Below are 144179 nucleotides of genomic sequence, written 5' to 3'. Positions count from 1 at the left end.
AACTAAATGCCGTTTGTTACATGGGGAAACATTAAAGGGTATGACAAAATACTACTGATTTTATTTTACTATTTTTCTTTTCCATTAAAATATAACTAGGAATTTCAAATTAAAGATAAAGCTACTTTCTAGGTATTTTTCTACTACTCTTTAAGAGAATCCTCATGCATTACTAACAACATAAGTACAGACTCATCGCAGTATAAAGACAGGACTGGCAGGGAGGGGATTCATTCTCTTTTCCCCACTCTAAACACAAACTAGTTTTTCTATCATCATCGCTTATGGTTGACCTTAGGCATTAGCGGGCCTCCCTTTATACCAACTAGTTTTTCTTAGGACCCAGGAGCATACGATGAGACCTCTTGTCAACCAATCTGCACTGTCATCTAATGGTCAACAACATCATTATGAAACTCTCACTTGCAACAAAGAAATTATTTTTGCAACTCTTTAAGTAGCAATCTCTGGTCCATCAATCATTTAACCTTCCAAGCTGACAGTGTGATAATCAACAGTCTCAATTTCTAAACAAATCAGTTGAGTGCGTTGACAAGCATCAATGTTAACGTTATCAGACATCAATCTCAAAAGAAAAAAGAGGGGAAACCCAATTTCTACTAAACTTTTCTATTCCAAGAAATATTATAGCGAGACACTACATCCAAGCTCAAGGACTTCAAAAATATTTCCTGAAACCAAAGAGTACATACCAGTGGGGTGGAATATAACAGGACTGCCAAGTGCATTTGTGAAAACAAACGTATTATTTGTTCCCTGTCCAAATTTAATGTTGAAATGTTAAGTAACTTAAAATGAGAGAACCATAAGTCTAAGGAATATGTTTTCTAAGGAGCACCTGATATTTTCTCTTGTTGGTTGGTCTCAAGGGTGCCTCAACCAGACCACCAAAGACTGCACCTTTGCCGTCTCCAACTATCTAAAAGAATATTAATGATCTCAGATAACTGAAGCGCTTCGTCACAGAAAGAACACGAGCAAACATGCATGCTCCAAAAAGTATCAATGACAAAGAAAATGGAAACAATGAAGCATATTACTATTTCCAAGTAAAACATATAAATATTAATTTCTAATTCTGAAGTAAACTTGGCCAGAATATAAATAAGGAATATGAGCTGCAAATGCACATGTGCTTGAGTTTGCTAGATAGGAGCAGGCCTCAGGCACAAGGAATAAAAATGGACTGCACCAGTTACAATGATGCAAAACAACAGACAAATGCATATAATCACAGGCAGCAATATTTGGACTTAGAATGTGATCAGCTATGGAACATCGAAGTTTCATAACTGTGCAACAACATTTGGACTTAGAATGTGATCAGCTATGGAATGTCGAAGTTTCATACTTGTGATTCCTTGTTTTATCATAATTGTGATTCCTTTCAGAAAAAGGAAATAAAGGGAAAAGAAAAAGAACAATGTAATCCGACTTGTACACCAGCTTTAGGACACAAGCTTCTAGTGCAAGGTCGATGTTCCTGGAATAACTGACTAGGTTCGTAGTGTTATTTGGGACAACATTGGTAATTACACAAAAACTTTACTTAACCATTGGAATATAAAATCACAAGCAGAAGACCATAGAAAAGAAAGTATCTCTGGATGATGACTAATTCAAAATTACCAACAAACTAAGGCCAGGCCATAGAATGCTTCTCCTGTAGAGTGTTGAAAGTGATATCCCATGCCTCCATGTACTGTAAAGTATCAACATTAAGATATCAATAGGACTTATTACTTGGTGCTATGAAAAGATTAAACATGACTGTTAAGAAAAATATAATTGTTTGTTCACCTGTAAAGTAATAACCATTTCCTTCCCTGAACAAGTGCTGGAAGTGAAGCATAAAGGAAACCTCTTGTATTCTCAGAAAGAAGTAGTGAAGGTTCAGAAATTTCTGGAAGATCTGTCGAAGATGCTGGCTCTTTGACTTTCTGAATATGCCTCATCTCCAGCCCATCAAATTCGGCATCAGAGTCATCATCAGTTTTCATGTCGGAATCACCCCTGAGCTCCTGATTTCGGAATCTACTAAATCTAGCAGCCTGGTAAACAGCTCTAAGTGACAGTTTACCCTTGGAAAATAAGCTTTTCTTCCTGCCATTCTCTCTCATAGTCGCATCTACTGGTTTATCACCTGGTTCTGTTTGATTATCATCTTTCTCATCCAATGTTAAATTGTTTCCAGATTCTGAAGACGATAACAGAGAATAAAGGAATGCAGTGAAGGAAGAAGTGTCGGGCCCATCAACCAAATTCCCAGTATCCTCTTCAGAAATCGAATCTAGCTGACTTCTTTTCGAGTCATTGGCATCTTCCTGACAAATCAGAAGATCAATGGTAATAATCTAAAATGCCAATTTAGAAGCCTAAACTTAGTAAATCCAAGGTAATGAATCTAAGGCCAGAAGCTTGCAATTTATAAATAAAATTCCAATTAAAGGTTCCCCAAGCACATACAAAGCCCCCAATTGGATAACTTAAAGAAACCACAAGTAGTAAAGATACCCATAACGCATAAAATAAAGAGCAAGCTGCAAACTCTAGTGGGAAGCCAACTTTTCAAGGGGAAGACTTATTTATGGTTACTATTAACATGTAGAAACTTTCCAAGTTGATTATAGGAGAATCCCATTCTTCTTCAAACATACGAAATGAAGAAGAAAATTACAAGAAAATGAACCCAACAGCTAAACCCTGATTGTAAAACGTTCTAAAATTTACCGGCCTATCTCAGTAGAGAATTTTAACCCTCACTCCGATCATACTAATTCTACAACCAAGATAAAAGCATACTTCACCCAACAAAAGAGGAAAAAAAAAAAAGCACTGAGCATATCTACCAAAAAGAACCCGTGTTCTCACAGTAGATATATACTAAATTCAACATGGAAGTGTCGAATGAAATTATCGACATATTAAAATGAACTCATCAATCTTTCAGCCAGAAAAAAGAAAGAAAACAAAGAAAGCTACACGAAAACAAACAGGTTTCATCAATGGAAAAGAAAAATTTATATAAATACACTTTGATAAAAGAGTAAAGGGGGATAGAAGACTTACCTGAGGAGGAAGATGATGAGAATCATGCTTTGAAGGTTTATCGGAGATGGGGTTGAGCAAGACGGTGGTCAGATCAGACACGAAGTGCACTGCTTTGCTCCTAAACGACTTTTGCTTACCCATTTTTATCTTCTATGCATAATTTTATATTGTATCAGTACGAAAAACCCAAATGGATTTCCACCACAAACAATTCCCGCTTTTTAAGATAGGTGATGAGGATGCTGTGAGATTCTATCTTATATTTAGGAGTACAGAAAAATTTATTACTCTTTAAAAAGAAAAAATTTCCTTTCTTGAAGCTTTGGTATTTTTTCTTTCAGGTGATGGGGAGAGAAGGTGGAGGTTGGAGATGATGAGTATGCTGAAAGTCAAGCTTTTGCGGATGGATGTTGCATTTTGCTTTTCGGTTTCATCGATTGTCATTGACCCCATCTCTCTCCCTGCTTCTGTTTTATCCTTAGAGAATAGTTATATTTATAATTGTGAATAAAGAGACGCATCAAGACTCCATGGCCCAATGGATAAGGCGCTGGTCTACGGAACCAGAGATTCTGGGTTCGATCCCCAGTGGAGTCGTCCTTTTTTTTAAGAAGTTACAATTTTAAAATTCTATATAATTATTTTATTCATGTAGTTTGTCTATTCTCCTCTTTTTTCTTAGTATTATATTTTTTTATTATAAAAAATGACTAGAATTGAAAGTATCCATGATGTTTAATTTATAAAATAAACAAATTATTTTATTTTATTTTATTCATTCACTTTGTCTATTCTCCTTTTGTTTTTCTTAGTATGATATTTTTTTTATCATAAAAAATAACTAGAATTGAAAGTATTGGAAGATAATGTATAGTATTGAGAGGGGTAAACATATGGACAAAATCTTTTCATATTTTTCGAACTAAAAATACGCAAATACATATTAAGTAATTATTATAAAATATCCGTTTTGTCCGAAAACGTCATAATTTATTAAGATTATGTTCAATTAATCAACACAGTATCAATAACATATTAATAAATTATCTCTTTTTTTAATAAATTAAGAATTATATATTGGTCATTATAAACTCATAATTTATTAAAAAGTGATAAACTCTACATTTTTATTAAAGTTTAAACTCATAATCTTCAATAAAAGTACAAAATTTTAACTTTTAAATTGTCTTATGTTAATATATATTATACTATATAAAATAAGTATTGTCTTTGACTTATTCACTACTTGGTAAATGAATTATAATTCATAAATTTCATTTATAAACATATTAATCTGTTTAGATTTATTTAATTTATTTATCACGGAAATTACAAATTACTTAAAAAATAGAGAAATTAAGTAGTCTTATTTAATATTTATATGACTTTTACATACATTATGTATTTTATAAATAAATAGGTTAAATGAATTTAACTTGTTTACACTTAATTTTTATGAATTTAAACTAATTTAATGTATTAATAACCAAAATTATTTAAAATAAATCTAATGTCACTTAATTTCGTATATTACGAGCAATTCAAGCATAACATAAAAATTTTTAGTTTAAAATAAATAAATTTACTTCCAATTTCCATTGTTGATAAATTCAATATTGTAAAAAGATAAACCAAATATTTTTTTTTTAAAAAGAAGTCTTTAGATTTATTGCAGTAAGAGGTCTGTAAGCCGTTATCCGAACTTTCTCTACCTACATCTAACTGGCCAAATATGTTAAAGAATATTTTTTCATAGAAATTATTTTTAAATAAATAAATCTAATTAAAATTTTAAAATACAATATCTTTTTAAAATATTAAAAAAAATAAACTTTAAAAACAATTAAAAGACTCTTTCTTAGTTATTAATTTTATATAAAAACATATTTTCTTAAGCACAAAATATTTTAACCCATTAAAAATAAATTTAGTAAACATAATCTGTCCCTTATGTCATTTAACCATATCCATATACAAAAATGAATTAATTATAAAAACACTCCCTGACATTATACTTGTTTTCTATTTTAGTTTTTATTTTTTAAAGTTATAATAAAGTTTTTTAATTTTTAATTTTTTTTTTATAAATTAGTCATTTAATTAATTTATCTATTAAAATAAGTAAAATTATTAAACCTATTGTGTTATTAAAAAGTAATCATATAGCTGCACCTAAATTAAACTTATAAAAAATTAAATAAAATATATTTACTTTACACTGGTGCAAAAGTTTAAAAAACAAAGTGGAAACAATTATGTTCAGATATTTTAAAACTGGAAAATAATCAATTAATTCACATGGCAACTGAAGTTTCAAAAATTAATAACATGATTGTTAGTTTATGTACTCAAATTTTAATTTAATTTAATTTAATTCAAATTAAATTTTATATTCCTTAATTCTCATGTAATTAACTAAATATGTATAATTTAATTATATACTCATATATTCTCTTGACTTTCAAATTCTCTAATAAGTCTTATTTTTGTTATATTTATTTTTATCTTTTGTTATCATTCAAACATATATTATCGGTTCGAAATAATGAATACTAGATATAAAATTGACAGAATTTCTAAAAAAAAAAAAAGCAGTATGTCATATCGAGATCTGGAGTTATCATATGTCCCATTGAGGAGATTATACAACCATATGATTCATGGATGAGAGAGAATTATTTTTTTCACTCCTCTAAAACAGCATGAGTGATAGAGAGAAACTTAAGGAAAACTACAGAGTCAGGTTGAAGGTGTCAACTCTTGGCCATAAAACTACTTACTCCTAGATACCCATTAAACCAGCATTAAGAAGATGGTGCTACTTCATTAAGAGGAGGGGAATAGGGGAATTTGTAGATGTAATAGCCCCGGAAATTCAAAATGAAATGTATATTAAAAATATCAAATGCGGAAGCGAAGTCAAAAATTCGATTAACATCCCTTACACTAAAACCAAAAATGTGCTCATAATATAAAAGATTAAACTACCTAAAGGAGAAACTTGAAAGTAAAAGCTACGAATATGACTATGGAGTCTTTAGGCGTCCCCTTCGTCGTCCTCCTGCGGAACTGGCTCGGGAACAATGTCTTCCTGATCTGAAATGATTAAATAAGGAATGAGCTACACTAACCCAGTAAAAACATCACGATATCTCACCGTCACAGAGGTAAAGGTAGGTAGAAAACACAAAAAGACCAATGGAGCATAATTTACAACAAATCCTTTTATCAATAATAAAACCTTTACAATTCACTTACCTCAGTGAAATTCATTAAAACAATATATGAAAGCAATAACATTATCATCATCATAAAAGCATATATAAACTGTATGACATAATACTTATCAAGCCTCTCGTAATTCAATCATTACACAACATATTTTTCCTTATTTACCAGCCCACTAGTATCCATGGGGATCCATAGGGGTCCCGCTACCCGTTAACCCTTAACACTTGAAATCATATTCCAGGGTCGTCCCCATACCCCGTCCGGTATGGGCGCCAAACTATAAACCTCATTACCCCGTCCGGTATGAGGGTGAAATGGGTCGTCCCCATACCCCGTCCGGTATGGGCGCTAAAACACATAAGATCTCCATACCCCGTCCGGTATGGGAGACCACAATCCCGGTAGGGTTCCCTACGGACCCGGTCCGTCCACCATCTCCTAGGATACCTAGTCAGGCTGACCACATTATATAATTTTCTATTTACATAATCTTTCATTCTCCTTTTCCCTCAGTCAGCATTATCAATCACATACAAACAAGCAAAACGATAATTTTATGCCAAACAGACAACATACAGCATCAATATCCCAGTCATTCAATCCATAATCAATAAAACAGTAAAATATGCACACGAAACTATAAAATGAAAACATCGAACCTCATACTGCATTTAAAACTGTAAAACATGCCAAATAACAGTTAACCGACAAACACACTAGACTCGGGCTCCATTAGCGACCTTAACAAATTTCACACATTCGTTGATTCATGAAATACCGTTTTATCATTTATTGAACTTTAAAACCGTGATAGGAAATAGGGTGAGGGGTCCTTACTCGTTTCGGGGTCCCAACACGGCTTCACAGTGCGCTTGCAGGCTGTCCATAATTTTCCCTGAATTTTTCCCAGGGAACTGAAACGCACTACTGGTATCTGCACGTGTTCCAAAAAATTGTAAAATAGGCCCAGGGCCCCTTTCGGCCAATATCGCAACTCCGGCACGACGGCTCCGCCGTCCTCCGGCGACGGCGGTTCTCCTTGGGTTGGCTGTTTTCGACCGTTTCCGGCCGAATTCAGCCACACTCGCATTGGTTCCTGCGATAAAACAACCCTATGGCCCTCGGGGGGCCGAAAATTTACGAAAAATCGAAGCTTACCGGCGGCGGTGCTCTCGGGTGCGGCGGCTCTCCGGTGAAGTTCGTGTTTTGGTGATTCGGCTCTGATCAACCTGTAGAGAAAAGAATGGTGATCACGGTGATATAAAAATTGCATTAAACGGAGGCTGGGAAGGGCCTCATCGGAGGCAAAAATCGAGAAGGGGCGCGGCGGCGCCGCTGGCTTTTGGCCGTGTTTTCCGGCCGTTTGGCAGGGATTTTGGCTCTGATTTGGCCACTGGGGAAATCAGCGTGGAAAAACGAGTCGGGGGTATGAAATTTACCTCGATCGGCGGTCAGAAATCCCTCCGGTGCGGCGGCGGGTGGCGGCGGCCGGCTTCTGGTTCGTCTTCTCCGGCGAGGGCAGGCGGCTAGGGTTTGGGGTCTGGTGTGGGGGTCTTATTTATACCCTTTTGCCTTTTGATCTCAGCCGTCCATTTTGATTTAATCTGGACCGTCCGTGCGATTAAATCTGGGTCGTCCGTGCGCGCGATTGATCTGGGCCGTCCGATCGCGCGCACGCGGATCGCCAACGTGGCCCGTCCCCGGTCGACGTGGTTTTGCCACGTGGCAGGTCCTGGTTGGCCAGGACTGCTGACTGGGTCTGCTGACGTGGCGCGCACGTTTTTTTTTATTTTAGTGTAAGGGATGTTAATCGAATTTTTGACTTCGTTTCCGCGTTTGATATTTTTAATATACATTTCATTTTGAATTTTCGGGGCTGTTACAGTAGAGGTCTATCACCTCTCTCAAAAAACAATCATAATAATGTTTTTATGCAAAATTCCAATAGGTCAGATCACACTAAACGTGGCTTGCTGGAGAGACCATCGCTATTGCTGGCTCCACTACCTAAAAAATTGCACGCAGCTGAACCATATGTAAGCTGCTCAACAACGACAATTACGATGCCAAAAAGCAGACGTTTTGGAACGAGCTGGAAAAATCGAGAAACACTATTTAATTGTTGTGGTTGATTACAGGTTATTTCAATTTGGTAATTCTTGCATATAAAATGAACAAACCTTCTACCAAAGAGGAACCTTCCAAGAGCAAACTTATGCACTTCATAAATGCTTCTAGTTTAATGGACCTTGGTTCCCACAAAAAATTCATTTACCTGGACAACCACAGATTGAGGGACGCTAATCATAGGCCTCGACTTGATAGAGTTCTTGCTAATGAAAGCTGGAGCTTAATCTTTCCTTTTGTAACTATTACACATGGCTATACTATAATTTTAGATCACTGTTCTCTTGTGATATTCCTTGAAGGCTAACAAAGTAGAAACAAGAGACAAACCAGACTTGAGAAAGTGTGGCTCTCCTCATGTACCCTGGTGTTGGAAAATGAATGCTCCAAAAATGTTGCTGGATCAGCAGCTTATAGGTACTGTCAAAAACTTACAAATACTTAAAAACGTCGAGTAAAAAATACTTTGGCAGTTAGCCTCAAAAGATTAAATAAAATAAGAATAACATCTCCAAAATCTAGCAGGAAGACTCAATCCCCAAAAAATACAATCAAAGAAGCCAAGTTGCAAGAAAAATATAATGAATTACTGCTGAGAGAAGAAATTTACTGGAGGCAAAGAAGCTGAGAGAAAGCTTATATACCAAGTATTTCCACTTGATGACAATTGCCAAAAGAAGAAAAAATTATACCTCAGCTACAAAAGATCATGCTAGAGGCTGGATAATGGAACCAAAAGATATTGCTGACACATTCATCAACAAGTTCAATGAAAGCTACTCATCCAGCAACAAAAAATTTTGGATGATGTTGAGCGGCTATTTTTGGTTATTATTACCATAAAAGAAAACAAGATACTGACTGAAATTCCGAGACACATAAATTTTGTATGTTTATTAAAAAATATAAACCCTACTAAAGCTCTTAAGCTAGATAGAATGTCATCTCTCTTCTATAAAGAATTTTGACCAATTAATAAAAGACGACACTGTGGCATATGTTAAAGCATTTTTTTAGAGTCAGTACATATTAAGGAAAGTGAATCAAACCAACCTACTTCTAGTCTTAAAAATGGAAGGCACCTATACTATAAAACAATTTCGCTCAACCTCTCTTTATAATATAAGTCACAAGGTGATCTTTAAAATGCTCTTATTAAAGTTAGAACTTATTATGGAGAAAATAATTTCTCCTTGCCAATATACTTTTATTAAATATTGACTGATTCAGGATAATATTATAATAACTCATGGAATACTTTACTGTACGAAAAGGAAGCATGGCTCCAATGGCTGGATAATGATAAAAAATGATATGGAAAAGGTCTTTAACTAGGTCAAGGGAACTTTCATTTATTGCATTCTAAATAATTTGGGCTTCAATTCCCAGGTAGTTAATCTAATTTCACAATGCTTTATGACATTCATTTTATTACTCAATGGAACTCCACATAAAGGCATCACTCTTGATAAGTGCTTAAGAAAAGAAGATCCCTTATCCTCCTACACATTTGTACTCTGCTCTAAACCATTGCCTAGACTTTGGCTAAGGGTTGAAATGAATATAGAAAGGGTATAAAAGTGAGACAAAACTCCCTTTTATATCTCACAAATTTTGTTTGCAAATGACTTGGTAGTTTTTAGTAATGCCAATAAGAAATGCATGCGGTTCATTATAAATGGTTATGAGAAATATTGTTTACGATTTGATTAAGCCATAAACAAAATGAAGTCTTCATTACTTTTTAGCAAAGATACTTTAAGGAATATTAGATAAAAAAAATAAAAGGGCTTTATAAGTTAAAATTGTCTAATGGTGACAGGAAATACTTGGCCTTCGTATTACAAACTCAATACTTAATAAAGAGCACTCTAGGAAAAGTATTGATAGGATAATAACTATATAGGCTAGCTGGAGAAGGAATTCCTCTCTCATATGCTGGCAGACTCACATTTGTAAAGTCTATTCTTAGTAGTATCTCTATATATGCCATCTTAAGTTTCATCCTCCCTAAAGCAACTATTGATGAGATGACAGAACTATAAAAAGATTTTGGTAGGGTCTGAATGAAGAAAGTATCATGGTTTTATGCTTATTGGCTGAGATAGACCTTGTAGTCCTAGAATTTGTAGTCTAAATTATCTAGGAGTTTTCGGTATAAAAATGCTTAAAGAATTCAATTTGGTTCTTATTACCCAACTAGCCAAACATCTTCAATCTGACTAGTAGAGGCTTCCAATACAATTAGTTAAATCCAAATATATTAAAAAACTAACTTTCAGTCAAACTTCCCTTTAAAAGAATAATTTCCCTCTAATGAGAGGAATTCTAGAGGTTAGAAGTATCCCATCATCTAGTCATTACAAACTTATTGGGGATGGATTAAGCACCAGCATATGGATGGTTTCATGCCTAACAGTCTTGTGCTTGGGTTCACTAATGTCCATCCCGTTAAGTCTAGCCAATTAAAAGAATAAATATGTAGAAATATACAAGAGATAAAATTTCATATTTTGAAAAATTTTCAAACGTAAGGATAAAGATAAACATGCGGGATTTCAGCGCAGAGATTTTTCGAGTTGAGAAGCTGATCTAATATGCTACTCTTGCCTATAAAAGGAGAGGAGCATAGTTAGAATTATGATCAAGCGGCGGAGAAGAAAAATTCAGAAAAAAGAGTGGTTGTGCAGAAAGAAAGAGAGGGAAAAGAAAAAGAAGAGAGAAAGAAGAGAAGAGAGAAAGGGAAAGGATGTATATATAGGTTGAGTGACGGCCAAGAGAAAAAAAAAAGACAGTAGTTGTCATTTTCTCTCATTGATGACATCATCAATTTCTTTTTTTTTTCCATAGATAATTTTACTTTCATGTCTATGCTCAAGTTGCATAAGGAAAAGATTATGTTTCTTTATTATTTTATATTTAATTCTCGATAGATTATTTTATATTTATTTTTATTAATAGTAAATTTAATTTGAAATTTGACCAATGATTTTTTTTTTTCATACTAAAAAATTTTTCACGTAAAATTTTGTGGTTATTTTATTTTATTGTTATTATTTATTTATTATTTTTATTTAATTATGTATTAATTTAGTTTGAGATTATTATTACTAGTTTATGCAAATTAATTTAGGATTACCTTAATTTAAACAATTAATTATATACTTATTCGAGACCAACAAGTGATATCAAAGTTTGGTTGATATGTGGTCTAAAATTAATTGTGTAAATTAGAATAAACGAATTCACATGTATTATGATTAAACTAACGGTTTCAAATTATTCAATTTATAAGATGAAAATGGATTATCTTCTTTACTACAAAAATTTGAATAATTCTATTAAATTAGGAACTAACAAGTCAGTTAGAAAATCAGAAGATGATTAGAAAAAAATACACAAAAAAACTATTAGAACTATCCGACAGTAGATGTATATTAATATTCATCACTATATAAACTAATGGCTTCAAATTAGAATGTGCAAATTAGAATGAATGAATTCTCATGTACTATGATTAAACTAACGACTTTAAATTATTCAATTTAGAAGACGAAAATGGAGGATCTTCTTTACTGCAGATAAATTTGTATAATCATATTAAATTAGGAACTGACAAGTCAGTTGAAAAATCAGAAGATGATTGAAAAAAATACACATAAAACTGTAGGAACTATCCGAAAGTAGGTAGATATTAATATTCATCACTATATAAGTAAAGAAGTCAATGCACATGACTTGTCAAATAAACAGAAGAATATGTACAAGAGAAAAAATGCTCAAAATAAAGTTTTTGTTATAAAAAATCTTGTGGATCTGAAATTGCAAGATGGATAATCAATAGTGAAATACTTGAGTAAGTTCTAAGATTTAGTAAATCTATTAAATATTGTGAAATTAACTCTAAATGATGAAAAGTAGACATTATTGATTTTAAGTTTATTGTCAAATAGTAGAGAGACTTTGGTGGTGTCTCTTATGCTCCAAACAGTATTTTCTCTTCATCTATGGTAAAAAAAAATAGTTTCTATAATGAGGAGACCAAATGGAAAGATATGGACATTGACATCTCACCTGCCCTTGTCACAGAAAGCAGAGATAAAAGTAAAAGTAGAGATCCTAAAAGACACAATAAAGAAAAATTCAATTGTTATCATTGCAGCAAAGAATGATATATGAAACGAAATTGTAAAATTTGGAAAAAAAAAATAGAATAATCAGAAAAAGGCAGATGATCAAAATTCCATAACAACTATAATTGATAATGAGGAATTTTTTTTTTTTGTTGAGAATCATGATTATGTCATTGATATTGATACTGAGTGAGTTATTGATTCAATAGCTAACTACCATACTACACCTAGGAGGGATGTCTTTACTATATATAAAGTAGGAAATTTTGACAAAGTAAAGATTGGTAATACCAATTATGTAGATATTGAGTGTTGGTGATATTTGTGTGTAGACAAATGTTGGTTGTATGTTGGCCTTGAAAAATGTGCAACATGTGCTTGATTTATGCCTAAATCTGATTTCTACACATGCTCTGGATCTTAGTGGTTATTATAACTCATTTTGTGATAGAAAATGAAAACTCATCAAATGTTCAATTATAGTTGCAAAGGGTAGATTGTGTCATACACTTTACAAGACTCAAGTGAAGACAATTAAAGATACTCTCAATGCAACATAAGAAGATGTTTTACCAGATTTGTAACATAGGAGGTTGGCTCATATGAGTGAGAAATGATTACAGATTCTGGCAAAAAAAGTCTCTCATTCCCTTGGCCAAAGGTAAGAGTTTAAACTTTGTGATAATTGTTTATATGATAAACAATATAGAATTTCTTTTAGTAATTGTTCTTAAAAAAATAAATGTACTTGAGTTAGCCTATTATGATATATATAGTCCCATTGATGTTGAATCATTAGATGGTAATAAATATTTTTTTACATTTATTGATGATGCTTCACGAAAAGTTTGGGTGCTTGTTTTGAAAAGAAAAGATCAGCTTCTATAGTGCTTCAGGTAGTTCTATGCTATGGTAGAAAAAGGAAAAAAAAAGATTGAAGTGCCTTTATAGTGATAATAGTGGCAAATATACTTCAAAAGAATATGAGAATTACTGTTTACAACATAGAAAATGTCAAATACTTGTTAAAAATGCCTAATCTACCAAAGCCATTTTGGGATGAAACACTTTACACCTCCTGTTATCTAATGAATCACTCTTTATGAGTTGTTTTTGTAATGCCTTAATTAATTTTAATTGTAATTAAAATTAATGAATAAATATAATTTTTTAATTTTTTAATTTTTATTTAAGGTAAAAATAAAGAAAATTAAATGGAGAATGAAATTGAAAATAATTTTGGAAAAAATGGATAAAAATATCTGGGTGTGTTTTTAAAAGAAAAATAAAAAATTGATGGTCAAAACGTAATTTAAAAAAATTACGCTACGTAGGACGCCCAGTTAGCAGTCCTGACGAATTAGAGCACACCGCGTGGCAAGCCACACTGACGCGATGCCACATAGGAGGCCATGCTGGCGATCTACATGCCACAATTGGATGGCCTGGATTTGTTCCCGCACGCACGGATGGTCCGGATCCGTTACCTGCTCAGACACGAGCGGACAACTCATATCAAATCGCAATGAATGACCCAAATTCACTTCCTATTTAATCGCGATCTAAGGTCCAGATCAAACGCGATGGATAGCCCAGATTAAAAGGAGACGGATATAAATAACCCTCTTCACACTAAATCCTAACCCTAGCCGCCAGACACCCTCGCCAAAGAAGAAGAGCCAATTGTCGAGAAGGGAGCTATACGTCGCTCATCATCGTGCCAGAGCTAATTTCGATTGCCAAACGAGGTAAAAAGATTTTTATTTACTCGAAATTCAATTTTGAACACCCTCATGACCAAATCGGAGCAAAAAGACTGGTGGATGAACCGAAAATTGCGGGCAAAGCCCGGTGGCGCTGCTGCAAGAAAAGGCAAAAATTGCATTCGATGAAGCCCTTTCCGATTCATGTTTTGTGTAATTTTTTCACTATTGTAATTACCATTTCTTTCTCTATAGGTTGACCAAAGCAAAACACCCAACCACAAAAGGTGAGGTGAGCCGCCGCACCGGAGAACCTCGCCGGCGGTGAGTTTCAGTTTTTTTTTTTTATTTTTTTTCGGCCAACCGAGACTCCTTAACATGTTTTTTCATAGGGATTGATATAAAATCAGCCGAATTCGGCCAAAAATAGTCAACCTGAGGCAAACCGCCGCCGCGGACAGCGGTGCCGTCGTTGGAGTACAGCGGAGCCGCCGTGTCAGAATTTTGGAATTGGCTGAAAAGGGTTCCTAATACTGATTTTGAGTTTTTTGGGATATTTTTAGGTAGTTTAAGCACGTTTTAATCCACACAAAAAAAATTTAAGAAACCTGAGAACTGCCAGTAGGTGCAGCCAAAAGTTAGCATTTTAGATATCAGTTTGAATAAAAATCCCTCACCTTATTTCCTGTTATGGAATTGAAGTTTAATTCTAAATAGTATGGTATTTTGTGAAACTTAGAAAATATTCATAATTAATTACAGATTACTAATGGAGGCAGAACCGGTTATTTACTACTATTTGCTATGTTTAACCGATTACCTGATTTTACAGTTTTTGAATGCATGATAATACACTTGAATTAGTATGATAATGCGATTGTATTCATTTGATGTATGTATTGTTTGTTTTATGTGATTACGGTTGAACTGAAAAACTGAAAACTAAAGATAAACGAAAAATTATTTGATTAAGTGGATGGATGAACGACAGCCTTAGTGGATATCCTGGGAGATGGTGAACGAATCATGTACATAGAGAACCCTACCGTGAACGTTGCCTCATACTGGACGAGGTATCGAGAATTGATAATTTGGCACTCATATCGGACGGGGTATAGGGATGGCTCATTTCACCCTCATATCAGACGGGGTATTGAGAGATAGTATCTTTTAGCACTCATACCGAACAGGGTATGTGGATGACCCATTATTTGAAAATATTAAATAAAGATTCACATGTAGTGGGGATATCCCTATAAACCCCCATGGATACCAGTAGGCTGATAAAAGGAAAAATTATTGTTTCGACTGATTGTATATGAAATTATGGTATGTGTTATATTATTGACTTTATAGGTTATTTTTGAAAATCTCGCTACGGTAAGTATGCAGTAAATGATTTTATTTATGATAAATAAATTTACTTAAATTAAGAGCTTCATTAGTTGTTTTGATGATTTTTACTAACCTTCGTTTCTGTGTCGGTGAGTAGCGTGATGTTCTTCCTGGGCTAGAGTAGCTCATTCTTTCATTAATCATTTCAGATCAAGAAGACCAGGATCCAGAGCTCGCTCTGCAAGAGGATTGCGAGTAGGATGCTCAGTTGTTTATTTTTTGTTTATTTTTTTAATTTTTCATTATTTCTTTTAAAAAAGTCATTCATGTAATCCTATTGGGTAATTTGAATTATTGTGTAAGGAATGTAAACCCTAACTATTTATTTTGCTTCCGCATTCAATTCATAGTTTATTTCATTTCTAGTTCACGAGCCGTTACAGTTTTGGATTTTGATATTCCTGATAGAGTATGGTTTGGGAATAATATTGCTTACTCTCACTTGAAGGTGTTTAGATACAAGACATTTCTGCATGTGTTTAAGGAACAGAGACATAAACTAGATGATAAGACTATTTCATGCATTTTTTTAGGTTATGAAAATGTAAAGTTTAGGTACAGGTTATGGAATCTAGTGAAAAAGAAAGTCAATATGTCTAGAGATATAATTTTTTATGAACACGAGACCCTGTTACGTTTTGAGATATTAGAGAAGACTGTAAAAAATAAAGAAATATCTCTTCCTGCACTGATTCCTCATTCAATAAGAAATGTCACTAATAAAGGAGATAAAAGTGACAATGTGTCAACACCTAATAGATGTAAGTGATTATGTTGAGCAGGGAGCATTGCCCCCTCTACCTCATATTATAGAAGAATCTCAGGTTAGAAGGTCAACCAGACCACATCATTCATTTACAAGATATCCTATTTATGAGTATATTATAGTTACTAAAGATAAGGAGCCAGAGAGTTTATAAGAAGTGTAGAATCAGTGGATACATATAATGCAATAGAAGATGAATTCTTTTAAAAAAATTAAGACTGAACTGGTTAACATGGTGATCAAGGTGGTGACTCGTGATAAAAAAAAATCCTGCACCAAAATGGTGGAATTGAGTGAAAATTGAGTAATAGATGAGTGGATACCTCTCATAAGCTGGATAAAGATATTTTTAAATCCAGCCCATTAAAAAGATAAATATACGGAAATATACAAGAAATAAAACTTCATATTTTGGAAGATTTTCAAACGCAAGGATAAAGATAAAATTATGAGATTTTAGCGTGAAGACAGGATGAAGCAACATGATTTTTTTGGAGAATTTTTCAAGTGGAGAAATGTATCTAATCTACTACTTTTGCCTATAAAAAGAAAAGAGCATAGTAAGAATTATGATCAAGTGGAGGAGAAGAAAAATTCAGAAAAAAGAGAGGTTGTGCGAAAAGAAAGAGAGAGAGAAGAAAAAGAAGAGAGAAAGAAGAAAAAAGAGAAAGGGAAGGGATTTATATATATATATATATATATATATATAGGTTAAGTGACAGCTAAGAGAAAAGAAAGAAGTGTTGTCATTCTCTCTTATCAATGACATCATCAGTGATATCATCAATATTGTCTTTTTATCAGGAAAGTAAAATCTAATTTTACTTTGATTATCTCTTTGCTCAAGTTCTGCATAAATATATATATATATATATTTGTTCTAGATTTAATTCTCAACAGATTACCTTGTACTTATTTTCATTGCTAGTGGATTTAATTTGAAGTTTGACATGTAGTTTTTTTTTTCCTACTGAAGGGTTTTTCACGTAAAATTATATATTTATTTTATATTATGGTTATTATTTGTTTATTCTTTTCACTTGGTTGTGCATTAATTTGACTTAAGATTACTGTTATTAGTTAATGTGAATTAATTTAGAATTACCTTAATTTACATAATTAATTATATTCTTGTTCGGGATCCAACACATCCGCTCATAAACAATGAAGGAAACTAGTGAGATCTCTGAGTAATCAACTGTGGGGCTGAATTCATAACTTAAAAGAAAACTTTGATATTACTTATGTCTATTGTGATGTAGCTTGAATTTTAGGGATATCTTATCTATATTCTGAGAGATATTTGATATTTATCTTAATGGATATTTTGTATATCTTGGGGATATTTTGTGTTTATTATGGAAAATAATTTATGTATATCCTGAAGAATTTTTTTAATAGAAAAACTCTAATAGTCTCTCTTTATATAAGTTTGCTAACCCATTGGTGATGTATTCTTCATTGATCATAGTGGAATACTTTCTTATCAATCTTACATGTTGATGTAGGCACAATGTTAAATCACGTTAAATCTTGTGTGTTCTTTTTTATTTATTTTACTTTTTTGTTATTGTATGCAATTTAGGAATTTATTTTTCCAAAACCTATGTTGCTATATATAGATAATATTTTTTTAAAAATGCCATTTCTAACATGGGGAAGATATTCTATGGATGGAAGGAGCTTTAGAAGGCCAAATTGTAGGAAAGAAATAAACTATTTTGGTGGAGACTATTAAATAATAATACCTCAAGTATGATCCCTCTTTCTAATAAAGGACATAGACCCTGCATCTTATGTGACTCTAGTGGTGAGTGTTATGGACATTTATTTTTGCATTGCTACCTTTTAAGAATCCTCTTACTCCAATTTCCTTGAGTCATTCTTAGTGACAATTTTAATTGGAGCTATATTAAGGATTATTGAGTTTCTTATTGGAAAATGAAAGGAAAAAAAAAATCAATGAGGGGTTATCTACAGAAATGCATCTTATTATATACTTCAATTGTTATTAACTTACTATACTTATGGTGTAACCAAAAAAAGCATCATCCTAGCTTTAAAATCAACCTAAGATCTTGTGTTCTTGTAATCATATACAAATTCTCTGAAAAAAATCTACTTTCTGACAAAAACATATAATTGAAGGATCAAACGAAGATATAGACAAAAACTCAATTTTAACTATAATAATGTAGTTAGAGATATGAATATTTTTTAGTCGCGATGTTAGCCATTAGATTTTTCTTAAACAATGACTGCTTAAGTTGGAAAGTTACGATCATTTTTTTTTTGTATCTTACTTTACTAAGTGGTAATTGAAAGGAATAGTGAAACATATTATGCAGCAAGAAAATCAACAACTTTTGCTTGTTTTGATTAACAAAATGATGTGCATTAGGTGATGATTTTGATGACAGCTTGTATTTTCTGTAGTAAAATATCTTCCCTTGAAATTGCTCTCTCTCTATATATATATACAAGGTTGGTGAATTACAAAATATAAATTTCTCATTTTCACAAGCTATCCCTTAATCAACTATATTTTCTTCTCCATTTTTTATGCTCTCTTTTTTCTCACTATAGACTCTACATATGTTGATTTAAACTTTTGCATATCTGCCACAGGGTAAACCACCGCCTATCAGGCCCAACTTTATTTAAGTTTTGCTGAGGGAGCAAACCAATTTTTTTACCTTGAATTGGTCAAAATATGTAGAATTTCTTACTTTCCGTGGGGGATTAGATTATACCCAATAAGGCGGATACTTCGAATCATGCTTGGATGAAACGAAAGATATTATTGATAAATAGAAGCATGTCTTGTTTGTACTCCCATGAAAGCCTAACTTGAAAGTATCACTGACACCAATCCAATCACTTTTGAAGTTAAAGCCATCAAACTTGCTTGCCAACAATAAAGAAATAAGGAATGCGAGATGCCACCATCTTAAGGGACTCCAAACTTGTGATTAATCCCTTAATGGAGTTTGATGAATAATCTCAATGGTGCATTGAATCCTTGATTAGAGCAATGAGAGTCTTTGCCATTAATCATTTGATTGGATGAAATTGGATAAAAATGAATGGTAACTATGTGACTCAATTTTGCTTATCTAGTTGTATTAATTTTTTTGGCCTTAGAGACCATATAACTATCTCGATTGTTATTAATAAATCTTTTATATTATTCTAAAAAAATTATAAAAAGAGAAGGATTGGCTTATTATTACAAATTGACTTTTGGATTTTGTTTCTATCTTTTATATTTTCATGTCTGATGTAAGCTTATTTAAAGGTAATTTAAGCTGTTAATTTTGTAGTGAGTGAAATCAACAAAAATTTAGTTTTTCTTCATCCTGAAAAAATTCCAACAAGTGGTAATAGAGCCTTTCTTGGTTATGGATCTGTGAGAAAAAAATATAGAGAAAAAATAAGTGAGTTTCATACATCAAATATGCTCTCAAATACATTTTTTTTTTCTTCACCTCCCATTTTCAGAGGAGAAAATTATCAATTATGGGCTGTGAAATTGCAAAGATATCTACAATATTTTAATTTGTAGGATGTTGTTGAAAATGATGGTGAACTCCCATCATTGCCATCTCATCTAACTAAGGCTCAATTAAAGAATCATAATGAAGAAAAATCCAAGAAGTACAAAACAAAAACTTAATTGTACTCTTCAGTTTTTAAAGTAATTTTTACTAATATCATGAGTTGTGAAACTTGAAAAGAGATATGTGATTTGCATAAAACTGAGTATTTAAGTAATGACCAAATCAGGTTAATGGAAGTTTTGAATCTTAAGAAAGAATTTGAGATTCAAAATATGAAGGAATTAGAAGGAATTAAGGAGTACGTTAACAAACTCATGATAGTTGTTAACAAAATTAGATTGTTTGGTGAAGAGTGTTTCAACAGTAGAATTATTGAAAAAATTCTTGCGAGCTTAATGAAAAAATTTGAGTCAAAGATTTCATCACTTGAAGAGTCTAAAGATCTCTAAAAATTACAATTTTAAAATTAATTAATGTTTTCTAAGCTATGGAACAAAAAAGAGCAATGGGAGATGAAAAAACAATTAAAGGAGTCTTCATCACCACAATGTCAAACAAGTCTTCATCAACATAAAAAAAAAAAAAATTCCAACATGTGAAGTATGTAAGAAAAATAATCATGATGAAAAAGATTGTTGGCATGAAGGTAAATCACTATATTTTCATTGTAAAAGATTTTGTAAAAGATTTGGGCATATACAAAAAAAATTATAAGTTAAAGAATGAACAAGCAAATGTTGTTGAAGAAGAAGAAGAATATATTTTTTAAAAATTGAAGAGAAGTGCTTCAAGAAATTTTGATGAGAAGTGCATCAAATAATTGAAAATTGATGAGAAGTGCATCAATAATCAAAAGTTGGTGAGAGGTGCATCAACAAATGAAGAGAAGTGTTTTATAATATAAAGATTAAACAAGAAATATTAGAGAAAAGTACTCCAACAAGATAAATTTAGTAATTATAATTTTTATATTAAGAGAGAGTGTTGAAGAATAATGTAAAAATTATAATTTATTTTATTTATTAGTTTGAATTCAAATAGAATTTATCTTTCATTAGATTTAAAATATATTTATTTTTTAAATATCATATTATAATAGGAATTTATCTTTTAAGAGATTTGATTAATATTTATCTTTTTTATTATAATAGATTATTTTTAATAAATTTGAATTCAATATAAACCTATTTAAAAGTTTATTAGTTTGAATTCAAATAAGATTTATTTTTAATTAGATTTAGTACATGGTTATTTTTTTAAATATCATTTTATTAGTAGAAATTTATTTTTTAAAATATTTGATTAATGTTTATCTTTTAAATTTTGGTAAATTATTTTTAAAAACTTTGAATTCAATGTAAGTGTTAGATTTTTTATTGACAAGTGGGATTAATGTAGGTTTTGGTGTGCATAACATACTATTAGTTTATTGAATCTGTTTAAAAATAATCAATTACGGTTAAATGATTATGAGTTTTAATGTATTAGGCTTAAGTATGAGTTTGTAATATGTACAAATACCATATATGTAAATTGTAACAACCCGACCCAAGAGAAACAAACCCAGCACACCTGCTTTTTAGAAGCAGAAAAAGCCAAAACGATGTCATTTTAGGAACCCCCAAAAACAATGTCATTTTGATATGAATGAAGGAAAAATAGAGGCAGGTGGAACGACATCGTTTTGAAAGAATCAAAATGACACCATTTTGGTGACAAAAGAAAAAAAATTAGGGCGACCAGAGACGTGTATGCCACTGGCCGCCAAAGAAAAAGAGGAAGAAGAGGTGTGTATACCTCTTCCCTCCACCGAAGAAGGAGGAGGAAGGCCTGTATGGGGCTCTCCTCTTTCTGAATATAAACATAAAGAGAGAGCAAGCCAGGGAGAGCAAGAGTGGTGCAAAGAGAGAGGAAGAGATCTCTGTAGAGAGAGAGAGAAAGAGAGAGAGAGGGAAAAAGAGTCGCAGCTGCCACCGACCTACGTGAGGTGGCCTGTGATAGTGCACAACTTTCCTCCTGACGTGTCGAGGAGTCTAGGCGACTGACAATCTGTAAACGAAATCATGCGACGGTGTGCATATGGAGAAAAAGGAGATATGTGGTGGTTGGCTGCGCGATCCCACATACTCATGGCTCCTTCCAGCATAATTTCACCATGTACGTGTCGGATCTACGTGTATGGTTTGTTCTGTTATGGGTTCCGGTCGAAGCATGGTGGTGTGTGGGTAGTTCTAGTGGCGCATGTTGGTTCCAACAGCAGTGCATGTGGCGGTTGTGACACTTTGATGGTGGCACATAGTGAACCAAGGACACGCGTATGGTGGCGTGTGGCAATTCCAGTGATTGGGATCGTGTTGCGGTAAAACTCGATCCCCTTTCTATATTCTATTTATTTCTACAAGTGTCAGTAAAATTTCCATATTTTCTGTTTGTAAACGAGAGAATTACCTGAATAATACTGGATTTAGAGAAAAACGTAGACCCGAGCTAATAAAGAGTCCAACACCTTTCGATTCAACTGTAGGTAAGGGATTGAGTTACTCTCATTCAGAGGCCCCCATGTTTTTATGAAACCTTGTTTTTCGTTGAAATGACTTGTTTACAGACTTTATAAACTATTCGTGTTTTTCACCACGAGTTCTATGGACTCATCAAATTCTCATGTGCATAATTGTATATGATCAGAAACCTACATGATATTGTGCATGATGTATAATTATGTATTTATATTGTTACTTGTATCTTTATGCAAATTTTATTCATACTAGTTATCAAGTTATAGGTGTGTGTGACGCATATATATATATATATAAATGTATAATTATAGGTTGTGCAACGTGTGTATGTATGAGTGAACAATTTGTATGTGTTTGTTTTTGAAATATATATATGTCTTGTGCGAATATACAAGTATATTTATGCTGTATGTGTTGCATGTTTATATACACTTATTTGAGTCGATAACTGTACGTATAAAGTGTATGTATTGTATTTGTTGTGTAGGCTTGTTAATGTATAAAGCATATATGATATTAGTGGTGAACCTGATTATTAAAAGAATAACATAAGAATCCTTAAAAGACAAAAAAATCTATTTAACCAATGTCATCGAGGGGTGTATGCGTGTCTAGCCTTTTGGCGTGTGATTGTGGTAAACTAACCGTGGATACGGCTTCAACCAGACATGATTAAGCGATAAGAACTGTGAACTGTATACTATATACTGCAAACTGTGAACTGAACTGTAACGTATTTACGTAGTAGAAGGGATCCTTACTGCTCTCGTTGATGCTGATAGAAATGGCATCGCGCAGTGAAACTATTTTTAATAAGACATAAACTGATAGGAAGGAATAAAAAGTCATGAATAAAATTTACCTTACTGTTTAAATTGTAATATTGAATACTGAATGATGCTATTTATGAAACTGTTTATGCCCTGAGTTATAATACTGAAATAAAGAATTTTGAATGTTTACTAAATAAACTGATTTAGAAGATTTGGTGATTGAGTGTGTGCATGTCTTTGTTATGGGCATTGTATTTTTTCTTATCGAGTCCGTGAAGCTCACTCCAATTCACACCCCCCAATGCAGATTAGTACAGATCAAGAGTAAGTTCAAGGTCGAAGGAAGACTTTGAAGAATCTTTAGTAACAGTAAGAGTTCGTCTTGTAAAATCAGTTAATTATATGATAGTGATGTAATGTAAAGAATCTTGTAAGCCTCATGTTTTGTAATTTTGTATAGGGAAAATTAAATCTTAGATTTTCATTTATTGTTGCGTAAATTTATCAGGCTATATGTGTGGAGTAGCACTCATTTCTCCACGGAGAAAGCGGGTCGTTACAATTGGTATCAGAGGCCACGTTCTTCGGAACCATCCCTTATATCATGAGGTTTATGATTCTTATGAGATTTAGAGTTCAAAGGAATTAGGTAATACACACATTAGGAGATGTTTTAAAACTTACTCTAGAACATCTGTAGATTTGAAGAAGTATGATTATAGTTCCGAAAGCCTAAAAAAATAGAAGTTACAATGGTTGGAATGTAATAAATTTAGAGATCAAAGAATTAAGGCTTCACTCCAAAACTAACTGAGATGACAAATAAGCAACAACCTTAATCCATCATATTACAAGAAACCAAAGAGATTACCTACTAGGAGCAAATGAATAAAATTTTGAGAGGATCACGAATTTCTTTCAAGTCGGGGAATGAGTTTTAAAATAAGAAAGTTCCCCAAAGCGAGAAGAGAATCTTTCGGATGTGAGAACAACCCTTAGTGGAGGAAAACCCCCAAGTAAGTGGGTCTTAGAAGAGTCCTCTTATGTATTAAGATAATTACTATAATATTCTAAAATGTTGGAGGGATAAGAACTTTCTCTCATCCTTGAGGCCAATTACCTTCACCTTAGGAAGTGTCTAGTTCTTGGACAATGTTGATATGTTCCCAATCATTCTTTTTTAACAATATGACAATGTGTTCAAAGAGGTAGTTCGAGTTATAGTTTGAAGAGTTGTTTAGATGCACTTTCAAACCAATATAAGACATTTGGGCTTAAACATGTGCTACCATTATATTTTCTTAAGAAAGTTATGTTATCTAGTCCATTGTTGAATAATGTCTTTTAGATTTTCTTCATTAATGTTTACTGAAACACCTATTTTTCTTTATAGTCATTCGTGATGATTCTTATCTTTCTTAACCAATCATATCCAATCATCTAATCAATTCTTAGTTTACATAGGGATATTAAATGTAAGATTATAATTAGTAATACGAGTTATAAACTTGTTATGCTGTGAGCTGGACGACCAAAGAGTTTGTTATTACTGATAACGTCATGGTCTGCATTAAATCATGACATAGTAGAGAGTTAGAGGTCTGGACCATTATTTCATTTTAGAGGGCTTTGACGCCACCTATTTACTTGATTTACTTATCATGTAGAGATTATTCGAGTTTTTATCATAGTAGATATTCTCCCAAGTTTAGAAAGCTTTTTAGCCTCTTATTTCTCCTACCTGTATTTTTGCAAATATCTGGGTTCTTAATGCTTCAACATTGCTATCTTCAACAATAACCACTATTGGGGATATTTTGGTAAGTTGGTAATTTACCTCAAATTGATTTCTTATGAGATGGAAGAGTCTTTCCTAAATTCGCTAGAGACCAAGATGGGAAGAAATCTTAAAATAAGTAGACTCAAAAGAAAGCATTTTGGGAGACCAAATAACCATTTAGTACTTTAATAAAATATAGAATTTCTTGTGAATCTTCTTTAGGAAGAACGAATACCCTAACCGTTCTAAATCCTTATTGAGATGTCATATAGGAGTTTTAATACTACTTTAGAAATCCTTAGGCATTAAATCATCATATGTTTAATGGATAGAAAACTTCTGTATCAGATGATGAGAGTGTGCCTAATTAGAACTCTTCTTTCTGAAAGTCTTTGTCCCTCATAAATTAAATTTTCATGGGATAAGAGGTTATCCTAAGAACATATTTTAACCACAAATCATTGATAATATAATAGTAACTCATAATATAATTTATTATGCCAAAAGGTAACACAAAAATGATACAATACACCTGGATAAACACTATTCAGAGTGGCGCAACGGAAGTGTGGTTTGGATCCATAAACTAACACATATGAAAGATTTTTTTCTAAACCATCTAAGAATAACTATAAGTGAACTAGGCGTAATAAAAACCCTATGATCAACCCTACTACTACTACAGACTGCTCCAATATGAAAGTATAAGACCTCCCTACTCTCTCATCTAGAAGTGACCTTAAATTTTCTCAACCATTGATAAAAGTATGCTTCGTGATTATGAACAATCATGAAGAAAAAGGAGAGAAGACAACTGTAAATCCAATATCCTACAAGATCGACATTCGATTAAGATACTACAAACCAACTTTCCTAAAAGTAAAATTTCTAAACATAGTACGACTAACAGTAAATTCAGATGACTATGATTAACCTTCAGTAGCCATTAGTTGTGATGATATTTTTTAACAATAAAACTATTAATGTGAATAACTCTCGTATATTATTTGCTTATTCTTAAATTGGAATGTAAAATTTATACGTTATACCAATATATCAAGATGAACCTTCAAGGTAGACACCCGCAAATTAAAATTAAACACATGAGAAAATGCTTTTCAAGACAACATAGACTAAATGAGAATACGATAAACCCACGAGTCATACCTAAGAATAATCACTCGCAACATTGGGAAGCCAAAAGTGTAGTGTTTAACCATAAAAGGAATGGAATAGGTAGAGAGTATAATCATTTTTAGTTAGGCCATTATATCACCCCCTCCATCAAAACTCCTACTAAATTGTTGTAAGTGTATGAATTTCATAATCGCTTACTTAAGAGGACCTTAAAAAAAACTCGATCAAATATTGAGGTGCCTTGGGAATCATTTAAACCTTGATGGGGTAGAAGTATAATTTGGTTCAACTAAGAGTAACTTAGTTAGGCACCAGACCCATTGAGTAAAGAGGAGGAAGTTTCGGTACTAAAATATTTTTAAAAGTTCCAAAGGTAATTTTTAAAAATCAAATAATAAATGATTTTCACTTAGAACATAGAAAATTTGAGGGAATGTAAACATACCATAGTGTTAGGGTATTCAGTTAATTAAGAAATTATCCTTATGAAGAATAGAGAATGAGGAATATATTAGGAATCTTCAGTCTTTAACAAAATTAGAGGAACTACATGAGTTAGTTGAAGGATGATATAAGTAGACATCAAGTCATCAAATATAGAAGAGAAAAGTCTTGAAAACTAATACCTTACAAAATTCACAAGCCAAGATTTAGAAGTTATGAAATCCTAAGTTCTTAAGAATGACGCAAATGTTTCAATATTAATACCTTCTATTAAATGCAACAGGTGGTATATTCCAAGTAACCATATATTGAGTTCTCAAAAGTTGAAAAATGATAGTTTAATTGAGATATGTGAAATTAGGGAACATTAGTGAACTTTGAGGATCACCGTTGCCCTAGATGACATTCTTTGTAACTAGAGTAACTGTTTAAAAAAAAAATTAAATTTATAAGACAAACTCTTAGCAACTGTACCTTACTTCTGAGAGTTAGAAAAGAATTGACAACGAACTAAAGAGATTCCACCAGTAAAAACATTATAACAAAACTATTAGGTTAAAGAGAAAACTTGAAAACAAGTAAAGATGTCTTCAAACCACCTGGTCACGAAAAATTTGGAGGACCAAATTTATTTTAAAGAGGGAGAGATTGTAATAACCCGACCCGATAAAAATAAACCTAGCCCACTTGCTTTTTAGAAGCAAGAAAAACCAAAATGTTATTGTTTTAGGAAACCTTAAAAACGACGTCGTTTTGATATGAAAGAAGAAAAAATAGAGGCTGTTGAAATGATGTCGTTTTGGTGACAAAAGAGAAAAAAATAATTAGGGCAACCAGAGACATGTACACCTCTGGCTGTCAAAGAAGAAGAGGAAGAATAGGTGTGTACCCCTATTCCCTCCACCAGAGAAGGAGAAGAAAGGCCCGTATGGGGCTCTCCTCTCACCGACTATAAAAATAGAGAGAGCGCGAGCCAGGGCGAGGGAGTGTGGTGCAAAGAGAGAAGAGAAGATCTCTGTAGAGATAGAGAAAGAGTAAGAGATAGGCAAAAGGAGTCACGACTACCACCGACCTGTGTGAGGCGGTCTGTGATGGTGCATGACTTTTCTCACAATGTGTCAAAGAGTCTAGGCGGCCGACGATATGTGCAAACGGAAGCTAGAGAGAGAATCGTGCGATGGTATGCATCCAAAGAAGAAGGAGATTTGCGACAGTTGGTCGCACGATCCCGCATACTCCTAGCTCATTCCAGTGCGATTTCGTCATGTACGTGTTGGATATGTATTCGTAGTTCGTTCTGTGATGGGTTTCGGCTGAAGCATAGCAGCGTGTGGGTGGTTCTGGTGGTGTGTGCTGGTTCCGACGACGATGTGTGTGGCGGTTGTGACACTTTGGCGACGGTGCATGTAGAAATAATTTGAATATAAAAAGGGGATCAAGGTTTACCATAGCAGGATCCCGGTCACCCATATGGTGGCGTGTGGCGATTTCGGTGATCGGGATCCCGCTATGGTAAACCTCGATCCTCTTTTTATATTAAAATTATTTCTACAAGTGTTAGTAATTAATCCTCATGTTTTCTATTTGTAAATAAGAGAATTACTTGAATAATACTGAATTTAGAAGAGAACGTAGACTCGAGCCAATAAGGAGTTCCACACATTTCGATTCGATTGTAGGTAAGGGATTGGGTTAGTTTCATTCAGAAGTCCCAATATTTTTATGAAATCTTATTTTTCATTGAAATGATTTGTTTACAGACTTTACAAACTAGTCACATTTTACACCACGAATTCTATGGACTCATCATTTTTACATGTGTACAATTGCATATGATCAGAAACCTATATGATGTTGTATATGATGTATAATTATGTATTCATATTGTTACTTGTAACGCCCAAGTATTTTTTTTTAATTTTATTCTTGTTATTTTTATTTTTATTTATTTTTCTTTTTTTGTATTTGAATTTTTTAGATTTTAATTTAATTTAATTTAGTTTAATTTAATTTAATTTAATGAAATTAAAAATAATAATAATGATAAAATTAGGTAAAATATTATTTGGATTTAATTGAAATTGATTTTGGGAAAAAGGGGTGAAAATTTGAATTCTGGGGGTGTTTTTGAAAAGAAAATCAGAAATCGGGGGTTAAAACGCAATTTTAAAAAGTTGTGCCACGTCAGCAGTCACGTCAGCAGTCACGTCAGCATCCCGGCCAACCAGGACACGTCGCGTGGCAAGGAAACGCTGACACGCGATGGGCCACGTGAGCGATCCGCGTGCGCGTGATCGGACAGCCCAAATCCGTTCCCGCGCGTACGGACGGCCCAGATTCACGCGTACGGACGACCCAGATTTAATCTCAATTAAATCGCGATCGAACGGTCTAGATTTAATCTTGATGGACGGTTGAGATTAAAAGGCAAAGGGTATAAATAACCCCACCCACACCTGACCACAAAACCCTAGCTGCCAGTGCCTCGCTGGAGAAGAAGAACCAGACGCCGGAGGAGCCGGCCGCCGCCACCCGCCGTCGCACCGGAGAAGTTTTCGATCGTTGATCGAGGTAAATTTTCTCCCCCTGGCTCGTTTTTTGATGCTGAATCCGTCTATAGCCAAACCGGAGCCAAACCATCAACCAAACGGCCGGAAAACCCCGCCAAAGTCCGACGACGCCACCGCGACTCCCCTCTATTTTTGCCTCCAATGAGGCCCTTCCCGGCCTCCGTTCGATGCAAATTTTATACCACTATGATCACCGTTCTTTTCTCTACCAGTTGATCGGAGCCAAACATCAGGAGCTGCCGCACCCGAGAGCACCGCCGCCGGTAAGTCTCAGTTTTTCGTGATTTTTTGGCCGCCCGAGGGCCCTAGGATTGTTTTATTGCAGGGACCGATGCAAGTTTGGCCGAATTCGGCCGAAAACGGCCAACCTGAGGCGGATCGCCGCTGTAGGCGACGGCGCCGTCGCCGTCACACGACGGAGCTGCCGTGCCAGAATTCCAATATTGGCCGAAAGGGGCCCTAGGTCTGATTTGAAATTTTTGGGACACGTGCAGGTACCAGTAGTGCGTTTCAGTTTTTCAAGAAAAATTTAGGAAAATTAGGGACAGCCCGTATGCACACTGTAGAGTCGATTTCAGATCCCTCACCCTATTTCCTATTACGGTATTAAAGCTTAATAAATAATTTAACGGTATTTTGAGACTTTATAGATGTATAATTGATTGAGGTTGCCAAATGGAGCCCGAGTCTGATACAGTGTTGGTATGTTATTGTTTGATCTAAATTTCAGTATTAAATGCAGCATGATGTTTGATGTAATTATGTTATGGTCTTGTATGCATGAATCATGATTTCTTTTATTATGGTTTGCATTATGGTGAACCCGATACTGTGTTGTCTTGTTTGGTGTCAATTACTAGTTTACATGTTGTGTATGATTGGATGATTGAGATTAAGAAAAAAGGCAAAAAGGTTATGTGAATTAATAAGTGAAAAATGTGGACAGCCTGACTAGATATCTTGGGAGATGGTGGACGGACCGGGTCTGTAGGAAACCTTACCGGGAACGTGGTCTCTCATACCGGACGGGGTATGAAGACCTTATGTGTTTTGGCACCCATACCGGATGGGGTATGGGGACGACCCGTTTCACCCTCATACCGGACGAGGTATTAAGGTTCATGGTTTTGGTGCCCATACCAGATGGGGTATGGGGACGGCCCTAGAATTAGGTTGTAATGCTAATGGTTCACGGGTAGCGGGGACCCCTTATGGATCCCCATAGATACTAGTAGGCTGGTAAAAGAGGAAAATATGTTGTTTAATGATTGAAATGCAAAGGTGTGTTAAGTATTATGTTATAAAGTTTATATGATTTCATGATGATGATAATGTTATTGCTTTCATATGTTGTTTTCATGGATCTCACCGAGGTAAGTGGACAGTAAAGGTTTTTATGTTAATAAAAGAGTTTGTTATAAATTATGCTCTATTGGTCATTTTTATTTTCTACCCACTTTTACTTTCGTGGTGGTGAGATAGTGTGATGTCTTTACTGCACTAGTGTAGCTCATTCCTTATTTAACCATTTCAGATTAGAAAGATGTTGTTCCGGAGCCCGTTCCGCAGGAAGACGGCGAATGGGACGCCTAAAGACTTCATAGTTATATTTATAGTTCTTATTTCGAGTATCTCTTTTAGTTAGTTTGTTCCTTCATATTTTGAGTACGTTTTGGTTATTGTGTAAGGGATGTTAATCAAAATTTTTATTACACTTTCGCATTTGAGATTTTTAATACATACATTTCATTTGAATTTTCGGGGTCGTTACATTACTTGTATATTTATGTAGATTTTATGCATGCTAGTTATCGAATTATAGGTATGTGTGACACATATATATATATAAATAATTGTATAATTGTAGGTTGTGCAACGTGTGTACATACGAGTGAACAATTTGTATACGTCTACTTTTAGAATATATATGTCTTATGCGAATATACAAACATATTTATGTTATATGTGTTGCGTGTTTATATACACTTATTTGAGTCGATAACTATGCGTATAAAATGTATGTATTATATTTGTTGTGTAGGCTTGTTGATGCATAATGTATATATGATATATATATAAATAGGTGCATGTCTGAGTAGGTTATCTGGTGGTGAACCTGATTAGTAAAAGAATAACATAAGAATCCTTAAAAGACGAGAAAATTTGTTTAACTGGTATCATCAAGAGATGTGTGTGTGTGTGTAGTCTTTTGGTGTGTGACTATAGTGAACCCTACCGGTGTATATAGATTCAGCCAGACGTGGTGAAGCGGTAAGAACTATGAACTATGTACTATGTACTACAAACTGTGAACTGTGAACTGAACTACAACGTATTCACGTGGTAGAAGGAATCCTTACTGCTCTCGTTGATGCTGATAGAAACGGTATCGCACGGTGAAATTATTTTTAATAAGACATAAATTGATATGAATGAATAGAAAGTCATAAGTGAAATTTACGATATTGAAATATTGAACTACTTACTACTTAAATTATGATATTGAATACTGAATGATGCTATTTATGAAACTGTTTATGCCTTAAGTTATAATACTGAAATAAAAAATTCTTAATGTTTACTGAATAAACTGATTTAGAAGATTTGATGATTAAGTGTGTGCATGTCTTTGTTGTGGGCATTGCCCCTTTTTCTTATTGAGTCTATGAAATTCACCTCAATTCACACCCCCCAATGTAGATTAGTACAGATCAATAGTAAATTCAAGGTCGAATGAAGACTTTGAAGAATCTTTAGTAACAGTAAGAGTTCGTCTTGTAAAGTCTATTAATTATATGATTATGATGTAATGGAAAGAACCTTATAAGCCTCATGTCTTGTAATTCCGTATAGGAATAATTGAATCTTAGATTTTCGTTTATTGCTGCGTAAATTTATCATACTATATATGTGGAGTAGCGCTCATTTCTCTACGGAGAAAGCGAGTCGTTACATAATTTCTCATTTTATGATAAATAAAATAGAAAATAACAAAAGTCGACAATATAAAAAGCGGTTATGGTATCCAAATTACACGTGTGCATTTTGTTTATTTCCTATTACTCCGTCAGCAGTGAAAATTAGAGTTTTATAACTACATATTAATTTGAAAGGTTTACCATATGACGCGAAGGTTGTTTTTATTATGGATTCTTTTATGTTCATTCTCTTTAATTCATTGTGAGTTGCTTATAGTTTTCAGATATGATTCGATTTGATTTCCTTCAATAAACTCATTTAAAGATATTTAAATTGTTAATTTTTAAAGTGAATGAAGTAACTAGAAATTTAATTTTTCTTCATCTTAGGAAAAAATCCCAACACATTTTATATAACCAATTCTTTCTTTATTAAAATCACATGGAAAATGAGTTTTATTTTTAACAGTACAAAAATTTCTTATAAGGTAGTTTAGGAATCTTCCTTAATTTTAAATATGATAATTATATAATGGCTATATGATTAAATTTATATCACTAAATAAGAAATAAATAACGTACACTCGCTTATTATTATTATTTTTATGCCTTTGAAAGTGAGTTTGATCGGCGGGAGATCCAAGGAAAACGTGAAATAGACTGAAATTGCTGGCCACTCAACCATCCCGCCAATCACGTAAAGATATTGTTTTATAAGTGTTTTCTAATTTTATTTTTTCACTATTTTATTTTTATTTTATTTTTTTACTTTTACTTATTTATAAAATTAAGTGGGTATGTGTAATTGTTTATTTGTTATTTGGAACACATTTGGTAATAATAAAATGTAAAATATTTATCATGCGTCAAAAAATAATATTGAGTATAAAAAGTAAACAATTATTTCTTAATTTTTTAAAATCTTTAATATATTAGTTATTTATTGTTTTAGAATTTACAATGATTAGTTTTAGCTAAATATGTAATAATTTATTTTTAAAATTAATGCACAAATATGAATATCTTATCTTAAACACATTTATTTCAGCCTTCCACATTTGTGTTAACTTACTTTACACGAGGCTTATAGTGCACCGTACAACTGGATTACGTTTGAGCCTATTTTATTAGGCAAAAATTATTCTTCACACTATTTTTGACCCAATTTAATTTTTATTTTAAGCAAGAAAGTAAAATGATTTAATTTTCCTTTTTAAAAAATTATCTGATTGGTTTTTTTTTTATTTTTTATTTTTTCTTTTTTTCTTTTCCCGCAAAAATGAATCTTCTTGCATTATTATAAAGTAATGCAAAGAGTCTCTCTCCTTTTACACATCGTTTCCCATTCACCACATTCACCAAACGCTATGCACACAGAGAGTTAGGGGAGAAATTCAGTGAGCAGAAAAATGGCGACTCTTCAAGTCCCTGCCAATGTTCCTTCTCCAGCTGAGGACGCCGACCAGCTTCACAAGGCTTTTCAAGGTCTTCTTCCTGTATATACGAACATATATATATATATATATATATTGTTCACTGAAGTTTTATTTTTATTGGCTTGTTCTTGTCATTGACGTCAGATCGTTGATCATCTGTGTCTGCTCTCTTGATTGATGTATTTGGTTTCCTGTTACATCTTGTTTTCCACGATGATCCTTTCGCGATCACTCGTACTATTTGTGGGGATTGGAGTACTTTTCATGTTTACAGTTCAGATTAAGTTGCATATCGTCATGATCGATTTCTTGTGAGTGGCTTTTTTGACATCTTAAGTTACTGTCTTTTGGGTTATATTTTGTTTTAATACTGTTATTATATGGTTCATTTGTTGATTTTGATCTGCATTGTTGAAGGTCTCTCTTTGCTGAGTGGTAAATGGCAATGTGTTTCTTCTGATCATCGCCTTTTTTGGGAATCATTGTTCTGGAATATTTTTTATGCTCACAGTTAAAATGTTGGTGATCTATAGTGTTAGATCTGTTCGGGATTTGCATATACTGCAGTGTCAAAGGTTCTTGACACCCTTATTCTACTAATTTACTTCATTAGATTTGCTCTTTTTCTCCTTTCTGTAATTTTGATTTAAGAAATTTTCATTTTGATCGAGTAATTTATATATCACTCTTATGACTTCTGATCTTTGATTGATCTAAAGTCATACGCCAGAATACATCTTGTTGAGTTCCAGTTAGTTGAAAGTGAAAACTGTCTAGGATTTACTGGAAATGATTCAAGGTGAAATTCAGTCTATTTTATGTAGATTCGAATAAAGCACGAGTAATGTATAGCAATCAATGAACACTTTTTAGAGTTTAATGTCCTTGGTATGGTTTTATAACAGTTTTGATCACTATTCGCAGGATGGGGCACGAACGAGGGATTGATTATATCCATATTAGCACATAGGAATGCAGCACAACGCAACTTAATACGACAAACTTATGCTGAAACATATGGTGAAGATCTTCTGAAAGCACTTGATAAAGAGCTTTCAAGTGACTTTGAGGTCAGATTCCGACCATCTTTTGATAGACTGATGATGTATTTATCCAGTTTTGTTATCCAATTAGAATGCTCATGAAGGTTCATATTTCTTTATCTTTGTTATGTTTTTTAGAGTTTATCAGGACATGAACTGAAGTGGCAATTGCATTCATGTTAAGAGACTGGCTAATACTTGCTTTCTTTTTTTCTTTTCCTTCTTAACAATTTGTTTGGCTGAACAGCGAGCTGTACTGTTATGGACATTGGATCCACCAGAACGTGATGCTTATTTGGCTAATGAATCCACAAAGAGGTTTACTTCAAGCAATTGGGTTCTTTTGGAGATAGCTTGCACCAGGTCCTCTCTTGAGTTATTCAAGGTCAAGCAGGCATACCATGCTCGCTATAAGAGGTCACTTGAGGAAGATGTTGCATATCACACAAAAGGAGATTTTCGCAAGGTACTTCCTTAAGCTTCTTAATTTTAAATAAAACAATCATGCTCGTTTCTTGGGGTTGAGATTTTCCGTGAAGCAGGTGTTCTTACTGTAAAATCTAATTGGGGGATATTTCCTCCTTTAATAACTGGCTTTTTTATCGAAAGAACAGACGAACATAACAGTTAAATGAGATTTAATGGTATCCTTATATCACTGTTGCTCTTTCAGGGAGCTTGATTTCAGCCAATTGTGGCTAGTACCAGCAATTCGAATTAATGTCTACTAGGATTATTGGTGATTGCAATTCCAGATCGAGACTAAGTCATGTGTTGATTTTTTCTCTTGCAGCTTTTGGTTCCTCTTGTGAGCACATTCCGATATGAGGGAGAGGAGGTGAATATGACACTGGCTAAAAATGAGGCCAAGACACTTCATGAGAAAATCTCAGACAAGGCTTACAATGATGAGGAGGTCATTAGGATAATCAGTACAAGGAGCAAGGCACAGCTCAATGCAACGCTTAACCACTACAACAATGGGTATGGGAATGCTATCAACAAGGTACTTACATCTCAATTTATTGTCTTCACGAGCAACAGCACACTAACTGTCACAATATGATGACCCATTTATAAGATTTTTAGTCTCAACACTAGTATATTGGATAAGTAATATCCTTTACTTCCTTGGTGTTAGCTAATTTAATTGCTAAAATCCCTTTTGCTGCATAAGAACTGAGATTGGATTTAATTAGTATCTATATTTGAGAGGGGGGGACAAGAGGGCTAAGGAAAGAACAGGTTTATCTCCCCCTGTGGAATCTGCTTGTTTGGCCTTATAGTACCTGTGCTATGAATATAATTGAACTATCTTTCTCATAATGCATCTTGATCTTACGAGATTAAATACACCCGCAGATCTTTCATTGTGAATTTAGATTCATCCCTCCTGTAGAGGGTACTTTACCTTGATCCAATTATTTATATTTTCTGTTCTTTTGACTTGGTTGTTAATTTATCATATTGCATAAAACTATCCATAATGCAGGATCTGAAGAGTGATCCAAAGGATGAGTACCTTCAACTACTGAGGGCAGCAATCAAGTGCTTGACTTGTCCGGAGAAGTACTTCGAGAAGCTTTTGCGTCTGGCCATCAACAAGATGGGGACTGACGAATGGGCTCTGACCCGGGTTATCACTACTCGAGCAGAGATTGACATGCAGCGCATCAAAGAGGAATACCAGCGGAGAAACAGCGTGCCTCTGGATCGTGCAATTGCTAAAGACACTACCGGGAACTATGAGAAAATGCTCCTTGCCCTGATCGGGCATGGAGATGCTTGAGCATTTGGCTATGGAGATGGTTTATTATCTGGCTGTCTACAAGCCATCTTTATTTGACTAGCTATGTGTTTTTCTTTTTTTTTTTTTTTTGGGGGTTCTGTCCTTCGTTTAATAAAATATGGTATGATGATGGCTCGACCGGATGTAGACAGTAAAGTTTTATTTATAAAAAATGGTGTTTTATGAGATGCCTGCAACTTTTTATGACAATTAATTCTTTTACGTATTCTATCATACCTGTCCAAGTGGATGAATGATGGCGCTTTTATAAAGTGCAGCAGGATGTGGACTGTCAATTTGTTAGTCTCTTTTTCCCCTCTAAGAAAAAGAGAGGCAATGAATAAATAAATAAAATGAAAATTATCCCCATGAATCTTGATTACTATTGCCCGAGTGACAACCAATTTGTAATAAATGAACAAATTAACTTTTGAGCATATCAAGATTCAAGAAGCTTCAAGAGAGAGAGAGAGAGAGAGAGAGAGAGAGAGAGAGAGAGTGGGGAAGAAAGAGAAGCTGTTATTCAACTTGATGGACAAAGTTCTCTCGTACAAAGCTTAACGAAGTGTATACTTTCAACCCTCTATTCCTCCCCTTACAACAATAAAAATAAACTGAATAAGTAAATTACAGCTGATAACATACTAACATAAGACTCTCCCTCAACAGTCTATTATTATGGATGTTAATCATAGACATCTTGGATAACAAAAAGAGAAAAGAACTTGAGGGCACCGGCTTAGTAAAGAGAATCAACCAGCTGATGTTCAGACTCGATAGGGAAGAATTTCAATAACATCCAACAATAAACTATCTATCACAAAGTGATAATTAATTTCTACATGTTTGTTTGGTCTGTCTCATGAAAAATGAGATTGATGGCAATGTATATGATTGCCTAATTGTCACAAATCAAAATAATTAGAGAAGAAATAACAATTCTACATGTCAATATCGACAACAATAAAATTTATAACAAGATGAAAATTCATCAACCTAAAAAAGTCACTCTATCCCTTGAAAAAGTCCTTAAAAAAGTCTTTTGACGCCCTATCTATTTATCTTTATCTTATCCTCTCTTTTTCTATTTTTTTAGTTCTTCAAAATTTATTATCTTTTTTCATTCATCCTATTACCACCAAAGTCATAAAGAAGTTGCTTGATCCATAAGAGCTGCTTTTTGTTTTTTTGCTTTTTTTTTTTTTTTTTTTTTTTTTACTTAAGGGCCCAATTGGAGACGACCCCAGGCCTAAATTCCTTTAGGCGGAAGAGCCTGGACCGTGCATAGCACATGTTGCCCCCAGGATTACGACCCAAGCCAGTCACTACATGCTCTGAAGAATAAACTCAACAAGAGAGAGAGATCATTCAAATCTGCTAACATGGTTTTGAGAAAGAAAAAGAAGGAATTATTCAATCTCCTGTTCATCGGGTCCTAAACTAGATAATGTCAGACTGAACACATGCTACATTAGAAACTGATCAACCACAAAGTTGTTGAAATCGCAGCTCAAATTAGCATTAACTCTGAACATCTTGATTCTTGATCTAAATTATATCAACCAACACCAACTGTGGAAAACAACAAAGTGTCTCTTCTCTGCCCGATGCTGATCGTTCTCGAGCCGAAGGATCCTTCAACAGTCAAACACACAGACAATAGTGGGATGGATACACGTAAAGAGTCTTTTACTGATAGTAGTGCAGAAGAATAGAGTTAAAAATTGTTTGGGAAGTTAAACCAAGGCTATGCTGCTTTCACCACCAGGGGGCTTTCGTACACCTCCAAAATAGTCACGAGATGCCGCTTTCCCATCGGCAAAAATGTCATTGCCGCTCATTTCTTTCAGTTTTGCAGAGCTCAGAGGCTTTTCAGCAGAACCTGGAGGAACATCTCCTTTGAAGATATTGTTGCCTGTTAACTCTGCAAATTTCTGGTTATGTATTTTCTTTGTTGTCTTGACAACAGGTTCTTCGCTGAAAAGGATATTGCTCTGACCTCCAGCAGGCTATGGAAATTGGAAAAAGACTATCAAATATAAATAATGTAAACTGACTACAAAAATGCATTGTATCTGCAAATTGATGCATCCGTAATGCAGCTAAACTTGAACATCAAACCTTTCAAAAAGAGAACCAGAGACGGGGATCCTAATTGCAGGATTCTATTCAAAACATGCTGCTGGTAAGAAGTACAGAAATGAAATTCAGAACAAGAAAATGATGCAATTTAGTTATCTGAAATCAAACTGATTAGGATGGTTGATAAAATCCTAGAATAACCTTGGCATCCACTGGAAGCTTGAGGAATGAATTTCAGAGAAGAAGATTCATGTAACTTTATGTTTTCTGATCTTGGGGAGCAAAATAAACAAGTACATAAAATATCATCCATTCAGGTTCACTATTGTAATAAAAATTTCAGAAGCTTCTAAAGGATTATAGAAACATTTAATTTCATCTAACCCGGGCTTTAGACTAAATGTGCTTCAAATTGACCATCCTAAGCAAGGGCATCTGAGAACATATAGAACTTAACATACTTTCTTCATATAATTCCTAAATAGGAGATACTACCACTGACTTAATATTTCAGAGTGGAAATTTATATGGAACAGAAAAGGATTTTCAGAGCCTGAAAGAATACTCACATTAGAAACTTTGACAGATGTGCGTATGTTCCGAGGTGCAGGTTCACCCATATCTTTGCTTTCTTTTGATTCCAGAGAGCGTGTAATAGTTGCTGATCGAGGCTGAATTTCTGGAGGGGGACCAAAAATGTCATGTCCACTGATCTCTTTGATCTTCGCATTTGATATTTGCTTCTTATTCTTTGAGTCCGAGTCAGTTTGCAGTGTCCCACTTAACTCTCGTTGCTTTGCCACCTCAGGGATAGAGGTAGGTTTCTTCGGGGAAATTCTACCATCAGCACTAAATGATATTTGGCTAATTCCATTCACTGCTTGCTGACAATTACAAAGGCAATTACGATAGTGAAATGGTACCGCCTAAGCATGTATGCAAAATAACAGCCTGAATGTCAAGATCAAACATGTACCTGATAAATGCGCAGACCTGTCCTATTGGTAGCATCAGATTCAGATGCATTATTACCATCGGAAAATATGCCACTACCTGTCATCTCTTTTAGTTTATACCCTGAGCAAGGCTTCCTGAAATGACAACAGAGGGCAATTCGAGGAGGAGTAAAAGAGATGCTATCATAAAAATCATGGCAATAGTTGAGAAAATTAGTAGGAGATGCAGATCCGTTGTCTGAATACAGAAATCAAATAGAAGATTTTGGAGCCTGGAACAGTTGAACAGGCACAAGAAAGATTACAGAACTTTTAAGACTTCAACCTCTTAATAAGAGCTTACGCACAAACAAGAATAATTCATTTGCCCTAAATTCAAGCTTTCGAGGATCCTAATATGAGCTCCATCATATGAAGAACAACAAAAAGGAAGTTGTATAACAAGCAGAGTAAGGGCAATCGGATATCAATAATAATTTCCAATTTACTTTTTTTTTTAGAAGATAATTTACTTCAACTTGGAAACAAAGAACCCGAATCCAAGGATATTAATAAAAGTGACCCCTCTGAGTTGAATAACAAAGATGCAATTTAACCAACACAGTACAAAGGCTTTCAGGTGAGCCAGAATCATTATACCTCAAAGTTGACACTTTATTGGGTAAAGACATATATTACGAGAACAGGTCTACTTAATTAAAAATTGAATTCCTCACTATGCTTATGTCGCATGTATTATTATCATTGCACGCATTATTACCCTTAGAAACTAAATACTAAATGAAGTTAAAACGAGAAACTAAGCGGTCCTATTAATTGCTCTTATTATTGGATCAATCCTATTTCAAGTTTGAGAAAATCTGAAATTAAGTAAATTAACCAATTAATTATAACATAAGGCCCATCGCGTAAACTGCCACATCTTGAGAAAACAGATCACAAACATTCACAGCTGAATGCAAAATAGCTTATTTAACATCTGCAAAAATGGAGATATTTGTATATTATTAAAGAAAGGAAACAGCTAATGTAGATCGAAAAATGGATAAAACAAACAGGTAAGAAGAAAAATCTTTAGAAAAAAGAAAGATGTATGAGATCTGATTCCATGTTCAAACAAACAACAAAAAAATCAAATCTTAACAAAATCACTAAATGCCAAAACTATAGCTTTTTTTTAAAAAAAGATAAGATAAATTACAAGCTTTTCAGGGGAAAAAAAAACTCGTGGCTTCATTGAAAACAAAAACAAAAAACACGAATCATAATCAACAACAACAAGAAGATCCTAGATTTAGAGATAAAATAGGAACAGATCTTACGTTTTCAAGAGAGCCTCGGCTTCCTTGTCGGAGACTTGACCTCCAAATAGCACTTTGCTAATTCCATCAGACGGCTGAGAATGCACAGCATACATCTCAATATCAACCCCTTCTCAGCAGAAGAAAACAAACCAAAAAGAAGAAACATTCTGAAAACACCAAACATTAAGCGCTCTACGTACAAATAAGGAAGTAAATAGCAGTACCTGGTGAGAGCGAGCGCTTGAGCGGTGGCCGGTGGCGGAGGCTGGAGATTCTCGGGGAGCGGCCTCGGACCACGTGAGCAGATCGGAGGTATTGGTATGCGACTTCCTAACCGGGGTCGTTTTCTCCATTTTGATCGCTGTGTGTCTCTGTTCTCCTCCTCTCCTGGTTTATTTTGCTGTTGGGAAGGGACAGTGAGTGTTGACCGCCCTTTCCAATCTCAAGCTTTTGTGTTCGTTTGAAGATATTTTTATTTCTAATTTTGAAATTATATCACAGAGTCCTCAGAAAAAGAAAAAGCAAAAAAGAGAAGAAAAAAGAAGTGTATATCACGAGTTTTGAAAATGAGATCTTTTTTTTTTTTTTTTTTTTTTGGAAATTGAAAAGATAAACGACAAATCTCACAACAACTTTTTAATTTTTTAAAAATAAAAATATTAATTATTTTTAACATGATTACAAAAAAAAATGAATATTTAGTTTAAACTATAATTATTTTCTAAAAATAGCTAACAAAGTTTTGAGAACTCTTTGCACTTGCCTCATTTATGTTTTTTTTTTAAATTAATGTTATTTCTTTGTGGTAATTAAATAATTATTTGTGATAAAAAATATTTTATCCATCTATTTGGAGTATCTTCTATTATTTTTGTATTTTAAAAGTTTTTTGTAACGATTCTAAAAATTTAAAAAGGAAATATATATAAAAAATATAAATGCGGAAGCGAAATAAAAAATTCTGGTTAATATCCCTTACACAATAACTTAAACGTACTAATAATACCGAAAATAAGTTCTCTAAAGGAAAATACAGGAAATGAAAGACTATAAAATAAACTAATAAATATCTAGGTATCTATTCGCCGTCTTCTTGTAGATCGGGATCGGGAACCAAGTCATCCTGATATGAAATGGTTAAGTAAGGAATGAGATACACTAACCCAATAAATACATCACACTATATTACTGTCACAGAAATAAATGTTGGTAGAAAACCAAAGACAACCAATGGAGCACAAGTTTCATGTAAATTTATTTATCAATAATCAAACCATTTACCGTTCACTTACCTCAGTAGGATTTATAAAAATGATTCGTGGAAACAATAACATCATAAATATCATGAATTCATACATAATCTGTATCATAGTACATGTCATACTTTTATATTTCAATCATCAAACGACAGTTACCCCCTTTTTATCAGTCTACCAGTATCCGTGAGGATTCATATGGGTCCTCGCTACACGTGAACCATTCTTTTAACAAACTTAATTCTCAGGGCCGTCACCATACCCCGTCTGGTATGGGCACCAAATAATAAAACCTCAGTACCCCGTCCGGTATAAGGGTGAAGCGGGTCGTACCCATACCCAATCTGATATGAGCGCCAAAATATTGAAAGTCTTCATACCCCGTCCGGTATGAGACAACATTCCTAGTAGGGTTCCCTATGGATCTGGTCCGTCCACCATCTCCCAGATATCTAGTGAGGCTGTCAACTTATCCATTTATCAATTCACATACATTTTCTATTTTTTTCTTAGTTTTTCGTTTCCCACATAAACATGAATACTTAAACAAGTAACGAACATCCAACAAGGCAAGCATATAATTGAATTCACAAAATCAAGCCATAATGAAGTAAACAGTGATTCATGCATTCAAAACCATAGAATAAATAAATCAGATACCATACTGCATTTAGACTGTAAAATCAAACAGGAACTGACAGAGAAATATGTCCCGTTCGGGCTCCATTAGCAACTGTAATAATTATGTATATCTATTTAATTTATACAAATACAGTTTTATCATTTATTAGACTTTAACCCTGTGATAGGAAATCGGGTGAGGGGTCCTTACTTGATTCAAAGTCGAAAACTGAATTTTTTCATTGCGCCTACGGGCAGTCCCTTGGTTTCCTGAATTTTCTCTCGGGAACTGAAACGCGCTTACGGTACCTACACATATCCCAAATATCTCAAAAATTAGACCCGAGGCCTATTCGATAAATTTCAGAATTCCGGCACGTCTGTTTCGTCGTGCTCCTGTGACAGCGCCGCCGCTTGCAGCAGCGATCCACCTCGGGTTGGCTCTGATTTGGCCACAGGTGGGTTTAGAATCGAACTTTGAGCCAAGGGGAGAATTTTTACCTCGTTTGGCAGTCAGAAAGTGCTCCGGTGCGGTGGCGGGTGGCGGCGGTCGGCTCCCCCGGTAGCTGGGCTGTCTTCTCCGGTGAGGGCTCTGGCGGCTAGGGTTAGGGTTTGGGTGTGGATGAGATTATTTATAACCTTTCGCTTTTAATCTGATCCGTCAATCGTGATTTAATATAGACCGTCCGATCGCGATTAAAAAAGAAATGAATCTGGGTTGTTCACTGCGATGCAATCTGGACCGTCCGTGCGCGATTCAATCTGGACTGTCCGTGCGCGCTTTTGATCTGGGCCATTCGTGCGTGTGGGAACGGATCTCAACCGTTCGATCGCGCGCACGCGGATCGCCCACGTGGCTCCCTTCCGCGTGGCCTCCCGCGTCAGTGTCTCTGCCACGCGGCGCATTCTGGTTGGCCGAGGCTGCTGACCGGACAGCTGACGTGGCGCAATTTTTTTAAATTGCGTTTTGACCCCGGTTTTCAAATTTTCTTTCAAAAATACTCTTAAAACCCAAATTTTCACATATTTTTCCCAAAATTGCTTTTAATTAAATCCCTAAAATAATTTTACCCCTTTTTATTATTATTATTATTACTATTTCTATTTAATTAAATTAAACTAAATTAAAACCATATAAAAATTCATATATTCATATAAAAATTACAAAAAATCAAAATAAAATAATACTAATAATAATAATAATAATTGGGGTGGTACATTTTTCTTTTGTTACTTATTTTGAATCAATAATACATAAATATTCCAGAAGAAATCACATTTAGTTTGTTCTTGCATTAACATAACATTTTAACCCCAAAAAAAAAAGTGTACAATTTGATTTTGTATTAATGAAAAATTAATTTATATAAAAGTAAAAATATTAGAAACTCGTAGGCGTTGAGAAAAAAGGAAAGAGTCTGGTAAACAAAACAAAATTCTTTTTAGTTCATCCGAGATTGGCAAAATAAATGGAATTGGGAATTTATTATATTTACTCTACTAAACATAATTTCAATATAAATTTTTTTACAAGATTAATATATAAATTTACAATACGTGAGATTAGTTCTCTTAGTTTTCATATAAAAACTAGCACAAATTAATAAATTAATTTATAAAAATATAGTTAAACAAAATAATGTGTGTCTTGTTGGATAGCCGAAAAAAAAAAATATTTTCTCTTTTTTTATTTTAAATGTTTATTTCTCGTTTATGTCTATAGTTTGGTTCTTCTCTCTATTTTTACTCCATTTGGTGAATTTGTACCCTCTCTCTTGGCTTCCATTTTCAAACCCACAAAGAAATCCTTCTTCTTCTCTCTTTCACTATTTATCAATAAAGTTAAAAGAAAAATCGTACATCCTCTTCTATTTATTTCACTTTTTTTTTTATAAAAAAAAAATTCAAACAAAATAAAATAAAATAATATTATAAATAAAAACAAAAACATTCATAAATATTTGTATTTATCAACCACATATCCAAAAACTTATATTTTGATTCATTCTTTATTCATACAAACTAATAAGTTAGTAGAAAATGAGACGAGCAATATTTATACTATGTTATCCTATTATTTTCTCACATTATATGATCTTCTAATTTTATTATATTATACTTTTTTTTTAATTTCAAAGAAAAACCTTCTAAAAAATTGAAACTCGGGCTATTATCTCTCTCTCCATCTTAGTCTTTCTCATTTTTAATTTTTTTTTTAATTGTCCTAAAAAAAGTCTAAAATGCGTCGCCTTAATTTTTTTTTTCTTAATTGACCTAGAATTCCCCCTTTCTATTTTTTACTTATATTTATTTTATCTCATTTTTCATCACTCTTCTGTGACGCCTCAATATTTTTTATATACTTCATTATTTTTATTCATAAATTATCTCTGCGCTCTCTTTTATTTAAGATTACTGTTAAAACTTTTTTTGGGAATTTAAAGAAAGAAATAAAAAATTTTTAGGCACACACACACTCGAGGATCATGCAATATTGACAAACATTTTCTTATGTGTTAGGAAAAAATAGAACATGTTCGTATTGTTTAAATGATAATCTCATATTAGTATTTTTAGAATGACAATAAATCTGATTAGAGAGTTCAAGATGAATTGAATAAAAGAAGAGGAAAAAAAAACCCGATTATTAGGGTTTAATTTAGTACTTTTTAATTTGGCATTTTTTTCTTTATTCCCAAACAAGACAACTTTTACATCTTTTATATAAGTCAAATGTTGAAACTTGTTTCGATGCAAAAATACTTTTTGTATCCAAGCAAATTAATCTTTTTTTGTTAAAGATTAGGTACTAGGTGTTTGAAATAAATGAAAAACGTAGAGATCAAATTATAATAAAAATGAGGATTAAATTGTAACAAATATTAAAATTTGAATATTAATTGATAATTTCGTCAAAATAGTAATTAAAATTTAAAAGAATAGTTAACTTTTAATATAGTGGTGTACGTGTTTATTTCTTTTTTAAAATTAAAGACTCAATTACGCTAAAGAAAAAAATTGAAAGATCAATAGATACATCTCCAAGTTATTTAAATTCAATTGTTAAAGTGGTCAAAACTGGAATGCTCATATCTCTACATTTTCTCAATAAAGACAAAGAAACAAACACAAAAAATATAATGGAACGAACAATATCAAGTGTTAGTGGTCTTTCCCAGCAGAATATATGTATATAGTATACATATATTCATTCTCCCTAAAGTGTGTTCATAGCTTCCATTAACGCAAATAATTCATACTCTGCACAACTGCACCTATCACCATCTCTGCATCCACACTCACCCTCATCATATCTCTTATTCTTTTTCTTCTTCTCTGCACTTTCCACCATCTTCTCTTCAACTTTCACTGCTATCTGCAGCAAAGGAGGTTTCCCGCCTTTAAGAATCCGGTCATCAATCGCCACCATCACCACCCACCTCTCCGCCATTTCCATATTCTGCGACTCCAGAACCATTCTCCATGGAATCTCAGCTCTGGCCAGCACCCTTGACTTCCCCAACTTCCCCAAGACCGGCACTGTTTTCCTCCACCGGAGCTCCAAAGTAATCGTGTCTTGCTTCAGTTTGTTAATGGCATCTTCAGTCCCCTGACATTCCAGTGAGAAACGCTCGTTCCAGATGGACTTTGAGCAGGGAACTTCTTGGCTGTTAAGCTGAATTCTGTTGTTATTGTTTCCCGTAGAAAGATAGTATCTGACAAACAGGTTTCCTCCATGTGAGGACTTGAGCTCTATGTTTCTTGCTTGTATAATATTCAGTTCACAACTAAGACATGGAAAGTAAAGAAGATGATCAACAGAACCCATTTGGAAAGATTTGAAGATGAGAATATTGGTTGAGGTTTTGAGTACCGTTAACTGAACTTCTGTTTGTGAATTGAGTCTTGGGGTTGATGGGTTATATAGAGGACTATATATATATATATATATATATGTAAATTGGAAGGGAAGGTGGGTCTTGCTTTCGAGGAAGTTGTTATTATGCAAGGAGAAAAGGAGATTTAAGGGGGAAAGAACTAAGTAGTGGGTGCTTTATCAGCTGCCAAGATCTTGTTTGATATATTCAAACGTTGTAATTTATATATAATATTGTAATTATAAAATTGTATTTTCCGTTATAAATATAAAGTAAATCAAATGAGATAGTTGTGAAAGATTTGCGTGTTTAATTGAAAACTGATATTAATAAAGCTCTTGTGAATCATGAAAGGCTGGAATTCTTTAAATGACCCTTGCATATTGTTGCGACAATATTGACTTCATATATCCTCTGAGTGAAAAAAATAAACCATTTACAAAGATTACTGATGAATCCGAAAATTCAATAAATTTGATACGTTAATTTTAACATTTTATTTTATATTTTATTTGATAAAATTTTAAAATAATTTTTTAAATTTGATCAACAGATTCATTCCTACTGTCTGTCACATTAAATTTGACTACTAAATTTATACTACTAATTAAATTATAAATATTCATAAAATTAAAAACATAATTAAATAAGTAAATTTATAATATTAGTAAGCGTTCATCATATTAATAAAGTAAACTCACACATCAAAGTATTAAAAATATTTTTAATTGAAATTAAAGTATAATTATATTTATATAAAAATTTCAACTCATAACCTGAAATGTATAACTTGAGCTCCATAATGCTTCAAAAACCTAAACAAATAAAAGAAGTTAGTATTCCTATATAAGAAGAGATAAAGATTGATAATGTATTAGATAAAAAATATTAAAACTATCATAGTCTAGAATTTATAGTAATTGGTTCATTTTTACTAACACTCAGTATTTTATCATCCAGCTACAATCAACGGCTATAAAACCAAATTAACAATTTTTTATTCCACGAAGAATTGTTAAAAGCATCGTCTTTGAGGAGTTGCAAACAATGATGCAGTTTATTTATTTTCCCATCTTCCCTAGCCCGGAAGAACCCATCGCATAAAAACTCACTTTTTTTAAAAAAAATACAAATAACAAAAATTGATATCAGTGAAAAGAAAAAAAATAAATTGAGAAAAAGAACACAAGATTCACATCGTGATGAATCTTATTAAGTTTGTTAAAACAATAAAATCAACGAGAACAAATAATTTCTAACATACTTCAATTTAATTTTTAGCAATAAATATATCATACTTTAGAATAACTTTGATATAAATCTCTAATTTCTAGCTATCCCAATAGTAGAGTTGATTTCTAATATCTTAAATAGTAGAGCAAGAAGGAGAAATCAAATTGCCTTTAGGAAAATGTCAGAACCAGTAGAATTGTTGATGCAATATTTTGCTTTTATACGATTTATAACAAAAAAAATAAGTGCCACTTAATAACTAGATGTTTTTATCTACATTTTTTATGTAGATATATTTATATATTAATACATAGGTAGACTTTTAAGTCCACGGTATAAGATTTATGTGAAGTTTGAGCCAAACTCAAATAAAATGTTGACATATTTCTTGTTTCACTAATAAGTGGGTAAGTTTTCGAGCATATAGAATAAGTTCTTTTAGAACATTGCCCATTCTTAAACATTTAATAGTTCAACATTTATATAAAAAAAATTACATAAACACTGTATGCGTATGGCAAAACCAGTAGCCACATAAGAAAAAGCATTTCAGCATAATGTCATGTCAAGAATTTCTTCCACCAAATAATGATAACAATTATATTAAATAAATGAAAATAAAAAAAAAAGAGAAAGATGAATAGATAAGTTGTATCTTTTAATTCAATCTCCCTTCCATGATCTCACATGCAACAATCTTGTCCTTTATCTGTTCAGAAACTTCAAAACAGTCTATTCTCATCCTTTTTCTATTGTACTTACAAAATGAGAAAAAGGTAAACAACCTTCTTGTGTATCTTAACTTAAAGATAGTGACATGTTTCCGTTCATATGAGAAAATATCATGCGCCATATGGAGTGGCTTGAATACTATAACGACTCTGGAAATATCCAAAAGAAGTAAATGATAATTAAAGTACGGAAACGAAATAAATGTTCAAATTTTACATTCCTTACATAATAACTTAAAGTACCAATTAGTGTTACGAAATTCACCATTTTAAAGAAAATGCAAAAAAAAAAAAAAGGAAATGAACGGAAAATAAAGAAAACTAGCATTCTACTCGCAACCCTCTTACAGATCAGGCTCTGGATCCTGATCATCTTGATCTGAAATTATTAAATAAGGGATGAGCTATACTAGCCCAGTAAGAATATCACACTATATCACCGATATAGAATTGAAGGTTAGCAGAAAAAAATAAAAAAAAACTAATGGAGTACTAAATTAAGCAAATTCATTTATCAATGGTAAAACCATTTACCGTTTACTTACTGTAGTGAGATTTATAGAAAATAACTTATAGAAAATAATAACATTATATATATCATGATTTCGTATATAATTGGCAACATAGCACATATTATACTTTCACATTCAAATCATCAAACAATAATTGCCCATTTTTTCACTAGCCTGCTGGTATCCATGGGGGTTCATAGGGATGTCTCCGCTATGCGTGAACCTTTTCTTTTAACATTCTCAATTACGGGCTGTCCCCATACTTCGTCCGGTATGAGCACCAAATTATTAAATCTCAATATCTCGTCTGGTATGAGGGTGAAACGGGCCGTCCCCATACCCCATCCGGTATGAGTGCCAAGTTACCAAGTCTCTATGTCTCGTCCGGTATGGGGGTTCACGGTAAGGTTCTCTATGTACCCGGTTCGTCCACCATCTCCTAGGATGTCCAATAAGGCTGTTGTTTCATCCAGTCACTTAATCACACAAGTTTTCTATTTACCTTTAATTTCTATTTTTTCAATTCAACCGTGAACACATAAAACAACAATACATACATTCAAAACTAATAAATAAATCAATAAGGCACTATTATGCATTTAAACTATAAAAACAATCAACAGAAATCAATAGAGAATAGTTTCCGGTTCTGGCTCCATTAGCAATCCTTAAGTAATCATGAACATTTTCTAAATTGTACAAAATATCGTATTTATTGTTAATTAGACTTCAATTCTATAACAGAGAATAGAGTGATGGATTCTTATTCAATTTGATACCCAAAAGACTAAACTTTAGGTTATGCCCACTGGCGGTATTCGGATTTTCTGAATTTTTTTTTTCGAAAATCAAAACGTGCAATAAGTACCTACAAATGTCCCAAACAAATTCTAAATCAGTCTCAGGGCCTATTTTGGCCAATTTTAGAATTCCGGCACGAGCTCCATCGTGCTCCGACAGTGGTCTACCTCGAGTCGACTATTTTCGACCATTTTTGGCCAGATTCGGCCAATTTTGCATCAATCCCTGCAAGAAAATATGTTGAAGGGCCTTAGTTGGCCGAAAAAATAGTAAAAATAAAAACTCACCGACGGTGGGGCTCTCCGGTGTGGCAGCTCCTCCGACTCACATTGTAGTTGAGTATTTTTCTCTGGTCAACCTGTAGAAAAAGAAACGATGATCACAACAATAGAAAAATTACGCAGAACGGGAATCGAAAAAGGCCTCATCGGAGGCGTTTTGCAAAATTCTCTGTAGTGGCACAGTCGGGCTTTGCCCACATTTTTCGGCCAATTAGCCGGTCCTTTTACTCCGATTTAACCATGAGTGTGTTTAAAATTAAATTCTGAGCAAGGGAGAAAATTTTCACCTCTTTTGGCGGTTAGAAAGGCCTTTGGCACGGCGGGGGGTGACAGTGATCTCCTTCCCGGCGGCTTGGTCTTCTTCTCCAGCGAGGGGGTTTGACGGCTAAGGTTAGGGTTTGGTGTGGAGGTTATTTCTATCTATCCACTTTTGATTTGGACCGTCCATCGCGTTTGATATGGATCGTCCTATCGCGATTAAATAAGGAGTGAATTTGGACTGTTTAATGTGATCTAATCTAGGTCGTTCATCGCGATCTAATCTGGACCGTCCGATCACGTTTAAATCTGACCGTTCGATCGCGTTTAGGGAGGGAACGCATCTGGACCGTTCGTTCGCACGAGAATGGATCTGAGTCGTTCGATCGCGGGCACGCGGATCGCCCGCATGGCCTCCCGCGTTGCACCGTGTCAGTGTCCACTGTCACGCGGTGCGTCCTGATTCGTCAGGATTGCTAACCAGATATTCTACGTGGCGAAATTTTTCTAAATTGTATTTTGACATTCAGTTTCTGATTTTTCTTTCAAAAATATCCCTAAACCCCAAATTTTCACCCATTTTCTCCAAAACTATTTTCAATTTAATCCTCCATCAATTTTACTTCATTTACTCTAAATTAAGATTAAAAAATTAAAAAATTAAGAAATTATATTTATAATTAGATCCTAAATTACATTAAAAATTAATTTAGGGTATTACAACTCTCCCCCCCTTAAAAGAAATTTGGTCCCTTAAATTTGTCTCTCTCACTCTCAATCAAACAGCTGGGATATTTGGCTTTAAAGTCTTATTCTAGCTCCCATGTGGCCTCTCTCGGTGTGTGATTCTGCCATAAGACCTTAATAAAGAGAATTTTTCGGTTACGGAGTAATCTGCTCTTTTAGTCCACAATGTCGACCGATATTTCTTTGTAAGACAGATCCTCCTAGAGTGAAAGAGGCTCGTGGGCCAAGACGTGAGAAGAGTCCGGGTTGTACTTGCGTAGCATGGACACACGAAACACATTATTGACCCTGCAAAGTTCTAGAGGCATTGTTAGTCTGTAGGCAGCGGTACCAATTCTGTTTAAGATTTCAAATGATCCAATAAATCAGGGATTCAATTTTCTTCTCTTGCCGAACCTATTGATTCTCTTGAAATGAGTGACCTTAAGGAACATCCGATCGTCTTTTTCAAATTCCAAGTCCTTCATCCGGGTGTCTGCATAACTCTTCTGCCTGCTTTGAGTCGTCTGAATATTCTTCTTGATCTTAACTATTTTAGCTGTAGTCTCCTCTATAAGATCTAAGCCGAACAATTTTCTATCACCCACTTCTTTCCAACATATCGGCGACCTGCTTGAGCGACCATACAACGCCTCATACAGAGCCATGCCAATACTTGCTTGGTAGCTGTTGTTATAGGCGAACTCTATCAGGGGTAGATGGTCATCTCAATGGCCCCCGAAGTCAAGAACACAAACTCGGAGCATATTCTCAAGTGTGTGGATTGTCCTTTCTGATTGTTCATTGGTCTGAGGGTGGAATGCAATACTAAGGGACAGTTTCGCCCCCATGGCTGGCTGAAGGCTAGACCAAAATCGAGAAGTGAACCTGGGGTCCCTGTCGGACACTACTATCACTGACACTTCACGTAATCTGACTATTTTCTGGATATATATTCTTGCCAACTTGTCTAAGGGATCGGTCATTCTAATAGCCAAGAAGAGGGAGGACTTGGTAAGCCGGTCAACAATTACCTTGATGGCATCATGTCCTGACTGTGCCTTAGGTAATTTTGTCACGAAGTCCATGGTGATATGTTCTCATTTCCACTCCAGAATTGGTAATGGCTGAAGTAGCCTACCTGGGCGTTGATGCACTGCCTTAACCCGCTAACATACCAAATACTTAGAAACAAAGTCAGTTATATCTCTTTTCATCCCGTTCCACCAAAATCGAGGTTGCATACTTTGGTACATCTTAGTACTTCCGGGATGCATAACAAACTTTGAGGTATGGGGCTATATCATAATGTCCATTTTTAACTCACTGTCACCTATAACACACACTCTGTTCTGGAATCCGAGCAACCCTTCGGCAGAGATTCGGAATTCTAAGTTAACTCTCTGTTCTATATCTTTCTTGAGGATTGCTAGGGTGGGATCGACGGGTTAAGCTTCCCTTATTCTTTGGATTAACTTAGGCTGAACAGTCAGGTGGCCCAAATATATGACTCTCTTCAGGTCCTGAATCGTACCTGTTGCGCGGCCCCTATTTGCCTGCATTCTAAAACCATCAAATGGGCTAATGTACCTGCACTTTTCCTACTGACTGCGTCGACTACCACGTTACCCTTTCCTGGGTGATATAAGATGTCGCAATCATAGTACTTGAAAAGTTCTATCCACCTTCTCTAACGCATGTTGAGATCCTTTTGAGTGAATATGTATTTCAAACTCTTGTGATCGGTATAGATCTGAAAGGTCTCCCCAGACAAATAATAGTGCCAAGTCTTTAAGGCGTGGATGATTGCGATAAGTTCTAAGTCATGGGTGTGATAGTTTTTCTCATGACTCTTCAACTGTCTGGACCCATAGGTTATGACCTTCTCATGCTGTATCAAAATACAACCCAAACCTAAGTAGGAAGTATCACTGTAAACTATATATCTACCCGATCCACTCGGTAAGGCCAACACAGGTATAGTAGTCAGCTGCTTCTTTAGTTCTGAAAAACTTCTTTCACAGTCCTCGTCCCACTCAAACTTGACATTCTTCTTTGTGAGCCGAGTCAGAGGAGCAACTAGACTAGAAAACCATTCCACAAACTTACGGTAATACTCTGCCATCCCTAAAAAGCTACGGATCTCCTTAATCGAGGTTAAGTTTTTCCATTCGAGCACTGCTTCAATTTTTTCGGAGTTCACTGATACTCTATCCTTAGATATGATGTGTCCTACGAAGGTAATCTGTTCAAGCCAGAACTCACACTTACTCAACTTTGCATACAGTTTCTTCTCCTTAAGAACCTACAAAATCTGAGTCGAATGGTGAGTATGTTCTTCTCTGCTCTTTGAATAGACCAAGATATCATCGATGAACACAATGACAAACTGATACAGGAATTGTTTGAAAACTTTATTCATCAAATCCATAAAGATGATTGGGGCATTGGTTAGTCCAAATGGCATGACCAGGAACTCATAGTGTCCATACCTGGTTCGAAAGGCTATTTTAGGAATATCTTCTGCCCTGATTTTTACCTGATGATAACCTGAAGCAGGTCTATTTTAGAGAAGACCTGGGCACCCTACAACTGATCAAAGAGGTCATCGATCCTGGGGAGGTGATACTTGTTCTTGATCGTGATCATGTTCAGACATCTGTAATCAATACATAACCTCAACGTTCTATCTCCCTTTCTTGCAAATGTGACTCCGATACCCGAAGGAGACACGCTATGTCGGATAAATCCACTGTCCTACAATTCTGTTATCTGTTTCCTCAGTTCATCCATCTCAATGCGGCTAATGCGATAAGAAGCCACCGAAATACGTTGGGTGCCTGACTGAAAGTCTATGGTGAATTTGACTTCCCTATCCACAGGCAGTCTAGGTAGTTCATCCAAAAATACATCTGGAAAGTCTCGAACTACCGGAATCTATTGAATACAAATTTTTTTCTTAGGTTTGCCTAATTAGAGAAAACAGCTGGGTTAAAGTACTTGATAATAAGAAAATTTGCCATGAGGGAACAAATATTAAACGATTTTATTAATTTATAAATGACTTCTCATTAGGAGGGTTGAATACAACTTTCTTGCTAAAATAATTTACAGTAGTGTGATACATCGCTAGCCACTTTATTCCTAAAATTATGTCAAAGTATCTCATGTCAATTTCTATTAGGTCTATACTCAATTTTCTGTCTGCTATATTTATGACACAAGCCATGTATACAACCTCCCCCAATAATGTTCTACTCCCAGGAGTAGACATAAACAACACAGAATCAAGTTTTTCAGGTGATACATCTAATTTTAATGCAAAAACATGTGAAACAAATGAATGTGATGCACCAATATCAATCAAGACATGAGTAAGATGGTTATATATAGTGTACATACCCTGTATCACGTCCGGGGTTGCTTCTGTATCATGCTGAGTGAGATTGTAAGCTTTGTCCTAGATAGGAGGTCTGATCTGGTTCTAGTTCCTCGGCCTCTTCAAAGGAGGATCTTCCTACAAAAGTAGAAGAATTTAGTCTTTTATACCTTTCTATGTAGGCTGGGTCCATCATGAGAGGAGCTGGGTCCCGTGGATGAGGGACTTGGCTAGGCTGAAAATGGACTGGATGGCCCTGCAGTGGTACTTGATGATACGGTGCAAGCACCGAATTGTATTGTGGTGGTGCCGAGTAACGTGGTAGTTAGGGTACCAGATCATACTGTGGTGGTATCGGGTGATACTGTGGAAGAGCAAGGTCATATCGGGGTGCCTTGGGATCTTTTCGCTGTAGGGATGACTCAATCTGTGGCAACAGGGGAGGGTCAGGTAGCTCCCCCCTTTCCTCCTGGGCTTGCTAGGCAGTAGTAAGTCTTTCCATCATCTCAAATAACCAGTCAACATCTTCTCTAAGCGAACTCTCTTGGACTGCTTAGTTTAATAAGGGTCTTCCTCTCCTCATCTATCTGTACCTGCATTTCACAAGAAAATGTTGAGTGATAATTCATTGTTTTCGGTGTTTCCTAAAGGTTTTGTGTAAGAAATGAGTCCGAGAAACGTGACTCTGATACCAACTGTAATGACTCCGGAAATATCCAAAAGAAGTAAATGATAATTAAAGTGCGGAAGCGAAATAAATTTTCAAGGTTTATATTCCTTACACAATAACTTAAAGTACCAATTAATGTTACGGAATTCACCATTTTGAAGAAAATACAAAGAAATAAGGAAATGAACGGAAAATAAAGAAAACTAGCATTCTACTCGCAACTCTCTTGCGGATCAGGCTCTGGAGCTTGGTCCTCTTGATCTGAAATGGTTAAATAAGGGATGAGTTACACTAGCGCAGTAAGAATATCACACTATATTACCGACACAGAAATGAAGGTTGGTAGAAAAAAATAAAAAACAATTAATAGAGCACTAAATTAAGTAAATTCATTTATTAATGGTAAAATCATTTACCGTCCACTTACCATAGTGAGATTTATAAAAAAAAAACTATAGAAAATAATAATATTATATATATCTTGATTCCATATATAATTAGCAACATAGCACATATTATACTTTCACATTCAAATCATCAAACAACAATTGTCCTTTTTTCCACCAGTCTACTGGTATCCATAAGGGGTTCATAAGGATGTCTCTGTTAAGCGTGAACATTTTCTTTTAATATTCTCAATTACGGGCAGTCCCCACACCCTGTCTGGTATGAGCCAGAATATAACACACACTCCAATCACATCTAGAAGGATCTCCATCCACCCAAAGATAGGGTTCACCACAATGCTGAATTTCGACCACACCATTATTAAATGGGTTAACTCTACATTTTCATTTCTTCCAAGCTTTTGTTTTTTTTTTCTTTTTCCTCCTACTCTAGTTAAGATTGATATTTTTATTTTTTCTAACAGACTAATTATGTTATCTAAAAATTTTGTACGCTTTTTTAGTTAACCTTACTCTATATCTCACACTATTCTAAATCTTCTAGTTTGTCTTTTTTCTATCCATATAGAACTTGCTAACTTCCCTTAATCCTACACTTGCCTGTTTATTATAATTTATTTAGTTATCATTTTGTTTATTATTTATGTTTTAATACTTGTATTATTTTTAATTTTATTAGTTTTATTTAGAATCTCTAATTTTATTTAGAATCCCTAATTTTATTTAAGAATTTGCATTTCTTTTTGTTGATCTTATTTTATTTGTGAGAGTTATTTTATGTGTTCATGATCTTATTGGTGAATCTGCACTATTATTAATATTCTACTAAGACTATTCAACTCATCATACCATCAACCATCATACAGTATTTAAAACATGCAATCTTCATTCAACAATCAATCAATAAGCAAATAATAAATTAAAACATTCAGTATCACCATTTTTTAATTTCTTCCACTAATTGGATTATCAATTCCGATTCCCGAATATGGCTTCGGGATAGCTACCAGATATACTTACAGACTTCAGAGGTAAAAGATTTTGATTTGAGTTCCAAACACCATCCAAATATTAATAGAAACATGCACAACCACTAAACCTTCTCAGGTTAGCGATGAACCCAAGAGTTTCATTGTAACACCCTAATATTATTATTATTATTATTATTGGAATTATTATAATTTTATTTTATTAAATTTTTTAATTGATTTATTTAAGTAATAATATAATTGTTTTAATTTAGTTTAATTTAACTTAATGGAAATAAAAATAATAAAAATGATAAAAATGGGTTAAATTATTTTTGGGGTTTAATTGAAAATAATTTTGGGAAAAATGGGTGAAAATTCGGATTCTGAGGGTATTTTTGAAAAGAAAATCAGAAACCGGGGGTCAAAACGTAATTTAAAAAAATTGTGCCACGTCAGCAGCCATGTAGCAGCCCAGTCAGCAGCTCCGGCCAACCAGGACACGTCGCGTGGCAGAGACGCTGACGCAGGGAGGCCACGTGGGCGATCTGCGTGCGCGCGATCGGACGGCTGAGATCCGTTCCCGCGCACATAGACGACCCAGATCAAACGCGCGCGCAGATGGCCCAGATTGCACGTGTGCGGACGGTCCAGATTGAATCATGCACGGACGGCCCAGATCGCATCGCGATGGACGGCCCAAATTCATTTCTAATTTAATCATGATCGGACGGTCCAGATTAAATCGTGATGGACAGCTCAGATTAAAAAGGGAAGGTTATAAATAATCTCATCCACACCCAACCCTAACTCTAGCCGCTAGAGCCCTCGCAGGAGAAGACAGCCAGCCACCGGAGGAACCGACCGCCGCCACTCGCCGCCGCGCCGGAGCACTTTCCGGCCGCCAAACGAGGTAAAATTTCTCCTCTTGGCTTGGATTTCGATACTGAACCCCCCTGTGACCAAATGAGAGCCAAATCACTAGCCAATTGACCGAAAAATACTGCCGAAGCCCAACAGCGCCACCGCAGGTTTTCTCAGTTTTTATCTCTGATGAGGCCCTTCCCATTCCCGTTCAATGTAATTTTTACACAACTGTGACCACCGTCCTTTCCTCTAAAGGTTGACCGGAGCAAAACACCAAATCGTGACTCGCGCCAGAGGAGCCTCCGTACCCGAGAGCTCCGCCGTCGGTAAGTCTCGGTTTTCTGTATTTTTTTGGCCCACCGAGGGCCCTTCGTGTGTTTTCTCGCATGAACTGGTGCTAGTTTGGCTGAATTCGGCCCAAAACGGCTGAAAATAGCCAACCCGAGGTGGATCACCGTCGTGGGCGGCAGCGCCGTCGCCGGAGCATGGGAGAGCCGCCGTGCCGGAATTTAGAAATTGGCCGAGGAGGCCCTAGGTCTGATTTGGAATTTTTTGGGGATATGTATAGGTACTGGAAGTGTGTTTCAGTTCCTGAAAAAAAAATTAGGGAATCTAGGGACTACCCGTAGGCACAATGAAAAATCGATTTTAGACTTCGAATCAAGTAAGGATCTCTCACCTTATATCCTATCACGGCATTAAAGCTTAATAAATGATAAAACAGTATTTTATGAATTAATAGATATGTATAATTAATTAAGGTTACTAATGAAGCTCGAATCTGATATATTTTCGGTCAGTTGCTGTTTGAGTTATTTTACAGTTTTAAATACATTATGGTATCTGATATATTTATTTTATGGTTTTGAATGCATGAATCACTGTTTACTTCATTATGGCTTGATTTTGTGAATCCGATGATATACCTGCTTTGTTGGATGCTCGTTACTGGTTTAAATATTCATGATTATGTGAGGAACATAAAACTAAGGAAAAATAGAAAAGGTTTGTGAGTTGATAAATAGATAAGTTGACAGCTTCACTAGATATCCTGGGAGATGGTGGACGGACCGGGTCCATAGGGAACCCTACCGGGAACGTTGTTTCTCATACCGGATGGGGTATGAAGACTTTAAATGTTTTGGCACTCATACCGGACGGGGTATAGGGACGACCCGCTTCACCCTTATACCGGACGGGGTATTGAGGTTTATGGTTTTGGCGCCCATACCAGACGGGGTATGGGGACGGCCCTAGAGTTAAGTTATTAAGGTGAATGATTTACGTGTAGCAGGGACCCCTATAGACCCCCATGAATACTGGTAGGCTGGTAAAAAAGGAAATTTATTGCTTGATGATTAAAATATTAAAAGTATGACATGTGTTATGTTACGGAGTGTGTATGATTTTATGATATTATAATGTTATTATTTTCATAAGTTGTTTTCATGAATCTTACCGAGGTAAGTGGACAGTAAAAGGTTTTATTATTGATAAATAAATTTGTTATAAATTATGCTCCATTGGTCGTTTTTGTTTTCTACCAACCTTTATCTCTGTGACAGAGAGATAGTGTGACATCTTTACTGGGCTAGTGTAGCTCATTCCTTACTTAACCATTTCATATCAGGAGGACTTAGTTTCCGAGCCCGTTTCGCAGGAAGACAGCGAGTAGATGCCTAAAGATTTTATAGTTTTCTTTATAGTATTCATTTCTAATATTTACTTTAGTTAGCTTATTTTTTCATACGTTTAATACATTTTGGTTATTGTGTAAGGGATGTTAATCATAATATTTTATTTCGCTTCCGCACTTAGAATTTATATATATACATTTTCTTTTAATTTCCGGGGCCGTTACATTCATGCAATCATATTGCATGCCTATCTCGTTTCTACAACTATTCAAGATATTAAAGCGATCATTCATTTAATTTTTCTTTATTTTATTTATTTGATTAATTACATAATTTCGTAAATAATATTTTCTTATCATTTTATATTAATCTTGCTTAAATTAATTAATAATTTATTTCTAATTTATTTTATCTATTATTCATTCAATTCTAAAAGAAATTATTATAAATATTCTTTTCCTATTTTCTTAAGTTATTTTCTTATATGATCTATTATATTCAAAACAAAATTTATTAATTTATTTACATATTTATTAAATCAAAATGATTTTCAAAATTTATTTCTTTTAGTATTTTGAATTATCTTTACCTTAAGTATTATAGATTATGGCTAAATTAATATATTTATCAATTACTTAGCGAATCAAATTTAATTCTTTTTAATTATTTATTCAATCAAATTTAATTCTCCTTAATTTCGTATTCAATTAAATTCACCTCTCCTAACTATCATAATTAACCTAATTCTTAATTAAATTTTAATTTTTTTGTTCTTCTCCCATATATATATATACACACACACACATACATATGCTTATATATTTATATACATACAACACATACTCATTTATTATTATGTACATATATATATATATATATATATATATATTGTAGCACCCGGAAAGGGGCCGAAAAAAAAGAAAAAAAAAAGCCACGTCGGCAGCCACGTCAGCAGGCCCGGTCAGCAGTCCCGGCCAACTGGGACCTGCCACGTGGCAAGACCACGTCGTTCTGGAACGGGCCACGTTGGCGATCCGCGTAGGCGCGATCGGACGGCCCAGATCAAGCGTGCGATTGGACGGCCCAGATGCAATCGCACGGACGGCCCAGATTCAATCAAAAACGGACGGTCCAGATTAAAACAAAATGGACGGCTGAGATCAAAAGGCAAAGGGTTATAAATAAAACCCCCACACCAGACCACAAACCCTAGCCGCCTGCCGCTCGCCGGAGAAGACGAACCAGAAGCCGGCCGCCGCCACCCGTCGCCGCACCGGGGAAATTTCCGACCGCCGATCGAGGTAAATTTCGTACCCCCGACTCATTTTTCCACGCTGATTCCTCCTGTGGCCAAATCAGAGCCAAAATCCCGGCCAAACGGCCGGAATACACGGCCGAAGCCCAGCGGCGCCGCCGCGCCCCTTCTCGGTATTTGCCTCCGATGAGGCCCTTCCCGGCCTCCGTTTGATGCAATTTTTATATCACCGTGATCACCATTCTTTTCTCTACAGGTTGACTGGAGTCGAATCACCAAAACACGAACCTCGCCGGAGAGCCGCCGCACCCGAGAGCGCCGCCGCCGGTAAGCTCCGTTTTTTCGTGATTTTTTGGCCCCCCGAGGGCCCTAGGGTTGTTTTCTCGCAGGGACCGATGCGAGTGTGGCCGAATTCGGCCGGAAACGGCCGAAAATAGCCAACCCGAGGCGAATCGCCGCCGCCAGCGGCGGTGCCGTCGCCGGAGCACGGTGGAGCCGCCGTGCCGGAGTTGCGATATTGGCCGAAAGGGGCCCTGGGCCTAATTTGGGATTTTTTTGGAACACGTGCAGGTACCAGTAGTGCGTTTCAGTTCCCCGAGAAAAATTCAGGAAAAATTAGGGACAGCTTGTAGGCGCACTGTGAAGCCGTGTTCGGACCCCGAAACGTGTAAGGACCCCTCACCCTATTTCCTATCACGGTTTTAAAGTTCAATAAATGATAAAACGGTATTTCATGAATCAACGAATGTGTGAAATTGCTTAAGGTCGCTAGTGGAGCCCAAGACTAGTGTATTTGTCGGTTAACTGTTATTTGGCCTGTTTTACAGTTTTAAATACAGCATGAGGTTCGATATTTTTATTTTATAGTTTCGTGTGCATATTTTACTGTTTTATTGATTATGGATTGAATGACCGGGATATTGATGCTCATGTTGTCTTGTTCGACATGAATTACTGTTTTTGCTTGTTTGTGTGAATTGATGATGCTGACTGAGAAAAAAAGGGAATAAAGGGTTATGTAAACTGATAATGATATAATGTGGTCAGCCTGACTAGATATCCTGGGAGATGGTGGACGGACCGGGTCCGTAGGGAACCCTACCGGGATTGTGGTCTCACATACCGGACGGGGTATGGAGATCTTATGTGTTTTGGCGCCCATACCGGATGGGGTATGGGGACGGCCCGTTTCACCCTCATACCGAACGGGGTATTGAGGTTTATAGTTTTGGCGCCCATACCGGACGGGGTATGGGGACGGCCTGTTTCACCCTCATACCAGACGGGGTATTGAGGTTTATGGTTTTGGTGCCCATACCGGACGGGGTATGGGGACGGCCCGTTTCACCCTCATACCGGACGGGGTATTGAGGTTTATGGTTTTGGCGCCCATACCGGACTGGGTATGGGGACGGCCCTGGAATCTGATGACGAATGTTAAAGGTTAACGGGTAGCGGGATCCCTATGGACCCCCACGGATACTAGTAGGCTGGTAAATGAGGAAAAGATATGTTGTATAATGATTGAATTACAAAATGCGTGATAAGTGTTATGTTTTACAGTTTATATGATTCCATGATTATGATAATGTTATTGCTTTCGTATATTGTTTTATAAATTCCACCGAGGTAAGTGGATGGTAAAGGTTTTATTATTAATAAAAGGATTTGTCGTAAATCATGCTCCATTGGTCTTTTGTGTTTTCTACCCACCTTTACCTCCGTGACGGTGAGATATCGTGATGTCCTTACTGGGCTAGTGTAGCTCATTCCTTATTTAATTATTTCAGATCAAGAAGACATGGTTCCCGAGCCCGTTCCGCAGGAAGACGACGAAGGGGATGCCTAGAGACTCCCTAGTCACATTCGTAGTTTTTTTACTTTCAAGTTTCTCCTTTAGGTAGTTTAATCTTTTATATTTTGTGAGCACGTTTTTGTTTTTAGTGTAAGGGATGTTATTCAAATTTTGACTTCGCTTCCGCATTTGATATTTATAATATAATTTCCATTTTAAATTTCCGGGGCTGCTACATATATCATATTATTTCATTTTTTTTAATTTATATTATAAGATACAATTATATAATTATAATTATAAAACTTATAACATTACTTATAAAAAATCTCTTCTTCTACCATTTATATTTATGACATATATTGTAACACCCTAATTTTAATTATTATTATTATTATTGGAATTATTATAATTTTAATTTATTTTAACTTTTTTAATTGATTTATTTAAGTAATAATATAATTGTTTTAATTTAGTTTAATTTAATTTAATAGAAATAAAAATAATAATAATGATAAAAATGGGTAAAATTATTTTTGGGGTTTAATTGAAAATAATTTTGAAAAAAAGGGGTGAAAATTCAGATTCTGGAGGTGTTTTTGAGAAGAAAATTAGAAATCGGGGGTCAAAACGTAATTTAGAAAAAATTACGCCACGTCAGCAGCCACATCAGCAGCCCGGTCAGCGGCTCCGGCCAACCAGGACACGCCGTGTGGTAAAGACGTTGACGCGGGAAGGCCACGTGGGCGATCCGCGTGCGCGCGATCGGACGGCTGAGATCCGTTCTCGCGCGCACGGACGACTCAGATCAAACGCGCGCGTGGACGGCCCAGATTGCATGCGTGCGGACGGCCCAGATTGAATCACGCACAGACGACCTAGATCGCATCGCGATGGACGGTCTAGATTCATTTCTAATTTAATCGCGATCGGACGGTCCAGATTAAATCGTGATGGACGACTCAGATTAAAAGGAGAAGGTTATAAATAATCTCATCCACACCCAACCCCAAACACTAGCCGCCAGAGTCATTACCGGAGAAGACAGCCCAGCCACCGGAGGAACCGACTGCCGCCAATTGCCGTCGCACCGGAGCACTTTTTGGCCACCAAACGAGGTAAAATTTCTCCCATTGGCTCGGATTTCGATGCTGAACCCTCTTGTGGACAAATCAGAGCCAAACCACTGGCCAATTGGCCGTAAAATACCCCCGAAGCCCAGCGGTGCCACGACAGGTTTTCTCAATTTTTGCCTCCGATGAGGCCCTTCCCGATTCCCGTTCGATGAAATTTTTACACCACTGTGACCACCGTCCTTTCATCTATAGGTTGACCGGAGCAAAACATCAAATCGCGACTCGCGTCGGAGGAGCCACCGTACCCGAAAGCTCTGCCGCCAGTAAGTCTCGATTTTTTTGAATTTTTTCGGTCACCGAGGACCTTACGTGTGTTTTATCATTAGAACCAATGCAAGTTTGGCCAAATTCGGCCGAAAACGGCCAACCCGAGGTGGATTGCCGCCGCTTGCTGGAATTCCAAAATTGGCCGAGGAGGCCCTGGGCCTAATTTGGAGTTTTTTGGGGGACATGTGTAACAGCCCCGGAAAAATTTAATATTGGAAAGGCATATATATAGATAAATAATCTGAATTTGCAGAAGTGTATTAAACATTGTAATTAACATCCCTTACGCAATACCAAAACGTGTTCAACAAATGAGGGAATAAACTAATTAAAATAAATACTCGGAAGTAAGAACTACAATTATAACTATGGGATCTTTAGGCGTCCCCTTCGCTGTCTTCCTGCGGAACGGGCTCGGGAACCACGTCTTCCTGATCTGAAATGGTTAAGTAAGGAGTGAGCTACACTAGCCCAGTAAAGACATCACTCTACCTCACTGCCACAGGAGTAAGGGTGGGTAGAAAACAAAAACGACCAATGGAGCATAATTTGTAATAAACCCATTTGTTCATAAAAACGTTTACTTTCCATTTACCTGGGTGAGATCCATAAAATAATACACAAGCAACACATTATCATCATCACGTTATCACATAGATCTTATAATACAACATTTATCACGCGTTTGCATTTCAATCTTTAAACAACATAATTCCTCTTTACCAGCCTACTAGTATTCATGGGGATCCATATGGGTCCCGTTACCCGTGAACCCTTAACATTTATAACCTGATTCCAGGGTCGTCCCCATACCCCGTCCGGTATGGGCGCCAAAACCATGAACCTCAATACCCCGTCCGGTATGAGGGTGAAACGGGCTGTCCCCATACCCCGTCCGGTATGGGCGCCAAAACATATAAGGTCTCCATACCCCGTCCGGTATGAGAGACCACGTTCCCAGTAGGGTTTCCTACGGACCCGGTCCGTCCACCATCTCCCAGGATACCTAGTCAGGCTGTCTACATTATCCGTTTGCCAATTCACATAACCTTTTATCCCTTTTTCTTTAGTCACCATCATCAAGTCACACACAAACATGCAAACCAGTAGTTCACGCCAACAAGACAACACACAACATCGGGTTCTCAGTCATTCAGTCCATAATCAATGAAACAGTGATACATGCACACGAAACTATGAAATAAAAACATCAGACATCATACTGCATTTAAAACTGTAAAATAGAACAAACAACAACTGACTGACAAATACACTAGACTCGGGCTCCATTAGCAACCTTAAACAATTTCACACAGCTATTGATTCATGAAATACCATTTTATCATTTATTACACTTTAATACCGTGATAGGGAATAGGGTGAGGAATCCTTACTTGTTTTTGGGACCCGAAATAGGCTTTTCCGAGCGCCTGCGGGTTATCCCTAAATTTCCTGAATTTTTTTTTCCGAAAAACTGAAACACGCTACCGGTACCTGCACGTGTCCCAAAAATCTCAGAATCAGACCTAGGGCCCCTTTCGGCCAATATCGCAATTCCTTACCATGCGGCATGCTCCGATTCGTCGAGGTTGCTGATTGGGTGTCCTACATGTCATAATTTTTTTAAATTACGTTTTGACTCCCAATTTTTGATTTTTCTTTCAAAAACACTCTCAAAACCCAAATTTTCACTCATTTTTCCCAAAATTGTTTTCAATTTCATTCTCCACCCATTTTTCTTCATTTTTTCATTAAATAAAAAATTTAAAAATTAAAAAATAATATTCATACATCAATTTAAATACAATTAAAATTAATTTAGGGTACTACAACGTTCTTATTCAACTCTATCAGTTACTTCATACATCTTTTAATTTTCTCTTTGACACACATAAAAAATTGGTTCCCCTCAATATCCCATGTTGTTTTCACGATATCATAGCACTCATTTTCCCTTAACCAGAAAGATTCAAATCCAAACATCTTCCTCCACCATAAATTCTCTTCAGTATCCCCATATAGTTTAAGGCAAATTGGTGAATGAGCAGAGCCATACCTCAACAAATATGTAACATTTATCGTTAAAAGTAAATTGGACAAGAAGATTCTTAAATAGGTTTGGTCTATCCTTAATTGTCAAAGAAATTTTGTTGTTGATACGGTAAAAGCTCTGCATCAAATCCAAATCTCATATGATGATCATGATTCATGGTACTTTTTTAAGGCTTATAACTTCAAAATACAAATTCAAATCCCATATAATGACCTTAATCGCGGTTTTTTAAATTTTTTTCTTTTATGCAAGTGTAGGACTAAGATAGAACGGTTTCGATACTTCTATTTGTATTTTTTCTTTTAACAAATAAGTGCTTAATAAAATATTCATAATTTATTTTCAAAAAAAAAAAAAAAACATATTCTGTCTAGTTTACTTCATATGGCTATATAATCCAAGCTAGATTACATATATATAAGATTGGTCCAAGCATAATAGCGAATTAGGACATATATATGTATCTATCTACCAAGATTAGTTCAATTGGTAGGGAATGTGTTTTATACTATGATCAATTAAGTTGTTTGAGAATAGCATTTTAGAAGAAAAATTTAAAATGCACTAGATGAACATATACCATAGATGTAACATTATTTAATGCATTTTGGTTTGAAAAATCTAAAATGACCCACACACGCACATTATCAATAACTATTTAGAGTTACTTTAATGTCGGAAAAGAACAGAAAGATAACCTTCCTATCAACTAGCATAGATTAATAAAACATATACAAAGACACATATATATAATTAACCAAAAAAGAAACTATCATTATTTAAGGTTGATCTAATGATTCACATGAAGTTGAAACATGCCGCAAGCAAACCACTAAGCAGTACTAGTTTAAGAAAATTATTGTGTTGGCACGCAAAACAGAGATTGAGAGAATCAGAGCCACAATAATAATAATAATAATAATAATAATAGTATGGAGCTATATAAGTAATGGATGTTTAGAAAGTTAGAGCCAGCTTGGTAAAGTGTTCTTCCCCCCTCCCCAATTTTTCAATGCTAAAAAGTTGTTTCAAGTACTTTACAACTCAACAGGCTTAGGGAGAAGAGTATCCTTAAGAGATCCTTGAAGGATACCCACTTTATTTCTCAATTGGGTTAATTAATAATAGTAATAATCTTCAATTTGGAAGGAGATGTGCAGGAGTTGATCTTTTGTTTGTATAGCAGGCTAGGCCAATCAAGAAGCTGATTGTGGTTAACACGTTGGCAAGACGACTGAAGCCTACAACATAATAAATTCGCGCGCGCACACACACACACACACACACACTCACACAGTTCATTAAATATATATCAGGAACCCAATTGAATAAAAGACAATTGGATACCGTATCAGTAATTCAAATCCTTAATCCTAATTCCCCATTTGATAGATACCGTTTCCTTTTTCTTTTTTTATTTTTTAAAAAATAAGAGATAAACATAAGTAAGATCATAGGAGGATATGTTCACATTATTCTGGAGCTAATTAAAAAATTGTCCCAACACACATGATCTCCCACTAACTTAATCACCATCATGAATACTTACTTATCTTCCAAGTAGAGAACTGCTTCAAAACAAAGGTGGCCATCGTATTATGACAAAATATAAAGAATATATGTGTGTGTATATATCTATATATATTATTGCTGGTATTTATCTGTGGCCATGAGGTGGCTTCGTCTCCCACCATTAAATTAAATTATTAATGTTGGGGAAACAAGTTAATTAATTTTTTTTAAAGATCTGCTTATTGTGCTACAGGCATAACATAGTGAATGAATTTAATAGGTTCAAAATTTTATTGGAACAAAATTTATTTACATTTCCTAGAAGCGCAGAAGACAATTAACGGTTGTGAAATTTTCAGCATTTCCAAGAGTTTATAAATTGATATTCAACCACTCCTATTTTGATTCATGACCTACATGAGAACGCTGAGGCGGCATCCTTGATCTACTGGAACCAGCACAATCCAACATTTTTTTTTTTTCCCGATATAAAACGAATCTCAAGAGTTATCCTTTTCAGCACAAGAACGTGCAGGTCCTCCCCTGTTTCTGGTGTACATATTTATAAAAAATTATTTTACATAATATAGTATACTTTTTCTGTTTTTCACCTTAAAAAAAATAAACAATCAAATTTATAAAGAGGTTATTATCAAATTATTATTTTTATTTCTCCAGTTTACTGTTAAATTCTTCGGCTTTCTTTAAATAAATTTCAATAATACTTAATTAATATATAATAATGACAGTAATTAAATGATAATAACACAAAATTATAATAACATAATTTTTTTTTAAATTTAAATAATAGTATATTAATATATATTAATGATATATTTTTATTTAAATAATAAGATGATATGATTATATTTTTAATTAAATTATTAATTTATCTCTATATATTATATGTAATAATAAATAATATAAAAAAAATATGTAAAAAAAAAAATATTTATCAATATAATTATATTTATATTTAAATAAATAATTATTATTTATATTACTATATTAATTTAATAAATTTTTAATTATCAAAACATAGAAAATTAATTAAATTAGATAAAAGTATAATAAAAAATAAATAAAATACCCAATAAATACCACCAAATTAATAGTTTAAAAATTCATCCCACGATTTAACAGTCAAATACCATTTGTTATCATTAAAAATTGAAACAAACACAATTTTTTCACGTCCGTAAAATATCATATATTAAAATTTTACCATTTAACATGATCCAAACAGAATGTTAGGATTATTATCCACCCTATAAATTTCTTGATAGAAATTCAACTTTCCATATTCAAATACAAGAATTTAATTTTACCATCAAAGGATTCGAAATTAGGGTGGAAATAGAAAAAGAATTGAACTAATTAATGAAAATTAAGATAAACAGGAAAATTATAACTAACAATTGAAGTCCAATATAACTGAATGCAATCTTCATAGAAAGAGAATATTACTCTTGCATATATCCATCACCGAAAATAAATTTTCAGATAATCATCACCTACTCATGAAAAGTGAGATTCGGAAGAAAATTGAATCTCCTCTAGCCTCCTCAACCCCCACTTCATGAAGCAAAAGATTGAAGCAGAAGTCACTTCTGACCATGCTATTAATGCAAGGTTAGAATGCAAAGACAGTAGTCTCAAAATCAACAATATATATATACACACACACACACATATATATAAGAGATTAATTAGAGAATCTCTCATACAAATACACAGAATTGGAAGAAAAAAAGATTATATTCCCCACATTTTTATTCAAGGGAATCAATCAAATTAATCAGTTATCTAATTCTTACAACACTAATGGGCAACGTATCCCAAAAATAGAGCCGAGATCAAAAAGAGAAAGAAACTGTACATTAAATGATTTAATTGCAGCTACAAAAATTATGACGTACTTTTATGTTCCAATGGAAATATCCCTAACTAAACTTTGATAGCTTATACGCTAAAATATTTGACGAGGACCAGTTCACCTTTTGGCCTCTACTGCACTGAGCACAAGTATGATTCAGGAGCATAGGTCAAACCAATAAATATTCCGTATCACGGCAAAAAACTTGTGATTGGGGATTCCTTTTCGGCCGAAATATGTACTACCCAAGATAACCCAATTCTCTGATTTATGCTAAAATTGATCAATTCTATCATATATAAGGAACTTGAATTTTGACTGAAACCAGATTCCATGCAAAAATAACAGCTAATATATCATCTTACAGAGTAGGGCCATTCATTGCTTAATTGCACGAAGCTCCCAGTTACCTTCACCATCAATGAGCCGTAATTCAAAGGAGTGGAATGGTATTAGAGCAGGGCGCTGAAATGACACCAAACAAAAGATAATAAGAGATGGAAACACCAAGCAAAAGAAAATAAGAGATGGAGACGATTAAGGTTGGAGGCAATTTAAAACATTGCAAGAGATGACATTGCAAAATATTTGGGGGAAGAATTTATGATGCCTCTATAGTCTCTTTCTAAAATTTGATAATAATTCAGTAACTTTGTCTAGTAATTATTTAATATTTGTGTAATTACTGAATAAGAATCACCATTTACTACTGTGTTCAAGCACACAAATAAAGTAATTACATGTTCATGTCAACCATACTGCATGCAATTGTTACCTGTGAGGAGGTAATGACCGTGATACTCATATCATTTGCAAGTCTATAAAGTTGTTCCTCAACATCAACACTTGTGGCACTAACATTATGGAAAAGATAGCTCCTGTTAGATAACAGTAAGCCTTTTTTAAACACAAGACAAAAGAATGATATATAAGGTCACAATACATACTTGGTACATTCATCAAGAATACCAAACTTGGGCTGATGAAAGAACAAACGTGCCTAGTAAAACATAAAACAGTTAGGCAATATAGCTCGAAGTTCCACTCATATCATATAACCAATAATTCTGTCAAGCTAAACTTCATGGTGCCTTAGATCACTCACCATGCCTAATCTCTGCTGCTCTCCAAGAGAAAGGATATCTTCCCAATTCAGGTTTGCATCCAACCCATCTTCCTCCCTTTCCAAAAGATAATTAAGTCTAACATTATCTAGAATAGTTTTTAATCGAGAATCAAGAATGCTTTCGGTGTCACCAGAACCTTGACCTGAAATTGGCATAATCTTAATCAGCAGATAAGAAATATTCCTCTTTGCTCCTCTAACAAACAATTGCTCATATAACAAAATAACAGAAAAATTATAAAAGACCACCGACAAGGATTCATGATTTTATAGCTGGCAGGTAATCAATTCTGGTACACTTTCAGATGAACATAAAAAACACTTTCAATCTCTTAAGTTGAACTTGGGTCAGCCCTCTATGGCTCTTGAAAGCGATTTGATATAAACCATGAGAGAGATTTCCAGAACAATGTGTGAAAATGACTCATATATAACAAAGAATATCTATCTTGGAACTGACATAAGGAGATAATTCAAACCCTCAGCTAAGAAGAACATCCTCAGGTTGTTTCAAGTGGGACGGGGAAAAGAACAAGGCATAAAACATGGTCTTCCTCAGACATGAAACTGTTCGAGTCTCCCAAGAAAGAATTTAAGTTTTGCAGCTTCTAAGTTGCCAAAGTAGAAAACTTAAGATACATTCCAGCATTATCAACATCAAATCATGATGACTCCTTGATTTATACAAAGTTAGTAGGAGAACTGAAAACTTGAGCTAATGAAGGCATATAATTTATAAAAGATCTTACCTGTTCGATGCAACTTTACGGCCCTTAGTTCCGCTTCCTCGTGAGAGAGAGGATATATAATTTGATCTCTCAGTGTTCCTAAGCACGTATATGGTCTCTGGGGAACATAAAAGACACCACGACCTGATCCACTTTCTTTGTCAATCTGAAGGAATGGTTTGACAAGGCGTCCACTCACAATGGGCCAAAGACCTCTAAGGACTCTGAAAACAGAACTTTTCCCGCTCCCATTTGGACCTTCCAAATCACAGTCATGTCAGATGTAAGCTCATTTGACAATGTAAGCAACAGTAATTACTTTACTCACCTGTAACAAGTAGGCTTCTCCCAGGTATTATGTCACAAGTCAATTGCCTGGCCAACAATTTCTGTGCTGGGGTAATGATATCCACCTCAGAAAAGGAAATAACGTCAAGAGAGTAAAGTTCACTGCTCTTCGATTTCAAGGAATTATCTGGTCCAGAACCCAGTGGTTGGCCAACAGACCATGTTAATTTTAATTTGTATTTTTGAGTAAACATGAGAAAGCAAACAAAAATCTAGCAAAGATATCCAAGTAATTAGATTGCAGACAGAGCAAATGAGTCAACTAATTCTAATAACCAGCACGAATGAGAGGACTTATCGCCGTGGAAGGTGTTATATGGAGAAGGATATAAAACAAGAAGGTGCACAAGAAAATAGCTAAGAAGGCGTGGACTAGCTTAGTAAAGTCCTTTGATGATTGACTTAGGTAACATTTGGTGTCAGCAGGATTATAGGACTGCAGTCTGTTGGTGGCAAAAAAGAGAGAACAGCACAAAAAGTTATCCTCCATAGAAAATTGAATCCCATGGAAAACCATTGGAGTAAATATTTTTATGGAGGAAAAACCATAATTTTTAACATGCCCCTATTAGCCTCAACTATTTGTTGGCATGCCCAAATTAACCTTACCCATTTTAATCATGGACTTCATATTTTGATAAAGGTTTTTTTATTATTAGTTATTCGAAATCTTCAATATCAGTATAGTAATGATAATTGATGTTTGTGTGTTTTCTTCTACATACTTTTAAAAAAATTAAGCTAACATTTTCTTTTAGATCAAAATCATTTTAAGTAAACTGACTACATAATTTTAGAATAACAATTTTGTGTGAATAATTTAACATTTTAATAAAAAACACTGTTCATTTTTTAACTAAGTTCATGCATTAAAAATCAAACACATGATGACATAAGAGTAACTCAGTAACTGTACAGTTTCTTTTGTTTTGTCCAAGAGTTACCAAATCTAAATTAGAAAAAATTTATAAGTTCCAACACAGTGCAACCCAAACTCAATATATACCTATCTTGGCCTGCCCTCTTATTGCTGAAACATAGTGAAATGGGAGTCAGAACAACAGAAAAAGAAAAGAAGCTTTTTTTAAAAAAAGAAAAAATAGAAAAAGGAAAGAAAAAATATAATCCACAATAACAGAGATAGATTTCAAACACAATCTCAAGGACAAGCCATTAGGCACTCACTGAATGAATGAGAGAATATCCTTGTGTTCTTAATAAGTAGTCTTCTAATATAATTTTGAATCACCTACCTATTTAGGATATTTACATAGCCTAATACAATTAAAATGCTTAAACAGGAAAATAATAACAAAATAAGACTTTTTTTAGCCAAGTAAGAAGTGAAAATTCTACCCTACTAAGCCTATTCTTAATAGTTTCTGCTTAAATATCTATAGATTCAGTTATTTTCTGTCAACCTAGGAGAAATTAATTAATTATTACATGATGTCAAAACTAGAGATCTTAAGATAGACTGCCAACTGCCCCCTTTTTTATGTTAACTAAATTTGAGCAGAATATACGATAAGCATGTGTTCGACCATGCTTTCAACCTGACAGACTTACACATAAGAGACTGTTATTATAGATAACAGATAAACCTTCTTCGTGTTTGCTTAAGTTTTTAGGACAGCAATCAGCTTGGCAGACTTGCACACAATAGGATGTTAAATTTTAAATAATACAATCATATTTTTCCTATTAACCTAAGTTTTAAGATAATTGTCCAAAAACCATTATTTGTACCCGAACAAGCTAAATACCATCAATATAAAAGATTATATAATATAAGTACTCAAAACATTAAAGCATGTCCATTCTAGGATCTTCCAGTTCTTCATCATCTATTCACTTCTTCCCAACCAATAATTGCCCCTTCAAGCTATCAAACACTACCTCATTAGATTAAGAGTATTCTGAACTTCCACCTTCATCAAGAATTAAGAGGGTCATGACTTATAAGATCGAGTGAGGTACCACTTGCCATGAAGTCCAGCTACTAGACTCAAGAAATAAGGAGAAGTAGAAAGACTTTACAAATCACTCAAGAACAAAAAATCCAACATATCTACTATTGATCCAATCTTGAATCGGTTAGCCTTTGAGCAAATGATTGAAAATCCTTAACCAGTTATATTCAATTGCAGAAAAAGTGAGGATAAAGTTTCAAAAGCTCTCCTATTTATATTCCTCCAAATAACCCAAAGAAAAGACAACAAAATTAAGGAGATGATCCACTTCTTGGAATCAAGAGCCATGCAGCATCTATATAGTATAAGAAAACCCTATGTTTTAAATCTTTAATCCAAAAATAAAATATTACATTTTCTGAAAATCTCAGAGATTGTTTTTCACCCTTCTCAGTTTAGCACTAAACATAAACTTGCTTGGGAAACAAACATTTAATCAATAAAAACATCAAATTATCATAGTCCTATGAACAGATAAAGATGCATTTGCACATTTAAATGCCACTACAGTATTATCAAGAGAATTAGATGCAATAGGTAACAGATCCTTTAGACTCAACATCAACTATGCTCTATCCTCAAGTCATAGGTGAGGAGCATTATGAAAACGCGAAAGAGTTAGGCAAAGTTAAAAACGTATAAAGAACTTGGGGACATTATGGCTTTTCTTGGATTGGACAAATTATTCGAAGAGAATAGGTTAACCGTAGCAAGAGCATGAAAAATTAAGCTTTCTTAGTACAACGATTTTCCTTAGCAATAATATTTACCAGTTCTTTAGAGAACTACATTAGTATAGAAAAAACAATTAGAGAATTTAACACCCTATTTGGATCGTAGTGAATAATAGAATTTTAATGTATGGTACTCTACGGATGTGAGAAAATCATATTTACTTTAACTTCTAATAGTAGCAAAAGATATTTGACTGGCAAATTTGGAATGAATTTTAAAATTATCGAATCGATAGTATGTAATCGACAGGTTACTTTTTTTCCCCTTATACCCCAATATAATATATTTAATTACATTTTTGTTCTCACAAATTATTATTTATTTTACTAAATATAAAAATTTAATTTGATTATGTATAATAATTATTTATTTAAATACAAATGTAATTATATTGGTAAACAATTTATTTTTTTTCATTACATACTTCTTATATACCATTTACTACTACATATAATAGATATAAATAAATTAGTAATTTGACTGAAAATACAACCATACCATCCTATTATCCAATCACTGTTATTGTCAGACATTAATTAATCATCACTAAGATTTATCCAAATAAGGTGTAAATTGATCTTTTTCGGAGAATTACATGGTATTCCTAAACCGATATGAGGTCTTGGCTTCAGTCCCAATCTTATTGAAGAAAAGAATTTGGGGGCAAAGATGCTCTGACTTCATACATCCTGTAAAGAGCACTTGCTTTGTATGATGAGCTTAAACTTAGGCTCTTTTTTCATGCTCAAGATTGAGTGTGCTTCCAACAAGCAACTTCTCGAAAGAATGACTTTAGGAAATTTTGGCCAGGCTTTTCAAGAAGAGCTATGTATTAATCATTTCTTAATTATTAATAGTCATCAGTACGGAGGAAAATCTAGGATTAACCATCATGTTCCTACTGCCAAATAGTAGGTCTACATACGTACCTACAATAAATGGAACTTAATATTCATCAAGGGAGTGGATACTTAAAGGGTAGAGGGTAGTCATATGTTCATATTCATCAAACAATGGAAAGAACGAATGTTCTCTAATCATGGTGAAGTCACGTATTTCATACTGCACTCAATGAAGTTAAGCATCTAAATCTATTGGTACCTAGCGAACCATCTATGGAAGCACTGAATCATTGTGTTGTCTTCGTAGTATTCTAGTACATTACCAAGAAAGCTCTCAAATTTTCTCCAAAAATATCACCAGTATCAAGAAAAAAGCCTACTAGTCAAATATTAACAGTTAGCAAAGTTAAGGTATTAGAAAAGAAAGAAAGATACCAATAACAATTGAAACTAAAAGAATTCTGCTAGATTTAAAAACATAAACAATTCTTCCGTCAAAATTAAAGATGCTTAAATGAAGTAAGTAATTCACTGAAAAACTTAATGAGATACTAAAGATAGATTTACCAGACTGAGCAGCATCCAGAAGCTCCTCAAGCTCAAAAATTCGATTGATACCACCAGAGAGCTCAACAAACTTCCTATTCAATTCGAGGATGTCTCCAAAGGCTAAAAAGCTCTGGGACACAACAGATGCTAGAAACCGCAATGCATGTGCCAGCTCCCCTGAACATTGAATTGGTATGAGCAAGAGAGGAACAAAGATAGAGTATGGTTGTGTCTCACCATCATACAAATCTCACCTTGTGTTGAAACCAAGGATCGGTCTCCCTTATGTTCAATAGCATATAACAAGCTCAAGCCCCAAGTCACATTATGTGGTAACTGCTTTGTCACAAAATCATCTAGTATACCAAAGAGCCATTTTTTCTTCAGAAGTAAGACAGAGTGATCAAGAAGCTCTCTGAATTTTGACTCTACCATCTGCTCAGAACAAGGAAGTTGTAAGATGGATACTGCAAACAAGGGGGATCAATCTAAAAATAATTTTCACGTCCTCATTTAAAACTAACAATGATGTGAATACTGCATAATGACTCATTCCAAACATCAAACTAAGTTTTCAGCCTAAAGTACAGAATGCTCATTCAGAAGTGGTACAATCACAAATAACATAGCTGGTTCATTTCCCACAAGTCCTAGAGACAAGACTGTTGAAACAAACTACTTTCCAGCTGCTTAAACCATTGAGAGGCAGATGCAAATTAAAATGCAGTTTGATAATTAGAAACTGAAAATTTTACACCTGCAGGTTCTGCTAATAAATACTTGTAAAGATGATGACAAAACAATTAAAAGAACACATGCAAATATGACTTAAAAGATTCTGTTTTTCAGCAAAACACTGATGTCCCTATTGATCAAGAAGTTAAAATCAACTGACACACAAAAACAGTATATACAATAATTTTGTTTTTTGAAAGAACAGTATGTACAATAATGATAGAGTTTAAGTAGCTTACAGCTTTTTCTCGAGCACCACCTCCGAAAAATGCAACAGATTCAGCATGAGTGCGCAACCTTTCATGCATGAACCTAATTCATGCAGGATATAGAAAGTCAGGAAGGTGTTTATGGAATCATTCTTTGCTAGCACAATATAATAATAACAAAAATCACCTAAATGTCCCTTCAAGTTGTTGTTCTTTACTTGCCAGATCACCAAATTCAGGAGTAACAGTCCTCAGAAAACCCAGACCAAGTAACATATATGCATACAATATGGCAACTCCTCTCTGACCTGTTAATAGCTTCATTCTCCATGTGAACCTATTTAGTTTCAGCAATCATTAGAATTGAGGAAGAGTAGGGAGTCTGATCTGCAATACAAGATCCTAGAAGAACCAAACAACTAACCATAATAAACTGAGACAAGCACTCACCACAGAATGTCAACAGTAGGCTTAACCATTCCAGTGACAAGTCCTGACAAGTCAGAGGTTAACTTTTCTAGATCATGAGTTATTCTCTGATCAGCATCAACATTTTGGCTGGACATTTGAAAAACCTACAAAGAATGAAAAGTTAATTTACTATTACATGATTTTAACCTTCCTATAACAGAGAATGAAAAGAAAAAATAACTTCTAATGGATTTTGATCCAACCCAAGTAAAACTCAACCATTTGATTCCAAACTAGTTGTTAGAGGCAACATAAAGTTCTCCCCTATACTTTGTACAGGCTTTTAGTACATTCAAAGTTACCTAAATTTGGAAATACTTCAAAACTTTGGAGAAACAAAATGTATACTTATTTCTTCAGGGAGATAGTTTGAGCTAACTGACCAGACAAACATTGAAAATTTGTAAGCTCTGAATACCTTGTAGAAAGCATTGTTTCTCAAATAGTTCTTTAGCAAATGTTGGGTCAAACGGATCCTCCATCCAAGAGCAAGTCTAGCTGTGAGGTGCCTGTAAATACCCAAAAATTCTCAAAACCCTCCATTGAGAACACTAACTGGGGCAGAGGAAAGAAAAGCAAACAGTGCATGAATGTAGAATAACGCATTTCAAAAGAGGAAACAAAAAAAGTGCATGGGCAAATAGTTCTTTTGCTCCTCATATTACCTAGACTTTAACAAAGAAGGTTTCCCTTCAACAATTCATCAAAAGAATCTTAAGGATATTACAGGTTCCCAACAATGACTAACATGCACTCCTGCCAAAGCATCAAACCTACAGCATTAGCTGGCACCAGAAAAGAAAATTTTTCCGCCCAGATGCATCAGATTGAGAAATCTGAACTAAAACCCAACCTTGATTCCTTAGTGCTTTAAACTTAAACAAGAAGATCCTAAAAGGTTGCAGCACTAACCACACATGGTAACCACAGTTCATGCAGGCTGTTAAGCACTTGAAATAAAAGTGATGCAGAAAAGTAGTCTAATATTTTTTCTTTGAAATAAAAATTATGAAAGTATATTAACAAAGCACAAAGGAAGTACCACCCATTTACAAGATATTTACAAATCTATATTAATATCTATGACATTCCCAAATGTCTCTCATCTATAAATATCATAACAAAAAATCAAAGAGTCAAAATACTATAACCATCTCTCCCTCTATATCTTCAAAAGTCCTATTATTTCTCTCTTTCCAAACCACCCAAAAAATTATTAAAAGAATAAGTTTTATAAATATTTTCTTTCTACACAACCCTTCAAGCGCGAATTTCCTCCCGGGTAGCACAAAAGAATATGATTGCAAGTCGGAGCAGCTCTTTTACATATATAACACCCGTTCACCATTATCCTGCACCTTCTCATTAGCTTATCAATAGTCAGAATGTACTTCTTTTTTGCTTCCCATGCAAAATATGCTATTATTTGAAGAGCCTGCACTTTCCATATTTGACTAATAGGAAATCTTGCCACACCTTCCCCCAAACTGCCAACCAAGTAACTATAGAAGGACTTGAAAGTAAACTCCCCATTTTTCTTCAATTTCCAGACAATCCGATCCCTCACATCATTTAAATGCAAAGTGGAAAAAAATGTAACAAAGTTTCATGCTCTTCAATCTCTCAACCATCGAGATTCCAATTCACAATCACTGTCTACGCCCTACCTCCATTCCCTTCTCTGCAAGCTTCCTCAACACTATATACTTGAATTATGCAATGGCATAAATCTGCGGAAAGAGATTCTTGAGTCTTCCCCTTCCCACCTGCTCATCCTCCAAAAGGAGAGTTTGATTCCCCTTTCCCACCTTCCAAGTAATACATTCTTGGAAGTTCCGCAACCCCATGCCTATCTTTTTCCACAAATCCCTCCCATGTGGTCTAACCACCTCTCTAGCTGTCACTCCACCCTCCAACCTACCCCATCGAGCATCAACAATGCTCTTCCATGACCTATTTTCTTCCTCATATATCTCTAAATCCATTTTTCTGACAAAGCAATGTTGAATTCAACAAAGGATCTTAAACCCAGATCACCTTGTTCCACGGCAATTTCACATCTTTCCACTTTACCAAATGAAATCTTCTTCTCCCTTCTTCATCATCCCACAAGATATGACACTGGATTGCTTCCAATCTCCTCACCACCTTAACTGGTATTGTCAAGTGAGACAAATAATAAATAGGAAGATTCATCAACGTGTTTTTAATGAGACTTAATATTCTACCCTTGTACAAGAATTTACTATTCCAGCCAGCTAGTCTTGGCTCAAACATCTTGATCACTGGATCCAAGTTCTCCCATCTTTGCATCTGGAACTCAACGGCAGACCAAGATACTTGATAGGAAGGTTAGCACACTTACATCCCAACACCCCAGCTAGCTTGATCTCGTCTCTTTGATCTCCTATGCGCACCATCTCATTTTTTTTTTCAAATTAATATTAATCTAGAGACTGCTTGAAGATATAAAAGAACACACCTTAGGTGCAACATCATCTTCTTCTCTGGTTCCAAAAAGAGTATAGTTCGTGAATAACAAGTGAGATACCTCAACTCACCGATCACCTCGCCCCACCACCGCACCCCTCAACAACTCCAACATCTTAGCTCTCTCCAATAGCCTATTCAAGGCTTCCATAATGATTATGAACAAAAGGGGAGAGAGCGGATCTCCCTGTCTCAAAAATCTCGATGGTTTAAAGAGGGCAGAAAGCCCATCATTAACCAAAACAACAAAAGAAGAGGTTGTTAAGCACGAATACATCCATCTCCTCCAGTTCTGACCAATCCAAGTCTACCCAGCATATAATCCACAAATTTTCAACAAACATGATTATACATTTTCTCCATGTCTAATTTACATAGGAGTCCTTCCCTCTTGTTGTCCACCAAGTTATCTACCACTTCATTTGCCACCATGGCAGCATCTAAGATTTGTCTACCATTCACAAAGACATGCTGATTCTCTCCAATCGTTTCCTCTAGCATCTTAAATAATCTTCTAGCCAAAACTCTTGAAATAAGTTTGTAGATGCACCCCACCAAACTAATAGGTTTAAAATCCATCATGTTTTTTTATACCTTTCACTTTAGCAACAAGCACAAAAAAAGTAGAATTCAGTAATTTCATAAAGGGGTTAAAATCATGCAAATAATCAAATACTTCCACCACATCCCTTTTGACGACATGCCAAAATTCTTGTAGAGATTTCACATTAAAACCGTTAGGCCCAGGAGCTTTGCCACCATTGCATTCTTTAAGACCATCCAAAATCTCCTCTTTAGTGAATTATTTCTCTAGATTGATTCTACTTGTCTCATTCAGCATCTTGAACTACAAACCATCCAACCTAGGTCATCTCCTAAACTCTTCCTCATACCGATTATGGAAGAAATCTTAAGCTTTCTCTCTCATATTTCATTACCCTGAATACTATTGTTGTCGATAATAATTTCCTCTACATAATTACATCTTCTCCTATAACTAGTCAAACAGTGAAAATATCGTGTATTCATGTCACCTTCCTTTAGCCACCTTTCTCTTGCCTTTTGCCTCCAAGAAACCTCCTCCATATTGATCCTGTTAGCCAGGTCCACTCTCAATAACTCTCTTCTCACTGCTTCTTCCAAGGTTAATCACAATCCCTTTCCTTTTTATGTACATCATCAATATCCTGTAATAATGTGCTTGTGTTTTCTTCGTCCTTGTCACGTGCCTCCTTTACCCATTTCTTTATCTCAATTTTCAGTAGTTTAGTTTTCTTGCTATCCTGAAGCTAGCTTTCCCATCCACCTTTGTATCATTCCAACATTTCTCAACTATGGAGCAGAAACTCTCCACCTTTGTCTATTTATTGTCATCAGGTGGAAGGGAATAAGGCTCCATTGTGTACCATCCAAGACAATGTTGATTGGAAAGTGATCAGAGATAAGCCTTTACAACACTTTTTGACACACTCCTGCAAGCTGCAAAAGATAATCAAATGAGATAAAAAAAGGGTCAATTCTAAAGCATAATGGAATGCTCCTTTGGTTAGTCCATGTCCACCTTTCCTCCATCTGCGGTAAAATCCACCAACTCCTCTCATTACGCCTCTTATCACCATGTTGAAACAAGCCCCCCACCCAAGAAAAAAAAAAGCAACTCATATACTACCCTATTTCTTCTTATACTCCTCCTGCTCCCTCCACAAGCTATCCTTCTTGCTTTCAGTTCCCCCTACAATATAAACACCAAGCACCCACTCTTCCTCATCATGGCAGGTCTGGAACATGCAAGAAATAATAATCTCCCCCACAATCACCTCTTTACACGAAACTTTTTCCTCCCTCCAAACCACCACAATTCCTCTCGCTGCTCCTTCAACAGGCAAAACACTCCACCTAATATCCTTCACCCTCCATAAGCTTCTTATTTCCTTCTCTTTGATTATCTTCCTTTTTTATTTCTGAAGACAAAAAATATGTGGCTTCCATATTTTCTCCTCTTGCAATCATAGTTAATTGATGATTGCAGTCTCCGCAATTCCCTAGATCCCCCCTCCACCTGTTTTCTCCTTCCCCTTGCCATTGAATCCTCCCCCTATTTCTTTTCATTTCTTCTTCATTCAATTGCAACAAAAAGCACCATCATTTGATCCTCTATACCCTCAAATGTAACACCCAACATATTGCTGATTCTTTGGATGTTTTGTAGCACCCAAATAGACTGGATCTCCTCTTCAGCTTTTCCATCTTTCTCAACTCCCACAACCTCTTCTCTATGCTTTTCAGAGGCTGGGCTTCTTAAAATTATCGCTCCTCCCTCTTTTGCAATGACTAGCACTATTACCAACTCTCGCTTCTGATCGTCAATCCCCACAGTCGGCCTCTCTCTCTTCTCCTCCTCTTTCTCTCCCTCTGATTTACTGCAAGACATCATCTCCTCTCTCTCAGTTGAGGATTCACCAACATCTTCGACCATAGGCTCTATCATTTCATCAGAGCCGACAAACGAATCACCTTCAAACCCTGTCCCTCTCTGCTCCTGATCCTCCACTCGACAGTTGCATTCCCCAGACCCTAATGTTCATTCCTCCATTTTTGCTCGGATCGAGTCTTTCATGAAGTGCCGTCACACCCACTTCACCTTTGGGCTTCTTTTTCTTGTGAACTCCTTACTCGGCCTAGCCTATACAACCCACTTCGCCTTTTCTTCCTATGTTAGCCTTTTTCCCCTATTTAGCCCACCAATGTCGAATCTTCTTGGCCCACCCCCATTCGGCCTAGATCTATCACTAAGTCCAAAACGACTTCCTCTTTGAGCGTTTCATTCAGAGCCCAGACGGTTATTCTCCTCCATTTTGAAATTCAAATTCAACTTGACCCATTTTCGTCCCAAGTTGTATCTGCCCTACTCGGCTCCTCTCTCCTCCCTCAGGTTTCGCCGCCTCACGTACGACTTCATCCCGCCTATTTCCACTAAGATTAGGAGCTCCGTCAAGCAATGAAGACATTTGATGGATTCCTTACTCAGCATAATCTCCTTCTCCTCAACCCTTGCCACATACCCTCTTGCCATCATCTCCTGCTTCCTCTCGTTTGGGTTAACAAGAGGGCAATCCAATAACTCGAACATAGATTTCATAACCCTCCACCTGCCTCAGCACCTTTCGAGATGAAAATTCTCTTCATTCCACTCCCTCTCTCCGATAAGAGAACCAACTATCTCTCGTACTATTTTTGACCAAGTGCCAACCATAGTTTATGATTTCTCCCTGCCACATGCTTCCCCCATGCCTTCCCTTCCTTCCGCCAATAGAAATCTTGGAAAACCTCCACCAGCCACATCACATCTTCTTCCAAAGATATTGAGACTCTGAAACTTCTTCCAGGAAAATCGCTCCCTAGATGGTAACATCTAGGAATAATAGGGTCATCTTAGGAGGAAGAGCAATAGACTAGAAATACCACCTTAGAATTTGAAAAGTAGTCTAATACTAAGAGATACTTATGTAACTATATTACATTTAGTAATAACAAAGAGTTTAGTTTATGTAGGATCTTCTTACAAAATAAAAAGAGATATCATTTACATGAACGCAACTTTTTTCAAAAGATATTAAGTATAGGCTTATTGTTAGAATGGGCTCATCATATCTTATTTAATCAGAGTTTATTTTATCAAGTGTTTTCCTATTTAAGAGTCTAGAGAGAATAATATTGTTAGAGATACAAAAGGATGATTACACACCTTATAAATATATGGAGGATCCTGTTGGGAAATAAATATTATGTAGGAAAGTCTACCTTTATATAATCAAAATGAAGGATGTACTAGTAAATATCCATATATTAATTATATGTTTCCTTTCATTATCCTAAGAATGTGTATATATAGGATCCTCCAACTCAATAATAAAACACAACATTCTACCTTTTCATATGGTATCAAAGTTTTATATAACTCTTTTATAAACTTTAATCGGTCTTTATTACCGAAATAAGAAAAACACATAAACCCTGAATGGGGCCAGCCTTCATAGCCAGCCACCACCATCACAATCGCCGATCCTCATAGCTGGCCACCAATCTGTTCCTTCCAGCATGCAACTCACTGGTCTGCATAATCATGCCCACCCATCTGTGCACAGTCATCAGTCACGCATACCCCAGACGCAACTGCAACTCCTGCGTGCAGCCACCAGCCAGGCAGACCAGCTGGGCCTGCCCCTCCTATGCTCAGCCACCAGCGGCGCAATCTTCGGTCATGCTTGCCTCTCCAGACATGCATACCAAGTGCGCCTGCACCTTCTGCGTGCATCCACCAGTGGCGCAGCTTCCAGCCACACTTGTTGCCTACCACACAGCCACTGTCGACTCTGTTCAGCCAATAATCTCCTTCCTTGGATTTATTTAATAGGCCCTAATTGATCTAAAAGTTTTAAATCATGTTGGAGGTTATATCCTAAATTAGTAGCATCAATTCCCACATGCAAAATTCAGCGTAAACCAATAGTGAATTTCAGCTAATTCAAGTTGCCTATAACTTCAGTACTAAGAACTTTTGAATTGGTCACAACTTATTCAGACTATCCTAAGAGGAAAAGGAAAAATAAGTCATCTTCTATGCACCGGACCATAACTGAGAGACCCAAATTTTGATGCATGGGATGAAGAAAATTCAACAATAGTGACTTGACCCCGGAATTCAACCACACCAAAGAATACAGTTATGGTCTACCTACTGCCAAAGAGGTTTGGGATTCCAATTAGAGAAACTTATTTCAAGGTAAAGGATGCAATCCAGATATATGATCTAACTGTCAAAGCTTGGTCAACAAACAAGGAAATAAATCAATAACGAAATATGTAAACCTTTTGAAGAACTTGCGAAAGGAGCTTCATCAATACTAGAATCTCACTATATAGTGTAGCAAAGATGCAACAGTTTTGAAAAGAATGATTGAAAAAGATAAGATATATCAATTCATGGCAGGACCCAAAGAAAAATATGACCCGATGATGCTAGGAAAAGAAAATACGTTATTCCTGAATGAGGTAATATCTTTTCTCAATGCATAAGAAAGCAGAAGAAGAGTTATGCTAGAATCTCACACTATTGATAGTTCCTTAATGGCAACTGAAGGATCCAAACCACACCAATAGGGGAAAGAGTCAAATCACGGCAAGATTTTAGCTATTGGCGGGGAGAACACGTACAATCTTTAGAATACTTTCTGCAAGAAACCTGGCACACTAAAGAAAGTGTTGGAAACTTTATGAAAAGCCTAACACCTCTTAGTAAGGATTGAGAATACATGAAAAATCAAAGGACAAGCAGCACATATGGCTCGTACATAGGGAGAAGAAAAGACTATAGATCTCAATGATTTCAAGGCAGAAATTGAACGTCTGATATCCAGACTTGACTGCCTTGCAAAACCTAAAGGTACTAGTCATTTGACACATTTAGTTATGTTTTTTGTGTCTCATGATTTAAATACCTCAAATAAGCCTTTCGTATTATTATGATTGTAAACTTAGGAGCCAGAAACCACATAACCAACTTGGCTCAATCTTTTAACACCTACTCCCCATGTTCTAGCCATATGTATTATTATGATTGTAAACTTAGGAGCCAGAATCCACATAACCAACTTGGCTCAATCTTTTAACACCTACTCCCCATGTTCTAGCAATAGAAAAATTGTTACTGTTAATGATTCACTAACCATCCTAGTAAGAGTTAGAAGGTTTACTAACCATCCTAGCAAGAGTTAGAACCACAAAACTAAGCTCTTACATTACCCTTACTGATTTAATACATATTCTCAAATTATGCATCAATCTAATATCAGTAACTAAACTGTCTTAAAATCTTAATTATTGTATATTTTAGGAAAAAATATTAAATATTTCTTATATTTTATTAAAATGAAAATAGGAATATATATATATATATATAAATAAAATTATATATGGTAACCAATATAAATTACCCTATTAATTTCTTTCCTAATTAGTTTAATATATTTGAAAACATAATCAACCATTTATGTATATAGATCTTGTATATTATTCTAACACTCATCCCCAAGCTGAAACATAAATATTAATCATACCCAGCTTTTCCAAAGATACTCAATCTATATTCCATTTAGAGGTTTTATGAATATATTACCAAGTTATTCTCCTGTCTTCACATAACCAGTAGGTATGAAATTTTCATGAATCTTCTCTCGGATGAAGTGATAATCAATCTCGATATATTTGATTTTCTCATGATACATAGGATTTGAGATAATATGTAGGGCAGTCTGATTATCGCACTAGAGTATTGCAGGAGATGTGGGATTCAAACCCACTTCATCTTATGGCTCAATCCACATACGAAATCTTTTGGTATGTGGATTGAGCCATAACTCTATATTCAGACTCTGGGTTTGAGCGAGATACAATTGTTTATTTCTTACTTTTCCATGATACAAGATTTCCAACAATTTCCGTAATAGATCTCCTATCAATCGTAGATCCAGCCCAATCAGTATATGTAAAACATTCAATATGAGTATATCCATGATTTTTAAATACCATGCCAAATCCTGGGGTACCTTTTCAATAGCACAAAATATGTTCCACAACTTCCTAATATTTGACTGTAGGTAGAGATATAAATTGACTTGCAATACTGACAGAATATACAATATCTGGACGAGTCACAGTAGGGTAATTCAATTTATTAACTAGTCGCCTGTATTTCTCTAGATCATTAAAGGGATTACCATCATCTTTTGTAAGATGTACATTTGGTATCATTGGTGTATTGTATGACTTAACTCCCAGCTTTCCTGTTTCTGCAACTTCCTCTAAGACAACAAAATCCCTTGCTTATTCATTGTTACTTCCACCCTCAAAAAGTATTTTAACTGTCACAAGTCTTTAGTGTTAAACTTGGTATGTAGCGATGACTTGGGAGAGGATATTCCCGTATAATCATCTCCTGTAATTACAATATCATCAACATAAACAACAAGTATAATATCAGCTGTTGATTATCTGTAAAACACTGAATAATCACACTTGTTCTTCTTCAATCTGAACTCACCGACTACCTCACTGAACTTGTTAAACCACTCGCGGGGACTTTGTTTCAAACCATACAGTGATTTTTTTAAATAACAAACTTTTCCGTACTCCCCCTGAGCAACAAATACAGGTGGTTGCTTCATATACACTTCTTTTAAGAAATCACTATGAAAAAAATACATTTTTGATGTTTACCTGATGTAAGGGCCAATCACGGGAGGCTATAATAGACATGAATAAATGACCAAAAGTAACCTTGGCCACCGCAGAGAATGTATCAGAATAGTCCATCCCATATGTCTGAGCATATCCTGTTGCTACCAGCTATGCGTTAAGTTCCGCTATAGAGTCATCTGAATTTATTTTGACTGCAAATACTCATTTGCACCCTACAATCTTTTTTCCTTTGGGTAAATCCATAAGATCTCAGGTATGATTATTATCAAGAGCAATTATCTATTCCAGCATGACATTACACCAACTAGGGTGATTTAGAGCCTCATTGACTGCCTTTGATATAGAAATTGAATCTATAAAAGTAATTAAAGAGCTAAACGAATGAAACAAATGATCATATGAAATGAAATTAGTAATGGGATAAGTAGAATAAGGAAGGGTTCATTGACGTGTATCTTTACGAAGACTGATGGGAAGATCATGGATGGTCGGATCAGATGACGAAAAAGCTGGAGCAGGACATGTATCATTAATCTGTTGTCTTCTGGAATAAACATAAATAATTGGCAGTGGTTATTGAGTTGGAGGCACATCATCATCAGTTTGCCCAAAAGGCACACAAGAAGATATACCATTACTTGGTTACTCCGTAGTGATATTGTGTTAGAATCTATAGATGAATCATTCATCGTCCTTCACTTGATCTGTAGAGCTAGACTGAAGAGAAGAACAGTATATCTTCTTAAAAGACTACATCGGTTGATACAACATATTTATTGAGGTCTGGAGAGTAACACCGATATCTTTTTTGCAATCAAGAATATCCCAAAAAGACACATCAAGGATTTGGGATCCAACTTAGTAATATTGGGTCGCACATCTCGAACATAACAAGTAGTACCAAATACTCGCGGCTGTACTGAAAATAATGACTAATTTGGAAAAAGAATATTGTAATAAAAATCACCTTCAAATACTGTAAATGGTAAACGATTAATCAAGAAACATGCAGTGGATTCAACATCTGCCCAGAATTGCTTAAGAACTTGTGTCTGGAATAAAAGAGTTCGAGCAGTCTCAAGTAAATGTCTGTTCTTTCTTTCAACAACCCTTTTTTGAGATGATGTATTGACACACGAACACTAATGAAGAATCCCGCGTTGAGTCATATAATTCTGAAATGAATTTGACATATATTCTTTGGCATTATTACTTCTTAACACATGTACAGACTCATTAAATTGAGTTTTAATTTCCACATGAAAAGCACAAAAATGAGTAAATACTTCCAGAACGATTTTTTATAAAGTATATTCAAGTCATTCGAGAAAAATCATCCACAAGTAAAAATATTTAAATTCTGTTTTCCACATAACATGACATAGACCTCAGATATCAGAATGAACTAATTTAAAAGCAAACTCAGCTCGTTTATTAATTTTTGGACTCAACAAGCTGCGATGATATTTTGCAAATTGACACAACTCACAATCTAATGAAGATATAGCATGAAATTGAACATACAACTTCTTTAATACAGTGAGAGATGGATGTCCCAACTGACAATGTGTTTCAAATGGAGAGATCAAACTAGAGCAGACAACTAGTCAAGGTACCTAACTATCAAGAATATAGAGACCTTCTGATACATGTTATTTACCAATAATCTGTTTAATCATAAAATTCTGAAAAAGACAATGATCAAGAAAGAATGAGATACAATAATTAAGTTTTTTCGTAAGTCTACTTACAGAAATCAAATTGAAAGTAAGTTTAGGTAGACTTAAAACAGATGTCAAGGTAATGAAAGAAATTGGTTTTATAGTCCCAAAACCCTCAATATTATAAGTTGACCCATCAGCAATAGTTACAAAAGATGGTGCTCTGTGTGATTAAAAGCTAGAGAAGATATTAGAATTATCTGTCATGTGATCTGTAGCACCATAATCAATCCCTCATTTATTTGATGAGGAGATAAAACATCTTTTACCTGATTCAGCAGAAGTAGTGACTGGTAGGTATTCTTTCAAACATTCTTAAAACTAAGAGAACCTTGCATACTTATCGGCTAAAACCATAATAGTTTTCTCATAAGGGGAGCTAATAGTAGCAACAGTTGCAATATTAGCAATCTGTGTTCTCTAATTCCAATTCTTTAATTTCTTACATTACCACTTTCTATGTCGCTACTCATGACAGTAATAATAAACAATATTACTTGATTATTGTTCCGACTATCCATTGTTCTATTTCCTCCCCTGTTAATATTTCTTCCTCCTCCTCTGCCAACAAGAACATTAGAGTGCTGATTGGGTGTACTATTCTCTGTGCGTACCCTACTAAAAACTTTCTGAAGAGATGTGATCTCGGAACCGAATAAAATTTGAGATTTAACAGTCTTAAATTTAGGTTGAAGACCAGGCAAGAAGTTCATTATAGTCATCTGATCTCTCTGTGTTTGTTGTACCTTGATGTTAGTACTAAACGGTAAAAGTACATTAACCTTCTCATAAGTTTTTTTGAATTCCATAAAGCAAGTTGTGAGAGATTTTGCCTCCTTCTCAACACGATAAAAGGCCTTACGAACATCATACATACAAAACACATTGTCTTTTCCTGAGTATAGAAATTCTAAATAATCCATCAATTCTTTAACAAACTCGTAGTGATTAATTAAGCCAATTACCTCACTGTCAATTGAGTTTTTAATATGCAAAAACAATCGTGCATTATCTCTTAGCTAAACTTATCAAATTCCATTGGTGGGAGGATCTTGAATCAAATGATCATCTTTATCAATACTACTTAGATAAAGCCTAATAGTTTTGCACCACTCCATAAAATTTGTGCTATTTAATTTATGTTCAGTGATCTTTGACATGGTTGGAGTTATCTTACTCACAAAAAATTTGTTATCACCAAGTTTAATTCAGAATACCGAAAAAATATCACTTGAACTACTTGAACACAACAGCTAAGGGTACATGAAAAACACTGCAAATATACCAGAAATCCTGAGAGAAATAGAGTACGTCTCCACACACGCAAACTAACAGAAGCACACTGCCACCACCGGAGACTAACTACCGCCGCACGTGCCGCCGCCAGAGTTCACGCACCGCTGTCGAAAATCACGAAATGCCTCCATTCGATCAAAAATCATTACAGACCCCACCGGACAACCGAAATGCAGAAGGGGCTTGAAACAAAATACCTTAAATCGCACCGACAAATCGAAGAAAACTTGTTGCGCGATCTGCTCCGCTGCGACTTCCTCCGTTCCAGCCTTCTGGTTTCTTGCTCAGAATAGGCTGGCTGAATGTTTCTTTGTGTTCTGACCTCGTGTCGAACTCGTCCCGCACGCGAACCTTCCCCCTTTGGTTCACCTAACGCATGATGACTTGGACCCACTAGGAAAAAGCTTCATCTACCTCTTCTGCATGCACCACCATACCGGTCGCGATTTGAATTGGTCAAAGGACAGTGGTTGACTTCCTCTAGTACCGAGAATGGGTTGTTCAAACATTTCTTTGATCTGATCTAATTTGATCTCTAAAAATCCTAACCCTGACTCTGATACCATGAAAATAGAAATGAATATATATATGTAAATAGAATCATATATGTTAACCAATATAAATTACCCTATTAATTTCTTTCCTAATTAGTTTAATATATTTGAAAACATAATCAACCTATTATGTATATAGATCTTTTATAATATTCTAACAATTATAAAGTAATATTTTCTTCCTCTATTTGTGAATTTCAGGAACATAACTCAAGAAGGACAATTGGACATGCTGAGGCTTGAAACGAGTTATACTTCCTAAATGCACCCTTGACAAAATACGACTCTACCACAGAAGATTAGGTCACCCCTAATTCTCTCGTCTTAAAGTTATGTTTCCTTCTTTATTTTCAAATTCCAATAATGGAAACTTACACTATGATATTTGTGAATTAGCAAAACACAAACATGTAATTTTTCGCCCCAATACTAAAAGAAGTAATTTTCTCTTTAATTTGTTTTCACAATGATATTTGAGAATCCTCAAATTTCTTAATATTTTGAGAACCCGACGGTTTGTTATTTTTTTTATTGATAATTGCACTAGAATAACCTGGTTTTTCTTGCTAAAATCTAAATATGAGATTAGTCACATTATTTTCCACTTTCACAACATAATCAACACCTAGTTTGAGATAAAAATTAGATGTTTTCAAATTGATAATACCAGTAACTATTTTAATCAAACAATATCTTTCTTTTTTCAAAGTGAAATGGTCATTCATGACTTTTCCTGTGTCTACAGTCCATAACACAGAGTAGCAAAATAGAAAAACAGTCGCTTACCCATGTTTTCTTATTTCAAAATCATATGCACAAACACTATAAGCGAAACTCTTTTAACTGCAACCTTATCAACAGTTACCATTTCAAGTACTAGACTTTCCCAATCCATGAAAGTTCTAGCTATTTTTTCTTAAAGTACGAACAACCAATAACCTTGACCCTAGGGTTAGCAAATGTATGTTTGTGGTGGATTTACCAACATAAAAATGATGCAGATGTTATCATCCTCCCACTTAAAAGTTCTATATATGTGCTGATGCTACCTTTATAAAGACAAAGTCTTTCTTTGCAAAATTTTATTTTTAAGGGGAAGAATAATTTCTATTTGATATTTCTCTACTCTTAAACACTAAAACATCTCAACAAATAGCTACCATATTAAAAAACAAACAACCACAAGATATACCTGAACCTATGCCATCGAAAAAAGAAAACTAAGAAAATTAATCAAAATCCTCAACAATATAGGACTCATGGTTCTCTCAGGTGTACTCAGGAAGGAAAAACTTGGAATGAGATCTAAAGCAAGTTCATGAATCCAAGTTAGGTACTGGAAACGAGGTAAGCTCTGAGAATTCTTTACCTTATGATATAAATATACATATTTCACTCGGAAAAGAGACAAAGAGAATCCACTAAGCATCAACTCTACCCAATTTTGAACTTTGTATCATTCGAAAAATGTTCTTCGTCTCATAAAAACTTTTACATAAGTCTAAATACAAGAGTCATTCCTAATATACTAACTGAAGTTTAACCATTAAAGAATGATAGATTCTATGGAAGTTGAAATATAGGCTCTGGAGAAAAATCAAACATGGGAAGTATTGAACCCATCCAAAGAGAAGAAACTAGTAGGGTACAATTAGGTATTCATGATAAAATATAAACCTAATGGGTTCATATAGAGATTGGTAGCTAAAAGATATACTCAAACTTATGGGATTGATCACAAAGAGACCTTACACCAGTGGCAAAAATGAAATAGTACGTGGTTTAATTATCCTTGACTGCAAATGTTAATTGGCAATTGTAACAATTCGATGTGAAGAATGTTTTCCTACATGGAAAATTAGAATAAAAAATTTATATGAAAATTGATCTTTGGTTTCCTAAGGGCATAAAGACAAACTAAGTGTGCAACCTAAAAAAGACACTATAGGGGCTCAAGCAATTCCTCAGAGCATTGTTTGGAATATTTGCAAAAGGTTATGCTAGCTATACGATACAAGCAAAGTTTGGGAGATTATACTTTATTTATTAAGCCTTCCAATTCAGGAAGTCATAGCCCTTCTAATATATGCAGATGACATATAGCGACAAGTAATGATGAAAAGAAAAAAACATTGCTCAAATGTCTGACCAAAAAATTTTAAATCAAGAAATTAGGAAAGTTAAAGTATTTTCATGAGCTAGAGGTGGTTTCATCTAAAGCTAGGATGAGAAGTATGTTACTGACTTTTTTAAGCTACTAACAAGCTGGCATGTAAACATGTGAGTATCTCTATTGATCCCAATCACAAACTAGAATTGATTGAAGAAGACTTTGATCTTACCAGGAAAATGTTCTGGTTGGAACACTAATATACACATCACACATCATACCGCATATTGCCTACACAACAAGTGCGATAAGGTAATTATGCACAAGCCCAAAGAGGTAACACTTACGAGCTGCATATCGTGTACTCCACTATTTGAAGGGTACACCAGGAAAATGTATTATATTTAAAAGAAACAACCAGTTGATCTTTGACGTCTAAATTGATGCAGATTATGAAGGAGCATTAGTTGACAAGAGATCCACCACCAGTTGTTATACTTTCTTTAGAGGAAATCTGGTCATATGTAGAAGCAAGAAACAGAATATGCTACTCTGGTCTAGTGCAATGCCAGAATTCTGGGGAATAGTCCAAGGAGTAAGTGAATTTTTATGCCTCTTAATGATCCTGGAAGGCTTGAAAATTGAATGACATAGGCCTATGAGACTCTTTTACGATAATAAATCAGCAATTAGTATAAGAAAAAATCTCATAAATATGACCGAACTATTAAAGTCGACAGATACTTTATCAAGGAGAAATTGGAAAGTGGTGTGATTTGCATGTTATACATGCCTGCTGCCTCAAAAATTTCTGTTATACTGACTAAAGGGTCAAGTAATCCCAGATTTCAGATGTAATTGTCAAGCTGGGAGTGGACAATATTTATTTGTCAACTTGAGCCGAAGTGTAGAGAAGTATATATTATTGTAGAAAAGTGTATCTTTGTATAAGCAGGATAAAGGATATACTAAAAAAATACTCATATATACAGTCAATTATATGTTTATCTTTTATTACCCTAAGAATGTGTATATATAGGGCACTCTAACTCAATAATAAAACATAACATTCCATCCTTCCATAGATACATAATTGTTATTCAGACTGCTTATGAATAGAATATATAGATGTTTGCTCATTAAATGCCTCAACAACCTAGTGATTATGGATTGCCAATGCCTACGATTGTAGATTAGATTTTTTCTCCCTTTGTTTCCATCATTTACTCCTTTCAACTGTAGGTCAAAAGGTCATTTGCTCCTTGACCAACAAAAATTCTACAAATTGCATTAATTATAGCTTTGCCATTCAGTTTTATCTCTAAGAAAAATTAACGCAGAAGTGCTCAATCTCTCCCTTCATGCACCTTAGCACCTTTTACCAAGCATACTGACCAGGCCCAGCCAAAAAAAAAAGATATATTAGATCTCCAGACAAGTGACACCCTTCACTTTTAAGAATAAATTGAGACAGCAACATCTTGACTAACAAACTGAAATATCTCTGGCCCGCAATGGCAAAATTCAAGAGATACACTAGTTGCATAATTTGTACTTTCACTCATATTTAGTTTGAAAAACACAAACTACCTTAATGAAGGCGCAACAAAAGAAGATGCAGCACTTTGAAGGATGCTAGCACCAATTAAACGAATAAAGGCTGGCTTGTTCTGTTCCAGGACATACTTCACAGTAGTTCCTGCGAAAATTGATGCATTACACCAAGACTAAAATCACACCCAGATTATAAAATTCACTTAGCTTAAAGGAAAGATCATAATACCATTCAGTGAGGCAATCCGATCTGAGATCCATGTTCTCGAGACAACAAGAATAGCAACTGCAAGCAGTTGTGCCCCTTGTTTGTCAAATACTGTAGGCACCTGAAAAGCAAGTATCTGGAAAGTCAATAAAGAACTAAGACACAAGTAATGAGATGGATCTGCATTGAACACTTAATTGCTGCTATGTAGATAATTAGAAAATCAGGAGGAGGTCTATATAGATATTGCAGTTAGAAGCTCCAACTTATCGACCAAACATTTAGGGCCCGTTTAGTTCTAGAGAACTATCTTGAGTTTTCTTTCAAAATTCATATGTATTTATATATAAGAACATGTATAGTTGTTGAAAGTAAAAAAAGTTTTGAAAAATGGCACCAAAAATATGACAAGAAGTCGGCATGGAGATCCCACCAGGATTTGACTGAGAGACAGGATCATATAAAGTTTATAAATTGAAGAAGGCACTCTATGAACTCAAGCAATCACCTAAAGTATGTTTTGGTAGATTTGCAAGGATAATGACAGGCTTGGGATACAAGCAAGCTCAAGAAGACCTATCAAGCACTCTAAGACAACGGAAGTTATAGCTCTACCATTGTATATTAATGATAACATTGTAATAAAGGATGATGAAAAAAAATATCATGCTCAAGCAATCCCTAACCAGAGAATTCAAAATCAATAAGCTAATAAATTGAAGTAATTTCTTAGAATTGAAATCGCCTGCTTAAAATATAGGATCTTCATCTTTCAATAGAAAGAGATTCATGACCTATTAATAGATATGGACAAGCTACCATGTAAGTCAGCTAGTACTCCCATTGGTTGCAAACATAAACTAAGATTAGTAGAAAACAGTACACCAATAAATAAGCAGGTGTACTAGAGACTGGTTGGAAGAGAAATATACCTATCACATACAAGACCAGACATCAGTTGTGCAGTGAGTGTTATAACTCAGTTCATTTACAATTCTAAACAAGTACATTTACAAGTAACCTACAAGGTGTTGCATTATTTAAAAGGGTCACTTGATAAATGAATCATGTTTAGGAAAAATAATAGGTTACTCCTAGAAGCCTATGCGGATGCAAATTATGTAGGGTCAGTGGTTACTCTTAGATCTACCATGAATTACTGTAACTTTATTGTGGGTAACTGGGTTACTTAGAGGAGTAAAAAGCAAAAAGGAGTTGCGAGGTCAAGTACAAAGTCAGAACTTCGAGCAATGGTTCAAGGGATATGTGCATTATTATTAGTAAAGAGAATTTTAGAAAATTTAAAAATCGAATGGCACATCCTCATCCGTATATATTGTAACAATAAATCGGTTATAATCATTTTTCATAACCTGGTACAACATGACAAAACCAAACATATTGAGATTGATAAGCACTTCACCAAAGAAAAACTAGATGATGGTTTGATATATACCTCATAACTTATAATGTATTGACTAAAAGTCTAAGTAATCCAACATTCCAAATTATCATTGGCAAGCTGCGAATGAACAATATCTATCCCCCAACTTGAGCGGAATATATACCTCATAACTTATAATGTATTGACTAAAAGTCTAAGTAATCCAACATTCCAAATTATCATTGGCAAGCTGCGAATGAACAATATCTATCCCCCAACTTGAGCGGAAGTGTTAAAAGAGTGTTAAGGAGTGTATATTATATGTAAATAAGTTAAATGGCATTAAAGTAAAATATACCCTATATAATTAATAATGGTTTATTTCTTTTACATTCTATAAAACCTATATATATAGGGATGTGATATTTAATAAAATACACATTCAATCATTCTTAACATCTACAATTAAACAAGGACAAGTATTAAAATTTAGCAACTCATGTACATAAATGCCAAAACTTCATATGAAACATTTACTCAAAATGGATTTGGACATTCCGTATCTGCATTTTAACTTTGTTTCTTTGGCAAGAAATATCTCTACTATATACTTCCAATAGCTAAAGCATGAAAGACATAAGTTGGTGTATCTAGTTACTGAAAGGGACAGCACCTTTAGGATGTAGCTCTGTTTTCATTAAGGTGAGATTAACCACATGACTTCAACCTCAAACCAACAGATTCGTCAGTTGTTATTTTACAATAGAAAAAAAAAAGTAAATAACATGTGGAAGTGACATATTCAGATCAGCTTAATACAACTCAGAATAAAACATATCATCCCATAGATATTTAAGAAAATTTCTAATAGCCGATTATTTTATTTGTTTGATATAATGTTGCATGACAACTTAATCCTATTGTTTTTTTGCAATCAAAATAATTTCTAGAGGTACAAAACACCATGAGATTCAGTATGGCAACACTTAGAAGTAAACACCATATTGACATTAAGGAGCAAAGCCAAACGTCAACGATTACAAGAGCTACCACAGTATAGTAAACACCTATCTAAAACCAACTATTATGCAAAGGCCTTGATTTGAGAATTACCAGCTGACAAATAATGATAATCATGATAAATAAACAGTAGACTTACGGAGACCTCCGAATTTCAACAAATTATGCAACTAAGCAAGAAGGTGACAGAAAGTAGATGGCCACCAATACAGCAAATTGGCTTTCAACTTCAGAAGACCAAAATATTCATCACTTAGTTACCCATTAGCCCACCATAACTACAATCTCCCCCAAAAAGCAAATTAATTCAAGTCTTAGACTCACCAATACTTTAAACATGGCAGCTACTCTCAATGGCAATATCCTTGAAGACATTTGCAGTTGGGGAACAATAGGCAATGGAGCCTTATTATTTGCAACAGGTGCTGCCACTATCACCTCAGATATGTATGTTTGTTCCTTTGAATCCGAAAATGCAATGTCCTAGATAATAATAACCAAGAACTCTTATACAATGACAAAGTGGGTCCTCTAAAAACAAAGTGTTAGTAAATTCAAATTTTCTAGACCTTTTCTGCAGCAGCAAATGCTTGTTGAACTGCCATTGCATCATTTTGGCGGTCTGTATCAGAAGTCTTCAACATCTTGGCACCAGGTTTAGTTACAACTGGAGAATCTTCCCTGAAATTTTGCTGAAGTTAATAAACAACTAATCATAATCCATATAATAACAGATATTATCCTGATTTGTCAACTACATGATACCACCTTTTGTAGTGCACGTGCCATCCTCCTTCGCCATTCAAGGACAATACCACATCATGAAATGCAACAAGAGCAGGACGATGCGAGATTGTTATACATGATGTTCCCATAGCTCGAACTTTAGCACAAAAACGTTCTTCCATATCAGTTGTCACAGCACTAGTGCACTCATCAAGAATTGCAAATTTAGGCTTATGGTAGAAGAGTCTGGCCATCCCCAATCTTTGCTGCTCCCCCAGAGATAATTCATCACCCCAGTTAATCTCCTTCTCAGGTGGGTAACGCTCTAACAAATACTCCAAGTCAACCTAGAACATGATGCAAAGAAGTTCTATAAGGAACACATTAATGCTAATACTTCTATTTTTTTTAATGGAAATGCTAAATACTTTCTTAAGAAAGAGAGAATGCACCAAAGAGCACCAAGGGGGGATTCCATCTACAAAAGACAGAATATACAAACTAATTGAAATCTTACCATTGAATTAAGAGAATGACACTTGAATAAAAAAAATAAAAGATTTGAAAGCATAGATCTCTAAGTCGCTAAAAAAAATCCTCAAAATCTCTTCTGTTTCTCTCCTTCCAAATAACCAACAAAGAAGGCATGAGAGAGAGAGAGAGAGATTTTTATTCTCACGATCTTATCAAGCTGCATAAATTTGCGAGTATTTTTTTAACGAAACCAGAGCAATACATGACAAGTAATGAGGGACACCACAGCAAAAGAAGCTGGGGGGGGGGGGGGGCGGGGCTTGGAAGCTCTTCTAAATGATAGCAGCTTATCACAAAAAATAAATTATACAGGATTCATTCTTCTTCCAAATTTATTTCCAAAGAGTATAAATGAAGTGGGAGAAGGACGAGGCATCTATATTAATGCTGAGAGAGACTGAAAAGAAGGGCAGAAGATGAGACCTACATTTTTCAACAACTCCAACATTCCACTTTGTGCGAGTGGCTCAACCTCTTGATCTGCTGTAAGAGGATAAATTAACTGGTCACGAAGTGTTCCCACAGCTGTATACGGTCTTTGAGGCACATAGAAAATCTCCTTGTTAAGATCAGAACCCACCCCAGGTTTAACAATATGGCCAGAGACCAAGGGCCAAAGGCCTCCTAAAACTCGAAAAAGAGAACTCTTCCCGCTCCCATTTGGACCTACAGCACAAATGAATAAATTAATTAGCTGCCAGCAACAAATTATAACTGAATAAACATTCCCTTTTATCTTTGTAAATACACAGCAGCCAAAGCTCATGAAGCACAGGTTTGCAAGTAAACAGAATCAGTATATAAAGAAAGCAAGAACTTCATAAGACAAAGAAGAAGGCTTCAATTAAAAATACAAAATTAGAACAAAGAACTCAATCTCCTTTTCAAGATGCCATCTACTCCTACAACTATGACCCGCAGATGATATAATACAGATATTGTGTCCCAGGAAATAATTCTGCTAGCACACTGTAAAAACCTAGAAGAAATAATAGAAGTTAGCATCTCACTTTCTCTCAGTCTCTCTCTTTTAATCCATCTGTAACTCTCTCCCCTACCATGCTTTTTCAATCACCTAGGAGATTTCTAATGATGCAAAGGAGATCTTCCAATATTGTTCTAAGGTGAGGGTTAGGATATTTCCATATTTATCGAGAATGAGATTAGGATCATCCCAGAAAGTACTGAAGTCGATGGATGGTAAAGAGTTCTATTAGCCATTGATATGATGTGACTTAAGTGTGGTGGAAAAAGGCTCCTACAAGACCCAGTTGGTCGAAGGATGAGGAACCACAAAAAAATCTTCCGTTGGCATTTGAGACTGCAAAACCAGGATGCAGAGGGAGCATACTTTTGTTGCTTAGTTTGTAATCATTAGTTAGCTTTTTTAGTGTCAGACCACCAGATGATTTTCCAGGGAGCATGGAAACGAAGGAGTTTTATTTTGGCATATTGCAGAAGCAGGTAACAGCTGGCTAGAAGGGGAAGAGGACCGGACCTATGGTATAAAATATCAAAAACTGGAGCATTTTTACCTTGCAACCTGTTAGGTTCGGGTGTCCAGTGAGGCAGAACATGAAGATTCTAAAACGGATATGTTTGAATAATAAGATATATTATGCAGAACTGATAAAGGAAAATACTTGTTTTGGGAAGTTTTAGACTAAAAGGAAGAGGAAAATTAATTTCCTATTCTAGTTTCAAAAAGTTTTATGATAGAGGAAATATAGAAAGGTTTAATTTCTTTTTCCTAAGTATTCTCCTAATTCTTTCTATTTAATTAGATTTTCTATTTTCATGTACTTTTGTCCCTACAAATAGACTATCATATCTTATTTATAAAATAGACTATTCATGATTATTATTTACTATTAAAACATTGCTTTGATTTTATCTAAGATCTCCAAGTTTCGTCCTTAATAAAATTTCAACAAGTTTTGTCTTCAAACTCTCTTTATCCTACATCAGTTGACATCAAAACCTAAAATCGATTCATTGTAGATTTTGTTATTCCTAATTCCTATATAAGTAGAATTCCTGAAATCGATTCAGTTTTTTCTTTAAGTTTTGTTCTTCCATTTATGAATTTTGTCATTCCTAATGGACTCATTAAGTCATCAGCCTTGATTTAAGAAGCACTTATATCTTTTAGTACAATTTCAAGTTCTGCAAGCTTCAATTGTTCTTGTCTAAGAGTACCGCTAGAATAGATAACTCTTCTATAGAGTTCAATAATATAAGAACTCATTAGTTTACCCCCATCTATCTGGATGATCAGCCTCAACTCGGGAGGAAGAACAGGTAAAAGACATAAAACAATCCATTCTGGCTCTATATTTGTTAGGGCATGTTGAATTGTACATCTAATCTATCTCTATATACAAATAGATAGACTTATAAATTGACTAGATTGACATCCGATATCCTTCTATATATAGTGCCTCCAATTTTCTTTTTTGTTTTCTTTTTTATTTGCACTTTTCTTTTTGAACTTATATTGAATTTGAGTGTATCTCACAACACAAAAAAAAATTCGCAGGAGGGGTAATTTACTTTGACATTCTTTCTAATTCAACAATTCAAAACTTGAGATCGAGTTTTCACCAAATGAGATAGAATGATGCAGCACATGAAGATTCTAAAATGTGCATATTTCAATAATAAGAGATATTATGCAGAACAACCAACAAAGAAGAATAAACATTTTAGAAAGTTTTATAGTAAAAAATATAGAAAGATTTAATTTCTTTTCTAGTTTAAAAAAATTTTTAATAAAGGGAAATAGGAATGTTTAATTTCCTTTTTCTAAGAATTCTCCTAGTTATTGCTATTTAGCTTATTTTCTTATTTTCTAGATTTCTATTTTAATTTTATTAGGTGCTTATAGATAAAGTATCTTAGCTTAATTGTAACTAGATCATGCATGATTATAATTCAAATATTGAAATATTACTTTGATAATTGAGATTCAATATCTCCAAGTTTTGTTCTTAATAAAAGTTTCTTAATTTTTGTCTTTAAACTCTCTGTCCCACATCACTCAGCTTCTAGTCAAGCTAGACTTGCAGCCCAAACGCCAGTTTTATCAACTCGCACAAGTTGGAGAAGACCAAAGGAGTATCGTAGGGTTGGGCAACCCAAAAGTCACAACTAAATCCCATCCTATGAGCAAATTAGCATCAGAGAGGAGGATTTTTCGGGCGATGTCAATTCTTCTTCGTCTTCATCCTTTGATAGTGGTTGACATACTTTCTTCCCCAACAGTGTCCACTGTTTCAATGAGTCACGCAATCAGAAACCAAAGTTTGACCTGGACACCCAAACACCTGGTTATTTTACCCCTCTGTTGATCCTGTTAAGTCTCTTGCCCAACCAACTTCTTTGATGTTTAACAATAAATTGAATAATTCTTTGGAATGTACGGGGTCTTAACGACAAGAGCAAGAGAATTGTTGTTAGAAGTTGCCTAAATATCGGAGCTGAACTTGTGTGCCTTTAAGAAATGAAGATTGAAGTAATGGAGGATGTTTCGGTTAGAAGTGTGTTGCAGGGGCATGATATTGGTTGGGTTGCGCTCCTAACCTGGAGCTCTTTTTTATGGAAAAAGAACTTTTTTAGAAAGCAGAAGAAGAAAATATGAAGAGGAGAATAAGATATCCTTCTCAAGATATCAACAAAAAGAAGAAAGAACATTAAGACAATAGAAAGAACAAAATGTATAAGCTGTTAATGAATAAAGATGACAACCTCCAAATTGCTATATCAAGGAAGGATCCATGTGCCTTATATACATTCATCCTCAAAGACTGTCCAATTCCTTTCAAGCCCTAGTGTCCATAGGTTGGAAAAATGGCTCCCCTCTCCTTAATGGTTTCACTTTTTTCCTTCCTAATCGCCCTTTGTGTATGTACAAGAAGCTCTCAACTGTTGAAGGAGTGACCCAATTAGTTCCAAACATGATGTACAATTTTGTACACATCTTCCAAGCTATCTCACAACAGAAAAATAAATGAGATTGAGATTTACCACTTCCAAAGCACATAACATAAACATCCAGAAATACAGCTCAATGAGGACAACGAATTTGTAGCATCTCGCTCGCATTGAGCTTTTGATGCATGGTTCTCCAAGTAAACACATTTACCTTTGATGGAATATGCAGTTTCCAAAACCCTTTAGCAATGTAGGTATGGATCGTCCTGCTATGGTAGGTTATGGATCGTCCTGCTATGGCATCCGCTACATCCCTGCCACTCCCATGTATATTGTTTATCACTTTGAGCCATAAAGAGTTTGGTTCCTGTGGGAAGTGCCAAAGTCATTTTGCTCATAATGATCAATTCTTTGATTTAAATTTCCAATTCCCAACCCCCACCCTGCCCCAACTCACCCATGCCTATGTTTGGACTTGCAACATCCCTCCCATTCCATTAGATGATCCCAGTCTCCATCATCTGCTTCAACCCGTAAAAAATTTCCTTTTTGTCTCTCAATTTCTATCTACTACTCCGCAAGTATGTGGAACAAGGATAAGATGTAAAGTAGTATACTAGACAAATATGTCAAGATCGAGTTCACTCTACCTCCTAAAGAAAACAATTCTCCTTTCCAACTCTCTAATCTCTCGGCCATTTTATCTCCAATCTTTCCAAAAAAGATTACTCCTCTGGTTGGTCCATAGGGGAACTTCCAGATATATCAAAGGTCAAGTAATCCTAGCACGCCTAATTAACTCCCTTAGGCTCACTACAATTTAATCCTCAATATTGATTCATGTTCGACCAATTTTTGCCAAATTGATTTTTAGACTTGAGATATGTTCAAACACTTGAATAAAAGTGTATACATTTTTTTATTGATCTCATCATCTTGCAAGAACAGAATTGTCATCAGCAAATTGTGGGTGTGAAATCTCTATCCTATCTTTTCCCCCACTAAACTGTTCACCCTGCTTAACTTATTTGCCATGTTTGACATCCTACTTAACACATCCACCACCTAAAGAGGAAAGGAGATAAAGGATCCCCCTGCCTCAAGCATCTTTAATAGCGGAAACTACTCTCGAGATTTTCCATCGACAATTATGGCAAAAGAGACTGAAGATAAGCAACCCTGAATTCACCTTCTCCACCTCAACATAAATTCCTTACGCTCCATCACCCGTTCTAAAAAGCTCCATGAACCCTATCATAGTCTTTTTCAAAATCCAATTTAAGAACTAAGCATTTTCCCTTAAACCTACAAATACAGTCCACAACCTTGTTCTTGACTCGGGATTCATCAAGGGTTCATCTATCCCCCATGAAGGCATTCTAGTTTAGTGAAATTGTGTCAGCAAAAGCATTAGAAATTCTTAAATAAAGGACCTCAGTGATGATTTTGTTGAGAATAATTGAGATTTTTTTTTATTGAATAACAAGACCCTATATATAACAATTTTCTAGTGCAAGAAATAAACAAAAATTAATTACATATTAAGTATTTTACTATAATGCCTTCTAACCTAATTCTCCTAAATTATTTATATATAAAATACACTCTTCAATGCTCCCACTCAAATTGGAAAATAGATATTATTCATCCCCAGCTTGCCAATAATAATCTAGGATAATGGATTGCTCATACTTCTAGTCAACATGTTTGCAAGATGTGAGCTAGTAGGCATGTATTGACCACATCTTAAACCACTGTCTCACTTCTCTTTAATGAAGTGTCTATCGAGCTCAATATGTTTACTTTTATCTTATTGTACCAAGTTGCAAGCAATGCTTATAGTCAATTTTTTTTGTTATAGTACAAGTACGATGAGCCATCTCTGGAGCCATCTCACTGAATTTTTTGATCCTCCAGAATTTTCTTTAATCATAATAACTCACATACCTCTTAAGTTATTACTCAAAATTCTAACTTTGACTAGACCTTGCAACTATATTTTAGTTCTTACTCCTCCAAGTAACGAAGCTACCTCAAAAAAAAGTGCAGTAACTTGTGGCAGAACCTACATAATCTACATCAATATAGACTTTTAGAAGCATCCTGTCATTCTTTCTGAACATGATACTCTTCCCGAGTGTCTTCTTAGATAATATAGCACTTTATAAGTTGTCGTAAGTATACCTCTTTAAGGTTGTGTATGAACTGATTTATAATACTCACTGCATAAACAATATTTGGTCTTGTGTAGGATAATTAATTACATTCCTTTTTCAACCAATATTTGATCCAAATTTTTATTCACCGACGTACCATCTTCTGCTAGTTCCAATTTATGATTGGGATAGATAAGAATACTAGTTGGTTTAGAAACTAACTTGTCAGTATCTTGATGTATTTCTGCTGGGAGATGAAGACTTTCATGATTTTGAGTGTGCGACTTCAATTTCAATGAAGTACTTCAACTTTACTAATCTTTTGATCTCAAACTCTTTTTGTCAGTCATTGTTTGACTATCAGTGTTTCTTTTTCATTATTCCTTGTTACAATGATATCGTCCGTATATATTAGAAAAGTTGTAACTCCCCTGACTCTGAGTACTTGATAAACAAAGTGTGTTTTCCCAAACTTATCATTACCCTTGCAATTCGGTCGAACCATGTTCTAGGTGATTGCTCAAATTCGTGAGAGCGTCTTCTTTAGTTTATATACTTTATTTAATTATGCTCCTCTAACACATCCTAGTGGTATTTTTATATAAATTTCTTCTTGTAAACCTCCATGTAGGAAGTCATTCTTTACATCAAATTGATGTAATTGCCAATCAAATTGAGTAACTAGCAATAACAAGATTTGTATTGTATTCATCTTAGCAATTGGTGTAAATGTCTCTTGAAAATATATCCCAAAGGTCAGAGTATAGTCTTTATCTACCAGTTTTTCTTTAGACCTCTAAATCGTTCCATTAAACTTGCACTTTATTGTGAACATTCACTTGCATCTCACAAGTTTCTTCCCTTTGGACAAGTCCACCATTTCTCATATTTGATTCTTCTGTAAAGCCTACATTTCAACTTTCGTACCATTGCTCCACTCTTTATTGGTTAAAACCTCATATATTGTATTTAAATTCGTCATAAAGTTTTGATGAGATGGAGAATACTTTTCAAAGGATATAAAATTCGAGATCAGGTAGAGTGAATGCTTAGTGCATTCTCTCGTTCCTTTTCTAAGTCCAATAACTAAATTTATACCAGTGGGTAAAGAGTTCTCAAAGCTTATCTCATTTTTATCACCTGACTTGGATTTATGAACTTACTTTGCATTAGGATCCGAGTTTTCTTTTCTTGAGTATACCTGAGAATACTATGGGTCTTATATGGTTGAGGATTCTGGTTCATTTTGTAGGTTTTGGTTTTCTGATAGTATATGTTCATATGTATCTTGTGGTAGTTTTTGGTTTTGTAATGGTGTATGAGAGGATACAATACTTAGAGATAGGGAAAAATGACGCCTCCTTATCTTCCAATATATTCTCCCCCTGAAGATTAGGTTTATCAAAGAATGACTCAGTTTCTAAAAATGTAACATTAGCGAGTACATAAAATTTTTAAGTGGAAAGGTGGTAACAAATTTGATGGTCCTACGATCAAATTCCCCTTGTTGAGATTAATGTGTGTGAAAATAAGCAACACAAACGAAAACTCGATGGATAAGATTATCGGCAACATGGGCTTCTAAAATAAAAAAAAAAAGTAGCTAGAACTTTTATAAAACTACGAAAGTCTAGTACCCGAGATAATAATCTGTTGATAAGATAGAGTGTGATCAAAATGGCTGTCCCCTAGAGTGTTCGCATACCTGGTTCTGAAACATGAAAGCATGGATAATGGTAAATAGGTGATTGTTTTTTCATTCTACCACTCTATTTTGCTATGGGGTGTAAATACAGGAAGACTCATGTTTCCTCACTATAAAAAAATGAGGATATTGTTTAATTATGTTGTGAAAACAATTGGGAATAAATCTCATATTTTGATTTTAACAAGAAAAGCCAAGTTACTATGATTCAATCACTTATAGAATAAACAAACCATTGGATCCCAGAAATATTAAGGACATTTAAAAATACTCAAATATCAATATCAGCCAAATTAATTGCTTCTTTATTACTAGGACAGAAAAAATTACATGTTTACGTTTTGTCAATTCACATATACCATAGTGTAAATTTCCATTATTAGTCCAAAACAAAGAAGGAAACATAACCTTTCGGGTGGAGAATAAAGGGTCATCTAACCTTTACTATAGAGTCATATCTTATCTAGGGTGTTAGTTGAAAATGAGTCTATGGTGTCTCAAGTATATTCAAGATGTATAGTCAATTTTAAACCTTAGTACGTCTAAGCATCCTTTCTGAGTTCTGGTCATGAAATTGGTGCATAATTTATGGACATACAATACATCATAAGTGTAAAGTGAGGCTAAACTTTATGGTTCCAACTCCTGCCACTATAGTTAGTGAACCATTGACAATAATGGTTTTCTTATTATCAGGGCATAAGATGTAGGTGCTTAAAAATTGAGTAGAGTTGATTATGTGGTCTGTGTCTCTTGATTCCACAATCAATGATAACACAAAAAGCTTATATTGAGGGATTTAAACCATAGAGATAGAAAACATAATTGAAGAGGCCAAGTGACCGGTACCTTGCGATGTAACCTCTTTCATGATTTAACGTTCTTAGGGAATTGAGACCTATTAAATAGAGCAAAATTAGGGATTACCAAGTTGGAACAGAACTTCCTTGCCCGTGGAGGAGCAGGTGCAGCCATGGGCTATGCGCAGAACATACACGACTACTGACATTGTGCGGCAGTCGGTTGCGCGCAGAAGGGGCTAGTGGTTCTCTCTGCTTGCAGCTACAGAAGGTGACCACTAAAGCTACGCAGAGTAGAAACAGGGCAAGACCAGGGGTTGTGCACGAGAAGCAGAGCACATGAAACAAGCAGAAAAAGAGTGCTGCAAGGCAGAACAAAGCAAAAACAGAGCGATGTGGTTGGCTGCTATAGGGGTGAAAACAAAGGCAAAACAGAGTTTATGCGACTAAAACGGGCCACGCTGGAACAGGCTGTTTTCCAGCGTGGCAGGGCTATTTCTCGTGGCAGCATGGGCGTTTTCGGCTATGAAAGCTGCTTTGAGTTTATGAAGGCCGACTATTAATGCCAAATGAGGATTTAGCTTTTTTTTTTAATTTTGTTCCAGCAGTATAGGCCAGTTTAGTGTTTCTAAAAAAGTTAGGATATTTTTCTTGTATCTCTGTTACCATGCTGAGAATAGTTGAGCTTGTTTTTAATTAAATAATAAGGTCTTACGTATACAAACTTTTTAGTGTAAGAAAGGAAACCAACAATTGATTAGATAGGACATATTTTAGTACAATGCCATTTAATCTAATTCTACTAAGATAATAACATATAAAATATACTCTTCGGATCATATAGACACTTGTCACTAAACCGATTAGGTGATAGTCAAAAGCCTTCACAAACTTATCCTTTTTGGCACTAAGTGATGAATATAGCATTCACGCTCTCAGGTATGGTTCCATTCAAATAGAATTCTTAAAAGCTTTAGATAAATTTGTTTTTACCATGTCTCAACATCTCTTGAAGAACTCTATCATAACCATCTGTGTTAGGCATTTTTTCACTTCCTAAATCCCATGTCGCCCTCCTTGTTTCCTCTTCCTCAAATGGCCTTTCCAACCAATTCATCTATTCAACCTAATTGACACCAAATCATACGCTAAACAAAAAGCCTATGGTTCACATCTTTCATTAACAGAAAAGTACTAAGGTATCTCACTTCCTATTATCTTAATTCACCTTTCTACTCTCCCATTATCAATTTCCAATTCTTTGATCATGCTCTTCCTTCTACGTTCATCGACCACCCTATGGTATAGAGGCGTGTAAGCATCCCCATTTTTTGCCCATTTAGTCTTTAACTTTTTGTCTTTAACTTCACTCGTCCTTCACCATCACTTCCTCAAACTCATTTTATAGGGCTATTAAATTCTCCTTCTCATTCTCAAAAAGGTTTCTCATGGCCGCAAGTTTACCTAAATGCTTCTTCTGTCCTCAAATTTCTAGTTTTCTCAAACTCACGTTCCCGTACTCTTTATTTTATGATTTCAATTTCCTCTTCAAGTATTTCAATCCCTCATAAATCAGTGACCCTCCAATCCAAATTCATTGCCTTCCTACCTGACCATTCTCTCATTTTCTTATTAAATTTCAAGTGTCGAGACATATGCTCTTAAATCGGAAAGGGGAAAGTCCCCACATAATGAGCATGGATTCAAGCACAATACGGAACGAATGTGATACAGGCGCTGGAGTCTTCCTACCTTGGAGCTTCAAAGAACATTCTAATTTTGTGGAATGTCAGGAACGTCAATCCTCTTAATTCTGTGAGGGGTTGGTCTCCATCTACTTTGAATTTGTAAGAGTTAACTCGATTGAGTCTTCTCGAGAGTGTATGGTAAGGATGAAGCGCAGACAAGCAGTTCTTATGGGATTGATTTGGAGCAAACCAAGTTGAAGTAGAATATCCCTAGGGTTGTTGGAAGGGTCCTAATTAAAATTGCATTACTTGTGTTTTTCATTATCTCAAATCTAGTATTAGGGTGTACCTCATATGCATCTTGCCTAACATTAAATTCAGTATTAATCACCATTTAGGAGGTTGAATTTTTCTTGAACAAGTATCATATTAGTCTCTTTGAGGTGGGAGTGGATCCAGGTAAGTTGACTAGTCAACTCGTGACTAGGCATGCATGTGGTGCACATATCAACTTTCATTCATCGAACAACAGCAAGCTTATGTCAGTCAACTCAACTAGAGATGGGGGTCACATAGTTTGGTATAAGATGCAAGTGTATGGAAGTACAGAATTGAGAGCGGCAGTACTGAAAGAACTTGTAGTGAATGGCATGTTTCCTGGTGGAGTTTTGCGAATAGGACTTCAAGGGTCTGCTAATTGATGAGCTTTGACTCTAGTAGGGGGCCATCTCGCTCACTACTCAGTGATGACTGGGGAACTAATTGTCAGGTGGTTTATGGTCATATCGTTTTGCAATTTTTTCAGACATGTTCAGCACTGTTTGAATATAGAGCTTTGAAATTTCAGGTATAAAATTTTTTTAACTCTAATACCAACCAATGTAAACAAAGTTGGGTTAGTTTTGCTAATCAGAAATTTATGGATTAAAAAACTTAGATGTCATACCTAAAGTTTCTTAGACATCACACACAAAAAATCCTAAACATCACGTTAAGGATTTGGTTGCACCAGAGGACCAAAAAATTGAGAAACTCTCATATTATTTTATTAAATAACTAAATTCTATCTAAAAAAGTGGAAATACAAAAATACTTACAATTCTTCCTAAGTAACTTTCATTAAGTAGACTGAATTAAGAAATACTAATACTAACAGAATTAGGGAACTTATAGTACTATACAAGTGGAAAAAACTAAATACTAATAAAAAGAATATTCTAAAGTTACCAAAACAATAATACACTCCTAAAAAGTATAGTTGTATTTAGTTGAATTTTGATTGTGAATTATTTATACAATCTAAAGCTAATATATTCTATTATGTCAACTCACTAGCACCCACCACTAGCTTAGAACATGATAGGAGTTTGGCTATCATAAGGAAAAAGTTGGTACATTTATGCCCTTTCCTTGACGGGAGTGATCCTCGAAGGCTGCCTTTGATTGATTTCAACCAAGCCTTCCTTTCTATCCAGAGCAACAACAGATGCCAATAACTTGTCCTTCTTGGAAGCAACACTAGCGAAAACCTCCATACTCCACTAATTCACCCGCATCCTCACATGCACAAATCCGTAATTGGCATGAACAACCGGTCTATGCTCAAACCACCAAGAACACACTTAACTCCCAAAAGTCATCCGCTTTCCACCACATATTCTCAAAATGGAAAGAGGCAAGGCAAATTGATGGTGAATTAAAATTACATGCTATTGGAACATTAGCTCAACCCACTCACCACATGTTGGTAAATGCTTCTTTTAGACCAAATATAATAAAAGGAAATAGAGACAAGACCATAATGCAGCCAAGTAAAACTTGATATTTCTTAGGTACTAATCCACATTGACAAAGGACTAACATGCAGACAACTTTGGTTCATCGAAGATACAACTATATTTTGTTTGACAAAAAATGGGAGCTAACTAGGAAGGTTGTGACCAAGACAAAGAAACAAAAATAAGAGTACTAAAAAAAATGGTCCAAATAAGAAATTAAAACATGCTTTAAATTGAAAATCACCAGTAATCAAAAGATTAGATCCTGGTTCAACCCGAAGAGTCAGATCCTCCACCAAAACATTACCAGTTGGAGTAACAACCTGGAAAGTGTATCAGACCATAAGAATTATGTAAGGGAATTATTTCAATACCATTTACTAATTCAGGGAATTTCAAGTACCTTAACACCAGAAAATTCAATGTGGTTAGCTTCACTAAAGCAATTCCTATTTCCATTTCTTTGAAGAGAAGATTTATCATCAGCACTTAGCTCTCTTGATACGACAACTAACTCATAAATGCGGTCAGCATAACCACTGTAAACAAAGTGAAAATCATACAACATAGAAATAAGAAGAACATATGTACAAGACATAATAGAGATTTCATATATGAAAAAAGCTTAAATACAACGAGCTCTCTCAAATGCAGAAAGATACACCATTTGATTTAGAATTATGTTTGTTTCTTTATCTGCCTCCATTCATTTTCCCATTAACTCTGCTGACTTTTAATGACTTAAGTAGAAAGTGAATACCTTCTACAGGATTGGATTAAAAGGAAAAGACCATTAATATATGGAATATAAGCAGATATTTTCTTGAATTTACTTTATAGAAGTAAAACAAAATTCCTCAATTCCGCATAAAGTCACAAACAACCTACTAGCATTACCTGAGCCGATTTAGCCGTCTTGAACTAATAGAGAGAGTACCCAGCGACTGAAACAGTGAAATTATGACACTAGTGTGATATCTCAGATTGCTTAACATCTCTGCACGTCCTAAAGTTGAAGTGTCAGGTCTAAGATGCCCAGCAAAGAAGGGCTCAATGATCAAAATAACAGCAACAGTAGCACCAAGATATTTCAATAAGAAATCTTGGATCATGCCAAACCACCAATGATCATGAAGAACCACACTCAAGTGTTTAATCAAAGCTTTAAATTTTTGTTGAATGTGAGACTCTTCTCTATTTTCTCCACCATAAAATGCAATACTTTCCGCGTGTGTCCTTAACCGTGAATGAAGTTGTCTATATTCCCCTTCCAATTGTTGTTCTTTGGATGTCAATTTCCCAAAAGCAGGAGAAAAGTTTCTTATCGCAGTCCCTGCTCCCAGTACATAAGCCTATAAAATAACAGACATGGTGAATGGCTAATTGCAGCAGTTCTACTAGCTATCAGCATTCAGCAGCTCTTTGGGAAATTAATTGCACAGCACTTCCAAAAATCTAAAATAATAATAAAAAATAATTTTCAAACATGCAATATTAAACAGGAAAATTACCAATATCCAGAAGACATATTTTGGACTGGCATAAGAACATAGGCGCCAAGTATAAAGTAGACCATCAATAACTGCCGTCAAATCGTCCTGTACAAGCTCACTCAATTCTGAACAGAATCGTGGAACATCACTTGCAATTCGTTGCTCAGGATTAGTAATTCGGCCATCAACATGTGATATCTTGTAATATGCCATGTTCTACAACCCAAAAAGAGATTGATAAATCAGTGAGAGATAAAAGATGTAAAGACTGCTTAAATCTCCATGCTACATTTATCAGGCAAGCCCAGAAAAAAATACATATTAAGCGGTTAACTTTGTCAATAAAGAGAGGAACATTCACTTCCATTAGAAAATATGTTAAGTATTTGCACTGCAAAAATCTATTTTTCACCCTCATCTTCCAGTATCAAATGATACTTGCGATGCACTATGAAAGCATTACTGCATACACCTTAACATTTGCATAATTCTTAGACTTAATGTCTATCAAAGAGAGAAACCAAAATGTCTTCCTACATTTCCAGTAAAGCCAAAGACAATCCTAACTCCTCGCTAGACTCAGTCAAATAGTCTGCCAAATTGTTTATTCTTTGTAATTGTTGCAGGATCTTCTTTATCCTTTACCTTGATTGGTTCATTTCCAGAGAGGTTTTCGCCACATCCTTCTTTTTTTTTTTTTTTGTGATAAAGAAAATAATTTAAGATAAGGAGGAAACATTACAAAAAGGACAGCAGATAAGATATCCAGCTGAAATAAAAGGAAAACAAAAAATACAAAAAGAAAGCAACAAAAAGAGAACAAATCATATGACCAAAGCATCCAGCTCCTATGCAGGAAGGTGAGGGAGATCTTGGAGTATTTTCCTTGAGGCTTGGCCCAAAGGGAAGCTAGAAATGTAATCTTCTCAGATGAGGTTGTCCTACAAAGAACGGTCTTCAAATATCCACTGATTTCTTTCAATCAAACAGTCCGAAGACCAGGAAATAATGCTCTCTGCCACAATGATCTGCCCTTTAACCTCAATCCCAAAGCCACCCAAAGTTGTGTTGATGAAACAATCCAGAAGAGTAACTCATACTAGGTTAAAAGCATCAAAAAGCCTGACTCATAATTTCCGTGCCACTTGACAACGTAAAAAGAGATGAAATGTGTTTCCCCGACCTTATGGCATATAACACATAAATCATGAGACAAAACTTGGTTAGGCCAACGAATTTGCAGCAACTCATTAGTGTTAAGCCAATAAAGAGTAACAGTCCACACGAATTTGCCAGAATGCCTTGGTAAAGGTACTGTGGTAACAATCAGGATTTTTTATTATATAATCAGAAAACGATTTACAGATATATGTACCCGATGAGAGTAGGGTCCATATCCTGCAATAAGGCTGCTGGAAAGGTTGAAACCGACTGCAACAAGCGTAACATGGTAAGGAGCTTAACAGTTTCCCTATCATTCAAGCTACGAGAAAAGTGAAAATTTCAAGTCAGAGACCGTTAGAAAGGCAAAAGAACTGGTCAATAGAACTATTATTATGGTAAGATATGCAGAAGAGATGTGGGTATTGAATATCCAAGGGTCGGTCCCCCCTTCAAAGATCCTCCCAAAAAAGGACCTTGGAACTGTCCCCTGCTGTATACCTGTACGACACTTATAGATATTAACCAAGCTTGAAATAACCTTCTATGGAATTTTATGGCTGGTAGATCTTTGGCTAGCATCCCAGCCATTTCCCTAACTCCAGTGAACACTTTTGATCATTTTGTCACAAAGAATTAAGTTCCAGCCACATTCTGTCCTACTGAATACCCCTCTCTCTAAAAATGAGCCAACTGAATTTTATGTATGTTAAAATATTATAAAATATTCTTTGTACATAATAATATAATTAATTTTTCAAATATATTAACCATAATTAGAAGCAAAATTAATAGGATAATTTATATTGGATACCATATATGAATCTGTCTATATATATATATCCCTACTCCTAGTTGAATAATATACAAGAAATATTCAATATTTATTTTCTTAACTCTTTACATGGCATCAGAGATAGAGTTAGAGTTTTAAAGGTCATATTAGATTAAACTAACAGACGGGTTGAACAACCCATTTCCGACACCGAAGGAAGTCGACCTCCAACCTTCGACCAATTTAGAGTGCGGCCGGCACGGTGGTGTACGCAGAAAAAGCGAATGAAGCTGTTTTTTGCGAGCATCTGGTTCTGCGTGCATCAAGTGTGCTAGAGGAAGTTGTTTTGCATGCATGTCGGGTTCCACACGAAGAGAAGTCGAAGAGAAGCTCGGTTGACCAATTCTGAGCGTGAAACAAGAAGGCTGGAGCGGAAAAGAGCCGAAGCGGAGCAGATCATGCGACAGCAAGCGATTTTCTGTTCTTCGGCGCGATTTAAGGCAATTTTGTGAGCTACATTCCGGATTTGGATGCACATTTGAGTTCTGCGGTATTACCGGCCAAAAGGAAGTTATTTGATGGTTTCCGGCAGGTTTCCAGTGGTGGTGCATGGCTTTCTAGTAGCGACACGTACGGCAGCGCTCGATCTCCGGTCGTGGCAGCGAGGTTCTGATAGGTCTGTTGGTAACCGTGCGTGAAAAAATATTCTATTTTCTCAAAATTTCTAATTTATTTGCAGTTACTTCCGTATATCTCTTACTGTTGTATTTTAGGTATTCTAGGTGACATTTTTATGATTTCTGAATTAATATGGATGATAGAAATTTCTCTGCAAGTGAAATAATCTCAGCCATGTCAAAAACCACTGAATATAAATTGAATGACACTAATTATCTGAAGTGAAGCACGACTATTAGGGTTTATCTACGCAATATTGACAAGGACGATTATTTGATTCAAAACTCTCTCACTGATGGAACTAAACAAGTTTGGCTAAGAGATGATGCACAGTTGTTTCTACATATTATAAATTCAATTATTAGTGAGATAATTGGCTAAATTAATCACTATGAGTTTGTTAAAAAACTAATGGATTACTTAGAATTTCTGCATTCAAGCAAATGAAACATGTCCCGCATGTATGATGTTTGTAAGGTCTTCTACCATACTGAAAAGAAAGTCAAATCTCTCACGGTCTACTTTATGTAATTCAAAAATATATATAAAGAGTTTGATATACTTTTGTCGTTCAGTGCTGACATCAAGGTACAAAAAATCCAGAAAGAGCAGATGGTCATAATGAGTTTCTTGGCTAGTCTTCCATGTAAATTTGAGATTTCCAAATCACTTCTTTTATCTGGTCCCGAGATCACATCTATTCAGAAAGTTTTCAATAGGGTGTTATGCACAGAGACTACTATACCCAATCAGTCCACCAACATTCTTGTTGCCAAATGAGGAAGAAGAAATAATAACAGGGAAGGAAACAAAACAGTAGATTGTCGAAACAATAATTTAAGTAATATTGTCAGCTACTACTATCATTAGCAAAGACATATAAAGCGGCAATATAAGAAATTACAAAATCGGAATCAGAGAACATAAACTGCTAATATTACTATTATTGCTACTGTTAGCTCTTCCTTTGAGAAAATTATTATGGTTTCAGGCAATGAGTACGAAAGATTCTCTCAATTTCAAGAGTCTTTGAAGGAATACACATCTTTCTGGTGAATCATATAAAAGATATTGTATCTCCTTCTCAAACAAATGGATGATTGATTCTGATACTACAGATCACATGACAGGTAAATCTATCTTCTTTAATTTTCGATCACACAAAGTATCTTCTCCTATAACTATTGTTGATAGATCAACCTATAATATTGATGGTTTTGGCTCCTTCCATTACCTTTACATATGTATTAAGTTTATCTAAACTTACTTTCAGTTTGATTTTTGTAAGTAAACTTATCAAATATCTTAATTATTGTATCTCATTTTTTCCTGATCATTGCCTGTTTCAGGATCTTATGATGAAATAAATTATCAATAAAGGACATGTATCAAAAAATTTCTATATTTTTGATAGTTTGATGTCTCGATCAGTTGTCTACTCCAGTGTCGTCTCTCCATTTGAAACACACTATCAATTGGGATATTCATCTCTCATTGTGTTGAAAAAGTTATGTCATCAATTTCATGATATATTTTCATTAAATTGTGAGTCATGTCAATTTGCATAACATCACCATAAGTCGTCAAGTTCAAAAATTAATAAACGAGTTAACTCTGTTTTTGAATCAGTTCATTCTAATATTGGAGTCCATATCCTGTTATGTCTAAAACAAAATTTAAGTATTTTGTTTCTTTTGTGAATGATTTTTCTCAAATGACTTGAATGTACTTTATATAAAATCGTTATGAAGTATTTGCTCGTTTTTGTACTTTTTATGCAAAATCAAAAACCAATTTAATGTTCCTGTGCATATGTTAAAACGTGATAATTTCAACTAATATATGTTAGATTTATTTCAGAATTATATGACTCAACAAGGGATTCTTTATCAATCTTCTTGTATTGATACATCATCTCAAAACGTGGTTGCTGAGAGAAACAACAGACATTTACTTGAAACTGCTTGAGCCTTTTTGTTCAGACACAGGTCCCTAAACAATTCTAGGCCGTTGTTGTATCCACTATTTGTTTCTTAATTAATCATTTACCATCTATAGTATTTGAATGTGATATTCCTTACAGTATTTTTTTTCTAAATAAGTCATTATTTTCAGTACAGTCACGGGTATTCAGTAGCACTTGCTATATTCGAGATGTGCGACCTATTATTACTAAGTTAAATTCAAAAGACTTGAAGTGTGTATTTTTGGCTCGCTTGCAAAAAGGATATCGGCATTACTTTTAAAATCTAAATAAATACCTAGTATCAACCGATGTAATCTTTTCAGAGCATATGTTGTTCTTCTCCTCACCGTCCAATTATACAGATCAGATGAAGGACGATGAGTGACTTATCTATAAGTTTCAATCCAGCACCTCTATGGAGCAACCAAATAATGATATTTCTCCTTATGTGCCTTTTGTTCTACTTAAGTAAACTGATGATGGTGTGCCTCCAACTCAAGCATAACCGCCAATTATTCATATTTATTTCAGAAGACAACAAACTAATGATACATGTCTTGCACTAGATTTTTCGTAATCTAATCCTTCCACACATGATCTTGATCTTCTCATCAGTTTTCATAAAGGTACATGTCAATGCATCCTTCCTAACTGTACTTATCTCATTGTTAACTTCATTTCATACGATTAATTATCTCATTCGTCTAACTCTTCAATTGTTTCTATATATTCAACTTTTATACCTAAAACAGTTAAGGAGCCTCTGAATCACCTTAATTGGCATAATGTCATGCTTGACCAAATAAATGTTCTTAATAATAATCATACGTGGGATCTGATAGATTTACCTAAAAGAAAAAATGCGGTAGGGTGCAAATAAGTATTTGCGGTCAAAGTGAATCTAGATGGCTTATAGTGAGACTTAAATCTCGACTGGTAACGAAAAACTATACTCAAACTTATGCAATGGATTATTTTGATATGTTCTCTCTAATAGCCAAACTTATCTCTATCCGTTTATTTATTTCTATTGCAACCTCCCGAGATCGACCCTTATACCAGTTAGACATTAAAAATATATTTTTTCATTGTGATCTCTTAAAAGGTGTATATGGAGCAATCACATGAGTTTGTTGCTCAGGGAGAGTACAAAAAAGTCTGTCATTTCAAGAAATCTTTGTACGGTTTAATGAAGTAGTCTGTAAAGTGTGATCATTCAATCTTCTATAGACAATCAACAACTGGTATTATACTTTTTATTGTTTATGTTGATAATATTGTAATTACAAGAGATGATCATACAGGAATATTCTCTCTCAAGTCTTTCTTGCATACCAAATTTCATATCAAAGATTTGGACAGTTAAAATACTTTCTGAGGGTTGAAGTAACGAGAAGCAAGAAAGAAATTTGGTTATCTCAAATGAAGTATGTATTTGATCTATTTGTAGAAACCATAAAGCTGAAAGTTAAGTCATGCAAGACACCAATGATGTCAAATGTACATCTTATAAAAGATGATATTGATCCCCCTGATGATACAGAAAAATAAAGGCGACTAGTTGAGAAATTGAACTATCTCACTATGACTCGTCCAGATATTGCATATTATGTCAATATTACGAGTCAATTTATGTCTCCACCTATAGTCAGACACTGAGAAGTTCTTGAACAAATATTGTGCTACTTAAAAGATGTAGCGGGACCTGACATAATGTTTAAAAATTATAAATATACTCACATTAAATGCTTTACATATGCTGATTGGGAATGATCTAACAATGATAGGAGATCTACTACATGTTATTGTATTTTTTTTGGTAGAAATCTTGTATCATGTAAAAGTAAAAAACAAACAGTTGTATCTTACTCAAGTACAGAGTCTAAATATAAAGTTATGACCCAATCCACATTCGAAATCTTATGGATACATAATCTTTTAGATGAAGTAGGTTTGAAACCCACATCTTCTGCAAAACTCTGGTACGATAATCAGACTGTCCTTCATATTACTTCAAATCCGATGTATCATGAGATATTCAAAAATATCGAGTTTGATTATCACTTCATCCGAGAAAAGATTTAAAAAAACTTTACATTTATTGGTTATGTGAAGATATAATAACAATTTGGTGATATATTCACAAACCCTCTAAATGAAACACGGATTAAGTATCTTCGTAACAAACTGCGCATTATTAATATCTACGCTCCAACTTGAAAAGAAGTGTTATAATATTATAGAATATTTTTTGTACATAAAAGTATGATTACATTTTCAAATATATTAAGCATAATTAGAAAGAAAATTAATAAGGTAATTTATTTTGCTTACTAAATATGAATTTGTTTATATGTATATATACCCCTACTCTTAGTTGAATAGTATACAAGAAATATTCAATGTTTTTTTTTCCTAACATTTTACAATGCGTAAACAAGAAATCACTCATCTCACAAGTCAATAGGGAAAGTGACAACTACCTTTAAAAAAGGTAAACACAAAGAAAGTTAATTGCCTAAAATCCAAAAAGAGGGCAATATTACCTCAAAATAATGTGCATGGATAAGCTTTGTCAGTATTTTTCTGAACCGCAGACTTAAGGTCCCAGTTATGTACTTTGATGTAGAATGCATGGTTGATAGAAGGAAGCACAACAAAATATTCTCAGATATCAGCCTGAAAAATAATGGCATACGCCGTAGAAAAGCAGCACGAAATAAAAATCCCTGTACTTTCGCTAGTCTGTTGCTCAGAGCAGTCCTCAACATCTGAAAAATTAGAAAATACTTCACCTTTGAGCACAAGAATCAGTACCATCTGCATTCAAAAGCCTCATCTAGACCATATCACTTAAAGAAACTCGTTACATCAATGCTATAAGTGTATAAATATGTGCAACTGTAGGACTACATGGGCAATAAAACAAACAAATATATCACCTAATAAACTAAAACTATTGGAACTTTCATTAAATGCCTCATAATTTAGTTAACACCAACAATTTATAGTGAATTACTTCCTACAGAAAACACATAAGTAAAAAGGTTCTTTTTGAAAAATCTAATTCATATCTAGTCACATTTTCTTAGAAAGAAAAAGAAACTAGCAGTGGTAGCATCCAAAAATATCCTCAAAGTAATCATGTGTTGCAAACTAATGGAACAGCAACTCACCAATAAGGTGCCCTTAAACAACTTAAATGATATTATAGGTATTAAAGAGGGTGGAATTTTATATAAATTAGATTAAAAGGTATAAGGTAAAATAAATCCTACATAATTAATTGACTATTTTCATTTTTATTTTAAAAAACCAATATATATGGGATTGTGACATTCAATTAGATATACATTCAACTATTCTCAACACGGGATCAGGGTGTCAAGAACATATCTTGATTTATGAAGCAATAAAAGAAGAAAAAGAACAATTGTTGCAAAAAAATAATCTAGAAAAAGATGAGATAGAATTAGAATCTAGGACGAAGAAAGAGTAAAGAAGATGGAGAGAAAAGAGGGATTTCTGTAGAGAAAAGTTTTAAGTTTCATTCATATTTTTTTAATATAAATCATATCTCAACTCTACCTTTTATAGCTGAAAAATAATTAACTGAAACTAATTTCTGACCAATCAAAATAACCTAACTAATTATTTCTAACAAACCTAACCACTATTAGTTGGATCCTAACACAGAGCTCCATGCTAAAAAAAACCTTGAAACTTTTTACAAGTCATATTCGGCCTTTATCGTCAAAATAAGAAAATTGTAAAGGAGATCAGCCTTCATCGCTGGCCACCACACTCTAACCACTGGCCACCACAAGACCAGCCATCTCCACCACAAGCCGGCCAATATAGCTAGCCCTAACCCCAACCACACGGTCAAAAAAGCAGCCAGAGGAAGTCGCTCAGCTGCCAACAGCCAAAACCACACCTACACAGCTCTATCCGGCTCTGCCATGCACCCAGCCTCCTTTGTTGTACATAGACAGTAGCGCAAAAAGCGAGCTACCGCTCCCTTGCCCCACGCACCTCCATCCAGCTACCCAGTATGCTACCTCTGTCCCACGCACTCAGCCAGCCTCCAGTGGCCATGATTCCTTTCTATCCAGTTGGTAATACCCTTCCTCTGACTTTTAATTTGGTTTTAATTACCCTACAACTCTCAAGTGATGTCAAAGGCAACATCCAAAACACTGGAACAAACTTCTAACAGGAAAATCCACGCAAAATAACAGTGAATTTCAGCAAATCCAGGTTGTTTATCATTTCACAGGCGAAGATTACTTGAACTAATCTCAATTAATATGAATCACCCTCATGGGAACATGTAAGCTCAGCCATCTTCTAAGTACCAGACTAAAACCAAAAGGCCTAACCTTTAATGGTTGGGACAAAGAAGACTTGATGATCATGACATGGCTCCAAAATTTTATGGTTCCAGAAATCAGCAAGACTATAATGCTTCTGTCTATAACAAAATAAGTATGAGACACAATAGGCGAAACCTACTCTAAAACCAAGGATTCAGCACATATTTATCATAGGACTGTCAAGACATAATCCATCAAGTAAGGAAACAGGTAAGTCAATGAATGTTCTAATATGTTAGAAAACCGGTGGCAGGAATTAGATTAGTACTAAAGTCTTACCATAGATTGCAATAAAGATGTATCCCACCTCAAGAAATTTTGTAGAAAAAATTGTGCCTATTAGTTTCTGGCATTACTATATACTAAATACGATCAAGTAAAGATTCAAATATTAGGAAATGAGAAAATGTCATCATTCAATGAGGTAATTTCTATTATAACTGCAGGAAGAGTAGAGAGATCATGCTAGAACCCGTTCCACTGATAGCTCAGCTCTAGTCTCATGAGGCTCTCCAAACCTCGTCAACAGACATAGGAATTGAGTTACACTAAGAATTCAACTCCTGGAGTGGATAATAGGGATAATCTTTGGTGTACATTTTGCAACAAGACACATTAAAGAAAAATACTAGAAACAACATGACAAGTCCAATACCTCCAACAAGGAATAGGGATAAAAACTACCTCACAGGAAACTTCTAAACAGGTTTATGATAGCCAACAAGTAGGAGAAAGAGAAATCTACTAACTCACTACATTCAAAACTGAAATTGAATGACTACGAAGTTGATTAGAGGATTTTGAGAAACTCACATGTAAAGTGTGAAAAAACACTCAAGTATTTTTTTCCTTTCACACAGTTTGAATGTCTTACCTAAACCATTTAAAAATTCATTAATTATACACTTCAAAACCACAAATCATATGGCTAATAATTCTAAATACTTTAATGCATATGTTTCATGTCCAAGTAATAAGAAAATTATCATTACAAATGGTTCTCTCAATAACATTGCAAGCAACGGTAACATTAAACTTAGTCTTATCCTGTTCTCACAAAATCCATTACATGGTTCCAAACTATACACTAATCTCACTAAGTTATCACAATATTTGAATTGTAAACTAATATTTTTCTCTTCTCACTATGACTTTCAAAAAGATAATTCGAGAAAGATGATTCGACGTGTTGAAGCAAGAAACGGACACTACTACTTGGATGCACCTAGAAATTTTTTTATGTTTTTATTATTAACCCTACATACAACCTTTGACTTTACCACAAAAAACTTAGCCACTGATTTTTTCTATTTTCTTTGCTATTCAAGAATTTAAATTATGAAAATTTATACTATGATATATGTGAGTTTATCAAACATAAGCATGTAACATTTCTCATCAGTAATAATAAAAAGTTTAGTTCCTTTCTCATTAATCTATAATGATATTTGGGAACTTACTCATACGCTTAATATTTTTAGGATTCGATGATCTATATCATTTATTCATGATTGCACTAGAGTGACTTGACTTTTCTTACTCGAAGCCAAATCAGAAGTTAATCATAAAATACTCTAGTTTTGCAATAAGATTAAGCTCAATTCAGAACCTGCATTAAAAAAATTCAGACAACGTCAAAGACTTTTTTAGTCACACAATTTCATCATTCTTCCATCAAGAATGGACCCTTCATTAATCATAGTGTACCCACACTCTATAACAAAATAAAGTAATGGAATGCACGAATCATCACCTTCTAACCATCGTACGAGCGTTTCTCTTCTAAAAATACGTCTTAGAACAATACTGAGGCGAAGCAGTCCTTACAGGTACCTACATTATTAACCACTTACCATCTAATGTTTAAACTTCAAAAGTCCTCTAGAAGCACTCTCCAAGTTTTACACAGGAGTAAGTATCACAAACCATCTAATTTCTCATATATTTGGATGTGTTGCCTTCATTCATATTCATTCTCGTCAAAGAGGAAAACTTAATCCTCATATTGTAAAATGTGTTTTTTGGATTACTTTTTTTAAAATAAAAAGAGTAAAGTGTGTATTATAAACAATAAGACACCAAACAGGTGTTGTCTATGTTAAAATTATTTACAAATCAGTCATTAGGTCAATAATATGTCCAAAAACTTCCATCCTATTAACATCATATCCCAAACACAAAGAGTTTAAATAGTATATCCATTTATCCTTAAGTTTTAAAAAATTACCCTCAACCCCTTCAAAAACCCTTTGGTTCTTTTCTTTTCACACCACCCAAAAAATGGCAAGACTTTTTGTGAATTATTCCTCTCAAAAGGAGTATAAATGTCACCATCTGTCTACATAAAAATTCTCTGTCTTCGCAGATATTACCTTTGTTGAACAATAACGACATTTCATCCAACCTCATCTTTTTTTAAAATAAAAATAACTTATCAAAACAAGCACAAAAGAATGTCAACTCATATACAAAAAATATCTACATATCAATAAGGACTTTGATAATGTTACCAAAATCCGCCATAACATATAAATAATTCTCATTTACAGACAACCCAATAGTTGAAACCACCTATTCCTTGTCTTATCAATATTCTCCTTTAAAAGCTCTTCGGTATTGTTCTTTCCAGACCACCTAAAAATAGTAAGAGGAAATTCTTAAATGTTTCCTCCAACCACTAATAGACTTCTAAGCCCAAATTTTATCCCTCACATTGTCTGCTCTAACCCAACTGACACCTAGAATTCCATACACCATGTTCCATAATTCTAACACTATTGAGTACCTAAGTAAAATATGATCACAAGTCTCCTTTTCCCTATAACATAAATAACAACCAGTCATCAAAATTTTGCCTATTTTGATCAACTTGTCAATGGTCAAAGTACTTCCACACCCAAGTTCCCAAGCAAAAAAAAAAAGTGATTCTAGATGGAGCATTCACTTTCTAGATCTGCCAAAAAGGGATTTTGTCCTCCACCGTGTCATGTTTAACCAAAAACTTATAAAAGTACTCAATAAAAAGGACCCACCAAGATTGACAATCCAAATAGGTTGATATTCTTGTTCCTCTTTCATCCAACTTTATCTTTAGAGAGAGCCTATGCAAAAATATAAAGAACAGAATTTTCAACTAACTTTACCTTGCCACTTTTTCCACACATTCCAACACCAATACCACCACCACAGGAAAGTCATCAGAACCCACTAAAAAACTCACTTACTCAAGAGACAATACCTGACCTAAGTTCACTCAGGTGTATACAAAGAGGAAGAATCTGAGTTCTGAGCCAAAGTCAATCAAACATCCAACCTTGACCCTGCATTGAGATAAATTTCGAAAAACCTATACAGTCTTATAACGATATACTTATTGCATTTCGTAAAGGTAATGCACTAAATGTCTTCTTTATCCTATCTCATAGTTTATGTTATTTGATAAGTACTCACAATATGATAAAAATATGTTTGGATACTGAGTGTATTTTTAACACTACATTTGAGACATTATTTTGTGAAAAATAAAAAAATATTATGAATTTGGAAATGAAAGCATTAGAGAAGAACGAAACATAATAAATGGTGAACCTGCTCAAAGGAAAAATCATGCGAAATGCAAGTGGATGTTCTCAATCGAATAAAAGTCAGATGGGGATAATCGAAAGATATAAAGTAAGACCAGTGGCAAAGGGCTACATACAGACTTATGCAATAAACTACCAAGAAACATTTAGCACAAAGACTCCTAAATCCATCCCGAGCCTTTTCTTCCCCTTTAGCTTTAATTAGATTGGATAGGAGCTCCCATTCTTCATGGTTTGTGTGAAAAAGAAAAAGAATGGAGTTTCGAGAACAAGAATCATAGATTTTTTGTCCTTATGCGGAGAGGGAGAGGCAATGATTATGGTTTGATGAGGCGAAACCTGGCGATGGAGATATGAATGCCAACGCTTTATTCCATGGTATTTACATGAGATTCCTCTTATTCTTAGTTTTTCTTATAAGAGAGAAAAAGTAGAAAGAAAGGTTACACTCTCTAAAAGGTGAAAACATCATATCCCCACTACTGAACCAGGGATCCAAAAAGGTCTGCATATTAGACAGGAGCTACCAGAAGCGAAGCTTCTGGCTCCCCTTTTGAATTTCCAATGCCTTTTTTTCGTTCTATGGCTTCATAAACATTTTTGCCGAAGGAAAAATATCTAGGGAGTTTGATCTAGATTTTTCTTCCGCATACAATTTTCAATTATTCCATTCCTGATGACTTCTTTCTCTGAAAATGAATTTTTCATTTTTCTGGGTCTTAAAGGGAAAAATCCATCATGTATCCCTTACTTATCACCTTTACCGCTTATCTTATTTACCGTTACAAGAATGGATTAGATCGAAACGACTTTCTATTTAGATAACTTTTTAATAGGGAAGCCTCACAATCTAGAGATCTTATCGATCGGCAAACTGGAGAGCTAAATATCAGTACTCAGATGGCACTTCAACACTGACGAACCCCCTTCTTAGTATAGTGCCCGGACAACTGCTGAACATCCCTGAAGGATGGAACGTTGATTCACGTAGAACATCGCGCCACCACTAGTAACCAAGATTAATACAATGCAGATCTTACTATCCTTAACTGTCCATTTTGATAGGCAATTGCAACAATTTACTATGAATAAAATTTTCCTACATGAAGACTTGGAAAAAAAAATCTACATAGAGATTCCACCAAGTTTTGTTAGAGAAGCAGAACTGAATAAAGTGCTTAAATTGAAGAAGGCACCAGCAATTGCCAAGAGCATGATTTGGCAAATTCGCAAAAGTGATGATAAACCTAGGGTATAAGCAGTCTCAAGAAATCACTACTCTGTTTATCAAGCACTCAGAGAGATGGAGAGTTACAGTTCTCCTAATATATTTTAATGACATTATTGTAACAGGAGATGATGAAAAAGAAAATTCGATGTTAAAGTAATGCCTGGCAAGAGAATTTGAAACCAATGAGCTAGGTAAGTTAAAGTATTTCTTTGGGGTTGAAGTCGGTTGCTCAAAATCTGAGATCTTCATCTCTTAATAGAACTACATTTGTGACCTGTTAAAAGATAATAACAAGCTAGCATATAAACTAGCTAGTACACCTATTGACCCCAATCATAAATTAGGAGTGGCAGAAGAAGATACACCACTAGATAAAAAAATATACTAAATATTAACTGGGAGACTCATAAGATCAAACATCACCTATACAATAAGTGTTATAAATCAATTTATGTACAATATTAAAGAAGTGCACTTATAGGCAACCTATAAATTGTCACATTACCTAAAGGGTCACCTAGGAAAGGGATCTTGTTCAAGAAGAGCGATAGATTACTTCTAAAAGGCTATTTAAATGCATATTATGCAAGATTTGTGGCAAACAAAAAACTTATCACAGATTATTGTACCTTCTTTAGGGGTGACCTAGTTAACTGGAGGAGTAAGAAACAAAAAATAGTTGCTAGATCAAGTACAAAATCAGAATTTCGAGTAATAATTCACAGGTACGTGAACTACTACAAATAAGAAAAACTTCAAAAGATTTAAAAATCAATAAAAAAAACTTATACATCTACACTGTGAAAACAAGTCAACCATAAGCATTGCGTATAACGCATTATAATATGACCGCACCAAACATATCGAAGTCGCTAGCCAATTTATCAAAGAGAAACCTAACAGCAGCTTAACGTGTACTTCACACATACATACTAGTTTGCTGCTAACAAATGTTTTGATTAAAAACTTACGTGACGTAGCATTTTCAGACTCTCATCAGCAAGCTAGCGATGGATAATATTTATTTCTCGGCTTAACGAGAGTGTTAAAGAGAATATATTTTACGTAAATTAAGTTAAAAAGTATATGGATAAAAAAATCCTATTTAATTAATTATTTATTTTCTTTTTTATTTTAAAAAACATGTACATATAAAGTTATGATTTTCAACAAAATACACATTCAATCATTCATAACGATAGAGAGTCCAAGACATTCAAATACCAACACAGTTAGTTTCACCTTTGACAGTTTTTTCAACTTACAATCCCAAGTATCTTCCCAATCACTAAACTGACTACATGCACAAGTCCATGAAAATATGCTCATTGCAAATAGAGAATCAATTTGTCTTGTCGACCTAATCCATTAGTTTAAAATTAAAATACTTTTTTGAGAATTTAAACTTTAGTTTAAACTTAAAATACCTTTTGGAAAATTTAAATTTAAGGTATTTAGTGAAATTACAGAAACTAAGACATTTTTTCTTTAGAATCTTCATAAAATATTGAAGAAATGTAATGATGCAGATCAAGAAGATATTAATTTTGAACAAATTTTAAACTAAAGAAATTTTTTATAATTATTGTGATGCAGATCAAGAAGATATCAATTTTGAAAAAATTTTCTATTTAAGAAACTTTTTGCAATTATAATCTCTAACTTATTTAAGTAGATTTTAAGCTACAATTTAGCTACTAAGTAGATTCCCTTGTAGAAGCTTTTGATTTCCTCTTTAACTATTTTAATTTGATTTTTTCCTTATTAGTTATAGCTAATACTTATGTAAAGTCTAGTAACTATACGTAAAGAAGAGAAGATGACGAATTAAGAATTCCTTTGCTAGGTTTTTATTCCCTGGTATGCTCTTATCATAATGATTTTATCTAATTTCTCTTTATATAGTCTACTTCTCCCAATATTTCTTGATCCTAATTCCCAATTTCCTCAACTCTATATCTTTTTTTAAAATAAAATTATTCCTCTACTCTATATCTTATGTTTCCCACCTAAATTTCCTATATTTTTAAACTATCCACTGGATAAGTTAATTTGAATATTACTTGTTCAACATCAATTGGTATTCGAAGCTCATTGCTCACCACCTTCCTCTCAAAAACTTCTATAAAAAATCCAAATTTTTCACATATCCAGCTAATTCAAAAAAAAACACTTGGAAAAAAGCCCTAATCTTCATTCTTGTCTTTAAAGCAACAAAAATTTTCCACTAAGAAAAGAGCGGGTGATGGGTGTGGGGGGAGGGAACGAGAGAAAATTCTCACTTTGTTAGTTAATCTGATCACTATTCTATCTAAACTATCACATGGAGTCTAGTTCTTCCTATATTTTTTCACCTGATCCCCTATTTTATTTACACTATGTCTATTCTATTCCGCACCCAAATTTTCTGTAAAGTATTCACAAGGTAAGTTTGTATAACTCTTGTTGATGCTAAAAATGCGTATCTTAAAAAATCACAAAAGTAGAGGACGTGCTACTAAAGCTGTATATAATTTAAGTGTAGGAATTCAGCCATCAACACAAATGTTGTCAAAGAAATAATACAAATACAAGAAGCAAAGACGTGAAAGAATAGTTGGATGCTTCGGATATGAAGATGTAAAATGCTTACCACAATGGCTATTAGAGATAAAAGGTCTCTTGCACCCATTTGGCCAATTTTAGACAAAAGAATTGCCACAAGAATCTGAAGTGACTTCAAACCTCCTTTCTTTTTTGTAATTTTCTTTGTGTTCTCCGTTTTAACCAACTTATCTGAAACTTCATCAGAAGCTTTGAAACTGTTATAAAGCCCAAAAGAAGAATCAGGACTTTTAGCACTGATTCTTGATTTCATGTATGCAGCAGTCCCACCGGCAACTGCAATGCCAGCAGCAAGCAGTAGTATTTTCCTGTCAAGCCAGAAAAGAATATCAGAAGTTTACTGAAGAAACTGAGCAACAATGTATGACCAGTAGAACCTGTGACTTGATAGATTTACAAACTAATGACAGACAAAACTCAATATCTAAGAATAAATAACTAGAGAAAAGCATTTATTAGTCCAAGTATGTAAGCAATTTGATGGGAAAAAAGAAATTTCCAACATTTAGAAAGAGAATGACAGACTAAAAGTAAAAAGTCCATGCATCTTTTTTTCCAGATAAAATGCACCTTCCACTAAATTTTTAAGGAGACAAGTACAGACTAGAAGAAGCAAATACCCATGCCTTCTTTAGTTCTTGCATTGACACTCGTTTTACATGGAGGAATGAAGAATAAACATTTATATGGTCAGATGTACAATGATAAAGTCATACATCAGAACAATCAATACCTTCTTGAAGCCATAAGACTTCGACCATGCTCAGTTAGCTGCAATAGTTGAAGAGAAGGCATGGCTGAGAATAAACCTTCACCGAGCAACAAATACTAACAACCAGAATAGCCTCCAATTGATTTGAGAAGTAAGATAAACCTGAAATTTGTTAAATTTGATGCCCCATGTTAAGTAAAAATGATAGAGGGAAGTAAAGAAGAAAGGTGAGAAGAAGAGATGATCAAATGAATAGCAAGCACAACTGTGACAATGGAAAATCTAAAACACAGACCAAATGGAATTGAAAATAAGAGCACAAATATATGCATAAATAAACCAGGTACATTCTTAAACTTCTGCAGTGTGAGCTTCACGGCACCACAAACATACCAATGATCAATCACGTTAACCATACTCCATCACGTGCAGAAGCCTGTGTGAGTACATACTTATTGAGAACTGCACATCTGAATAGAGAAATTTCAAACTAGCAAGTTTGACTGTGGATGTTTCTTATTATCGAGATAGGTTTGCTCCTCAGCAAACATGCGTAATACTGCTTCTGCCTCAATTAGGTAAATAAGTTAAGCATACAACCAAAGACTGCATATAATAATGCAAGAAAACAAAAAGAAGCATCTCAATACATGTGTGTGAGCATGTGTTAAGGCAAAAGAATTAGGAACCCAACCAAGCAATCATCACAATAAAAGGAACATGACAAAAGCATATCACAGATCACTAACATCCTGAAGTTTGTGTTACATGCTAATGGATAACGAAAGCAAATAATGACACTGATGGACAATTTATCTCAATGATTGCAATACTCGTCAGCAATGATTTTGGTAAGTGTTATGCTCAAAGTGATCATTTGTTTAACCTGTATCTATTATTCATGTCCAGGAAGAACTTAGAGATGATATTGCTATAAATTTGAAGTAGGATGTCAGGAACCTGTCCTGATCTCTGAAGAAATAAATGAAGGAGAAAAAAAGAAGAAAAAAAAAAAGATTTGATGAAACACAACTTTGCCCTAGAGGAAGAAATTTAGTATTCATTCATATTTTCTCCATAATACAAAACCCATGCTAAGACCATTGTTTATAGCTGAAAACTAATTAGTAGAAACTAACCTCTAACTATTAACAAAACCCATCTAATCATTTCTAACAAAAATCTAACCACTATTACTTGGGTCTTGAAAATACCCTCCCCATGAAAGCATCTTTGCCATAGAGGATTAATTGAGTAACTTACTGATTAGCCAAGTCTTGATTGCCACCATAATCAATGCTGTCCTTAGAACAAATATGACATCATAGAGAGGAGTTGCAAATCAAATGCCATATAATAAGTTCCCGTGAAAGGAATCTGAAGTGGAATATGGTCTTGTATGAATAAATCTTCAAGGAGTATCGCTAAACTAGTTTGATAAATCTGGCGTATACCCAATTATCAATTGATACAAGTCCATTCCATCCTCTGCAAACATAATCAATTTTCCCTTACTTGCCATCAGTTGTCAAAACACCTACTCCATATTCAAGCACCTAGAGTGCATGGTTATGTAGGCTCTTCTCATCTGTCCTGTATAATTCTTCAGAAACATATTCAAAATTTTTCTTCACAAATTTTAATTACTACTCCATATTCCACCTAGATTTGATATGCCCCAATCAAAATGTCCATGTCTACATCAACATCTCAAAATGCTCATGTCTCCATCAACATCAAGCTTTGAGATTAGGTCAAGTTATAGGAGAAATCGACAGAAACAAAGCAGAAATAGACTCATAGTCGACCGCTTCATTAAGTCCTCTATGTGTGGGATCATCGAATCTGCTCGTCATTAGTTCTCCACCACAACTCTCTTTTCCTCCTTACATCTCCATCAACTTGAAACTTCATCACATGCATGAATAACTTTTTCTTTCTCAATTTTTTATGATCCCCATGGTCTCCATAATTTTTTCCAAGCCACATGGGTGGAAAAGCTTGAGTAGATTTAAATAGAGGTAGAAAAGGAGCCTGAAGGGGAGGAGATATTATACCTCGACCAGGTCCTGGTAAAAGTGAAGAAAAAGGTCCACATGCAGACTTTGGAGGCTGCAACGAGTTCCAAATCATGTCTACAAGTAGATCGAGACACTGTTCTAGTCTCACCAATGCTGCCACTAGGACTTTTTCATTTTCTCTGCAAAGTTTTTGAGTTTCTGATCAAACTCCTTATCGGTCTACAGTTCTCGCCAGTCCGCCATCACCCACTTCCCTTTATTCTAATATGCCGATGTTATTGTAGGTATTGTTTCTTTGGAATTGTGAAGATAGATTTGCATAAGTTGCAGGCATGAAGGAGAAATGAAAAGCAAGGAGAGTCGACAGCAAAAGATAAGAACATCGGAGAAAGCAAGAAGGAAGAAGCAAAGAGAAGAAGGATACAAAAGAAGGAATTATGATCACCGAGGTTTGGACCACTCTGCCACCAAGTTGTCAGGAACCTATCCTGATTTCTAAGAAACAAAGGAAGAAGAGCATGAAGAAGAAGAAGAAGAGGAAGAAGAAGAAGAAGAAGAAAAAGAAGAAGAAGAAGAAGAAAAAAAAAAGAACAAGAAGAAAAAGAAGAAGAAGAATAAGAGGAAGAAGAAGAGGAAGAAAAGATTCAAAGCAGAACTTTGCTGTTGAGAAAGAAATTTAGTAATCATTCATGTCTTTCCCTTGATATAAACCCATTTTAATACCACCTTTTATTGCTGAAAACTAAGTAGAAAGGAAGAAATTTATATAGAAAGGGAGAAATTTCTTTCTGCATTTTGAAAGGCTGAAGACAGCCAATACATACAGACTTTATAATCAATTACTTTACTTTTAGAGGAAGATTTGACAGGTAGCTTACAGTAGATAAAAAATCAGAAATAAAATCTAATAATGCCAAATCTAGCTATTAACAACAAAACGTACAACTAATAATTGCTGGATTGTTAACCAAATCAAGAATTAAAAGCCGAACAAAAAAAATTATAATAATGAATTAAATGTTGAGAATCTTTCAATGTTAATACTGAGAATATCTCCACATCAATGTTGAGAATTTTTCCACATTAATGCTGAGAATATTTCCACACTTCCCCTTAAGCTGGGTTGAAAATGTTATTCATCCCGAGATTGCAAGTTAGGTCTTCAAAGATTTCTTGAAGCAGGGCTTTGATGAGAATGTCTGCAACCTGCAACCTTGTTGGTGTGTAGAGCAGTTGGATAACATTGTCTCCTACTTTTGTGTTTGACGAAATAATTATCAATTTCAACATGTTTGGTTTTGTCATGATGCATTGGATTTTTGGCAATACTTAGAGATTATCACAAAAAGTTTCATAGGGTCTTCTAGGTTAGTTCCTAATTCCTTGAGTAACCTTATAATCCAAATATCTTCACAGATTGCATTGTCCATATCATGAAATTCTGCTTCTGCACAACCTCTAGAGATTACAGACCATTTCTTGCTTCTCGAGGCAACCAAATTTCTCTATACATAGGAATAATAACAAGATGTTGATCTCCAGTTTATGACAGATGTCACCCAATCTGCATCACAATAAATTTCTACTTCTCAATTAGGACCATTCTTGAATAATAAACCCTTGTCAGGTGTTAAAGTCAAGTATCTCAGAATCCTGTAAATAGCCTTCGAATGTTCTTCTTCTTGATCATTCATGAACTGACTTATAAAGCTAACAGTGAATCCAATATCTGAATGTGTGTGAGAGGTAGATGAGTTTGCCTACCAATCTTTGGTACCTTTATCGACTAAACATCTTTTGTAGACATTCCCAACTTGTGGATGATTTCTATAGGAGTCTCAACTGGTTTACATCCCAACATCCTACACTCAGTAAGCAAATTTATGATATTTTTTATGGGACACAAATGTTTTCTCTTGATCTTGCAACCTCCATTACTAGGAAGCATGTAAGATTTTCTACATCTTTAATATTGAATTCTTTAATCAGAATTTTCTCCACATTAATCAGCTCTTCTATGAAATCACCAATAACAATTTTTTTTTTGAAATATAAAATCATCAATAACAATTATGTCATCAACATACACTACTACAAAAGATAATTTACGGCAGTTTGATGTCTTTACAAATAGTGTATGGTCAACTTGACATTAGAAATATTCATGTTGTTGTACTACTCTTTTGAATCTTCCGAACCAAACTCTTTTAGATTGCTTAAGACCATACAATGACCATTTTAATTTTTAAACCAGATATCTCACAACTAGAGCTCCAAATCCAGGAAGGATCTTCAAATACGCGTTTTCAAATAGATCTCCATTCAGGAATATATTCTTCACATCTACCTAGAATAAGGACCAATCCAAATTTGCAGTTAACTACAAGAGAAGGCAGTCGATATTTGGCTTAGCCACTGATGCAAATATCTCTTGTTAGTTGATACCATAAGACTAGATAAATCTTTTTGCCACAAATCGTGTTTTATGTCTGTCGATGTTTCTATCATCCTTGTCTTTTACCGTAAAGATCCATTTGCATCCAGCTGGATTTTTTTTCTAGGAGCGATTTTTGTGATTTTCCATGTCTAGTTCTTTTCTAGGGCCCGAATCTCATCATAGATAACTATCTTCCAATAAGGATTTCTGTGAGCATCTTGAATATTGGTAAGAACCTGCAATACATCTAAACTTGTAATAACGGCTTGAAACTTAGGTGAGAATCCTGAATAAGAGATATAATTATATAAAGTATGCTTAGTACAGGATCTTATTCCTTTCCATCGAGCGATGGACCAGCATAAATCATTTCTAAAATTTTCAAAAATTATGTTATTTTCATTTGATGAATCCGAATTGGACTCTTGTTCAAGTACTGGCAGTGCTTGAGATTCTCCCTCCTGTGTGGAGGAACGTGCTCTCCTCGAATAGGTATAAAGCTCATTGTGCACGTTCTTCGTTGGTAACTCCAACGTTGGAGAATTATGCTCAACAGATATTGACTCAATCTTACAATTGATGCTTTGAGGTATAGGTTCAACGAGATCTAGAAAACTTAAGATTGGTTCCAATAATGAATTCTCAACATCTTGTTACTGACATTCCTCATTGTTTTCTTTCTTCCTCTAAATGGCAGTGTGGGAATAAAATAGTTAATTCTCAAAGAAAGAAACATCCATAGAATGATAATATCTCCTTATGATCGGAGAATAACACTTGTATCCTTTCTGATTTGGCAAGTATCCTAAAAATATACATTGAATAGCACTGGAATCAAGTTCTCTACATTTATGACGATAGATATGGATAAAAGTATAATAACAAAATATTTTTTGTTGACTACAATTTTCAATTATTCTATTAGTTGAGATATTCAAGAAAGAATAAGACGGAGAAAGTCATTATCCAGTTTATCCCAAATTAAGAATCTTCCTCAATTTCTAACAATACTGGTGAGTTACTGTTACTTTGTGGTTTATCTGATGATATGGATAAACTTATTGCTCTTAGAAAATGAGTCAGGTTTTGCACTAAGCATCCTATGTCTAACTTTGTTTGTATGACTTTATCTTATTTGTTTCCTCTGTGTCTATTCCATAAGATTGGAGAAAAACTCTACAGGATCCCAAATAAAAAGAAGTCATGATTGAAGAAATAAAAATTTTGGCAAAGAATGAAACCCGAGATCTTGTTTCATCTCCACTGAGAAAAAAGATAGTTGGTTGCAAATTGGTGTTTACTGTAAAACACAAAACAGACGGATCGATTGAAATGTAAAAAACTAGACTGATGGCTAAAAAGGTAGACTCAGATCTATAAAGTAACCATCATAAGACATTTGCACTTATCGCAAAAATGAATACATTCAGAATATTGTCATCTTATGCAACTAAATTTGATTGGAACTTACAACAGTTTAATGTGAAAAATATCTTACTCCATGGAGGCTTAGAGGAAAATGTATATATGAAAATTCTTCCTGGATTTGAAGATGAAAGAACACAAGTGAAGGTTTGTAAATAAAGAATGCTTTATATGGGTTGAAGCAGTCTCAAATAGCATAGTTTGAAAGATTTAAAAGAGTTATAATTTCTTTTTAATATCAACAAAACAATGTTGATCATACCCTATTTATTAGACATTACAAGGGTAAGGTCACTTGTAGATGATATTGTTATGATTTGATATGATATAAGGGAGATAGTTCGATTGAAAAAACTTCTTACTCAAGAGTTTGAAATAAATTATGTAGAAGAATTACAGTACTTCTTAGAAATTGAAGTTGTCTGACTTAATAAAGAGATTTTTATTTATCAAAAACAATATATCCTAAATTTATTAGAAGAGATTGGTATGATGGGCTGCAAGCTGGTAGTCTCCTTTTGAAACCAATTAAAACTACAGACGAGAATTGGTACATCAGTAGACTTGGGAAGATATTAGAGATTGATTGGAAGATTCATTTATCTCTCACATACTAGACTTGATATAACATATGTAGTTAACCTAGTGAATCAGTACATGCATGATCCTCGCAAGCCTCATTTATATGTCATTTTTCACATATTCAATAATTAAATATGCACAAGGAAAAGCTCTACTCTTCTCCAAAAATGGCATTATAAAATAGACACATTTACAGATGTTGATTGGACTGCATCTCCAGATAATAGGAGATCAACTATTGGTTATTGCGTACTCATAGGAGGCAACCAAGTTACTTAGAAAAGCAAAAAGCAGAGTGTAGTTATTTGTTCCAATGCTGAAGCATAATATAGAACGATAACAATGTCCTAAGAAGTATGTGAATTATTATGGTTGCAAAAGCTAATAAAAAAATTAGAATTGTTTAAAAAAGATAGTTTATCCTTATTTTGTAACAATAAAACAACCATTAGCATAACTCATTATCCAGTTCAACATAATCGAACAAAATACATTAAGATTGATCAACACTTCATAACAGAGAAAGTGATTAATAGCTTCTTATGCATATATCATGTGTTTTCTAGTGAACACGTCACAAATCTCTTCACCAAATAACTTTACAACAAATTTTTTCATAATTTAGTCTACAAGTTGGGCATGTACGATATTTTTACACCAACTTCAAGGGAATTTTAACTAGAACATTCCATTACTCCATTAGTTGAGATATTTTTTCTTAATATTCCTTCCCATAATCTTTTCTATAATGATGTAATTAATTAGTATAATCAATTAAAATCCCTACAATTATATAAATTTTCTGATTCATAAAAACAAATTCTGTATATATACATCGATTATAATATTACAAGTGATATAAGAAAATAAAAGTATAGATTTTTTGAGAATTATAATATCACAAGTGATATAAGAAAATAAAAGTAAATATTTTTTCTCAAAAAATCTATACTTTTAACGGAATTGTTGACACTAGGCAGAAATAAGGATAATGTTTAAAAAGAATATGGACCAAAGTTTGGAAGCTAGAACATGAGATGGCATCCGGTTTATGAGGTTGGCTGCAATAAGGATGGTTTGAAAAATTGGTTGTCATTCTCAAAGAATAGACAATTTCAAGAAGATGTCTGTTTTTCTCTCTACAATTTTATTTTTTTGTAGAGTATCTACACAAAAACTTTGACGCGATTCCTTGGTGCAACAAATTATCTCCTGCAACATTATTGAAAACTTCTTTGGCATTATTTGTTACAAGGATTTCAATTTTTGTTTAGAATTGATTTTGGATCATTTTGTGAAAATTTTGAAAGACTTGTCCAACTCCTAACTTTCCTTTTAAAAAAAAAAATCCATGTCAAACAAGTGTGATCATTAATAAAGGGTGCAAACTTACAAAACCCAACTACATATTTAACATGAGTTAATCTTCATACATCACTATGAAATATTGTGAATGGATGAGACGGTTTATATGGATGGCTTAGAAACAAATTTCGTGAATGTTTTAAGATTTGACACACATCACACTGAAATAATTTTGGATTTTTAATTTTCAATAGCGATGGAAAAACTTTTTTGAGGTACAAAAAGATGGGAATACCGAATAGAAAATACCATAATATAATATCATTATCGGAAACATTAATTAAAGAGTTATGAGGAACTGAACTAACAACATGTAGAGCTTGTCCACTTGGAGAGTTGTTGTTGGTGCGGAGGTACAACCCTGAACACTCTTTAATACTACCAATCGTTCTCTCCCATACCCAAATCCTGAAATTCACACAAATTCTTAAAAAATTTAATAACAACGATTTTGAGGTAATATTCTTATCGATAACAAGTTAAAATCCAATCTTGAAACAAATAACACAGAGTGAAGTATTAAGTATTTCATCAACTCCATCTTTCCAATTCCAATGATTTGTGATTTTGTTCCATCAACAATCCGCATATACTACTTCTATTTACATGGATTAAGGTTAGCAAATAACCATGAATCTTCAGTTATATGGTCAGAGACACTTGAGTAGACAATCCAAACAACAAATTTTTCCTCTGCAATATTAAGGTCAGGTATGATGTTACCTTTGTGAGCCACAGATCCTAAGGTTATGGAAGTACCAGGTGGGTTGTTTTCTGCACAAAGAATTGTTGGAGTAATTCCAGTTGTTCTTTGCTAAAGATAGATATCCCTATATTTTCAAGCTTCTCTCTCAAGGTAGTTGAATTACTTATGCTCCCTCTCCTAGTATTAAGTTTTGCATCTTATGATCTGCCATGCAAATCCTAGCATTTATTCTTAGTGTGACTAAGTATATGCAATGATTACATTCTGGCCTTTCCCTCCTTTATTTTCCAAAGTTGAGTCATCGTTATCCTCCTCTAACTATAAATGCAGTTGCTCCAAAATCATTGAATGAATTACGAGTTCCCATCATGACTTTCTTGCAGCGTTCATCACACCTAACTACAGCAAATGCTTCACGAAGACTGAGAATCGGTCATTTGGAAAGGATCCTTCCACGTACATCATCCAAGTTCTTATTTACTCCTGTTAAGAACTTGTACAATCTCTTTTGTTCCAAAAGTTTGTTGTGATACAAAGCATCATCTAGACTTTCTTTTCTTGGACATATATTAAGTACACGGCATCAAATGGGTGTCACCCATGTACAAGAAATTTACATGTCAATTAGTATATCTACAACAACATCAAAATCTTCCATACTGTAAAGGTTATGTTCCTAAATAATGAAACCACATATCTTTAATATTCACAAAAAGATCTTTCCTCCTCTTAAAAGTCCTATTGTTTCTCTCCTTCCAAACAACTCAAAAGATGGACAAAGAGATAAGGCAGGCAAACCTGTTGTTTCTAGAAAAGCCCTCCCAAGCCAATACTTCATTGTTCGCCAAATCTGCCATTACCCAATTGATTCCCATAATGTTGTAAACAAGGGCCCAAAGGTTGAAGGAAAAAGGGCACCAAAGCAGTAGGGGATTGCAGGTCTCAGCAGTACACTTGTAAAGGAAGCATCTGTTCACCATAATTTTCTCTTTTTTCGTCAAGTTATCGATAGTTAATATGCGCTCTTGGACCACTTCCTATGCGAAAAAATAGATTCTTGCCAGGGGGGATGCGCCTTCCAAAATGATCTTATAAGGGAACATCATGCCCCTCACTTCTCTGCATCCAACCAAATGTCTGTAAAATGAACTGACGGAGAAACTGCCATTTTCCTTCAGGTTCCAGCACAGCTTGTCACTCCTGTTGTTAAGACAAATGGTGGCCAACAACTGTAGAAAGTTCTCATATTAAGCCACTTCCTAGTCTTGCAGATTTCTATTAACTGCCACTGCACATACCCAGCCATCAGCATCCCTGAAAGCTTCCCCGACTAATAAGTATTTTGTCCTAAGCAATAGAATAAATCATGTGGAATCTGGACATGAGGCTTTCCTCCCCACACCATTTATCATGCCAAAATCTAACTCTATCCCCTCTCCCAACATCCCATCCGGTGCACTCAAGCACGTTTTTTGTAGATCGACATTATACCTTTCCAAAGACTCATGTTATGAGGTCTGTTCATTAGAGGGAAGCCACCATCACTGCCCCTTCTCACCCATTTAATATCAATGATCCTCTTCCAAATGCTGTTATTTTCATTCACGTATCTCCAAACCCATTTTCTATGAAGCGATTTGTTCAAGACAATTGTGTTCTTCAAAATCATGTAGCGATTTGTTCAAGACAATTGTGTTCTTCAAACATATCAAAGTGTTGCTAATGACACTTGAGTATGTTGAATATTAAGCGATGGTAAGTTCTCCATATTGTTGATCATCAAGGCATTCCATTTTGAAAAATTCATATGTACTTTTTATGTGTGAGTACGCCTCCTTTGCTGCTTCCCATATTTCTGCTGCAGTTATAGAGGAGAAAATTGTCTCCTATTTCATTCGTCAAGGAATTCAGTCACAACGACATTACTTGGTTATTTTATAGTCGACATGTTGAGTCTTCCTTCTACAGTTGGACAACTTCACCTGTAACTATTATGAAGATGAGGACTAATTGTAACCATTGCAATTAATTCTTGCCATTTAATTTGTGGACAGTGATCATGAGAGGCCGACCTTTGAAGGCTCCCAGTTGCCTGATAGGACTCGAGATAACATCCATCGAAGGGGCTCCTCTTTTAACGGTCATGGATTTTTTTTTAAAAAATGTCGGTTGTCAGAGTTTAAATTACTCTGATACCATGTAGAAAGGGAGAAATTTATTTAAAAATGGAGATATTTCTTTCTACATTTTGAAAGGCTGAAGACAGCCAATATATACATACTTTACAATTAATTACTTTCCTTAGAGGAAGATTTGACAATTAGTTTACAGTAAATAAGGAATCAGAAATAAAATCTAATAATGTCAAATCTAACTACTAATAACAAAAGGTATAGCTACCTAATGGCCGGATTTTTTACCAGGTCAAGAATTAAAGACTGAAAATATTTCTACAATAACGAATTAAATGCTGAGAATATTTCAACATTATGTTGAGAATATTTCCCAATTTATGCTGATAATATTTCTACACTAATGCTGAGAATATGTCTACATTAATGCTGAGAATATTTCCGCACTAATTAAAATTGAAACTAATCTCTAACAATCAAAACAACCCAAACAATTATGTCTGACAAATTCTAATCACTATTAATTGGGTCTTGACATAGGACAACTTAATAAAATAAATTTAGTTCTTAATGAACACCTGTAACACTTAAATTTATTTCAATATAATTTGAATTAAATTGTAAATATAATTTTGTAGGTTTTTTTGTTTAATTTTAATTTAATGAAAAAATGAAGTAAAATTAATGGAGAATTAAATTGAAAACAACTCTAGGAAGAAGGAGTGAAAATTTGGGTTCTGAGAGTATTTTTGAAAGAAAAATCGGAAAACAGAAACTAAAAACGCAATTTTGGAACGTTTTACCACATCAGACGCCGGGTCAGCAGCCCGGAATAACCAGAACGCGACAAGTGGCAAAGATGTTGACGCGGGAGACCACGCGGGGGGGCCACGTGGGCGATCCGCGTGCCCGTGATAGAACAACTGAGGTCCATTCCTGCACGTGCGGACGGCCTGCATGCGCTCCCTCCCAAACGCGATCGAACAGCCAGATTCAAACACGATCGGACGGCTCATAGTGAATAGCGATTGACGATCCAGATTGGATGGCGATGAACAGCCCAAATTCACTCCCTATTTAATCGCGATCGGACGGTACAGATCAAACGCGATGCATGCCCAAGATCAAAAGCAGATGGGTATAAATAATCCCCATCCGCACCAAACCCTAACCCTAGCTGCCAGAATCCCTCGCCAGAGAAGACAACCTAGCCGCCGGGGAGCCGACCGCCGCCACTCACTGCCACACCGGAACCCTTTCCGACCGCCAAAAAAGGTAAAAACTTCTCTTTTGCACGAAATTCAATTTTAAGCTCACCCATGACCAAATCGGAGTGATTGGCCAGAAAACATCGGCGAAGCCCAACACCATCGCCGCGGAAAATTTCATAAAACGCCTCCAATGAGACCCTTCCCGATTCCCGTTTCGCGTGATTTTTCCACCGTTGTGATCACCGTTTTCTTCTCCACAGGTTGACCAAAGTAAAACATCCAACCGCCACGTAAGCCTGAGAAGCCGCCGCATCGGAGAGTCCTGCCACTGGTGAGTTTCGGTTGTTCGTGTTTTTTCGGCCAACCGATGGCTTTTAACGTGTTTTCTCGCAAGAATCGATGCAAAATCGGCCAAATTCAGCCGAAAACAGCCGACTCGAGACGGACCGCCACCGCAGGCAACGGCACTATCCCCGGAGCACGGTGGAGCAGCCGTGCCGGATTTCTAAAATTGGTCGAGTTGGCCCTAGGACTGATTTTGGGTTTATTTGAAACATTTGTAGGTACTATAAGCGCATTTCAGTTTTCAGAGAAAAATTCAGGGGACCCAGGGACTGCCCGTAGTCACAATAAACCGTTTACCTTTTCGACGTTAAATCGAGTAAATATCCCTCACTTTATTCCATATCATAGAGTTGAAGTTTAAATAAATAATAATATGATATTTGTGTAAATTAAATGAATGTCCATAATTAATTACTAATTGCTAATGGAGTCCGAACCGAAAATTGTTCTCTGTTAATCTTTGTTGATATATTTTATAGTCTAAAAGCATGATAGTGTCTTATTGTTTTATTTTATGGTTTGAATGCACAAATTGTTACCTTACGTAACTACTGTTGATTGGAAAATTGAAATATGCTTGTATTCCCTTATGCTTGTATTCCCTTATGCTTGTTTGTTTGTTTATGTGATTATGGTTGATTTGAAAAATGGAGACTAAAGGAAAACAGGAGAGTTGTGTGATTAAATAAACAGATTGAATGGCAGCTTTACTGAATATCCTGAGAGATAGTGGACGATCGGGTACATAGAGAATCTTACCGTGAATGTTGTCTCATACCGGACGGGGTATGAAGACCTGATAATTCGGCGCCCATACCGAACGGGGTATAAGGACGGCCCGCTTCACCCTCATACCGGACGGAGTATTGAGATTTAATGATTTGGCGCTCATACCGAACGAGATATGAGAACGGCTCTGTAATTGAGATTGTTAAAGGAAAGAGTTCACGTGTAGCGGGAACATCCCTATGAACCCTCATGGATACTAGTAGGCTGGTGAAAAGAGAAACAGTTATGGTTTGGTTTATTGTTAATGGATATAGATTTATAATGTGTTCTATGTTGCTGATTGTTCATGAAGTTATGATCTGTATAGTATTATTATTTTTATAAGTTGTTTTCATAAATTCCACTATGATAAGTGAACGAGTAATGATTTTATGATTGATAAACGAATTTACTAAATTTAATGCTCCACTAATGGTTTTCGATTTTATATCAACTTTGACTTCTGTGCCGGTGATATAGTGTGATATCCTTAATAGACTAGTGTAACTCATCCTTTATTTAACCATTTCATATCAAGAGGATCAACTTCCAGATCTCGATCCGTAAAAAAATTGCGAGTAGATGCTAGATATTTTCTATTTTTCATTTGTTTTCTTAGTTCTCGTGTTTCTTTTAAAAAATAAATTCCATAATATTATTCAGTACTTTTAAGTTATTGTATAAGAAATGTAAATCTTAATCTTTTATTTTACTTTCGCACTTAAGTTATTATATATTTTATTTTGGATTTTCGGAACCGTTACAACACCAAATAACCAAAAAAGAAAGTAAATGTTAAAAGTAGCACCTGCAACAGCATAGAGAGTGTCATCAATGAGAAAATAAGGAGAGATTCTCGTAAATGAATCACAAAATATAACACAACATTTTAAGGGATAAACATGGTTTTAACATTTTAGGGACATTATAAATTTATATCAATCAACAAATTCTATTCATGCACACACACAAAACGGGCTGCAGAGCATTGGTACCATTTAAATGGATAGAACTGTCCATTTCACCGTGGAAGAGTTATCCATGGTTTAAAACAATCTTCTAGTTGCATCTTCAACCCAGCCACCCAACCGAATATATGTATCCTTCCCTCTGTTGCTCTATTTCAAATGGACAAAAGTGAGGTTTACTGTTTATCCCAAGTAGATAAGTTGAACTGCAGTCAACATGAAATACACCATCCAGACAAAATTCTTACGCCAAACTAACAAGCAACCTAGACGTAATAAGCTAATTCTTTACTCCCTCTATTACATTGTTAGCATAGCATGAGGAGGATCCAATAAAGCAATATTTATATGATACTGCCAACGTCAAAAAGAAAATTAGGAATAAACCTAGGTAACAGAACTGAACTTCAGGACCAATATAGCATCACTTGATAGGTCCTCTCATCTGCCAAACAAAGAAATTACTGGAGTTCCAACCACATAAAACTTCCTTCAAGTTTTAACTACGATCATTGATCAAAATTGGTGGCAACACTTCCCTTTGCACAAAGTACAATATTTCTGAGCTGTCCCATTAGCAGCGAAAGCTCGAGGACCTTTCCAAATAAGCAACCTCAAACATCGAAATCTAACTCCACTTCTAACAGCACCAATTCAATGTCCACCTAACCAGCTCCGCGAAACCCAAGTTTTCCCAAGTTCGACCATTCACTTCTATTTCGGCAAATTTCGATAGACTATTCGCCCAACAATCAAATAAAATAAATCTTATAGAAAATCGATAAGGACCAATTTTTCCTCGCACAACAACAGCAGCAGCAGAAAATGGATTCGAGCACTTACTATAACCAACCAAAACATACAATTTTCATGACTAAATAGAATTTCAACAAAACTAATAACGAAAATCAAGCTAAAACCAAAATTACCTCAAAATAAGCAGCAAAAACTCAAAGCAAAATTCAATGAAACAGAGCGCATTTCTCTATCTTCCTTGCTTTCATCTGCTACTTAAACCAAACTGTCGTAGTTATGAAGAGATTATTGCCGCCGAGAGAGAATCATTATCGATATTAAGCTCGAACTATTAAGGCGTCAAAATCAAAGCCCTAAGATTCTCAGAAACCAATATGAAAAAGCACTAATTCTAATAATTGGAACCGGACCGAAGGCGATAAAATTCCTAGAGAGAGAGAGAGAGTTCTATAAAACTGAGCACACGGAGATGAAAGAGAAAATGGTTAAGTGAGAAGCTACACCCCGAAAATTATTATTATTATCATTTTTATTACGATAGGAAGTTACTTTTCAATTTATATTTCGATTCTCCTAAAAAATGTAAATAATAAATAAATAACATTTTTAATAAACAAATTGTTATTTTGGGAACAGTACATTGGAAGATTGCCAAATTCGTAGCTCTTTCTCATAATTTCTGTAATATAAAGAAAACTTCATGTACTTTTAATTTTTCACGAAGATTGTACGACAGTTGAAAAAGTAATTTTTCATTTATTTCATAATATTTTGAACATGACTGTAGACAATTTTATGTTCGAATTATGATATTTTAAATGTCAATATAGTGCAGAATATTTATGTAAATTTAATTACGTAAATCTGCAAAACCTATGTCATTATATAATTATATATATTTATTTTTAGTTGTATAAATATTTTTTAAAACTTTTATATATTAAAACTAATTATATTTTATTTTCATTAAATTATTGCATCAACACTAATCTTTATTAACAGAAAATACTCATAAAGCACTTAATTTAAGAAAATTGAATTGCTCTACAACATTATTCAATATTTTTTGAACTAATTTAACAATTTTATGTAAGAATAAAGTTTTTTTATTACTAAGATTTTGAAAACATAAATCATTATAAAGACAAAAATTTTGCAATGTAAATTTTAGATATTTGTAATCATATTAACAAATATACTTTTGCAACCATAATAAAGTAAATATTATATGACACATATCTGAGTTCTGAGGCTTGCATATTTCTAACATATTTATATAAAATATAAGTATATATATATATATATACCATATATTAATATATGTATCCTTTGTAATATTACCAGAAGATAATTATATATCACTATAACAATATTCTAATCTCTTTTAGCTAAAGAACAT

General features: G+C 34.7%; 5 protein-coding genes and 1 non-coding gene across 13 annotated transcripts in view; 2 read left to right on the top strand and 4 right to left on the bottom strand.

Annotated features, from left to right (window-relative positions):
• Positions 1-3451, bottom strand: part of LOC110824870 (TLD-domain containing nucleolar protein) — a 4368-nt gene extending 917 nt beyond the window's left edge. The window contains exons 1-5 of the mRNA XM_088223052.1: positions 3091-3451; positions 1822-2345; positions 1651-1723; positions 860-940; positions 714-777 (exon numbers count right to left, since the gene is read on the bottom strand). Coding sequence (XP_088079178.1) covers positions 714-777; positions 860-940; positions 1651-1723; positions 1822-2345; positions 3091-3213 — 865 coding nt within the window. The 5' untranslated portion in view covers positions 3214-3451. The remainder of the gene's footprint in view (positions 1-713; positions 778-859; positions 941-1650; positions 1724-1821; positions 2346-3090) is intronic.
• Positions 3452-3596: 145 nt separating this feature from the next.
• On the top strand, positions 3597-3669 carry TRNAR-ACG (transfer RNA arginine (anticodon ACG)). The gene has a single exon. It is a non-coding gene; the product is annotated as a tRNA-Arg (tRNA).
• A 29776-nt stretch (positions 3670-33445) lies between these two features.
• LOC110806503 (annexin D2-like) lies at positions 33446-36581 on the top strand. Its single transcript, XM_022031395.2, has 5 exons — positions 33446-33610; positions 34486-34631; positions 34852-35070; positions 35398-35610; positions 36097-36581. The coding sequence occupies exons 1-5, from the start codon at positions 33535-33537 to the stop codon at positions 36391-36393; spliced, it is 951 nt and encodes a 316-aa protein (XP_021887087.1). The 5' UTR covers positions 33446-33534; the 3' UTR covers positions 36394-36581.
• On the bottom strand, positions 36462-41256 carry LOC110806509 (hematological/neurological-like protein). Its single transcript, XM_088221993.1, has 5 exons — positions 40960-41256; positions 40754-40827; positions 39452-39566; positions 39045-39359; positions 36462-38402 (listed from the first exon to the last, which is right to left on the bottom strand). Exons 1-5 carry the CDS (start codon positions 41086-41088, stop codon positions 38130-38132), a joined length of 906 nt encoding a protein of 301 aa, XP_088078119.1. The 5' UTR covers positions 41089-41256; the 3' UTR covers positions 36462-38129.
• A 4356-nt stretch (positions 41257-45612) lies between these two features.
• Positions 45613-46550, bottom strand: LOC110806507 (uncharacterized). Its single transcript, XM_022031399.2, has one exon. It carries the CDS (start codon positions 46439-46441, stop codon positions 45830-45832), a length of 612 nt encoding a protein of 203 aa, XP_021887091.2. The 5' UTR covers positions 46442-46550; the 3' UTR covers positions 45613-45829.
• A 22167-nt stretch (positions 46551-68717) lies between these two features.
• On the bottom strand, positions 68718-143285 carry ABCD1 (peroxisomal ABC transporter 1). Of its 8 annotated transcripts, XM_088223119.1 has the most exons (29): positions 142954-143285; positions 142052-142174; positions 136203-136302; positions 128458-128629; positions 128086-128226; positions 127381-127660; positions 118104-118328; positions 110996-111193; positions 110382-110836; positions 109888-110023; positions 109729-109807; positions 97852-98090; positions 96933-97237; positions 96734-96845; positions 96489-96647; positions 93782-93881; positions 93589-93697; positions 76989-77079; positions 76550-76674; positions 76287-76436; positions 76130-76202; positions 75410-75590; positions 75174-75332; positions 71037-71183; positions 70730-70966; positions 69960-70123; positions 69802-69854; positions 69630-69708; positions 68718-69319 (listed from the first exon to the last, which is right to left on the bottom strand). In XM_088223119.1, exons 5-29 carry the CDS (start codon positions 128145-128147, stop codon positions 69233-69235), a joined length of 4005 nt encoding a protein of 1334 aa, XP_088079245.1. In that variant the 5' UTR covers positions 128148-128226; positions 128458-128629; positions 136203-136302; positions 142052-142174; positions 142954-143285; the 3' UTR covers positions 68718-69232. The 8 variants fall into 8 exon arrangements, with proteins under 8 accessions (XP_088079245.1, XP_088079247.1, XP_088079242.1 ...); XM_088223121.1 differs by lacking the exon at positions 128458-128629; XM_088223116.1 differs by lacking the exon at positions 142052-142174.
• Positions 143286-144179: the final 894 nt, after the last annotated feature.

Source organism: Carica papaya, chromosome 6 (assembly GCF_054855325.1).
Source record: "Carica papaya isolate Zhongbai chromosome 6, ASM5485532v1, whole genome shotgun sequence".
Taxonomy (NCBI): domain Eukaryota; kingdom Viridiplantae; phylum Streptophyta; class Magnoliopsida; order Brassicales; family Caricaceae; genus Carica; species Carica papaya.
The sequence above is the reverse complement of the archived record's forward strand: the minus strand, read 5'-3'. Positions and strand labels throughout refer to the sequence as shown.

Excerpts from the sequence above, each read along its gene's own strand:
- LOC110806507 (XM_022031399.2), bottom strand. The coding sequence starts at position 46,441 with ATGGGTTCTGTTGATCATCTTCTTTACTTTCCATGTCTTAGTTGTGAA.
- LOC110806503 (XM_022031395.2), top strand. The coding sequence starts at position 33,535 with ATGGCGACTCTTCAAGTCCCTGCCAATGTTCCTTCTCCAGCTGAGGAC. Across the intron at positions 34,632-34,851 it reads AGCTTTCAAGTGACTTTGAG|CGAGCTGTACTGTTATGGAC; the intron begins GTCAGATTCCGA and ends TTGGCTGAACAG. Across the intron at positions 35,071-35,397 it reads CAAAAGGAGATTTTCGCAAG|CTTTTGGTTCCTCTTGTGAG; the intron begins GTACTTCCTTAA and ends TTTCTCTTGCAG.
- LOC110806509 (XM_088221993.1), bottom strand. The coding sequence starts at position 41,088 with ATGGAGAAAACGACCCCGGTTAGGAAGTCGCATACCAATACCTCCGAT. Across the intron at positions 40,828-40,959 it reads CAAGCGCTCGCTCTCACCAG|CCGTCTGATGGAATTAGCAA; the intron begins GTACTGCTATTT and ends GTGCATTCTCAG. Across the intron at positions 39,567-40,753 it reads GCCGAGGCTCTCTTGAAAAC|GAAGCCTTGCTCAGGGTATA; the intron begins GTAAGATCTGTT and ends TTGTCATTTCAG.
- ABCD1 (XM_088223119.1), bottom strand. The coding sequence starts at position 128,147 with ATGCCTTCTCTTCAACTATTGCAGCTAACTGAGCATGGTCGAAGTCTT. Across the intron at positions 118,329-127,380 it reads TATCTCTAATAGCCATTGTG|ATGTTGAGGACTGCTCTGAG; the intron begins GTAAGCATTTTA and ends CTAATTTTTCAG. Across the intron at positions 110,024-110,381 it reads AGACGGCTAAATCGGCTCAG|TGGTTATGCTGACCGCATTT; the intron begins GTAATGCTAGTA and ends CTTTGTTTACAG.